Source organism: Strigops habroptila, chromosome 7, assembly GCF_004027225.2.
Source record: "Strigops habroptila isolate Jane chromosome 7, bStrHab1.2.pri, whole genome shotgun sequence".
In the NCBI taxonomy this organism is placed as follows: Eukaryota; Metazoa; Chordata; class Aves; order Psittaciformes; family Psittacidae; genus Strigops; species Strigops habroptila.
Window position 1 is genome coordinate 60,481,894 of NC_044283.2, and position 139,350 is coordinate 60,621,243.

A 139,350-nucleotide genomic window follows, 5' to 3' on the forward strand; every position below is an offset into this window, starting at 1 on the left:
ACTGTCAAACAGTGGCACTTTCTAATATGCTGGCCATTACAGTGGTGGTGTTTCCCAGAAAGTCTCTGTTCTGCCCTGTCTGATCGCCTCCTGCAGCTCTAGGTCAGCGTTGTGCCTAGTTCTGCAACCCCTCCAAGAACAGCTAGGATTGACTCTGGGAAAGTAAGATAACAAAGCCCCCTTTATTGGCTGGATGAGGATTAAATAGAGCTTGCCTTGCCAGATAGTCATCTGAGCTGCACTGCAGATCGGAAGTGGCAGGAGGACTGGAAGAGCATGGACCTCACGTTGTTCTGAACTGCCCTGTAACTCCACAGGAGAAACTTGCTGCAGCTTGTTTCATTGCTGCTCTGTTTTGGGAATGCTCTAAGTGGTGCAAAGCAGAAGATACACAGTTGTGCTGCACAGCATGTGTCAATGGGGCGCCCTGCTCACACATGAAAGGAGCAAATCTCTTGTAATTTCTTTAGTGAACAGATCTGACACCCATAGCTCTTCTGCATACCAAATACGCTCCTAGGCCTGGACACAAATGCCATGGTGGTCTGTGTAGCCTATTTAAGAGGCAGAGGGGTTTTTAGAAGCCTAATAACTGCTGAATGTAAGCTTTTCCCCACTTTTGGAGCTTTAATTGGGAAAATTTAAGGTCTTTTGGGGATATGCTATGTTGGTTGACATGCTGAGTTTCCAAGGCACTTTTTGGGAGTGTTTTATGGTAGCAATGCAAAGAAGGTTTGTTTTTCATCTGTTTTCCAAAGGGACCACTGTTTACTAACTCGCTTTCCTTTGAGATATTCTAGTTGCAGAACAGTTGTTTCTAAGAACACTACCAAGCTGGGGTTTCTTGGAGCTTTACTTGATAGCATTCTTAATGCTGCTGAGGAAATTGATCTTGCTCTTCCAATCTTAATCTTCGCCACCAAGAAGATACTGCTCTCATCTGCCCCGGGACTTGTTTTTGGTGAACAAATCTAAACAAAAGCCAGCTCTCCTGAAAGACTGAGCATTACAGGTCACTGCAGGCAGGCTGGGATTTCCCACACCAGCCAGAGATATCACCGGGCATTGTGCTGATGTCTCAGCTCAGGATCTTAGCTATGCGTCGAGGGTTGCACAGGGAGGCACTGATAGCGCTTCTCAACTACATGAAACAGCAACCTAACCACACGTTCCCAATGCAGCCCAAGGTGGAAGAAATTGTGGTCAAAAGCTTTGTTTGACAGGATAGCCAAGTAGAAAATGTCACCTACATGCAACAAATTACAGCCTGTCATGGCTGTGCTCTGCAACATACCCTGACAGCTCTTGGAAGGTGAAATCATGTACACTCCCACTTGTACAAATGCGAGCAAGTTGCTTCCACTGTGCCAGAGCCAGCCGAATGCTCTCTCCAGAATTAGGCATTTTAATATGGGAAGTGAAAGAGGTGAAAGTTGCCCCCTTTCTGCCCTGTTTGTTCCTTATCTCTGAGAGGACGAGAAGCCCTACCTCCTACCAAGGCTAAGGATTTCTCAGCCAGACGAAATGATTTACAGATGAATAACCACATAATGACGGGCATGAGGCAAATGCTAAATTTACTACAGCTCTGTACTGGCTGATCTTGCACAAAATGAAGCTATTTAGTAACAACTGTCGCTTCACGTCCTGCTTCTGGATTACTGCAAAACATCACTGTTATTCCTTAGTTCTTACAAAATCAACCATATAGCTTTGGCAATAGCACTCAAACTCTGCCATCTCCCAGCACAGTGGAAATATAATTTGTTCGCCAAAACCAACACCCTGGGGGTCACTTAGTGTCTCTGGTGGGAGACAAGTGTCCTAGGGTACTTGCAAAACATTTGCCTTGAAAAGCCGCGGTGATAATTGACCCGTACAGGAAAGCCTTCAACAAACTGCAGGAAGACTCTCTTTCTAATGGCTCTGGGCTTCTCCATCAGCACGACTGATAACTGCAGCTGAACTTGGTGAAACAGGTTGTTTACAAGTCCTGACATAATATGTGTTTTCCTGAAAGTCTGATGGACAATAGAATGCTATTATGCAGACTGCAGGTGCTGGAAGGCTCTTGTTTCGGCCAAACAACAGCTCTAGGGGATCTTTCAGTATAACGTTGGTTTTTGTTTCTGTGTCTCTTGATGAATGGCTGATAGAGAAAGTAGGTTTTTGCAGACTTAAAATTTGAGCAAGTGTTGCGCAGGAAAGCATGAGCCAGCATACCCAGTCCTACCCAGTCCCACATTCACTGGTGCGAGCCACTGAGTTTCTCTCCGTCTCAGTTCCTCGTCAGTTTAGCCAGATGTAGGTAGTTCTTTCTTACCAGTCAGGGGAGATGCAAGTTTCACTGCCCATTTGTATCAGTGTTTGAGATCAAAGGTATTCAGCTACCTAAGAGCCTGGTTTGTGGTTCCCTGGAGTCAACAACAGTGGCCTTTTGAAGCAGTCCTAGTTACTAAGTAATAGTGACGTATTATAATCCGGGTGTAGCAGCTACTACATACTGCTCAAGCCAAAACTTATGGATAGCATCCATTTGCAGCTTGAGTTCTGCATCTACATTCAATGGCTTCTCTAAATTGTCTGGTTTCCAGAAGCACTGAGCTGCAGTACAATGGGAGATGATATAAGCTATCTAAATCTGCAGAAGATCATGCTGCTGAAATCCTAGTTACTGAAGGATTTTTGCTTGAAAAGTCTTTCCTGAGTTAGCAAATAGTATTGTAGCTTTGAAACTAGAAGCTAGGATAGTCCTCATTCAGGTGGATACATACACCTCATTCAGGTGGGTTCATGGACATGCAGAACTAGTAATGATATACTATCTTTTTATTCAGTTCTCCTCTTTTGATATTAGAATACTCTATTAAGCAGACTAACTTAAACTTCTAGCTGCTGCTGACCTCAGCTCAAAGATATAATTATGATAGATCTGTGCAATGATGTGATGGGCGGTTACCGAGCTAACTTGGGTATGTTTCTAATGGTGTTTCTCAACATGCCACAGAAGAGTTAGTGAGCACAGGATAATTGAAAACATAGGCTGGGACAACAAGCTGTCTATTTTGTTGCTACTTGACAAAGGACACATGAAACATTAGCTGGGTATCAGAAATGAGGAGGAATATAACCACTTTGAAACAGATATAAATATTCTGCCTTCTAAAAGGGCTGTTTGACATGCTTTCCTGTGTTTGAATGACACCTCATTGTCATTTTAAAGAAACACTGAATGGAAGAGGATCTCAGAGTCTTACAGCACATCACAGATGAGGCAGAATTTAACCATAGCTTTTATGGCCATCCAAGCGAGGCACTGCCAGAATAGATGTTGCCCATCAGCAGGGCCGATCCACTACCCTGCAGCGGACATGGAATTTCAACCCATGAAGTCCTTTGCTTCCTGGTGCTAACACGGCACTCCCCATGCTGGAGCTACAGATTCCTTCCCCACCCCATTTTCTTTTATTAGCTTGAAAAATACCTGCCGGCTGGTCCCTGAAAAGGGTTCTGGAGCAGGTTTTGTGCAGCAGGCAGCTGTAGCAGGTGACTCAACCAAACCACCTGAGAGACCCAGGTCAGACCAAAAAGTCTGCACCCTGTCTTTGTAATTCACATTGCAACATGTATACCCTAGAGAGCAAATCTACAACTTTGTGAAAGTATTAACACCTTTTTGGGGAACTTTATGTTCAGATCTCTTTTTTTCCTGCATTACATATTCCTGCCCCCTATAAACAGGGCATGAAAGGTTTCTGGGAAACTGGGCTCTGCCTTTTCACAAAAGGAGGACAGATGTGCCCTGAAGTCCTCCTACACAATACCAACCAAATACCGTGCATTCAACAGACCTGCTGGTTAATGATCTTGCCCATAAGTAATGTTTTAACCATAGAGCAGTTTTTGTTTGCTTCAAAAGCCACAAAGCCAAAGAGGAAGTGTAGGAGAACATGGGCAGGACCGTGGCCAGGAACCTCATGACCTCATCTGTTTCCGCCACACAGGGATTGGTGGCCGTGCTTGGGACAGGGTTTAAATTCCCCGAGATCAGAGATGTTAGGCAGTCAGGGGACAAGGGGAGAAAGCCAAAGCTGCTGGGAACCAACTGGCTGGAGCTGCTGGTGGGATCACTTTGAGTGCTCTGTTGCAGCTGACTCCTCCAGCACCACAAAAGGTAATTTTTTTGCTTTCTTTACCCGACATGTGCCATTTGGTCTGCAGCTTTAGTCAAGGAAGCATTGGGCAGGAGATCTTTGAAAACTGCTTCACTGCACAGGGATGTTTGATGTTTCTCTGTGGAAAAATGTGTGCTTTTATAGAAGCAAGGTTGCTTTAGTAATGCAAGGTATTATACATAATCACAATTTAAACCTGTGTGCTGATAAATGTTGGGAGGAGATTACTGAAAACCTTGCCACTGGATCAAGTGCTGGAAACTCTAAGCTGATACTGAACACAGAAAGCTTCCTTCCTTGTGTAACCACTGCCTGGCAGTGTCCCTGTTTCTCCTGGCAGCCTTGCAGTTTGTGCTGCACACTACTGAAGGGATGGGAGATGCACCCTTCTCTGTCTAACTCTTGAAATTGCAATACCTTTAACCGAGTGTCCTGTCTCAGGACCAGCCTTACTAATGTATTTTAGATGTGCCCTTAGGAGCCTTTCTTTCCCACTATGATTTACTGAAGTTTTGAATGCCTCTTGTTCATTAGTAAATCAGTTTCATTTCTCAGGGATGTTCCTTATCCTGGGAATTGGTCTGTCAGCACTGGAACTTACTGTAGCTCAGCACTCTCCTAATTTCAGCAGGAATCACTTGTTTATTAAATAATCCCAAAAACTAGGTTTAAAATAACTGAAAAGAGAATCCGAGCTGAGTTTGTCTTGTCCTGTCTCTTCTGACAAAATGATGTTAAATAAAGATAAGCCAAAGCTATCTTCATAGCGCTTTGTTTTTCACAAAGGTTTTCCTTTGCCAGTGCAAGTCAGTAGATGACAGACGGAGACTTCTTGCCTTCCCGGTGTGGCTACTCTCACCATTGCTCAGCACTTCTCAGTCTCTGTTTTTAAGATTCTTGTAGCTTTTGAGTTGCTAAGTCATTACAAAACCAACTGGGTGCGGGGTGGTGATGGAAGACAGAGGAAGATGATTGGCAATGGACAGGTTGAGTCCTTAGCAGAGAGCTGGTGAAGCAGCTCAGCACGGTGAGGTACACCAGATGAAAGAAAAAGCCTATGGTATTTCTGTGGTATTTTACCTTGTTGACTCACTGTTCTGAAATATTTTGTAGGTAAAACATCACAATGAAGGTGGCAGTTCTGTGTTTATGCCTTATCAGCATCACCACTGCATGGCCAGTAAGTAAATCACAAATGCATATCAGCAATCGTTTGCGTATTTTCTTTGCATATTAGCAAGAAATTAAGACTGACAAATGCTTTTTCTTCTTTCTCCCTCAAAGGTGAGTAAATCCAAGCAGCATGCCATTTCTGCCAGCTCTGAAGAAAAATATGTAAGCTGCTTTTTTCTTTCTATTAATTTTATTTAATAAATCTCCCCCCCCAATACACATTGCCTCATACTTGTTTTATGATTGTAGCTGCTTGCAGAACTTGTCCTCACCTGATTGTTATAAGCCAGTTTCTCAGGTAGTCAAAGAGGAGAGCCACCAACCTCAGTAGAGTTTTGTCATGTTAGGCATCCTGGTTGTGGGCTTTTGTTAGTTGTATTTCTGGGCCAGCACTGGAAGCCTTTTCTCTTTATGAAAAATGTGAAAGCTGTCAGTTAAAAAGCAAAAAGGACTGTAACATGGCACAACTACTATAACCCACATTTATTAGTGTGAATCAGATGACAATATTTGGTGTTGGAAGATACCAACCCAAGACTTTAACCTAATTCTCTTTTTTTTTTTTTTTTTTGAGTAGTGTGAATGAGTTGTATTAATCTTACATGTAGCTGTTTGATTTATACTCCATTGCTAGCTACTGTCCCTGTAAAATCAATTCTTTGTTCTGAGAATTGGCTACTGCATTTAGTTTCAAGTCTTCATGATGTAAGAGATAAATCACTCTTGGGGAAAAAGACCTGAGAATTAGCAGAAATGATGGTCATTAGAAATAACTCCAAATTTCACTCAGTACAAGTGAGCCAGGGAAACTGGTTTGAAGTTCCTCAGGCTCTGACAGTGGGAGAGGCACATCTCCTGTATTATATTGTTTGGGTCCTCTTCCTACTGCAATGAGCTGCTGAGGACACATCCTGTGCAAAGGTGTATGTATTGCAGCTCTGCCTGCTCCCGTATGCTTCTCTGTGAATTTAAACCTCCTTTTCTTTTTCTCTTGAAGGATGCCAAGGACCATCAATCACGCAGATACCACCACCACCATGAGAATTCTCAGTCGTGGGAGAGTCTGCAGCAGCCACAGAACGACCTGGCGTCACCTCAGCAGGTACAGGCAACTAACTGGAAGAGAAAGCAGAGCATGTTTCAATGCCAAGAGTTTCAAGTTAGGATTAACTGCTTAAAGAATAGTGAACATACTGATCAGCTCTACTGTACATGCCTTTGTGTGCTAATAGTTTTATGTTGTTTTCAGACTCTTTACTCTTCAGAGGAAAGCGTGGATGTCCCAGTACAACCGGTAAGTATTTTGACCAGCAAAATGTCACTTGAGTGCTGCAGGCAGACAGTGTGTAGCAGCACTCATTTTCCTCAATCAAATGCGGTTCTTGTGATAACATCTCTCCCTAAAAAAACCCCAAAGCTTCAGGCAGGGTGAGGTGAATTCAGAGCAAGTCATGCACATAGCTCCTTAACAGTGCATAAGCCCTGGGTGAGCAGGACAGATACTGGTCTACACATCCCACATAAGTGTTCATTTGCCTGATGCATAATAAATGTTTTCCAGCAGTTCCCTGATGTGTCAAGCAAGAGCCATGAAGATGTGGATGATGATGACGATGATAATGATTCCAATGACACAGATGAATCCGATGAGGTTGTCACGAGTTTTCCCACAGACATTCCAGTAACTGTACCATTCCCTCCTTTCCCCTTCACCCGGGGCGACAATGCTGGCAGAGGCGACAGCGTGGCCTACAGAGTGAGGGCAAAAGCCACAGTGGTGAAATCTAGCAAACCCCACAAAGCTGCAACGAAGGTAAATAGTGGTGAGCATTGGTATCCAGGTTTTGGAAGAGGGACATGTTATTTTAAGGAAGTCAGTTTTGAAAAGGATTGGTGAGGGGAAAGTAAGTAAGTGAAGGAACGTATTTCCTTTCTCTGGATACCCAAAATCGGGGCCTACTGATGGCTGGTGGAGTGCTGAGGTAGGAATGTAGCAAGCTGTGCAATACTGCAATTTCTAGTTGCAGACATGAAATCTGAGGGCTCAGACTGGAGTTTCTTGTAATGTGAAAGGTTCATGTAACTCCATAAAAGAACACAGTGTCTCCAGGCAGAGGTGTATCATGCAGGCTTTGAGTGCTCCAGCATCCTATGCAGGAGCTTTGGTACGGTATGGCAGCATCTGTTGACAGATCAGTTTCTCAGGAGTGACAATAGCTCTTCCTTGGTTTGGTCTCTAACACAGCTCATTGCCTACGATGCCACTGAGGAGGATGAGAGCGCCCTGGATGCAGACAGCCAGCAAGTGGGGCTCTCCCAGGAGCATCCTGCTGCCCACCGCTCCCTGGTGAAACACATCAGCAGGGAATGGGCTGACAAGAGCCACGGGCAGGACAGCAGGGAGCTGGACAGCAAGCAGCGTGACCGGAGCCTGGAGAACGACAGCCGGCAGAAATTCGATAGCCATGAGGCAGAAGATGATAGCAAAGCTGGGATCAGAGAGGATAGCCACCACAGCGTGGAAAGCAGGGAGAGCCAGGTCCGCGTTTCAGCCGAGATCCCTGACGATAACAGCAACCAAACATTGGAGAGCACCGAGGATGCTCGAGATCGTCACAGCATCGAAAACAACGAAGTCACTCTTTAAAGGGAGACAGATGTAACGTTTCCCTTCTTTTCCAATTCCTACCTAACGGGAGGGGGGAGTAGCTTCGTGTCGGGTAACCGTCTGTAAATGTAGAGCGCTTGGTGACTTTTGGGGTTTGGGGCAGCTTCTTTTACCCGCCGGCCTCCCCTCGGCCGCAGATTCGCGGGGAAGCGAGACTGAGGCTGCCAGGCGCACAGGGCGAGCATTACCTCTCTGGCATGCTGCTGTCTGTACTGCCAGCCTGGATTTTGCTGTAACGGGATTTGAATAAAAACACAAAACCCTGTAGCTGTGGGCTGCGTTACTGTTTGCTGGGTTGGGGCAGAGGGCGGCTTCCCGGCTGCATGAGGAGTTTTAATCCCTCTCCTTAAAATTCAGTGAAATAGCTGCTTTTTTATTTATTAAGTGGATAAAACCCCTCCGTGGGGTTTTTACCGAGGGTGAGCGGCGAGCTGCTGCCAGCCCCTGCACCGCTAGCACTGAGGCGCCCCCAGGCTTCGGGCTTCCCGCCTCACGGCTCTGCCCGGCCCAATGGCCGCGCCCCTCCGCGGGGGAAGGAGGCCGAGCAACTACATCTCCCTCCGTACCACGGGCTTTCCGGGCCGGCGCCGGCGGGCGGGGAAGGGGCGGAGGCGGCGGCGCCCCGCCCCGGGCGGCGGCGGCGGGCCGATGGCGGGCCGTGGGGGCTGCCGGCGCGGGCGGGAGCAGCTGGAGCTGGAGCGGCTGGGCGAGGCGGCGCGGGCCGGCTCCTGCCCGCCGTCGCCGCCGCTGTCCGCCTGCTCGCGGCAGGCCTGGAGCCGGGATAACCCGGGCTTCGAGCCGGAGGAGGAGGGAGCGGCGGCGGCGGCGGCGGCGGCGGCTGGGCCGGTGCTGGAGATGGACGTGGAGTGGGGCAGCCCCGCGGCCGGCGCTTCGTCGTCGTTGGGCAGAGGCGCGGCGGGCCCGGGCGGCGGCGGGCGGCGGCAGCGGCGGGTCCCCGCGGGGCGCGGCGGGGCGGAGGTGCCGAGCCGCCACCAGGTGCCGCCCGACGGCGCCGCGCCCCACCGGGCGGCCTGGGCCAAGCGGCTGGCGCGGCGGCTGCGAGGTGAGACCCTCTGGCCCCTCCTGCCAGAGCGGGGCTCCGAGTCTTGCTGGGCTGCCCTTTACTGCAGACTGTCGCCGAGGGGAACGTTCATGAGTTGTTTGTGGTCCCTTTGCATTTTCTTCCGCCCACCCCTTTGCCTCCTGTCCTCTTTTTCTTCTGTCACTATTCTTTTCCCATCTCCTGTCAGTTTATCCATGTTTGCCCCTGTCTGTGTCTCCACTTCATGCACATGTATATTCTCATCTCTGTCCTGGTTATGTTCCCCTCTCCCCTCCCAAATACACCCCTTTCTCCTTGCTTTCCTCTGGAGCATAGAGCTCTCTGCCTCCCAGGTCTTAGTCCTGGCTGCTTTTCTAGAGAAGCTTAAAATGTCAGCATCAAATCGTGAAGGTTTTAAATGTAGGCTGTGTTTAAGTGTCAGACAAAATCTGTATAAAGCTGCAGGAGAAGTAAACCATACTTAGAATATAAGGTTTCTTCTAACGTGCGTTTTCTGAAGTGGTAGTAGTGTTACGGGCTGGCACAGCATCAGCAGAGGTGTCAGTATGAACTCGATTTTAGGGTTTGTAAATTAGGCTGTTGTGTGTCCTGTATGTCTTCACTTTGATTTTTCATGTGCATTCAAAAATTATTTGCTATAATGATTTATCTGACTTAAGCTGTCTTGCACCAAAATAAGTCTGTCTTGATCATTGCAATGTTTTACTTGGATGGAAGTCAGATTTACGGCGATTATAGAATAGAGCATGTTTTCTTTTCAGCAGATTTTATTGGGAGAGTGTTCAATGAACTAAGTCACTTCATAACAAGAGAGCAGAATGGCTGGGGGAAAAACATCAGTCATAGAATGGTTTTATGTGTTACGCATGAAATGGCAATGCTCTGTTTGGAGTCTTCAGAGGTGTGTTTAGTTAGTCTGTCACTGAGATATGTAAATGCCTAGGAAAGTGGAGAAAAGTGAAGTCTTTGCGTGGAGAAAGTGAAGTCCTTTCATAAAAACTCTTATCTGAGTAGACTTTTGAGATGCTCCCTTCGCGCTAGTTGTTGCCAAGAAGGAACCTCCTGTATATGCTTTTAACTGTGGTGAAAAATAAGGGCGTTTGAACGTGAGATAAGAGTGGATTTATGATGACCTGACATGAGTTGCTCCTGTTTCATCTCTGTCATGGTTTCTGCAGTAATGCTCAAAACAGAGCATCCACACTAGGACTGATCTTGGTGTTGGTTTCTGAGCTGTTTTGAACCTGAAGGCAGAGCTTAATGACATGTGATTTGTGTAAGGTCAGAGTATTTGCAGACGGAAGGAAAATCCATCAGACAGACTCCCCCCCATGAGATGCAATTCTGAGAAAGGCTTTGTAAAATGATTTGTTGAATCCCTATAGTTCATCTGCACTTGGGTGGTTTAGGGTGAAGGAAAGATGCTTATTTTTAGTATGCTTTTTTCTAGTTTTTTGTTTGTTTTAAGGCTGTTTATGTATTTTCACCTTGTTCAGTTGAGCAAGCAGCAGAACAAAGAGGAATAAGCTCTTGGTGAAGCTGTATGCCATGCTGGGCAGAATGAGCCTTCATCGGCGTCGGGCAGATGTTGCCAGAGAAGATATTTGTCCCTGCTCTGATAGGGGCCTGTCCTGCTGTCTAAAAGCAATGTATCTTGGGCTAGATTAATCAGCTTGGAGCTGATGTCCATAGCTTGAACTCTGAAAGGTGAGAATCACCTTTGACGAGGTAACATTATGCATGTTTTCAACTAGCGTGGTTCTCTTTACACTACTGTGAGCTGATTTATCAAGTGTGTGATGTGTGGAGAATGGTGCAAAGTTACATGTTCTTGCAGTGTAAGAAAACAAATATTTTCAATAATGACCATGGACCAAGCTGCCTCTTACTGTTGGAGACAGCATACACTGCTAGTATTCTATTTTTAGCTGTAAAATGAAAAGACTTGGTTTCATGTTCTAGGAATGTTCGGAGTGGATTTATGCCTGCGGTTACTATCCACAGTTTCTGTTGATTTCTGACCTGCCTACGTTTTGTGTTTATAGTCAAGTGTAGCCAAAGTTACGGTAGTAGACAGATCCTTTTCTGGCCCTTTCATGAGAATGTTGCCATTAATTTGTAGGCACAGTAAATGGCTGGGTGTGACTTTGTTGCTGCGGAGGTACTGCAGGGTGCTGTACTTGCCTGCTGCATAGGTAACTGACCTTCTCTGAAGAATGTTATTGCTGCAGGCTACGCAGTGAAAGGGCTTATTTCAAGCCTGAAATTAATATAGGGCACTTGAAGGATAACAGAGGTTTTAATTCTGGAAAGAGCACTCAGTAGTTCTTTTGGTATTTCATCTTTGAAGACTTCATCTTTGAAGGCTAGAAAATAGTATACTTAGTATTCAGTTTTACTTCAAGATGACTAGAAGAAAGTTAGCATAGATTAATGAAATTCCATTTCACTAGACAGAATTCAACCAGAGGGATTAATCCTTTGGATATCAAAAGTGATAGAGTTACCATGGCTAAACAAGTTGCCACTCATGAACTGAAGGATGTCGAATGACAGCTTACACTTGCTGCCAGTTGTGAAATAAAAATGCAGAGAGCATTAAGGTGATGGGATTTTTGGTAATTGCAGCTATGGGGGAGATAACTACCAGGAGTTACTAAGTGAATAGAAAGCTGCTTCAGACTATCTGTATTTTAGGTTCTTCTCTTTGTGGGCTCTTTTCAGATTCTCACTCTCTCTGAAATAGCTTTAGCCCCCCTAGTTTTGTAGGTCTCTTTGGCAAACATCCCAGATGCTGAGAGGAGAGGAGGGGATGGCTATTCAAATCAGTTAAGGAGGAGGTCATCAAAAGTTTTGATGGGTAAGAGCAAAGTCCATTCCCAGAGCCAAGTTGGAAAGGTCTGCCCCTCAGAGCTGTACTTGGTCACCCAGTCCTACTGCGTCCTCATGTGTGTCAATACTAAGGAGTGTATGTGGGATGTTTCTTGAAAGGTTTCTTAATTGTTGCTAACTGAAAGTATCACATATTTCCAGTCACTCATTAATGGTTACTTTCACAAAGAATGCATTATGACATTTTTACTGAGTTGAACTAGTGTAGGCTCCGACTGTACCTTAGTAAGGATTGCGAGACTGTTGTTGTTTGGGGGCAAAGCGTCTTTGCCTGATGGTCACTTTCCTGTCCTTCCCCTACCCCATTCTTTCCCCAGCATCTGAATTTGTGTAGGCAGATTAGTTAGTGATATGGATCTTGGCTTGAGCGCTTTTGGAACTTAGCTTTCATATAAATCTGAATTATTTTATATGCACTCTGTACCTTAAAACTTGGCTTTATGTGTATATTTAAGTACCTGCACAATATGTGTGTGTATATATCTAGCTAACACTTTATATATGTATAAACAGAAATATTTTAATCTCCTTAACAAGCTAGTCTTTATTGTAAGTTGAAATTTCATCTATTTAATTTGCATTTGATCATTATTTTTTTGACAACTCTTCTGAGTTCGTATACTCCTTGAGTAAGCCAGTTAGGCTACAGAATGAATGTGAGAGAATTGTTAGTTTCAGGTTTGTTTGATAAATGAAAGAGTCCATAGATTCTGTCAAAAAGTTGATGAATAGCAAATTTATGTAAGGAATGGACTGAAAATGATTGATTGAGGCTAGAAATGAAGTGGTTTTGGTGCTTGCATTAGATGTCAGCTTCAGCACTACTTATCACCACTGTTCTTGTTAATCTAAACCAATATTATAATAATGCAAAAGGAGAACAATGTGTATATTTTCTGAAAATGTGGCTCGTAGCCAACAGGCAAATCCAGAGCTCATTTAACACGAAATTCATTGTAGGATCTCTGGTGCTGGGTTTTTGTTTTGTTTTTTTTCATCACATGTAACTTTCTGCTTCATGCTGACTGAGTCCTAACAGTATTCTAATATGACAGAATTTGAGCTTGCAAGCTTTTTTGCTCACCACATTTCTTATTGGTGAGTAATGTGCTGACAGCCGGGACTCGGCGCTCTCGCCAGTTTAGCTCACTGCCTCTTCCAGCCTTTTCTTCCTCTCTTCCGTAATGTTTTTCTGCCTTTATTATGAGGGTTGCCAGTGCAACGTAGTGCTGTGTTAAAGGCTCTATTTGTTGAGTTCTTTATTATGTGACTCTCTAAATGTTCTTGGGTTTGCGTTTCTGTCTTCAAGAATGACCTAATGGTGAGGATTTGGCATTCTGTGTAGTAAAGTTGCAGTCTTTATCTGTAAATTTCCGGACTTAGAGAACAGCTCTGAAAGGGCTCTCTTGTTTGGGGGGCTGACACTGGTGAAGGTTGTAAGTTACTAAGGAATGTGAAAAGAAATTAATGCCAAGACTATTAGTGCTTTCTGTGCCTATGCAGGAGAAGTTTCCTGGTTGACTTTCTGGTTAGGTCACAACTTAAAAATGTGGTAGCTGAAAAGCTTCTAAAAACATCCGACACGTTATTTTTCTTTCCTGAATACACCTTGTATTTGTAGTTAGAGGGAAGAGCTTCCTTATTCCTGCCTTTTTGTTAGCAAATGAAGTTCTGCAGCAGACAGGTGAGCCCTTTGTCCGTCTAGTGTTACAGCAGTGGTTGCAAAGCAACTGCACTCTTGCTTCTTTCTCAGTTTTATAATGTGTTTTGGCTATCCCTTGTTGCTGTTCTATTTGACTTAAAATTACTGTGGTATGTTTGATGGATCCAGGATATTTTCCTAGGGAGTTTGAGGTTATTTCATTTCCATCTACTGAGAACATAAAGGACGTTTTAAAAGGTTGGCCATTTAAAATAGCTGCAAAGGAGAAGAGTGGAAGTCTGGTGTGCTTCTGTACGAGTGAATTTTTATTTTGTATATGCTTTCTCTTCCACCATAAACGAAGATCAAATCACCTTGCTTTATTTAAGGCTTAAATGAAGAGAAGTTCCTTGAAGGTAGCAGTTCTGGTCTAAGCATCAGCAGCTGTTCCCAGCTTTTTTTCTGTTCTGTATTAGGCACAGGAAATAAGTATGGTGGTTACTAACTGCTTTCTGTTCTCAGATGGTTGTTTCTTTTAGAGACCCTGTTTAAAAGATCCTTTTGTTTTTCTGTAACTCTTTTGGAAGGGATCACACAAGTTCAGTAATTTCTCTTACACTGTCTTCTTGAGAATATGAAACTCCTAACAGGAAGAAATAGTTCAACTAATGCAGTCGCCCAGTTTGACAGACAGCAGTTGCTCATTTAGGCTGCTACTTAGTGTTTCAGTGATAATTCTTTGTTATACAAGGAAGAAATCATGTAGAAATACCCACCAGGATCCCCGCTATGCCTTTGTTGGACATGCCTTGCTTATCTAGGAGAGGAAGGTTACAACTTGTTCTCTAAAAACATGTTTGACTGACATATCTTTTCAGGTAGAAAGTTAGTTAAGCCTCCTAATAAAATCTAAATGCTGATCATGCATTTTCATTCATCTAACAATGCTCTTCGTATTAAAAAACAAGCAAACCACAAAAAACCCGCCAAACAAACAATTTCTTGAAGGATGACTCTGTGTATCTTTGTATACTTGTATCTGTTTTCATACCATGTGGCTTTAAGGGACAGCACTTCTGGCAAATGTTCAGCTGAATCTGTTAAGAGTTCTGCTGAGCTGTTACTAGATTATTATGGTATCTCATGAATAGCTAATACTGTCTCAGGCCCCATTCAGTCTACAGAAGAAGTTCTTGCTTGAGCTTAGAGCAGTTTAAAATCCATAGAAGAACCTGGAGCAGACATGACATAGGTTAAGCTTTCACGATCACTTAGCTTATTACATTGCTTATGTATCTAGTATCAGACATCTGTATACATCATTATACATGTTTTCCTTTTAAGGTCTGTGGGGGACAAGACTCATGGAAGAAAGCAACACCAGCAGAGAGCGATACCTGAAAAGTGTTTTACGGGAGTTGGTTACGTACATGATTTTCCTTGTGGTCTTGTGTGTCTGTAAGTACCAGTCAGCACTATATGCGTCCAGTTCTGTACTGTCTGCTTGCTACCTGTGATTCCACAATGAAGGTTCTTTCAGTGATGTGGGAGAACAATTAATGGGCAGATTGTTGCTTAAGACTTAAAATACTGCAACCTTCTGTAACTTGACAAGTTTTGAACCTTTAAGCAGGATGATAATATTCTTTGTTTTTAGGGAGTATTTTTTTGATATAGTACCACAGTGCAGTGTAATGCTTTTGCTACACATTTTGAAATCACTGAACAGAACTGTTAAATGTGAATGAAGCATAGGAGTTAGTCATCTAGGACTGAAAATGAATTAAATCACTGAGTTTTGAATTTATCACCAAGCTTATGTACAGATCATTCTAAGAATGAAAGTTCTTGACAGTTGCTGGAAAGGCAGAGATAATGCCAGCTACTTAGAAATATCTGATAATCTGTGTTTGCATGATGCTGGACATTCTAAACACATCTGCAGCCTATATATACTCAGGTGTATATGGATCACAGCTGGAGACTTCCACGGTTTAAGTGTTATTTGTTTTGATGTCTATGATATCATATGAAGTACTGTAACACTATAGGACACAGAACAGGGTAACATTAAACCTGCCTTTTTTTTTTTTTTTTTTTTGGCTTTTAAGTGGGTGATTTCTTGGAGGTAGGTGCTCTAGAATCAGCACTAAGAATATTAGCAGATTCTACTAAATACTGACTTAGTACAGAAGTGAGGAGCCTGATGGATCACCAGCCTCATACAGAACAATATTCCTGGACCTAAATAGAGTTTAAGAAAGCATCCTGAACTGGGTTTGCTGTTCTTGTCTCAGGGTGAAGAACCTTAGTGATGCTGGTGCAGTGATAGCACAGGACATTTGTCACAGGCCTCACACAGCACTGTGAACAGTTGGTGCTGGTATAATGTAATGGTTCTGAGAGCAGCTGCCTTCTCTGGCCTTGGGAAATTGAAGCCCTTATACAATTCTATTTCAAGATTTCTGGGGTTTTTTTAAGTTAATAGTCAAAAGGAGGCATGTTCATATATTTGCATAAAAATTAGAAGTCAGTGCAAAATAGAACTTACGATGGAGTGTGAAACAGATGTTTTAGTTGGTTACTAGGAGAATAGCAACAAAATCTGTATGCATTAGGTTAGCGTATCCTTGGAAAGCCGGTATGTTTCAAGCATTGAATTTTCAGTGTGGGCAGTTCTGTTCTAAATGCCTGAAATGTCAGTGACACTTAAGTTGTTGTTTATGAATAATAAACAACAAGTATAATGTTACAGAATAAGGTGATGTTTTTATTGTATGTTCATATTTATTCAGGTGAGAGAGAATCTTGGAGTGGAAAGGCAAATGCAAAACTAGATTGGTAGACTGACTCTGAGAGCCACAGCAGAAGTCTATTAAAAATAGTTCTTGTTCATGTTTTCTTCCCTAAGATAAAATATTTCTATAAAATTGTTAAAATATACAGAGATTGTTCAGTGTAGGATTAATCTTTCAGGCCTTTCTGAGTTTCAGCCACAAAATGGTTTTAAGTATTTATAGGCAGTAACATTATCAGAGCCAGAGACTGCTCTCTGAAGCCATCTTGCCTTTGTACGTCATTTTATAATTTATACTCTGGTCATCCTCAGCCAAATGCTCTGCCCAGTGTGAGGAAAAGAGTAACACAGAGTCACTTATTTTCTGTGGAGAGATTATCTTAGAAGCGCTGCACATCTTGGGTGGACTTCTGTTGTCAACCATAGGCAGCTAATGTCATTCACAGTGCCCTGCAATATCCTGGTTAACCATCATTACCTGCTCAAGCAGGGCATAGTTTTCCTGAGGTCTTGTGCCGTCTGCGCCAGCTCTCTGTGGATGCCTTGGATAGTACAAGCCACCTAAAAAGGCACTCTTCAGGCTGCTGAATCATGCCTTTGTTTTTCTTGAAGTTAGTTTTTGTAGAAGCATTAATAATAGAATGAGGCGTGGGAAGGAGAACTGAGTGTTTTAAACTGATTGGTCAGTCTATTCTTCACTGCTTTTTGTATTTTAATCCCAGTTGACAGACAAATGCTGCTTGGTGTCAATTTTGTTTTGCTCTGAAGCTTAAACTTTTTCGTGCAAAATCTATGCAAATTCAACAAAAAAAAGTAAAGTACTTCTTTTTTCTTTTCCTTCTTTTTCCTCTAATCTTTCCCCTACCCTTTTCCTCTCACTCCTAACTAAATCTTTTGCAGTGACTTACGGGACAGTGAGTTCCAGTATGTACTATTACACAAGGGTTATGTCACAGCTCTTCTTGGAAACACCTGTATCAAAAATGGAGAAAACTGATTTCAAAACTTTGTCCACAATGGATGACTTCTGGAAGGTAATCTAAACCCAATTTTTTATCTCTCTGTTGCTGGGATATGCTTGTCCTGTCGTGGCCTGTATATTTAACCTCCCAGGATCTTCTTTCTAATGCACTAGGGGCTGTGCATGAAGATGTATGTGTCAAGCTATGGAACAAAGTAGGCCTTTAATATCTGAAAGTTTAGAACCCAGGTAATGCTAGTAGGGCAGGTTAGGGCAAGGTTGTGGAATGTCTTTGGAGGACAGGTAACAGTAAGGCCCTATGTCAGAAAAATTATCAACTGCAATTCTAACACATCCACAGAATGAAGATCTATAAAAACAGTGCTGGAAACATGCAAATTAAAATCCTGTCTTCTTCCCAAGTTCACAGAAGGCCCTTTGCTGGATGGTCTTTACTGGGAGATGTGGTACAACAACAAAACCATGGCAGAAAACAAAAGCTTCATTTATTACGAGAACCTGCTCCTAGGGGTGCCTCGCCTTCGGCAGCTGAAAGTGAGAAATGGTTCGTGCTCAATACCTGAAGATTTAAAGGATGAAATCAAGGACTGCTATGATGTCTATTCTGTAGCTAATGAAGATACTGCTCCCTTTGGACTTCGAAATGGAACAGCGTATGTAGTATTCCTGTATTCACATACTGTTTTTTTTTTCTGATCTGGGTTATGCTAAATTGCACAATAAGTCACTTGGCAGAGGCAACTCTACATTTACTGTCTGTTCTGTCTGTAAAGCCCAGTAAAACAAAAGCAGTTGCCAGTTCTGCTCTTGGAGAAACCTTACTAAGCTTGGAGAGCACTGTGCTCTTATCCACTTGAGTTTGGGTGCTGTCATCATGCCATTTTTAACTGTTATGCATGGGAGACACGCTGTGGTCTGAGTGCAGCACTGCAACTCCTGAGCACCTGTTCTGTAATTCCAGATTGGATTACTGCAGTGAGTTTCACTGATTTGTCTTCCCTGGCTAAAAATGGGAATAGCACTGCCTCTCTTGGAGGACAATGTACGAATTGAACTGTGAAAGGTTGTGGAGGTGGAAAAGAGTTTTCTGTGTCACATAAATTCTGTGTGACTGGATTAATGTGTTTTCTTTCTTCACAATTCATATACTGGTGACCCATCTTTCTATCTTCATTTTGTTGTGTTAGTCAAAGGAACTTTGAAAGATCTTTCTCCAGGATACATCAAAACTTTCTACAAGTACCTCTTAAATTTGAACAGCTTTACATACCATACAACTGGTATGTTGTTTTTTGGTCAGGTTTTGGTGGCATCTGTTTTGTTAATTGTAAGTTGAAAATGGAAAGACTAATGTGCTCCGTTTTACTTCTGAACTAGTTGGACGTACACCACTGAGAAGGATTTGAATGGGAGCAGCCACTGGGGCTTGATTGCCACGTACAGTGGGGCTGGTTATTACCAAGACCTCTCAAGGAACAGAGAAGTGACAGCTGTGCAGATTGCTAGCCTTAAGAAGAACCTATGGCTGGACAGAGGGACCAGAGCAGCTTTCATTGATTTCTCTGTATACAATGCAAACATCAACCTATTCTGCATTGTCAGGTATGAACAGAGCCATGACAATGTTTGAATTGCACAGTATAGGTTGTAGACTTGGGGTTTTCTTGTGATTGCTTCGTTTTGAGGATGTGGGTAAGTGTATGTTTTGCATAAAGGAGCCAGACAATTGAAGTGGGATGCCTCCCTGTCAAAGAAGTGAGACTCCACACGGTGGCTGCACTCACTGTCTGGAGACAGTTCTGGCTTTCCTGATGCTGCAACAGCTTGGGTGCAGTTTGCAGGCGACTTCTCTAGACGTTTGCCTTATTAATATGTGGATACGCATCAGCTTTTTGACAGCATGAAACAGATGCGGATGAAGACAGGTCTTTCTGTCTCCGTTTATTTGATTGTTCCTGAAATGCTTTGGGTTTTAGTCAAAATTGAATGTGGTCAGGTTTACACCTTCTGTTCTGTGTAGTGTCTTCTCTGAATCGAATGTGGGCTTTTGCCAGTTTCCATTATTTAACTAATTATGGAAATAAACCCATGTATCTTAGCTGTGCTTTTCATCAGCGCTGTGTAAATGAAGTCTTTATTCTTTGCCTTTTTTTGCTGTTTTTTTAAATGCAGGTTGTTAGTGGAGTTTCCAGCGACTGGAGGCCTTGTTACGTCTTGGCAATTTCAGCCAGTGAGGCTGATTCAGTATGTCTCCACTTTTGATTTTTTCATGGCAGCCTGTGAAATGGCATTTTGTCTTTTTGTTCTTTATTATATGGTGGAAGAGATTTTAGAAATTCACATTCATAGACTGCACTACTTCAGAAGTCTCTGGAATTGCCTTGATATTCTTATCATTGTGGTAAGTAGTCTTTATACTAAGGCTAAAATTGCTTTCTGAAATGCACTTTGTGGGAGACATTCATGACTCAGTATTGCTATTATAGCTTTAAGGGATAGGGTCATCATTAAGAAGGATACTTACAGTCTATTGAGCTATTCAGTCTGAATAAGACTGTTTTAGTCTGTGTTGTAACGTTGGTGTGTTTTGCAAACTTGCTTGTTCTGTCTTTGTTGGTTTCAACCTTCACATCCTGATGAAAAGTTAGAGTATTTCTGCAGTGTGCTTTCTCACAGTTTTTGTCTGTAAAGGCACAGCCATTATGGAAGGTAACAAACTTGCCCGCCTTTCTCTTCTACAGATCTGATACAGACTATTGCAGTGGCTTTCAAGTAAGAAAATCAGCTGCTTTGAAGCAGTGATTTGTGTTTGGAGGAATGGGACTGGGATTTGAATATGTTTGCAGAGAACCACAAAGAGATTTAATGTGGTATTAAAATACTCAGCAGCTAATACCGAGTTTGAAGTGTCTGAAAATTCTGGAATGCTAGCAGCTGTCAGGGCTGCTTTCTTGGTTAAGGGGACAGTGTGGCACATCAGCAGTCTTGGTGTAGCAGAAAATCATGAGCTTTGATTTAAAGCTACATATATCATTCTCTCTGGATTTGTATCAAGCTGTGCTTACCAAAAGTACAGAAAGCAAGCAGTACTGAAACAGTTCAGTCCCACACTTGTTTTGTATCTTCAGGCTTGGATGAATCAGAGGTTTAAGTCTTGAAGCCAGTATTTGTAATCTAGAGAAATTATACTTGCATCACAGTGCTTTTTAAATAAAGGGCTGTTTGGGACGATATTTATGTGAGCTCTGTGCTGTTTCTTACATTTAATGGCAGGGGCAGGAGTAAGACACTTTACTGTTACAGTCAGTGAAGTGTATTCAAGTGCAAGTATAAAATTCAGTTCACACAAAGGGTCAAAACTCTGTGTTTATACCTGGTCTGGTGGACATTGTTTAACTTTAGGATTATGTGCTTTATGACTCTCTATACATGGCAAAGTGTGTTAAAACCCTAATCACCTTTTGTAAATTTGTACGTTTCTGTTGTACTCAGCTCTCTGTGGCAGCTATAGGAATTAGCATCTATAGAACATCAACTGTTGATATGCTCCTGAAGAAGCTGCTGGAAGATCAGAACTCCTTCCCCAATTTTGAACCTTTGGCGTATTGGCAAATGCAATTCAACAACATCACTGCAGTCACTGTGTTTTTTGTCTGGATTAAGGTAACTCCAAGATGTGCATCCTTATTCTGACATTAGAGTGTAAGCAGTATTCTGAGTTTCATGTAATTATATGATTTGAGATTAGTCATGTAAGGCCAGATTGGATGGGGCTTTGAGCAGCCTGCTCTAGTGGAAGGTGTCCCTGCCCATGGCAGGGGGGTTGGAACTGATGAGCTTTAAGGTCTCTTCCAGCCCAGACCATCCCATGATTCTATGTTTCTCCTAAAATTTGGCACACGGGAAAGTCAGAGCACAGGGGTAACTTCTTGCAGACTGAAAGCAAGGTTGTAATTTGCCATAGGTTTTAGTCAGCATTAAGTCTCAAAGGTGTAGTCAGTGCTTTGTCACGGCAGACATGTAGAGAAATGTTTTTATTATTCCTGAATTGATAAGTCAGTAACTTACTGGGTACTGCTTTTTCCTAGTCTGGTTTAACTGTGCCAATTCTATCTATTCAAAGCTTCTAAATCAGAGGGCTCGGAAAACTAATCCAGTTAATTTGAAAACTAGATATATTACTTTAAACTGAATTTCTCTGGTTTACTGCCTACTTTCTAGTGATATTTCTTTTCATGTCCATAATAATTTCCTGTCCTCTGTGTGTATAAAGTTGCAGAGGAATATGTAGTTGTTAAATTGTCTAATGGGGGAAAATGGAAGACCAATGATAAGTGAATTTCCACTATGAAACTCCAAACTGATACTTAAGTTTATCAAGTAAGTTAGCTGTCTCTTACCATTTTATCATACTAAGCTGCATCTATTTTGCATTATGGTTTAAGAAATAAAGTGGTTCATTATAAGAAATAAAGGTAAACTGCAGAGTAACAGAATAATGCAGTTTGGAGGGGACCTCAGGAAGTCTCTGTGCAACCACCTGCTCAGAGCTAGGTCAGCTGTGAGATCTGCTTTTCTCACATTTTACTACTTCGTAACTAATTGAAACATTTTGGAAGCATTTTGGTAACACTTCTTTGAAGCCTGGGTGCCAAATAGAGGAGTGAAAAACAAACAATACCCTACACTCAGGCAAGAAGATGGCGTTCTCACAGAATGTTCTTCTCATTTCAAGCCTCAGTGTTTTTTAGGAAGGGATGTATTTCTAAGTGTAAATTAACTGACTTTGTCTCCCATCAAATTGAGGAAGACATCTCGTGTGTAAAAGGCTGGAGTACATTTGTGTGAAGAAATTGTTGTTTTCCTTGTCTTTACAGTTGTTTTTTTGTTCTGTTTTCTTTTCTTTTGACAGCTTTTCAAATTCGTTAACTTCAACAGAGCAATGAGTCAGTTATCCACTACCATGTCTCGCTGCGTCAAAGATGTCGTTGGCTTTGCTATTATGTTTTTTATTATTTTCTTAGCATATGCTCAGTTGGCATATCTTGTCTTTGGCACTCAAATCGATGACTTCAGCACTTTCCAGGACTGCATGTAAGTACGAGAATAAAAAGTGCTAAGAATTTCTCAGTTCATTGAGATAAATAGATTGAGGTAAATAGGTTTGGTTGCCTCGTAAGAGACAAATCCTATAACATCCATCTAAACAGATAAGCTTTGCAGACATGTCACTGTTGATGTAGCTCAGTAGCAAATGCATGTTTTTAATAAGATTTTAAGTTAAAAAACTGTTTTTGCTGTGAGATTAAGAATGTGCTATAGTTCAATAATTGAGCTGAAAACAGCAGGTTTTGGTTGATGGAAGTGACATGGTTTTTATAACAGTTGGTCTCGTTCCTAGACAAAGCAATAACTCTGTCTTCAGAAGTTGAATCATTATATGCTTACTTATATTTCTAATGCTTATGGAAATGTTAATGACACTGTGTTCTTGGTAGTATATGTAGTTGATTGACTCACAGATTCCATCTTAGCCAACTAGTAAATTTGTAAGTATCTGCTGGAATCTAGGAGAGAGATTGGACTTAATATAGGGTCAGTAATCAATTGATTTGGTACAACATAACCTGATTCTAAAGGGGGTAATGTTCAGTTATTGATTTCCCCCTGTCCCCTTACATTAGGGCAGTGTTGCAAAAACTTTCTTGTACAGAGATGAAGGAACTGAAATATAATGATGGTGCTGTGCAGTGCCAAGCCTCTTCCTGCCTTGGCACTGTGCAGACGACTTTAGAGGGAGAGGGTTGGGGTTGTATGTATACAAGAGGCAGAAAGGATAGGAAGGGGACAGGAGTGAGTCTTAAAGGTTCACAATGGTAACCATTGGTTTGCTCTGCTCTCTGTGGTCCCCATTATCAGTTTTGATCAAAAGCCAGAAGTATCCACCCCGGTTTTATTCTGTGTGTGGCATCTCACTGTGAGTTTGGTTTATGCCTAGGGATAGGCTTGAGGAATTGACTACTGCAGTGCCCGATAAAGTATTACAGTAGTGCAGACCTCTCTGCTGCCCATCAGCCAGACTGTTAGAATAGAATAGTTTGAGAATTCTTGCACAGTTCCAAAAGTGTTTTTTTCAAAACCTGGATGTGTTTTGTTTTTTAAGATTTACTCAGTTCCGCATCATTTTGGGAGACTTCAACTTCACAGAGGTTGAAGAAGCTAATCGAATTTTGGGACCAATTTATTTCACTACATTTGTGTTCTTTATGTTCTTCATTCTTTTGGTATGTACGCTTTTGTTTATGTGGGGTGGGTAGGTGGCCATTTTCGCATCTCTTGTTCTTTGACTCCTGCTGCTTCTTTGGAGCTATTTTTTGATAGTGGTGAGCGTGCAGTCCATGTAGGGGCCTGACTGTTACATGGCTGGTCACTGCACTCTTTAGTTTTTCTTCGTTTAAAATAAATTTGCATTGTATGTTTGTTGTCATTCCTATATAGTGCTCCACATTCTTGGTGGGGTTTATTTCTTTTTTTCTTTTCTTTTTTGTTCAATTTATGTAATTTTATTATTATAAAGAATTATTTCTTTCTAAAATCTGAATAGTTCCTGGTTGACATACACAGCAAGCCTGTATCTTTCGGTGAAAAGTAGCTGTAATGTTCCATACATGCGCTTAGTTTATAAAGGTGCTCTAACATGCGGCTGGTTGTGTTTGCAACAGTCTAGTTCATCCATGCCACACACAGTTTGTCTGCTAGAAGAGTCTAGTTCATCAGCAGTGCAGCAATTCTCAGATAATGCAGGTTTGCCTGCAAAGGCCTCTTTTCTGTCCTCTTTTCCTTCTCCAGGGCAGAGTTGGGCCCTGTCTTTCTCACCTTCCCAGTGCAGATTACCTGTACACTTTCTGACAAACAGTATTGCAAGAAGCTCAACTTATCTGAGAGGCAGTATGTAGACATGATTGTTTGATAAATTAATTCAAACAGTGAGTACATTGTGAGTGAGTACACATCTTTTGTAAACTGTCTGTTAATACTGGATCCATATTACAGTTTTATAACTTATTAGTAAGTGGAGGGAGGAGGCCCCTCTCCTAGGAGACCAGGTAAATTATTTTTTATGTTGATGTAAGTAAAGAACCCAGTACCTTCTACCTAGATGTAGTTTTCAGTTAGTTTGGTACTAACGTTAATATATAGTAATTTTGTTTCTGATGATATTACCAGATGGAAGCTGTTATGTGAGCAAGAAATCCTCAGATGGTTCCCCAAACCGTGTGTCTTTTGGTGATTTCATAAGGTGGCAAACATTAAAGCAGGATTTTACTAACCTGAAACAGTACAGCAGTCCAGTATCATCATAACTTTGAGAGTTACTTCATGACCCTTGTACTTCATGTGCTTTTTATTAATCTTTGAAATGAAGGGAAATAGCATTCAGATATTATTTGTGGGAGAAGGCTTCATCTTGGCTAGTAAGGAAGCAGAGAATCTTAAGTGTTCAGAGAGATATACCAGTAGTCAATCAGAAAATAACACATGGATCACTCTGGCCAGAGAACCTATGAAGCAGGTTTTATATTTGCTTTGAAGCACCTCACAAGATCCGGAGGAGCAGAGGCTAGCGTTCAGCAAGGGAGAACTTTTTGGGTTTTTTTTCCTAAGGGTTAGCAGAAAAGTACTGAAGTGTGAAGGCATACCCAGTTATCCAAAATACTTGCTATAATTTCTGTGTCTATCCACACCTGCACATCCTGTCATTTGATTGGAGTGAAATGTCGATGTAAGCTCCTTGAGACTAGTCTGAGACCTGGAAACTAAGTTAGGGAAGATGGCCAGAAAGCACCAACTCTTGATGTTGGGCAGCTAAAAGCCCAATATACAGTAGTCAAGTTACCGCTTTTCTGGTATTGGGCAAGAATGCATAAAGGTACAGCATTGGAAGATTGTTATCCTAAAGCATTTTTTTTAAGTCCATGAGGAAATAGAGGTTAAGACTGCCTTTCTGTGTGAGTGACACATTGAACGTGCCAGTGAATTGAGTATTCTTTTTCAACTTGAATGTTCAGCTTGTAATTCAGTCATACTTACTCCATGTTCAGCAGGACCCTTTCAGTAATGACAGCATGTCTCAAGTAAATCATATGCTTGGCATAGGGTTAGTGAGACCAGTTTTTTTACTCTTTCATTTGAGCAAGCAACCAAACTCTTTTCAGAGTTGGTGGTATACATTCCAAGTGTCTGATGTTAAGCCTTTTTGTTTTTATCTTAGTCTGAAATGCAAGCAGAGCTGTAACTACATAAGAAATTTGTGTTTGTGCTGGTTATCATGAGATGAATAGTTAACTTGATTCCTCAGGCATTTTTGTTGTGTTGTCTAGATTAATTCAGAGTTGCTATCTGTGTAAGTTTGGCCTGGCAGATAGAAGGCCAAACTTAAACATACAGTGTTAAACAGGCATGGTGTATCGTCACTGCTGTGTGTAGGTATGAACCCTCTCAGTTACATTAATAGGTAGTAGTCTTGATTAGAAGTTGTTACGCTGCAGTGCATCCTGTTTCAATATCTCAAGCTCTTGATATTAGCGCTTTTTAAACAGCTCACAATTTTCTCCTGGCATTTGTAGAAAAATTCATGTATAAGTCTGCACATGAAGGTCATAGGAGTAGTAGGGCTTAGACTTGTTGAAATTTCAATTGAGCTTTTTCATTTTTCTCATGAACAGAATATGTTTTTGGCCATCATCAATGATACGTACTCTGAAGTCAAATCAGATATGGCACAACAGAAGGCAGAAATGGAACTGTCTGATCTAATCAGAAAGGTAAAAGTAACATCTTGTTTATTTGACATTCCTCACATCTGAACTCACTCCATAAATCACTACAAACTGAAGCTGACAGCAGCTGATGATCTGAGCTGAGTGTAAATTAAATGAATTAAAACTTTCCTTCACAATGTATTTTAGTCATTTGAGACTTTGTTTTGAGTGATCAACCTACTGAATACAGCATAAGACTTGACTGTCGAGGTATATACAGAAATACTGAACTGATGAAGCTAAGCTGCTGTTTGGTTTGGTCACAGAACTACCTTGTTTCAGGCAATAAGATTAGGCAAGTCTGGGACAATGTGTTGGGAGCGTCCAGGGGCAGCTGCCAGGAAGGTTGTTGAATACAAAGTTAGGAGCTTCACCTGAATCCCAGTTTAGGAAAAAAACGTGTATGTGCATGTGCTCTGACACGGATGCACTTCTGTACCGTGGTCAGAAATGTCTAAACACATACTCCGCATGACCAGTAACTCAGAGTTTAAAACTTGGAAACTGGTTATTCAGAGCGGAGAAAAATGAAAAGTGCTGCTTCGTTGGGGTGAAGGCTCTTTTTTAAGTCATTCCTACAACTGAAGAATGAGAGATAAGCAAAATGACCACAGAAAGTTGTACCTGTTTTGTCAGCATTATTTAAAACTGTCACTTAACTGTCAGTAACTGACTGCTAAAGGTGGTGTCTTACTGGGACAAAATACTCCCTTCCTGCTCACCTGCAGTGCAAATTGAAGGGTGAAAGCCTTATCTCTGAACTGCAAAGGTATGTATATGTTGCCCATTTAAATGCTGAAATAAAAGATGGATAAACTGGAGGAAAAGAGATTCTTGCAGGGCTTTTGGAACGCACTGAATGATAGTATACACTAGCTGATTCTTGTAATTGGAAAGTTATTCGAAATCAAGTGTTAATATTTCATGACAAGTAAAACACGGAATATCACTGTTTCTTTTAGGGCTACAACAAAGCTATGATCAAACTTAAATTGAAGAAAACTACTGTTGATGACATTTCAGAAAGCCTGAGACAAGGTGGGGGAAAATTAAATTTTGATGAACTCCGACAAGACCTAAAAGGGTAAGGAAGAGGAAGCTGTTACTTCTTACCTGGAATAGTATCTCCAGAGACATGTGGTCTTTGATGCTTCTGTGAGAAGCAAGAGAATGTTGCATCATGTGAACAAATGTGAATATAATGTGAATAAAGACAACACAGCAGAGTATTTTCTTTCGGTTAGTGGGTAACAAAGCCTGTGCCTTTCCTGTATCTGATGGGAAGTTTATGTAAACAGACAGATGTGTACAGGTAAACAGTCTTTGCGTGTGGGTTTGCAGGAATTGCGCAAATTAAAATTCAAACTGTGGCATGAAACTGCAGAAGAAGGGAGGAGTGGTAAAAGAATGGTCAGTTTGAGGTGGAAGAGAAGTCTTAACTAAGGAGTCTGCTGAGCTCTGGCCCATGTAGTCTTCACTATGGCTGGTGTTGCTGTAGTGGGGCAGCATCTCACACCAGAGGAAGGATTTGGTGCTCTGAATTCCAACCTCCTTGAGTTGCTTTGTTGGTGGGTAGAAAGGGCCTGGGGAAGCAGAGAGATCTAAGGCCTTTGAGGAAATGGTAATGTTTCTATCCAAGCCACTGCAGGAGTTTGTGAACAGACAGGAATCCGAGGAAGTGGGAACAAATCAAGGAGGTATAGAAGGGATGGTTGTGAAGGAACAGGGTGCAGTCTATGGGAGATTTGTCCTATTAACTAATGAAAGGTGAGGGCTGAGGTTTTTGTTATCAGTGTTGTGAATTTATAGGCAGCACTGGGATCAGTCGTGTCTTTGGCTGGGGAATGAAAGTCTGTTGGAGTGAAATGTTTTTCTAATACTTGAAGTTCACGTAGCATCCAAAAAATTGGAAGTAAGGGAACTGTTTTTACTCCCTTTTCAGGAAGGGGCACACGGATGCAGAGATTGAAGCAATATTTACCAAGTATGACCAGGATGGGGACCAGGAATTGACAGAGCATGAACATCAGCAAATGAGAGATGACTTGGAGAAAGAAAGGGTGAGCCCGGCGTTAGGAGTGATACGGCAGCAGTGCCATCTGCCAGTCTTCTCCCTATGCTTATTTCTGGAGGATTCTGCCCCAGAAGAATCCTCTTGTTTCTCTTCACATTTGCTCTCATCCTTGCCTGTCTGAGCAGGACTGTAAATAAGCAAGGGGGAGCTGATGGAGGGCAAGAGGTCTTTGACCTTGACACCCCATCGCTCTTGTAAATGAAGGGATGAAATCTTTACATCATCTCTGCCTGTGGCTTGTGTTTTCACAAAGGAGGATCTGGACCTGGACAGGAGCTCTCTGCCACGTCCTCTGAGCAGCCGCAGCTTCCCTCGGAGCTTGGATGACTCCGAGGAGGATGAGGATGAAGACAGTGGACACAGCTCCAGGCGGAGGGGCAGCAGCTCTAGTGGGGTTTCCTATGAAGAGTTCCAAGTGTAAGTTCATTGTTCTGAGGGGGATGAATCTGCGTGGTAGTTTGGGGCTTTTTCCCTGTGGGTTTTCTTCTTTCAGTTACATAGTGGAGTCTCCTGTATCTCTATTAATCAAATTATTCATAAAAGTAAATGCTATGTTTTGAAGGTACTTAAGTCACTCTTTAGTATCTGAACTGGAATTACTTTAGAGAGGCTTATGGGAATCAGATAGAAAACCAAAGCCAAACCAACCAAACAAAAAATGCAACAAAAAAAGACCCTGTCTGTAAAACCTTGTCATTGGAAAGACAGAGGAAATGGTCATAATACAGTAATGCCAGAAGAGTTTTCTGTGTTTCTTAGTAGTAAAACATGAGGTTGTCTTAGGTTCATTGAGACTTTCAGGTTTGTTTTTAATAAGATTAAGTTATGAGTGTGTATTTTGTCTAACATAATAGATCTCCATATTAATTAATTATAGCAACACCAGCTGAATGAAGAATTTGAGTAACAAGAACCAACAAATCTTCATGAGGATGCCCTGAAAGCAGGGAAAACAGAGTAGAATGTGTTGGGTTCCTTTTTCCCCCATCTGCTTTAGCTCTGTGTTCTCTTCTTGCTCTTGTGTACCTTGTCCCTCCCTGCCTGGACAGTAGGACTGATTTGTGGAGAGTCAGATGCATGCTTGAATTAAAATGCTGTCTCATCCCTGTCTGCTTTGTGTGTTGACGTGCTTGAACGATACCGACTCAGAAATGTCAGGGTCACTGAAGCTCACACTTATTGCCCTCAGACTCATGAGGCGGGTCGATCGCATGGAGCATTCTATCGGCAGTATTGTCTCCAAGATCGATGCGGTTATTGTGAAGCTCGAAGCGATGGAGAGAGCCAAACTAAAAAGGAGAGATGTGTTGGGAAGACTGTTAGATGGGGTGACAGAGGTAAGAAACCCACTGACTCTTGTCTGGTCCAGCCAATAATTCTGCTCGATTCTTGAGATGGGGCTAACTTGTGTGTGTGCTCTCCTCAGTATATTTTGCATTTCTGGAGGTGGATTTAAATATAGGAACTGTAATACAAATTGTGCTGTCATCAGTGAAGGTGACAACCTGGGCATTACATCACTGGAAAGAAAACCATTTACTGTAGTAGTAGTGTTTCTCCACTAGGCTGTGGAAATACCTGAGTGGTACAAGACTTCCCCGTGTTTGTATAGGGTTTTGCTTAGATTGTAGTGTAGAAACTGTACTTCAAGCTTTTGTCTTTTAATCTGTTCAGGATGAAAGACTGGGTCGTGACAATGAAATACATAGAGAACAAATGGAGCGACTTGTGCGAGAGGAATTGGAGCGATGGGAATCGGATGATACGGCATCCCAAATGAGCCATCGGTTGGGAACACCGCTTGGACTGAATGGCCAGCCTCGTTCAAGGAACTCTCGGCCATCATCCTCCCAGTCAGATGGTATTGATGGGGGAGGAGGAAATGGGGGGAATAACATCCATGTGTAAGGATTAACTTTGTAGGCGATTCTAAATGTTTCAGGTCAGTATTAAGCCAGCAAATACACTACTCCACTGTTTCCTGATCAGACCACTAAGGACAATTCTCACTGGTGAGCAAAAGTAGATATTCTGTTCAAAAGCCATGTGTCACATTCAAGTTGCCAACAGTGAAACTGTCAGCCTTGGAAATGAAAGTGCAGGAGGCAGAATGGAAACCCAGGTGTGACAAAATCTACCTGGCCAGAAGTTTGATTCCATACGTGTATTATGGGGAACACTTCCACGAGGGCGGCAAGCTTCAGACAAAGTAACGTGCTGTGGCTAAAACAGATGAAAGGCTGTGAGTGTTCTGCTTTCTGTTGGAAAATAGGAATCTTTTTTTTTTTTCCAATGCTTTTAAAACCATTTTTTAAAAGAAGATGGCATCAGTTTATTGCCTCATTCATTGTAACAGCTGATGCTTTTCAGAGATAAAATAGCACTTTTTTACTGTGTTTCTGCCTATTTTTCTGAGTTATTCTTGGCATACTAACATTTTAATCGACTTCAGATGTTCATTTCTTACTGTTTTTTGAGAAATACTGTGTTTCTTTAAACAGAAGAAAGTACACTTACTTTGTACAACTGTAAATCACACTGTTCCATGATAGAAATGTACACATTACGTGGGTTTGTGTTCCATTAGCGTTTCAAAAGCAGTATTTGAGAACTGCTGCTTCACACCCAATGAAAGTAACAATTTTGGGCTTTGTTGCAAAGTGCCCATTTTTTAATGCTGTGTTTTCATGATCTAAGTTTCCTGGGATAAACATTCCACAGATTCTTAGGTAAATGTGGTTACTTTGCAGAAAATACATCCTTTCAAAGCACACAAAATTGAAAAACACCAACTCTTCCTTGGGTGTGAGAGGGAAGGGGGCAGGGAAGTTGCTGACAGTTTGGAAAGTCCGATCTTGTGCTGTGTCGAGTTCTAATCATGTCTTAACCGTGTAATCTGTATGTACATCTAACAAAACTGCTTGTAATATTATTAGCTGTATTTCTACATATGCTTTTCTGCTGAGGTGCAACACTTGATGCCTTTGGAAAGGTGTTTGTAGTATGATCACTGATTTTTAGTGTTTAATTTCCTCTGCTTTCCATGTCATAAAAGTTTTGTTTATGAAAGGAGATGCACCACTGAAATTATGTTGGTTTCCTACAGAAAGCTTTGAGGCAGAGTGTTTGCAGGTTCACCTAGCAACATGTTTCCATCTGTGGAATACTGGTTTAAGAGGGAGGTTCAGTTGTGCTTTTTTTCCTGAAGGTAGCAATTGTATTTAAAGACTTAGAGTTGCTGTAAAGGAAAATGGAAAGCTGCACAATCAAACACGTCTTAGCTGTTAGTAGGGTATATAGAGGGAAAAATGCCTATTAACAGTGTATGCGTAGCATGTATATGTTATGTTGGTGCTTTTTGTTTGAAAAAGCATTTGTTGCCAGGGGTTAACACCTCATTCTTGTGGTAGTGCTGCTTAGGCAAAGCTTACACCTCGCATATGGTCAGCATATGGAAATTGCATTGCCTGGATGTACAATGACTCAGAATTACTTCTTCCTAACCAGAGAACTTGCGAAAACTAAAGAGACTTAATTTCTTTCCCTATTTTTAAGTTCATAAGAAACCATATGCACAGAAAGTTAATATGAAGTGGTGCAAGAGGAAGTTCAATGTGGGGACTGGAACTTCTTAGTAGCTTTGGCTAGAGAACAGAATGATATGGGAAAACAGGTTGTGATTCTGGTGAAGTATTTTTTCTTTCTGTGGGTTCTTTTGTCCTGTACGAAGAAGAAATCGATACTCTTTCAGAAGAAACCCTGTCAGCTTCCCAAAACAGTGCACAGCACAGTGGTTAGGGCATTTGTGTGAAATGAGACAAAATTCTGTCTTGTCTTGATTGAAAATGTTTGGACCTTAGAACCCTTCCTGAGGAAAGCTTTTCTGTGTTGAACTGGCAGTTCTGATTTAAACAAACCAAAAAACCACTAGCTGAACGCATGGCCAGCTGGTGTGCAAGAACAGAAAATACAGTACAAAGCTATTTAAGTATGCATAGTCTTTACATCCATATCCAGAATGTGTAGTGTGTTAGTATGTGGCATGACTTACAGTTTAAACTTTGAGGCATGCTCACTAATTACATGTGTGCAACATGTAATTGATGTTGGGTTTCTAGGGTCAAGCGTTACCTAAATGCTAAGATAGTATTTAAATAATCATGTACTTTATCAATGACTTTGGCCAAATGACCCAACCCGAGCTGTCCAGCCATCGGGTGGAACCTTATTCAGAATACCTTGTGTTTAGGTTTGTGCCTGCAGCTTGTAAAATGTGTGGCATGCTGAGGTTTACGGCAGCAGGGACCTGGTGGTCATCTGTTGATGAGGCAGGGCCTTAATGGAGGAAGGAAAGTAAAACTAAACCCGTCAGTATGGTTTTAAATAGGTTTATTGTAAAGGTGTATCTTTCAAAATGTAAATTCACTCAAACAGTTAATCTTCTATTTGTAGTATGTGTTTATTATGAAAATGTTTGCATTCATAGCTGTATTTGTTGAGATTTATTTCTGTAATGTGTCGTTACTTAATAACAAACTTCATCTTGAAGTGCAATAAGTTTTCATGGGGTACCCGTGTGTGTTGACAGTGGCCTTGCAGTAAGTGCATGGCCACTTGGCAAATGTTATAAACATTTTATTATTTCATTTTTCCACTTTAGATTATAATGCCATTTGTCACTTATTACAAAGGTAAGGTTTTTGCATAGTAATGTACAGTATTTGGTCTTATTAGGAAGCTGTTAATTATGCAAGCCTTCTACAATGATCAAGATTGTATTGATCTGTAAAACTGAGCACTTTACTTCCTAATAAAGTAATCTATAAAGCAAACTTTGTGCCATACACTTGGTTTGTTTATAACAGAACATTAAGAATCCTGTGTTTTATTTGTGTGTTACTTCTATCTCATGCCTTATTCTCAGGTTAGCTAATCATCTAAAATGGGAGTATAGGGTCTAAACAAACAGAGGACTGGGCTGATCCTCCTGCTTCATTGCCCAAACAGTGGTTTTTTAACAGTTTATTTCACATTTGCATTCGTGCAAATGCACAGGCCTATTTTCTGCTATTTCAGATAGCAGTTCTGACTGCTAGTAACTCTGTCCCTTTATTACTTCCCAGTTGCTGTGTAAGTTAACTTCTTTACTATTTTTCTCTATATTTCCCTTTATTTTTTCCCTTCGTTTCAGGCAATCCTAACCATCTGGAGAGCTGAATGGTCCTTTGAAATCCCAGGCCCATAGTTCTGTCTGGGCAGTTGTCTCACTAGGTCAAAAATCTACCATATTAATGAAAATGGAATGCTTAATGTAAATCCATCTTAGTCTTTAACGAAATACATACATACTGAGTTTAAGCTAATTAAGCAAGCTTTTAGTGTGTTATAAAAGTCAAAGCATGTGGCAAGTGGGAACCTTCTTTTATTTCATACTCTGTGAATGCTGTAGTGTTGCTGACTTTTGAAAACTTCAGGAACTGCAGTTTAAGATGCATGTTTGGAGGAGAAGCCCCATAATTCTTCTATATCCCACAGGCATCACATGGATGCCTTCTGTATTCAAATACTCTTCTCCAGAAAATCTAAAAAAGAAAGAAAAAAAAAGGGAAAAAGGGAAAAAACGTCATGATAAAACAACTGTGAGCAATTGTTACTTGTATACTTTAGGCACCAATGGGGCTTTCTTTTGTTGCCTGCTTATATAGAACATGCAGTATGAGCAAAGAGGGATGGCAATTGGAGGTGCAACTTCTGGCTTAGATATCTGTGCATCCCCATGATGTGAATCTTCCTCTTGCCTTCTGGATAGTAGTCCATACATTCTATACTTCAAGATACTTGCCTCACAATACCTAGTGGAGACTACTTGCTGCCCTCGAACTTATCCATCTGTTCCCACATGTAAAGAAACGGTGTTGTTTTGAGTTCTTAAACTGTAGCTCTTTGGTCTCTGTGATGAAAAGAGACAGACATACAATATTTAATATTTGTCATGTTGCTATCTTAATTATTTTCTTTATTCTCTAGTGGATGTCTGAATTACCTTTATTGGCTGTCAAGGTCAAATGTCTGACATAAATTCTTTGTGGCTTTTATGATATTTTTTTAATCCTCTATGCTGGAACAATCTCCTGAATTGCAATTCTCTTTATCGATTTATTTTTTTTGATAAACATATGCTCATTGTTAGTAAGAAAGAATAAAACAGTGATTCTAAAGAAAGAACAATTAAAAGCCACAAATTAGTTGTGCAGGTTTGGTTGTTTGGGGTTTTTTTCTAGTTACCTAGTCAGAAGATACACAGTGGGACAGGTTTACAGTAGAATAAAATGCAAGAAGTAACTGTAACTGGTAATAACACAAAGATCTTTTTGTAAAAATGGGTCTCTATGCTGAAACCAGACAGGAGCCAGCTAGCAAGTTCAGTACCTTGTGTTCAGTGGTTTAAATGCTTTGTTATCATCGAAATTCCATGTAGAATGGGTTGTCATTCTCTGCCTAAGTAGGATTCGACTCTACAATTGCCTTGATGACTCCCAGAAAACCCAAATTAAACAAATGTCTTTCCTCACAGGTAGTAAATATATGGCCTAGAAGGTTTTTATTGTACCTACCAGCACAGAAGTCACAAAAGATGGCAACATGGTAACACTAACAATTCTGGTTATGGAGTACTGTAAATGTAAATTCACAGTAAGTTTCTTCTGTAAATTGTCTTAAGGATTGTTAAGGCCATTTACACCTTGTGATGAGTGAGTGTCAAGACTATAGAATCAAGGGATAATTCTGTTGAGAACTGTATATCAAATCTGTCACTTGTAATCTCTTTAGTAGGTGCTGCAATTTCACCTATCCTTTAACCACAACAGGGCCTGCGACAGAAGCAAGAACTCTGATAGAAGGCTTGGTATATTGAACCCATCTTCACTGATAAACACACACAATTTTCAACTAGTACTTCCAAATCACTTGAAAAGATGCAGTTTTCAACTTAAAGAGAAATCCTAATTGGAATTGGATGTCTTTCCTGTAATTATTTATTACTTTGAAAACTGGACTTCAGTCAATTACTTGTAGTAAAATAAGTCAAAGAGGAGGAAGCTGCTTTTCAAGCATCACTGAGCAGCATGGTATTAGTTGTATCTAGCCAGTTTAGTATCTGTTCTTGCCTTTCATGTAGCAATAACATCAGGTGCTTGCTAGTCACAGAATTTATGGCTGAGAGATTGTAACAGCTGATCAAACAGATGGAAAAGTTGTAATTTAGGCAGTGAATAAAATGAATGTTTGTACCAAGCAGAAATGAATACCTCACATGATATATGTAGGTATTTAGGGGGAAAAAACGCTTCTCCCTAGATCCCTGGTTTGCTGAGGAGGAAAAAGGGTTAGTAAAAACATAGAACCACTGCTATTTAGCAGTGCTATGCTATTACAGCAAATGGAGCGTTCTTTACAAGGAACAAAGAATTACTTTCAGTTACTAGGACTGAAAATATAAACCCCTTTCTGTACTGACAACAATAAAATTTAAAAGCAGTAGCTTGTAAGATTATTGTAAAGCTTCCTTCAAACTAATCAATTCAAACAAATTATAGTACTTCTTAAGAAAGTAACAACCTTCAGCTTGTGATTTATTTTTAATTATTTTGAAGTAGTTCAGACAGGGGGTTTAAAAGCAAAATCTTCAACCAGATTGAATAATTTCACATAAAACCTGAATATAAATAAGTCTTTCAAAGTTTTGTAGAGTCCAGATTAAATTGCTTACTGTTAAATGTAAGCAAACGGAAACAGGGATTTTCAAACACAAAAACACATTCTCAACCATGTTAGTGATACAATCAGGATGATTGAATTTTGTACATCACAGTTGTTTAAGACTAAGTTCAAATGACAAAAATCTGAGGAAGAAAATGGTGTCAGGCAGTTCCGACATTTTTAAACCCAAGCAATGCATGAGTCTTAACGCTATAAACCACTTGATCCATGGTACCCTATCGCTAAGATCCTGCCGAAAGGAGCAAATGTCAGGGATTATTTGGCTCCTAAGCCAATTGCAGTGAAAAACAGGGATCATATCAAGACCAATTTGGAGCAGATTAATGAAAAAAAGCCTTAATGAGCCATGTTCTCCTAAAAGAATGCTTGTAAAGTCCATCCCTAATGAGGGAGGGGAGATAGATAGAGATTGTGAGAAACAAGTCAGGACCATTAACCCTGGGGTATTAGGAGAGTCTAATTCTTGTCACAAGGTCAAGCTTTTACAAAGCAATTATTAAGGATCTCCATAGTATCAGCATACAGGTGCACACACACATACTCAAAGCCTTTTAACCTCGGGCATTCTGGACTCATTTCCCTTCTACTAACCACTTCCCCCCCCCCCCCCCTTTTTTTGTGCTTTACTTGTTCATAAAGGTACATGTTTTAGTGCATATACAGATGATGTACCTACTGGCTTGTGCAAGTCTAATTGTACAAGTGTCCAAACAAAAGGGGAGAACCAAGGTTTTACTTACTTATTATTTCATGATCAGAATTTTACCACCAAGAACGATGGTGCATTCTCAGAGGTACGTGTTTCAGCATCAAACCACAAATTCTAATTCCATTCTCAAGAAAATAGTTGTGATGGAAGACTGTACTGAAAGCTGTTATCTTGATTTGCACGGCTGTAGCCTTCTGCACAAAGGAAGGAATCAAAGGAGAAATTCATACTGGGGAAATTCCACGAGACAGAGAAAAATCAGGATTGTTGCATGGCTTACATTTGCAACCTTCAAAAACCCAAAACAATACTTGGCATCAAAAATGACCAAGGTAAGATTTAAGAGGTTACAGAATGGTCTAAGACTAATGGTACAAAAAATCTTAAAAGAGCAATAACACAGGTACTACTGATAACAAACCAAAAAAGCCTTGGCACTGCCAGAAACAGCAAAGGGCAAATCTTCAGGTCAGGATTGGATCTAAAGTTTATAAATAGTTCCAGCATGTTGGTTCATTGCATTGGAAAGATGGATATTTAGAAAGATGACAGTTCAGTTATTACCAATAATTACCAGTTATTACCATCTCCATTCAGATAAGAATGGAGATGATACGCTCCCCATATATTTAAGAAAGTAGTGTTAAAATACGCCTTTGGCTCAGAAACTGAACTATCAGTACAATGCATAGCATACCTATACATATCTGGTCCCAATAGCTGCAACTCACTTCGGTGCTTTGGCCATTAGTTCTAACAAGCGTCCTACTAAACCTTGAATATGGAGGCAGGACATTCTGAATGCAAAGCACTATTCACCAGACATTTCTCACCCCAGGAATCAGTTAGCAAGTATCAGGATAATTAGGTAAATCGTTCCCTGCAAACCGTTTCGTAATAGAGCTGGAGTGTCTGAATTAAATCCAGATTTACTGACTCATTTTAATACAACAAGGACTCCTGAAAAGCCGTGTGGAAATCTCTTGTCTTGCGGGCAGCATTTTACACAGCAGTGTAACATCTCAGACCTTACCGTAAGAGGGAGCTACAGCTCATTTAAGTGATACTTACCTTGCATAACCAATTGGGCTCTAATGCAAGTCAAATATTTTATTTCTTTACAAACGCAGCCAACACAGTGCAAGGTGAGAGGTTTAAGTCTGTTTTAGCCAGTGCCGGTCACTGTGACCAGAACCCCCAGCTGTGGAATGCTCGCTGATCTATCTGGAGTACTGCAAGGCATTTTGGCAGGGCTATGGTACCCCTGGCCTGCTGTCAAACACTTTGAATATGGAATAGTGAGACAGGTGAATAGGCAAGAAGATTGTCCTGCCTTGCCTCGCCATCCTAAATGTAAAAGAAAACACAGAACTAAATGTAAAAGAAACATGGAACAGGCATTCAACTTCTGCATTTATCCTTTTCTCCCCTCCCTTCTGTGAGAAATTGTGCTGTGAGTAACTAATAACACTCATGGATGCAAATCTGAGTAGTATGAAGCATGCTGGTATGCATCCTGATGACCTTTTCCATGTTTAAATAGCTTTTATGAAATATATTCCCATTGACTTTAAATGCTTATGTAAAATCTGAGCAAAAGAGTAGGTTAGGATTTAGTGCTCACATGGTATTTCCTGAGGATAAATTCTTCTCCTGGCAAGTAACTAAATAAACTTGACCCTGTTGATGGTTTGATTGCTAAAATAAGATTATAAATATTGTCCCAAAAAAGAATTGTAGACAATACTGCTTAGTCTCAGGTTTTTATGCTTTCCAGAAATATTTGGGATCTCTTTATTTAAAAAATCATATATATTATTTACAAAATATAACAATATAAATGAAGCAGGTGAAATAGAGATTGGCTAAATTCTAAAAACAAAGCAGAGAGAAAGCTGGTTAGGGTCACATCTCACAGAACAGGGTAACACTATGACTATTCTCCCAAATCTCAAACAGAAAAGACACTTTGAAGAAAAAGCAAATAAGCAACAAGTTCAAAATATATCTAACCCAGCGAGACTATCCTAAATGCTGTGTTGTTTAAGCCTAAACCAAATCCTTTCCATGGAATTATAGGATGTGAGATAGGACAATTCCATGTATGTAAACTATCTACATATGAATATATGGAAAGGTGTTCGACATATATTCATATATAGATACTGATCTATGGAAACTAGTTTACAGAGGTTTTATTACAGTAAGCTTAGTACCTGACAGCTCAAGTCTGCATGGAATGTTCCCTGGGGGTCTCAAACAGCAAAGGCAGGTATTTACCTCTACTGTGCATTCAGAGGTACATTTATCACCCAGAGAGGCCATGTGCATCCTTCCTTGCAGCAAAAATATCTAAGAGCCTAAGAAGAAATGAAACCATTCTGAAAGGAATCTGGAGAAGTAAATGAGGTAAAAGCAAAGTATAAGTTGGCTTGCCAGTGCATGTAGGTCCTATTTGAAAGATAGAACCATTATTTTTGGTTTTCAGGTTAAGCCATTAAATACTAATTTCATTGTTTAACAAATTCATAGCTACATCACGCAGAAAGTCTGAACAGTCCCTTGAAGAAGTGAATAGTTGTCTCTTTTTTCCGGCAAAGAGAACTGAGGAATGCTATACATCAGCAAAGTACTGTAATACTAAGTGTTTAATATAGAAGGATGGCATTCACATTGTTGAGTTGTGTAATCGTAAACAAAATTTAAAGGAAGGTCTCTTAAAAAAGAACCAAGTCAGATCACAGTCAGTTTATCAAACTACTGAACAGTGGGAACTGTGGTTTTCATTCTGGCTTTAAGAGAACTTCTTCATGAAGTGCAGTTTCAGGTATGCAATGGTAAGGAATATTATGGTCATGCAGACGAGAGCCAGGTGGTTCTGCCACAGGCCCCAGCTATTTGCATCAATGCCTTGATTTTTCAGATACTCCTCTCCAGAACACCACCTATGGGTAAATACACACACATTTGTAAACTTAGTCAGTTTGAATTACCTAGGAAGAGCCCTAGAAGTTGCCATGTGGCTTTATGTCTATAGCAGACCAGCTACATGTTATTTAATTTTCTATTTGTAAATTTGTTTTTCTTCTAACTACAATGGGTTTCCTGTAGGAAGCTGAAATGGATTTTGTGAGGCTGTGTAATTGTAGTGCGTGTGTGTTTCAGAAAATCCAGTTTAAAGTGAGAAGCATAATGCCAGATATTTCTAGTGTTATCAATACTAAATATGACTATAAGTAGAATGTTCTCTGCAGACAAAATGCAAAAACCCAGTGAAAATGTCATTTTCCATATAATATATTCTGCTGGTCATTAGTGAGTATCTCACAGACAAATGTTCTAGGACTCTGTAAGTTACTGGTGATGGGATTCATTTTAATGTACCAGAATACTCACAGCTGGCTTATTTGTGGATAATTATTGTTGCTGATTAAATTTGTGTTGTTGGTGCTGCTGCAAAAGTTCAGACCCGTCAATTCATTGATTTGTAAAGCCTTTTAAAATAAAAGAAACAATGACAACATAAATTAGTAGGTAAAGAAATGATACTTTAACAACATGAGATATAATTCAATTGCCAGGTTTTAACACCTCCCTCAAGCTAGACTATTTCTGCACAGGCATATTAAAGCCCAGATCTCTCTGCAAAACATCATCCTGCTTTAAATTATCAAACATTAGCAGGAAAGTTTTAGTTGACGAGGTTTTGATTGATGGAAAAGAGAAGAATTGGTTTTTTGGGATAACATTGTTCTTTACTCTGTATTGTTTTTGTCCAGCTGCATTCTAGTGGATGTAGCTGTTTAGTGCCTCTCTCATGCGAGGTGTTTCCAAAATGGGTGTTTGGTGTTAACAGAAATGGGCCCTCCTAAACAGCACTGGGTGCTGGCTGATGAGAAGCCTTTCTTGTTTCAAGACATTTCCCTGTGTTCTGAGGTTGCTATATTTAATTAGCTTACCTTTTGCTCATTAGCCTGTAAAGTTTGGAGTTTTCTTTATCATGAACAAAGACATTCCTTTCTAGCAAATCTTTTCCAAATCTGTGCACAGGAACATACAGCACTTACTGTCATTCCATATCGAGGGATGCTAAAGTATTTGAGCCAGGCGAGCCAGGGCAGGATGCTTCTGAGGTTGACCAGCAACCCAGAGAAAATCTAGATACAAGGATAACAAAAAAGCCACAACAACAACAAAATAAATTCCAAATTACATACTGTTACCGTGTTCTTTTCTAGCTCTTGATTCTGCTTCTTCAGATCAGAAACAAGTGGGAAGGCATTTCTGAAAGATAAAACTCTTCCAGTGGAAGAACAGGGGAGAGGGTACAAATCATTTCTGTTACCCTGCTTTGGGCCATAACCTCATGTAGCCCTTCTCCCAGAATGAGTAACAGGGAATGCTTTCACATGTGGATCAAAACCAAATGCTTCCCATCTGTGGCCCCACATGGGTTCACTTGAACTGTCTGCTGTAACTCAGATGCGAGGAGCTGCTGAGGTTGTGCACTTGGTTTTGCTTGTGTGCCCTGGGTCTGAGGCAATGTGGGTTTCAGCTGTTGGCTCAGCATTGCCTCATTGTTTATGGTGCCTGTCCTCTAACTGTAGCTGTTTGTGTATTGTCTGGTTCTAACATGACTGATGATTGGGTCTGCAGCTGAGGAGAGAAACTCCCTGAGAGAGAGCAAGTTCATGTCCTCAGCCAGCCAAATTTGCCTTTGGCAAAGCTAAAGGAGAGCAAGCAAAATATAGCTCTAGGCTGCTTTTCTGCTTTCCAGGCAGTAGGCTGACTGCCAGAGCTACAAACAAAAGGGCAGAGGAACCACCCTCCTCCCCTCACACCCAGTCCCCACGGTTCCTATTAATTAAAAGGACAAATGAGAATATTTCACCTCACAGTCTCAGAATATTCAAATCAGAAACATATTTGACATACTTGACCCCACGATCTTTTTGCAGAATTCAGCTGAACTCTGTTCTTGTGGGATATCTTCTAGGATTTCAGGATTCAGTCTAGAAAACTGAATAATGCTACTCACAGTCATAAAAACAAATGTGATCGTCATGAGCAGGTTTGCTACAGCGTCCGTGCTCTCTCCTGCTGCAATGGCTAATGCCATAGAAGTGGCTGTGTAGGACACCATCATAAGGGTAAAAAACATTGTAAAGAAAGCTTCTACAGTTGGTTTCAAACCTTAAAGATCAGAACAAGAAGGGTTTCAGTATAATCCTGCCAAAAGCTCTTCCATAACCTGAATACTCTTCTGACTTAGGTAGTGTATCCTGCCTGCAGAATACATATCATCTAACAGCACCAAGACCCAAGACTGCAGTGGGGCTTGTGAGAACCCGTATGTACATGCTCTGTCAATGGAGGACAGGATGAAAGTAGTATGTCTTTAACTGCAGTAGCACTGGAGATAGCAGAATGGGTAGAAATTAACAGTACTGTACTCCACCCAGTCCAAGGTGAACCCTTTACTGTGTCTTCAAGTTGTCTATTGGAGGAGGAATTTCTAGAGCACTTCCATGAGCAGCAGTTGTATAGCACTTCACTTGTTTCCAGCAGACAGCTGGAAAAAGTATGTTGTAAAAGTCACTGGAAGCTAAGGTGGCCATAAACAAAAAGGAATAAATCAAACCTATGTAGTAACGGCACATTTCCTTCTAAGGACAGTGGAAATGAGACATGTCACAGATTTAGACAGGAAGCTTAAACCTTTGAAAATGTGTCTTTTCTGTAAACAGCGTGTTATGATAAAAACAGGCACAGTAACCACTGCCATGCTGAAGGAGTACTTTTGCCTATATAAATATATATGTATACATGTACATATATAAAATGTTAATGCCTTGTTGGTTTGTTGTCTGAAGGAGACCATACTTGCCTAACATGAAGTAAATTATACAGGAGAAGGTGATGCTTGGTATAGTCCTCATGGGTATTAAATCAGCCATTAGCTTTGAGATGAAATATGCAGATATTCTGTAGTATCCACTGATATATTCATGTCTGGAACATATATACAGCATATTACAAATTTAATCACTAAAAACCAGTAAGATTTTCATGTGAAGACAAATGAATTCTAACTCAAACTGGAAAAATCAACTAATTCTTTCATGGTTAGGCTGTAATGCAAATGACCGGTACGCCACGTACTATAGTCATGGTGCCCTTTTCATATGCAAATGAATATGGATACTTGTGTACACAATTTTTAGTAAACATATGTGTCACATCATCAAAACAGAGAGAGAGGCTACAGCTTAAATAATTTTCCTTTTCTACACAGTGTAATCTGCATAACTTTAAAGAATCCAGTTAGATAATATTTACTGCCCTCACTAGCAAGTCACAAACTTACTAATCAATACCTACATTGAGTATTCAGGTATTTTTTTTCCCACTTATGTTAATAATTTTAAACTCTGAGCTGTTTGCAATCATAGGTACCATTTGGGGGATTTGCAGACAACTCACTAGCAGGCTAAAAGAGTACATTTGCAACGAGCACTAACAACGAAGTAATTTGAAAACTCTGCACTAGGTGTACTTAAGTGACAATTGGCTACAGCAGGGCAAACAAACAAGCTCTCTAGCAGTAGCACCTGACAACCTTTTTGCATGTTTTACTTACATAAATATCTTTTTTTCCACAACAAAGAGTTCAATAGCTGAAATGCTGCTGAAACACTGGTTGGTTGTCAGAAAGAACATTGCACCCACTCTAGAAAAAGCAAACCAGCAAGCTGTTATTAAAGATGTGATGTAAATGTAGCGTTTCTGCTGCAGTATATGTAAATCCAGCCGTAGTGCCTGGAGCTCAGCAGTATGTGACTTCCTACCCTGAATTCCATGGGAAAAGGCACATTAAAAATTCTCAGTCTGTGAGGCATTTGTCTAATGCAAACTGTGAGGAACTGAATAAGCAATGTGAGAAGTTGTTTTCACCTTTTCCACTAAAATGTAAGGCTTTCATATCCAATTGAAAACTGGGCAATTTTAAAGTAAATGCTATGGAGTGTTCCAAAGCTTTCTTTTGTTGCGAATCCATTTTTCAGGTCATGTACATACAGCTGTCAAAATGACACACAAACAGAATAATTGTACAATCTAGTTTTAGATGGACCTTCTGACTTGTTGCTGGTAAACTCTAGTATGTATACAGAAATAGTCACAAGAGCAAAGCTTTAGTTACCCAGGCTATGTAGCCAAGTCTATATATTTTAATCTTTAATCTTTTTATCTTAGCGAAATCTTTGCAGAAAAGAAGTTAAAATGCTGCCATGCTGAATTAAGCCTTTTTTAATATGATGTCTGCTGTTTGGTGTTTCCAGAAATCTGACTGGCACTGAAAAATGTCATCCATAGTGTCACTCAGTTCGTTTGGACTGCTTGTCCAGGTTACAGCACGGCAGGGCAGAACTGCATCCCTCTCAGTTCTGCAGGGACCTTCCTAGAGGCAGAAGAATATCCTCACTTTGAAGTCACTAATGTAGGCTTGGCCTTACCTACTGACGTGAAGGGAAGCATTGGTTTTAAAGAGGTAGCTATAGTTCATAAGGAGCTCACGGGTTCCCTCTCATCCTCCAAGCTGTTTGTTATCCTACCAATCACAGCGATGAGGGAGCTTTATCAAATTGTTGGATATCCATTACCTAAACTGACTAACCTGTTCTGTAGTCCAGTAGAGTCCTCTTTAAGTCCAAAGAAAATTGCACCTATAACCAGTCCAAGGAAAGCCGTAACACACAGCTAAATGTAAAATAGAAAAGAAGACGAGTATTATTCTCATTGCTTTCAAAGCTTCAGTAGGGCTTTTTTTAAGTACATAGTGGGCGAGTGTAGCTAGCACCAGTGATGGGAGGAGGATGATAGCAGGGGCTCGGTGGGGTAGGTTAGAAATAGGGAATAGCACCTTTCCCCTGAGGAACCCCTCATCACATCTGGGGAACCTCAGCCATGCTCCTTTCCCCCACCACTGTTTCAGCCATTCTTGGATGTCATGATTAAGTTAATTGGTGATGTATTGCAACAGCACTCTCCCTGCTTATCCTCTCATCATTCATCCTCCTTGAGACTCCCCATCTGCTGTCAGTGACAAGGGTTGCTTCAGCTCAAGGGATGACCATGGCTCTTCATGCAGTGTTTCTGCAGGGGTTTCTGGAGCCATCTCAATGCTACTATGATCTTGGCAACCAATAACCAAAAGCTATCTTTCCTGACTGCTGGATTTGGGATGACAGTTTATTTTCACGCTCCACAATGTGTAATCGCTGGGCTCTATCACACATCTTATTCATGGGATTGTTTTTAACATGAGCAAGATACTATGATCAGGCTATAGGTGTACTGGTATTTGCAGTCTGTCACACCGTTTAAATCGCAAAGACACCAGCTGCCTCAAGGATGTCCGAAATGTACATCACACTGTTTTAATACTAAATGCAAATGACAAAAATCTCAGCAAAACTGATGGCATCAAGCAGTTCTGTCATTTTTACGCATGAGCAATGCACGAATCCTAACACCATAAACCCCGTTGATCCGAGGTACCCTATGGCTAAAATCCTGCCGAACGGAACAAACGCCAGGGATTATTTGGCTCTTAAGCCAATTGCAGTGGAAGGTAGGGATCATATCAAGGCCAATTTGGAGCAGATTAGTGAAAGAAGGCTTAATGAACCATGTAAAAAGAATGCTTGTAAAATCCATCCCTAATGAGAGATGGGAGATAGAAGAGATTGTGAGAAACAAGTCAGGACCTTGGGGTATTAGGAGATCCTTGAGAATCTAATCCTTGTCACAAGGTCAAGCTTTTACAACGCAATTATTAAGGATCTCCATAGTATTAACATACAGGCACACACACATACTCAAAGCCTTTTAACCTCGGGCATTCTGGACTCATTTCCTCTCTGCACTGGGTATTTGTTTAATCATTGTATAAACCATGATGAAGATAATTTATACCTCTGTATTGGGATCTATTTTTCTATTGGCTCTTCTAGAATTGCTGAGAATTGCAGTGGGAATTTTAATGGTGCTGGGACTGCAAAGTTTGGCCCATGACTTAGAGGATTCCTGAGGATTAGTCATTCTGCAGCCAGGGATTCTTTATTTTTGAAGGCAATGTGCAGCTTTGAAGAAATCTACATTTTTGGTATTGATTCTTCTGAAAAAGCAGCACCAACAAGGCCATTCATGCAGAACATGCTCACCTTCTCTGGCAGGTGTTAGAACCTATTGACGTCTTCATCACATCTCCAAAAGACATCATTGCCATTAGGAACAGTGAAATGACCAAATGACACTCATATTCTGAGACTGTGAAAATACTTTTACACTTGAGCAAGCTGCCAGCACTTCATTGTGTGCTGAAGTTCAGCTAAGTATCCAAGCGTAGTCTGTTAACTTTCCCTGGCCGGGAAGAAAATCTGAGGCCAAATCCCACAGTGCCAAGCCTGGACAATTAGAGTCGAGTCTGAAGAATGTTCTTGAGTAAAGGTGTGAAACTACTTGGGAGATAATCTGTTCTTGGCCGGGAGCAAGAGCATACCCTGCTGGACAAGATTTTGCCTCCCAAAGTCTTTCAGTAGTTGAAACTTAATTACTGAACAGCCCCTCATGCTGCTTATTTGGAAGCACTCAGGACATCTTTCAGTGAAGCAGATTTCTAGACTTGAAAACTCTTCTTTCAGATCTTACTGCAGTTAAAATATCAAGAGGCAAAACAGTCCCAATGACTTATCTAACACGAGTGGAATAAATGCAATGTATATCACAAAACGGTAGATACAAATAGTGTTACCTGAGCTATGGAAGCTTGAGGGTTTCCTACCAGGTTTTTAAATGTGCGCTTGGACACCCATTTCAGCTGATGAAGGAAGGAATTGGCATATGTGATTTGCTGGAAAACTGCTTTTGTTTTCTTTTTATTTCCCAAAGAAATACTCTCTAATACAGCTTTTGTTTCTTGGTAGTAGGCAGAGTTGAAGTATTCTTCTGCTAACTTCTCAGCCAAAGTTTTATCATATTCAGTGTGTTCTTCAGTGCTCTCCGCTGAAACAAATTAAAAAGAAATACAACTGTTTCAGTAAGGGATGGGAAGATTGTTTGGGAGCTAAGCCAGGAGAGTTATGTTGGGGTGGGAGAGTTACTAACAAAGCAGAAGAATTAATATGTGCATTTAGTTCCAGTGATTCATTGCACTCAGTCTCATAGCATGCAGTTCAGAAGAGTCAGTATAAATAAGACCAAACCTCTGTGTTTGCCTGTGCAACCTGTCCCACAGGCAGCAGCTTCACAGCAGACTATTCTAGGTAAACCCTTGTCTCCCAATGAAGTTTCAAACTGGCAACAGTCTGACTTTTCATCAAGAAGTTATTTCCCTCCTCACCTTGGGTTTCTACAAGTGATCTGTTTTGCAGATCTGATGAGCTAATCCTAGACCTCCCAGACTTTTAGATCCAGGTAATCCTGCATGTATCTGCTTCAGTCAAACCTTTGAGTCTGTCAAGTCTCCAAGAAATTTCAGCTGGACTCCTTTTTTTCTCAACTGTAGTCCAGTGTGTGCTTTCCCAATGACAAATACAACATGTGTTGCCAACTATAATATTAGTCAGACCCTGAACACAGTCAGCACTTTTGTAAAATGTTGCTTCTTTGGTAAAGATATAGTGAAACTCTGTTTGGGCACAGAGGGTATTCATTATTTCATTTCCCTTTCAATTCACGTGAAAGGAGTGTGCTGTTAATGAGTAGCAACAGACAGGATGAAAAGGAGTGCTACTGGACGTAGGTGAGATTTGCTTTATTAGTTTGGGCATCATTTCTGCCTTACCACAACTCCAGAGAAGCATCACGAGAACACTGGTCCCCTATCTCTACCTTCCCTTCCCACCCTACTCAGAGGAAGGAAACCGGTAATTTCATAACAGATAAACTATTCCATTAGGTAAAAATTACAAGTCATAACCACATCAAATTATCAAATTCCATTTCCCTAACTGGAAAAACTGTCCTGGTTTATTGTCTCTCCTTCTGCAGGACTTCAGTTTGTTTGCCTCAAAGATGAAAGAAGATCTTTCTCTGTGTTGAGAGGTAACAAAATAGTTTATTTTTCCACGTATTATACTTTCAACACAGAAAGACATTCTTTCACTTTTAACATCTTGTCATTTGAGTGTGACACAAAAGTAGACAGGTCAGTTTGTGAAGAAATGGATAGCAATGATAAACTACTAAATATCTATTTATGACAGGCAAACTATTCTCACATACACAGGAATATTTTATATAGTAGTACGTGAATTTGGTACTTATTTCAGGCTATGTTAATTATTTTTCATGTATAAACAAAAAAGATTTAGGAGACTGTGGGGGTTTTTTTCCTACAAAGCAACATGGATCATCAGTATGTGATACTCTCATGCATACAAACAACCATACGCTTGTACAACATGGTTACTGGTTGACACCTGCAAGCAATGTATCTGTGGTGTGCCAGACACCTTCTGGCAAAATACACATTACGACAGTTTCATTCAGCTCTGTGTTTCATACCTGTGCCAGTTTCATTAGTCTTGCTCATTGCCACTGCAGTGGAGTCTCCATTAATGACGTCCAGGAAAAAGTCAGCAGGGTTGTTGTATGGCTCACACTCGTAGCCTGCAGTGACAGCATTACAAGCTTTAAGTGGTGGTTGTGTGACTGGCAGAATGCTGTGCATGGCTATCATAGTATCAAAGAATGGTTTGGTTTGAAAGATCTTAAAGCTCATCTAGTTCCAGCCCCCTGCCATGGATTGGAACCCAACCTTCCACTAGACCAGGTTGCCCAAAGCCTGGCCTTGAACACTTCCAGGGATGGGGCAGCCACAGCTTCTTTGGGCAACCCGTTCCAGTGCCTCACCACCCTCCTTGTGAAGAATGTCTTCCCGATACCTAATCTAAATCTACCCTCTTTCAGTTTAAACCCATTATGCTTTGTCCTATCACTACTTACTCTTATAAAAAGTCCAGCTTTCTTGCAGGCCTCCTTCAGGAACTGAAAGGCTGCTGTAAAGTCTCCCCCGAGCCTTCTATTCTACAGGCTCAAGAAGCCCAACTCTCTCAACTTGTTTTCATAGGAGAGGTGCTCCAGCCCTTGGAGCATCTTTGTGGCCCTCCTCTGGAGTCACTCCAGCAGGTCCACATCCTTCTTACGCTGGAGGCCCCAGAGCTGGATGAAGTACTGCAGGTGGGGTTTCATTAGAGCAGAGTAGAGGGGCAGGATCACTTCCCTCAACCTGCTGATCACGCTCCTGTTGATGCAGCCCAGCATACGATTGGCTTTCTGGGCTGCCAGCACAGTTTGATGGTTCACAGCCACATCACTGCCCATTGAGCAGCCTGCACTACAAGCACTGCAAGCTTTAAATGGTCTGTGCTAACCCAAGAGATGAATGGCACTGCCAGACAGCTCTATCAGTGAAAGTAAAGGTGACAGCTGGCAAAGTGCCCTTCTCAGCTCTAGCCTGGGCTTTGTCTAATTAAGATAAGCTCAGGAACAGTTGATTAGAGGTCAGCCCTATCATCCAAACCCACATATGGGTCCAGAGGTGAAAAAGCAAGATAAAATGCTTAGCCTGTTAAAATCCCTGGCTTGCTAACACACACTATGTTCAATTCTGATCAAGTGCTGTTGGCATTTCACTGAAGTTAATGCAAACTAAAGATGCTGCCGCAGTTGGCCCTGCTGTGAGTTGTGCTCACCAATAGACTGGAAGTACTCCATGGCATGCCTAGTGGGTCCGTGGTACAGCACTCTCCCTGCGGCCAGCAGCGTCAGGTTGTCAAACAGTCGGAATATGGAGTACCGAGGCTGGTGGATGGAGAAGATTATTGTTTTTCCTTGTTTTGCCATCCTGAATGTGACAAACAACAGGAGATGTTAGCTTTGCAAGTTGATTCAGCCTTTAGATAAGAGAAATTACAAGTTCAGTTAAGCTATAGTTAAATTTGATTAACTTGGTGGATGGGGTTGGAGGGGAAGGAAAGAAAAAGAAAATATTTGGGACATATTTGTAGTGTCTGTGTGAGAAAAGAAAGTTCCCTCTCACTGGGAATGCTGTTGGAGGGGAAGGTCCTGGGAAGATTTTGATGCAAACAGAAACCTCTGAAGAAAGGCATTTGAGTCTTCTTTGCTTGTTGTAAATGCAAAACTATGTGAAATTTGCAAACGAAAAACATGTTGTGCTTGTTTTCCCAAGATAGACCTGAGATTTTGCTTATGGCAAAACAGCCAGCTGTGTTCTAACTACTGTCCATATTAAAATCGATCACTTTCCCAGACAACAGGCATTTTAATCACTTTTCTGGCCCAGGCAGACATGAAAATAAAAAGGAAGCTGCCTGTGACAGCTATCACAGACAAATTGTAGTCCTGGCATGCACATGCTTTGCGCAAGGTGTTTTGTGTACCGCTGTAAGCAGCTGCTTTGGAGTGAGAGAAATCATACATCCTTTTTCCTAACCCTTTTGCAGCCTTGGCTCACTCATAAACAATTACATGTCTGATTTCCCTGTTTGCCTATTCTGTGATTTAAGTCAAATACAACTGAAACATAGCAGAGTGAGTAGCGAAAACAGGAAGTTGTTTCCAAGGCCATCACCTTTTCAGTAGCAGTAGAACAGCATTAGCAGTGCTGGCATCAAGTCCCGTAGTTGGCTCATCCAAAAACAAGATGTCAGGATCTATGATGAGCTCCATCCCAATACTCGTCCTTTTGCGCTCTCCTCCAGACACCCCACGAGTGAACTGTGTGCCAACCTGCCACAAAATAAGAAACTTGTCTTGTTTGGCCTGACAACAAATGCTTGAGTGAACAGTATCCTACTGACATGGCAGCATTTGGGAAGAGTTGTAAGAAATTTTGACCCTACTGTCAGTGCAGATGTAGATGTTACTTCACACAGGCCAATTCTCAACATTATTATTACTTGAGGTGTTCTCTTTTTTCTCCAGCAACAGACTACCTTTCCCTCCCCCTCAATGTAACAGCATATGTCAGTCAGTATTATAGCGGCATCTATACAGGTCACCATACAGAAACGTTATTGTAGTACTGAAATAGTCTGTTTAATTTTACTCTTTTTTTATCTGCCAAGCTGAGCCATTTGGTTAATTAAAGAAATCACTTAATACCTGGGGACACTTTAGAGCAGCCTTCCAGTATCTAAAAAGGACATACAAGGAAGCTGGAGAGTGACTTTTTAGAAGGGCAGGTAGTGATAGGACAAGGGGAAATGGCTTCAAGCTGAAAGAGGGGAGATTTAGATTAGACAGTGGGAAGAAATTCTTCACTGTGAAGTTGGTGAGACACTGGCACAGGTTGCCCAGAGAAGCTGTGGCTGCCCCATCGCTGGCAGTGTTCAAGGTCAGGTTGGATGGGGCTTGGAGTAACCTGCTCTAGTGGGAGGTGTCCCTGCCCATGGCAGGGGGGTTGGAACTAGATGAGCTTTAAGGTCTTTCCAGCCCAAAACATTCTGTGATTCTATGATTTGTTCATGATTTAAGCACCATACTTACACACCTTACCTTGGAATCTGCCACTTTACTCAAACCCAGTTCCTTGATGATCTGATTCACTCGTTCATTTTTCTCATGTTCCTTCACTGACTTGGGCAAACGGAGTGCTGCTGAGAACTTCAAATTTTCTCTTACAGTCAGGGTTCCCGTCACCACATCATCCTTCATTTAAAAAACGAAACAAAACAAAACAAAAAGTAGCTACTTGGTGGTCACTTAGCAATTGCTATTTTGTTCCTCTGAAAACTGCATCTACCTGTGTTTTATGTTGTCCCTGCAAGGTAAGGGATAGTAGCAGCTACCAGAACATGCAGTAAGGTGCATCTTCAATGTCTGTGTCATAGCAGAGAGTTGATTTCATGCATGTAATTGTATTTGCCTTTATTTATAAAACAACACAGTACAGGAACATCCTCCATCATGCATGACACCAAAATGCATAAATAGCAACGTATCCAAAACTATCCCTCACATCTTCTTACCTTACTCAGATTTTTTGAGGTGTTGAGTGAGATACTGAAGGGCTAAAGGGATCTAAGGAAAAGAGAGGTTGGGTCCACGGGGGGTAGGGTGAAGGTTTTCCAAGCTTGTTTCAGCAAAGGAGGAAGGAGGGTAGATTTTTTCAGTATTAGCTGCTTGTCTCTTGCAAAAGAGATCTGTCAGATGTAGAAAGTTCAAAGAGTTATGTGTGCTTTGATAGACTGCCTTTCTGTAACATGCTGACTGCACTTTTCTAAGGGGTTTTCATAGATGCATCTCGTCAGGTGTTGATACACTACAAGCATGCTGTTAAGCACGGGTAGCGGGGAGGGGAAGAAATTAAGAGAGAGGTACAGTTTTCCTTCTTTTGTCCTTTACATGTCTTTCTCTGCAGCCCACGCTGGCACAACAAAGTTGTTCTTAGAATGGGACTTAGTGACATTGCCCCTGGGCATGCAGAGGTACAAGCTGTATATTACCAGAAAGCACCATACTTAGAAAATACTCCATGCACATTTTTAGCCTATGGCTGTTCCCCCAAATGGAGAACAAGAAGGGATCCAAAGCACCTGCTCTTGTTGGCTTAGAGCATTAAAGAAAGAGAGTCAAATACAAAGCAAAGTATCTTTTCCAGTGAGGGTGGATGTATAAAGAGTTGCTGTTGCACCAGCCTCGATTCTTGGTTCAAGGCAATGTATTTGGAACACAGCAGCAACTTCTTACAACTGCAGTCAGAAGAGGACAGTAAAATCCATAGAGTGCTAAAAAATACTTACCTGTACTACATATCCAGAGGTACATTTAAAGTTGGCAGGCTGAGGAGCTCCATTGATCAAAATGTCTCCAGAAAGCCCATGGGGATCCTTCCTTGCAGCCAAAATGTCAAGCAGACTAGGAGAAAAGTTGGTTACTTTGTTGGATGAGTATGCAGGAAGTAAGCTCTCTGAACCACAAATCCAGTTCATGGAACAAAAAGCTATATAAAAGTATCCCATGGGTTTTTTTTTTTGCTATTTAGAAAAATCCCCAGCCACTTTCAAGGGCTGAGTTTCTCTTGTCCTGGTTTCCTAAGGAAAGGAGATCTGTGCAATTTCATAGTGCATGTGTGTTATAGCATAACTGAGAGTGATATGTGAGGATTGTGTATCAAGAAAGTGTGGACTAAAATTGAATTACACCTGTGTCATGTAAGGTGATTGTCTTTTTTGAATTCAGATATTTCTCAGAAACCAGTGAGATTTGCACAGACCTAAATGAAAGCAAAATCTTTCCCTCAAAGTATTGTCCATTACTGCTAAATACGTGCAGAGTCATTTTCTCCTTGGTGTAATTTCTGAGTAGGGCAAAGAGGGAACTTACGACGTTTTACCACCGCCAGTGGGTCCCAAAATTGCATTCAGTCCTGGTCTCATGATGCCACTGTAAGACAAAACAGATAGGTTTTATAAAACAAATGGGTGATTTTCTCTCTCTCACTGTGTCACCTGGTAGGCTAATGTAAATTATCTGTAGAACTGCCTTCTGCATCCCATTAATTTTGGAATTAATGTAGCTGCCTGATCATAAACAATATTTATGATCTGTCAAAGTCCACCTTCATTTTTTATTCCTAATTCAAGAAGAACTAATCCTCATATGATGAAGACAACACAGAAATTGTGAGTAAAATGTAGCAAAACTGGTACGCGTGCTTTTCCCTCATGGATCTCTACAAGTGAAGCAAACACTTGCTTTAACCCATTCAGTTCTAAAGGTATTATTCTCTTATCAGAGAAAATAATGGCCCTAAAGACAGAACATATTAGGGATTTGCCTGTTCTTACAGAAACCGTAGTTGATAGTTTCTCTGTATCTGATTTTAAGCCACATGAAACTCAAAAGCCAGGTAGAAAAGATTTTTAAGATTTGGGGAAAAGACCCTATAGAAATTATACAGTAGATGCAAAAACCCCTGCCTTTTCTTTATCTTTTTGCTGGATGTTGTGGTTTAAGCCCAGCCAGCAACTAAGTACCACACAGCCACTTGCTCATTCCCCTTGCCCTGGTGGGATGGGGAGGAGAATTGGAAAAAGGTAAAAACCATGGGCTGAGATAAGAACAGATAAGAATTGAAATAAAGTAAAATTTATTATTATTATTAATAACAATAATAATTAATAATAATAATAGGAATAGTAATAATAATGAAAAGGGAGAGGGAGGAATAAAACTGAAGAAAAACAAGTGATGCACAACACAATTGCTCACCACATACTGACCAATGCCCAGCACAGCCCTGAGCAGCAATCATTGGCTCCCACCAGTTTATACACTGAGCATGATGTTCTATGGTATGGAATATCCCTTTGGCTATTCCCTTTGACACAGGTCAAGTGTCCTGTCTCTGCTCCCTCCCAGCTGCTTGTGCCCCTCCTCACTGGCAGAGCATGCGACTGAAAAATCCCTGATCAGGGTAAGAGCTACTGAGCAACAACTAAAACATCAGTGTGTTATCAGCATTGTTCTCTTATACTAAACCCAAAACACAGCACTGCACCAGCTATTAGGTAGAAAATTAACTATGCCAGCCAAAACCAGGACAATGGGAAGTGTGAAGGCATCACTGCTATTTTTCCTGACTAGCCCCTAAAATACATGCTCAACAAACTTTGGTGTACACAAGAATCACATTGCACATACAAATACCTGCCTGTTATGATACTAGGTTTATCTTGAACTGCACTCTGGTACTGGTTGTTATCAGCGATCTGAGTACTTGGCTGTGGACCTGGCCAAGTACAGCTGTTCCTTTCGCTCTTCCTGATGCATATTTGTTCCTTCCCGTATTTGTTGCTTTCAATTTCTTATTGCGGAAATTTATGGTTTCACAGGTTAAGAAGCATATACATTATACATACGTTATGTTATGTTATGTGTGATTTTAACACAAAATAACAATATGTAACAGAAATGTTGCATATGTAACTAGAAATGTTGCATTTTCTAAAAGGGAAAAGCATAATGTGTGTTTAACATTGGTCTTTTACAATAAGCCACACAACGGGCCTTCTGCTCACTTTGTTGCAAATGACCAATGTCAGTCAATTGAGTTACCATAACTTATGGCTCTTAAGGAAAGTAGGAAAGATTTTAAGAGCTCATGTTTAGAACGTGTGGAAATTGCATGGGCAGAGAGTTGGACAGACAGAGCTACACAAAAGGGTGAATATTTATGATAGAGATTGGAGTTAGGGAGCTGAAAGGCATGTGTGCCTTGGAATGGCATACTGTATGAGTACTTGCCACTTAGCTTAACTACTGAACTGTGAATGAGCAAACTTTATGCATAAATTATTGAACAAAGGCCATAACAATGTGATTCCTTTACTACAGTGGTGCTCAATGTTGAGGATGGGAGAAAACTTTACATCTCTTCAAAGTTAACCTAACCCTCATTTATATTACTGTATTAAACACTTTAAGTTAAAACCCCCAAAATTAACCTTCCCAAAGGCTACTTTACCAAAGGAGATGCAAGCATTGAGGACAGGCTGTTGGTATCTCAGTTGAACATCACAGCACAGTGGGAGGCTTGCCAAGTAGTGTGAAACAACCACAGCTGGCTTGTGTGCCCCCAGTGACTATTAGCAGCCAGGAAGGCTGTCCCTCCCTGGTGCCAGCAGTGTGAGCTCTCTATTGTACAGACTAGTACTATTGTACAAGTCTAATGACTGAGGACCACTGAGGCCTATCGGGAAGCTTAAGCACAGTTGATAGCAAGTACAAAGCAACCATACATGTGCATATTTTTTCTAAACCTTAATCAAATTCTGTATATTGTGCTTAGTGGCTCAGTGACTTGAGTAGACTCAACTCTCCAGACAGAAAAACAACATAAACATGCTCTAAAGAGATGTTTAAATACCTACTTGACATCTCTCAAAACTTCTTTATCAGCTGTTTTTTGATAACACAGGAACCCAGTCTTCATCTTCACGTGGTAGGAGATGTTGTGGAAAGTGAGTATGCTTCCTCCCCTGCCAGCTAAGTCTGCAGAGGACTGCTTTCTGCTGGGGGTGCCATTTGTATTTGAGTCTGACATCTGAATACTTAAGTGTGACTGGCCTTCTGCCATCCTTCCTCTAGAAATGAAAAAACAGGAAAGGGGAAGATTCAGTTAGGCACAGAGAGGAAAGATGTGTCTGTTTGGTCCAGTGTTCAGCACCGGAACCTACTGTGGGACTTACAGATGTCCATCTATGTCTCTCTCCTTCAGACATGAAGTTTGCATCCCGTGGGCTCGGACCTGGAGATTTCACAGAGCTGATGAGAAGCTGGGTCTGCCATATTGCTTCACTTCCCATGCAGTATTAGGGAGATAGAAAAGTCCCCCTACACCCTGATGGTCTGTTGTGGTGGGTTGACCTTGATGCCTACCCAGCTGTCCTCTTGAGGTGAATCACTGCTCCAGTGCCTGGAGCATCTCCTCCCTCTCCTTCTTCACTGGCCTTGGTGTCTGCAGGGCTGTTTCTCCCACATTTTCCTCACTCCTCTCTCACAGCTGCTGCACAGCACCTTTTACCCTTTCTTAAATAGGTTTTCAGAGAGGCACTACCAGCATTGCTGACACACCTGGCTTTGGCCAGTAGCGGGTTTGCTGGTCCGGCTGGAGGCAGCTGTGTCCAGCATGGAGCAACCCCAGGTCCTTTCTCACTGACACCAACCCCTCCCTCCCCCCCAGGACTCCACTGCAGCAGCATCTGGCCACGGGTACCAACTGCGTCTATTCTCCTGGCACGTGGGAGTAGATACCTCTCACAGCAGGCACTAGCATGACTTTATGCTCCTTCTGGAGGGCTGCCCCGGCAGAGAGGACTGTACATAAACTCCATTCTTGTTGGAACCCACAGGTACAACAGGTGACTCACTGAAAGACTGGCTCAAAATTATTGAGGTCCAAAATGCCCTTCTGTCCGTCCACTTCATCAGCCTTCTTTCTAGTTTTGATTGTGCTTAATGTTTGCCTGTTAGATACTCTTTTAAAGAGGTGGTTTGACAGTAAAGATACTCCTGCAACCTCTAGCACTCCTGAGCAATGGTAACAAATCTAAAATTGTTTGGTTATCTTTTTTATCATATTTTTCTGACAGTATGGGAACATGGAAACTGACACCTCTACCAAGTAACTCTCTTCCTTGGGTTTGCTTTCCATCTAATAACTAGAAGGTAGTTGTGGAATAATTAAAGTTGGCTCACCTCCCCTGACAGCCAGGCTCCTGCCAATGAGCCATCCACCTGCACTGCAGGGGCATCCCCTTGTGCAGGCAGACCTTTGACCACTTTGTTCTTCCTAAGTGGCACAGGGATGTTTAGGTGGGATCTGGCCTCTCTTTATATATCATGTTGACACACCTGAGTCCAATTACTTTAACTGTCACTACAGGACATGTTAGTAATGCAGTAGTTCATGGGAACAGAGAGGGAAGATGAGCAGCTAGGAGCTCTGGGATGATCAGTCCCATACCCTAGCTTGCAGCAAGGTAGAAGGCAAATTCTGAGACTGTTTCAGACATGCTGAATTAATATGAGAGTGGTTAATAAAATGAGACATAAAAAAAGCTGTTTAATCTAACACAGTCATATGATCACATAAAAACCCAAGCCCTTATTTTGTCAGTTTGCTAAGGTTGTCTGACAGACATCTGGACTCTCCTTTGTGACTATCAATCAGCTCAGTTAAACCCCTGGAAGCCCTACTTTCAGCAACAGACCTGTCTGCATGTAAAGGCTGGTTCATCTGCCTCCCAGTGATGCTATCCCAAATCTAGCCCAAGGCTGCCTTTTCTGCCAAAACTGCAGTCTTCTCTGCTGGCAAATGTACAAGGTCTTAATGGTTTAGTAACCATTAATTCTGGCCCAATTTTCCTAGAATGAAAAGAAACCATGTTCCAAATGTAATTATAATGGGTCTAGCTCTAATTTAAGCTAAAATGGATTTTAAGTAAGTTGAACATCAATTAAATGTGCAACATTTAAAGATTGGAAGCCTCTTATTGATAAACTGCCTATACTATTTTCTACCTGTGCTGGAGGAGACTTAGCTACCTGTTAGGAGGGCAGTTAATTTTTTAAGGCTGTTTATTTAGTAATTTCTGGGCTAATCCAGCTGACATCAATCACTGGCATTTGAAAGGATGCTTTGGTAAAGCAGAGATGTGTGTTCAGAATCGCAGTGGGAACCTTCTGCTGGAAGTCTCACCATGCGCTGAGCAGATGTTTGCTAGCATGCCAAGCAAAGTACCAAACACTCAACATACCAGAACAGTATTTTACTTATCAGACTTTTTTCTCATCTTAATGTTTCAGTATTGCTGATATAAAGTTATGAGCAAATGGGGGAAAGTAGAGTCTGACCTCTGGCATTGTCAACAGAATAATTAAATTCTTCCTTGTTTCTTTTGTTAATTGTTTTGGGTTTTTTTTCCCACAGACCAGCAATAAAACCTAACTCAGCACTTGCACAGAAATTGCAGAGATGCTCTTTAGGAAACAAACTTTTCATGCAGGAATGAAACAGATTTAATCTGCCAGACTGAACTCGACTGGCAGACAATAAGCACAGAAGCAGAATCTATTTTCATAAATACAGGATCACACAACTTTCACAGTCATTCTTAACAACAGACAGTACTTTGAAGTTAAATTTAATTTGCCAATTGGGCTATGATGAGATTGTACACATCCCTGCAAAGAACACTGCAAAAGTGAGATAAATGAGTTACAAGAAGGATTAGACATATCCATAGCAGACAGTTTCTCAATGGCTATTTAATAAAACTGTTGACCAGAAACGTCCAGTTCAGGAAGGCCTGAGCCCACCAATTGCCCAAATCTGCCAGAGAAAAATAGTCTTCTTTGATATTGTCTCTTGTGAAGGCATTGGTTACTGGCAGCTATAAGCAGAGGCTGGATTCATTCTAGCTGGACCTCTGATGTAAATCAGCATGGCCCCTCATGGTTGCACTGAGCTTGTGTTGCTTGCAGTGATAGGGTGGGATGCTGTAGGTGGAAGACATGGATTTGTCTGGGTGCTACTCTTCCTGATGGCTGCCTGTTCAGGCAAAGGTGTATTTGTGGGCATATACCATTTATCAGAGTAAAAAAAAAAAAAAAAAAAAAAAATCTATATTTCAGATGTTGGGTTAATAATGAAAATAATTTTACAATTTCAGAGCTACTAGAATTTATTGCAGAAAGAAACTGAAGAATACTCATCCACTTAAAACTCGAATGGTTATTTCTCAGTTGCTCTATGAAATCTGTGCTAGCCGTCTCTCTTCTCAAAGGAGAGTAACTAACTGCTGCAAAGACTCCATCACAGCAGCTCCATGGGATGACAAAATGACACAGTTCTGGACATGCTGCTGGGAAGAAGCCCTGGGAAGGCCCACAGCCCAGCTTCTCCCTCTTTTTGGGGCTGTCACCATAAGATCAGGGCAGCCTTGGCTTTGTGTGGGTGACTCATGGAAACCTCTGAGAGTGGAAATCTGGATCTTGGCTAACAGTGTGCTGAGAGAAGATGAAGTGCTAACAGCGTAAATTATACCTGTGTGCTCGAGTTAGGCTTTTGATTTGCTTTTCTTTTTTTGGAGACCTTTTTTCCACTGTGGGTAAGTATTTGCAGTGAAATGAACAGTTTGGTATTTTAGAAACCAACCTTTCAATTTTTGATCTAGCAATAAACTTCACCGGAGGAGTACAGGAGCATGCGCCTTTACAGATAATATAACTGTCAAGTCTTTGCAATAGCTCTTTAGGAATGGATTTTTTTGAATGTTGCTTTAGGCCTTGTTTAAAGAATTCTTTATTACCTTTAATGTGACAAACAACCATGAAACATTTTAAGTCAGAGTATGTGCAGGACAAAGAAACAGGCATGATGAATGTTAATCAAATCAATTTCCTTGCAAACTAAAATTCTTTAAATGAAGTTTCCTAGAACTCATTGTCAATAGCATACAAATACCTACTTCAGATCAGAAATAAGCAGAAGATTCAATGACAATGTACACTGCCTGCTGTATTCAGAAATATTTGTTAATGTGTTTCATATACTCATGATACCAGCTCTGGGTATAATATGTTATTTTTGCATCAGTTAAATATAAAATCTATGAACTCTTTAGGAATTTTACAAATTTCTTTTTTTTCCCAAATGTTTTTATTGCCAGCATCAATTTCAGTTCAAGCCTAATAGAAAACCCTTTCTTTCAGAGACATTTAGTGTCAGAATAATTTGTCAGGAGGCAAAGTACTGGATCTTGAGATTTAACCTTTAATTAATGGCAAAATGAAATTGCTTTCTTAAAAAGTATCATGAAATCACTTTGACCACTGTTGCGGTGCACAGAAAATGAACATCTCATACAGTCACTTCCCTGTGTATTCTTCTGAGACTTCTAAAGTACAAAGTCTCATTTTTCCCTACAGACAAGGGACCACTAAACAAAAACATCAAAAAACAACAAAATATACTGCAAAGTTCCATCGATTTAAACCTACTTTAGCCACAGCAATACCGTATCTGGGGGCTTTCAAGCAATTTCAGTCAACTATTTGTATGTCTTAGCTTAGAAAGCTAAGCAACATTCATTCCTGCCAGTCTTCCTGCAAAGCTTTTGGGACCGGCAGGATTTGCAGTTCAAATGAAAACAAAAACAATACTACAGGAGTTGTAGTAAACTTCTGAATGGCAAAATTCAGAAGTGCATTTTCATTGTTTAGTTGATTTTAATCCAGGCAGTTATTCAAAGTACTTTATAGAGAATAAGCACTGAAATTACTGAAGAAGAAAGAGTTTTGGAGACACAGGCAGCTTTCAGCAGTTTTCTAAAGGAAATTGTCACAAACCCTTTAAAAAATAGCCTGTTTTCTTTTTTCTGAATACTTGAAACTGTCAGAGAAACCACAATTAAAAGTGAGCTATTACTTCTCTTAGTTTTAATGGGTACAAAGTTTAGTCTTGCAATCTGCAAGCTGAAACAGTACTGTATGTACTACAGATGTGCATTTTAGGCTTTGGATACATACAGATTCACAGAAGTTGTAAGCATACCTTTATTTCCCTGTAGTCACTTGCACTTACAGGGGTGTAGACTGGCCAGAGAATGGATGTGGGCACACAAAGAGGACAGTACAGCCTAGTACTGCCAGCCCAGGACCATACAGTCCTCTTCCTCAGGAACATGTGTAGGCAGTTAAAACCATTTGAGTAAATAAGGATAATGCGATTCAGGCAATCTGTAAGTTAATTGCCAACCGATTTACTAGGGATTTGCAACCTACCTTCTGTGAAAAGAGCCCTGTGTGTTAAGTGGAGACAGAGTAAGCAGCGCCTTGTGTGTGCAGGCATTTGCATGTGTGTTATCTGCAGTGCATTAACATGCATGGGCAAACTCCAAGTACGGTAGCTTCTGCAAAATATTCTAACTTTTCACCTTTTTACTGGTTTTACTTTACGCCTTGAGACTTTTGCCCCCCATTTATAAAACATATTTTCATTAATTTCCCTTGCAAAGCTGGGAAAATGTAGACAAGTGTTCTGCTGTTTTCCTTGACTGTTGGAGGAAAACAGCTGCTGAATCTAATTCCTTAGTGATGGCAGCATAAGCAATTCATGGAAGAGAAAGCAAGTCACTACCCCAAATTAAATCTGTCTGCTGCTACCAATTCACTTACCAGCAGCAGGTCTGGGTCGGTGCTGCAGGGCTGCTGAGGAGGTGGTGGAGGTGGTGAAAACAAGCAGGAGGCAGGGATGAGAAGAGCGTGGTGTGTAGGAAGGCAGCCCCGGTGGCTCACTCAGCTCCCAGGGCAGGGCAGAGCAGCCCCACCTGTGTTATCACATCTGATGCAGGACGGCTGCAAGCTGTGAGCTGCGTTCCCTGTGCTCCGTTACCCGGGGGAGACTCCACCCTCACCCTGCGCCAGGAGGGCGGGCAGGGGCAGGCGCAACTTTCGCTTTTTTTTTCCTTTTATCTGAACAAGTCTTTTAGCCGCCCCGAGCCAGCCGCATCAGTAGCGGTGATGTTTGAATGAAGTACAGTATCTGCACTGCCACAGGCTTGCAACGATGGTCACATCTGGCAGAGCCGGCAGGGCATAATGAATCGCAGAATCACAGAATGGTTTGGGTTGGAAAGGACCTTAAACATCATCCAGTTCCAACCCCCTGCCATGGGTAGGGACACCTTCCACTAGACCAGGTTGCTAAAAGCCCCATCCAACCTGGCCTTGAACACTGCCAGGGATGGAGCATCCACAACTTCTCTGGGCAACCTGTGCCAGTGCCTCAACCACCCTCACAGGGAAGAGCTTCTTCTTCTAAATCTGAATGTACCCTCCTTCAGTTTAAATCCACTACTCCTTGTTCCATCACTACCTGCTCTCATAAAAAGACCCTCTCCAGCATTCCTATAGGCCTCCTTTAGGTACTGGAAAGCTGCTATAAGGTCTCCCCGGAGTCTCCTCTTCTCCAGGCTGAACAAGCCCAACTCTCAGCCTGTCTTCATAGGAGAGGAGCTCCAGCCCTCTGAACATCTTTATGGCTCTCCTCTAGACTTGCTCGCTGAATGCCAGCAGGACATGTCAGACAAGGCACAGCTGGTTGTGAAGTCTTCTTCCCCAGTGGCCTCCAGATGGTTACTACCTTAGTATGTTTTTCTTCAGTTGAAAATACCTGCAATAATGCAAACGCTATACTGAGCCCATCAGAGTGAGGTTTTCACATGATAACATGTGGGCATGTAATTGATGCTCTGGAAGGAATCAAAGCTGAGGCAGCTTCATTATATGAGGTAGGGGCATTGGTCCCTGGCACATGCTGTCTGCCCAGCTGGGCCCACTGGGCAGCGCAGCCCACAGCTTTCCAGGAGCTGCACTAACATCTGGAGTGGTGCTGATGACAGGCACACCACTTCTTCTGTTTGCTCCCTGACATGATTTGGCTTGCCAGGACAGCTGTATCTTCTGAGTCCAGTAACCAAAAGATGAGGTTGGCCAGGCTCTGAAGGATGCTGAAAAAAATCCTTCAGTTCCGATGGGCTGCCTGCACTTGGCCAGCATCCCAGGTATCATCGTGCAGGAGAGCTCTGCCAGTGCTTTGACAAGAGTGGGAACCCATGCAATCACAATCATTCCCCTTGGTAGAGGGATGCAGAAAAGCACACATTACAGATGGTTTCCAGTTAAACACATAAGCTTTATGCTCTCATTTTCCTAGCAAGACTCATCACTAACTAGTAAACATCAAGGCTGCCTGTAAGAGCTGTCCAGGCCAGAACATCACAAGGCCAGCTTTTTTAGCTGGCTGTAACCTGGGATGGGTAAGTATCCCATCATTCAGGAATCACACTCCTGGGATCTTACCAGTAATTTTATCATAATTAAGTCTGTACTGTATTAATACAAGACTTTTAAGCATCCTAGCAGCTAGCTGAAACCATTGCACATTCCCAGTAGCATTTGAGAAGGTGCACATATGACCAAATAAATGCAAAAATATTGTTGTCTCATTCAAGGAGCGTATCTGCAGTCTGGCCTGGAAATCTCGGCAGACTGTTCGTGGTGTCAGGTCTGGGCTATTCCCAGGTGAGTCAGGAAAAAGCAGAGCATTTGCACAGGATGAAGCCAGAAGCAGCTATTGCTCTCATGGATGGCACTCATGCTGAAACAAAACAACAAAGAATTGAGATTAAAAACTATAGATGTTTCATTCTCACAGACATTTGCACTACTGGTAAAACCTAATATGATTATTATTTTTTTTTGAGATCATTTCTGAGTGGGTCATCCTGGAGGATCCAGTAAATTACAGGCCCATCAGTCTTACTTCAGTCTCCAGGAAAGTTATGGAACAAATGCCCCTGGCAGCTATCACAAGTCAAATGAAGCATCTGACTGGGAAAAGCCAGCACAGATTCACCAGGGGCAAATCGTGCTTGACAAACCTGATGACCTTCCACAACACAGGAACCTGCTTGGCTGGTGCAGGGTGAGCGGTCGACATTGTCTGCCTGGATTTCTCCAAGGCTTTCAGTGCGGTTTCCCACCGCCTCCTCCCAGAGAAGCTGCTGTGTTACGGTCTGGACAAGTGGTGTGTGCAGGGGTGGGAACTGGCTGATGGGACGCACCAGAGGGTGGTGGTGAACAGCCCCTTTTCAAACTAGCGATCTGTCAGTAGTGGGTCTCTCAGGGATCCGTACTGGGCCCAGCGCTGTTCAATGTGTTCATAAGTGATCTGGAAGATGGGATCAAGTGAACCCTGATGAAGTTTGCTGATGATACCAAACTGAGTGGGGAAGTGGGTACTTTGGAAGGGAGAGCCACCCTGCAGGAAGACCTGGATAGGCTGGAAAAGGGGGCTAACAAGAACCTTATGAAGTTCAACAAGACCCAAGGTCTTGCACCTGGGTAAACTCAGTCCAGGACTGCAGCACAGGCTGGGATCGACCTGGTTGGGGAGCAGCTCTTTGGAAAGGGACCTGGTGGTCCTGGTGGACAAGCAGTTCAATGTGAGTGACCAGTGTGCTGCTGCAGCTAAGAAAGCCACGAGGGTGCTGGGTTACATCAACAAGGGCATCACCAGCAGAAATAAAGAAGTTATTATCCTGCTCTACTCAGCTCTTCTCAGGCCCCACCTGGAATGCTGTGTTCAGTTTTGGTCCCTGCTATGCAGAAAAGATGTGGACAGGCTGGAGAGGGTCCAGAGAAGGGCCACAAAGATGATTCAAGGACTGGGAAGCCTGTGGTGTGAGGAAAGGCTGAGAGAGCTGGATTTGTTCAGCCTGGAGAAAAGAAGGCTCCAGGGAGACCTTATCAGCATGTTCCAGTATTTACAAGGTGGCTACAAAGAAGATGGAGGCCCTGTTTTTACAAGGAGTCACATGGGTAACGGGTACAAGTTACTCCTGGAGAGATTCCAACTGGACACAAGAGGAAAATTTTTCACAATGAGAAAAAATCAGCCACTGGAATAATCTCCTCAGGGAAGTGGTGGATTCCCCAACATTGGACACCTTTAATATTCAGCTGGACAGAGTGCTGGGACATCTTGTCTAGACTGTGCTTTTGCCTGGAAAGGTTGGACCAGATGATCGTTGAGGTCTCTTCCAACCTGGAATTCTATGCCTGATTCCGTGAATACACAGTTGTTCTTGTCTTCAGACATAGAGCGGACTCTCTAAGGAAAAGCCACAGCTCATACTTGCGTTACAGCCTGAAACACTGAGTGAAAGTTATTCAGCCTGTCTTTCTGCAGCTTTGGGAGGTGGCCAAGAGTTATTGAATTTCACTGTGAAGTTTCCTTTCTTAGAGTACATGTACTAGTGAGGCTGCTGGGACTGTGTTATCAACTCTGCTATCTGCTGAAAGGCTTGATAGCCTTGTATAAAGATAGTACAGATCTCTTTACATTAAAAGTAGCAATAATAATATCGTTAGAACATGACCCCTCAGTGATGAGACTACAGATTTCATCAGAGAGAGTGCAGACTCTGCCAACTCATCGGCTTTATTACAGCAGAGGTCCCAAGGGGATCAGGCGAACCCAGGGCTCATGTACTGCTGCAGCGCTTGAAACCTGCATCCACAGAAGTGAGCACAAAACTCACTAATAAACTCAACCTAATAAGTTCTTTTTTATCTTAACATTTTCAAGGCCAGATTATTTTTCCAGATAATGAAGCAGCTTATTTGTCAGATGAGCGTGCATTCATAACAAGCATTCATAGATTGTTCCTCATCTATCTCTAGGCAAACCTGTGGCCACATTATAAAAATATTTAATATTAGTAACTAATTAAACCTGCAGTTCATCCTTTCAGACTTGTGTTTTGTGCTTGGTCTGATGTGGGACATCCCCATATCACACAACTCACCTTTGCTCAGTTCACAATCAATAACACATACCACGAGAGGGATATAGCCTTATCAGACAGTGCTTCCAAATAGCTTTCATGCATTTGCATGTCCTGTTTAACACTAAATCTGGCAGAAGCTCACCATCCTGTCTATTAACAAGGACAGAAGCTGGAATGGGTGCAGCCGCCACACCAACCACAGTAAGGTCCCTGGGTCTTCTTTGTTGATAGGTGAAAAGGGCTCTGCACCTTCACCCCAGCGCTTGGAGGCAATGTTTTAAAACTGTAATGATAATTTATTATTACAGAAGAGGAGAACACATCTTTTTTGCACAACTGCTATTAAGAGACTTGAAGTGATGAACACTAGGAAAGGCTGTGGAGCCTAAATCTAATCTTGCTTGATAGGATACTCACCAGGAATTCCTCCTGAGCTGTGGATCAGGCTGGCATGGTACTGTACAATACTTACAGTTTGGCATCAGATGCAAATCTATCAGGAGTCCCCTTGGTCTGTCCCATTATGAAAATAACATGATGGGCCTTTCCCCTGCAAGGCTCAACATTCACACATCAAATGATTTCATCCATACCCCTGAAAAGCACCAGTTTAATCACTGCAGTGTTAACATCACACATTTTACTTGAGTGGCAGGTTCCCCAGCAGGTTGGAGTGGGCTGTGTTCCACTGATGTGTTCCTCCTGAATTTAGCCTGTAACTGAAGTGTGGGCTGGAGCATCCTGCTCCATGGGGCTTCTTGGGAGTGCTGAGTGAGTGGTTGTTTGCTCAGCAGGAGGTGTACTCTGTACTCAGGTCTGTATCTCTGGCCCTGGCCTTTTAGAGGGTGGGACTGAGGCATGTGTGGCCAGACGAGACCTCCCTGCCATCAGAGCTGGCTGGGCTATGAGGCGCAAATGGAGCTGGGCATGAAAAGCATCGGCCACAGAGGCTGTACCCCTGCTTATGGGGAGCTTGAGCCACTGCCTGAACTGTAAAGTCCGGTCCCTCTGGAACCCTGATGTCTGTCACTTTGGTGAGAAAAGCTGATGGGTAGGGGCTGGGCCACTGTGGCCCATACTGTAGAGAGCTGCCTCCTGTGGTCAGAGTCTCTCTGTCCTTCAGGCAGAGGAATGGAGCTTCCCAGCTCTGTGTCCTCCTTCCTTTGCAGCAGTGCTATTCACTGGTACCTGATAAAATGCATTTCCAGACTTTGTGTCACACATACACCAACTTGCATACCTGGTTTTGCTCTAACTCAAGCCAATAAAATTGCACTACACATTATTTTAACTTTCCAAGCACCAGTGCAGTCATGGTTGTTGCATGTTTGTCCTGAGTGCTTCCGAGTGGAACCTCAGGGATCATGGGGTGGTTTCCAGACTGGAGTTCGGTGACATTGCAGTACTGCAGACGAGATCTTCTGGTAGGAATTTGGTAGTACTGCAGTGTCACTGTGGAGGTCTTACAGGAGTTGGTAATATTCCTGTGGAGCAATATTAGGGCAGTATTTTGGTAGTACTGCAGGGAGTATTGCAGTGTCACTGTGGTGGTTTGACAGCCTGAACTTGGTGGTATTGCCGTATCCAACCAGAGGTTTTACAGTCCGAGTTTGGTGGTACTGCACTGTCAGCGGGGAGGCTTAACAGCCTGGGTTTGGTCACACTGCGATGTCTGTGGGAATGTAGCACAGTCAGGGCTTGTTGGTCCCGTAGAATCACTGGGAGGGTTTTACCATCCAAGGTTGGTGATGTTTCAGTGTGTCCTGGTTTCAGCTGTAACAGTTCATTTTCTGCCTAGTTAGCTGGTGCAGTGCTGTGTTTTGGCTGTAGTCTGAGAATAATGCTGATAACACACTGATGTTTCAGTTGTTGTTCAGTAGTGCTTAGCCTGATCAAGGACTGTTCAGTCTCATGCTCTGCCGTGAGGAGGGGCACAAGAAGCTGGGAGGAAGCAGAGACAGGACACCTGACCCAACTAGCCAAAGGGGTATTCCATACCACAGAGCGTCATGCCCAGTGTATAAACTGAGGGGAGTTACCCAGAAGGGACTGATTGCTGCTTGGGTCGTGCTGGGTATCGGTTGGCAGGTGGTGAGCAATTGTGTTGTACATCACTCGTGTTTTCTGAATATTCTTCTCTTGTTGTTTCCTATTACTATTGTCATTGTTAGTATTCTTTCTATTATCCCTATATTATACTTTATTTTAGTTATTAAACTGTTCTTATCTCTCTCCGCGGGTTTTACATGCTCTCGATTCCCCGCCAGTTGGCAGCAGACAGCGGGCGCCCCTAGAGGGCAGCACCGTAAGCCCAGAGAGCCTCCATCTTCTGGTACCGTGGCATGCCTCCTCCGCGGAGGCATTGACCGATAGCGCGGGTCGGACGGGACCCCGGCAGGGCGGCTTTGGCGGGACGGAGCTGGGCGGGATCGGCTAGCGCCGCCTCAGCCGGTGGCAGTGCGGGGTACGGCGGTAGTTGTCGGTGCCGCCTCGCCGGCTGGGGAGCGGAGCGGTGCGGTGCAGTGCGGTGGTCCGGGACGGGTGGCGAGGCCGGCAGCAACGGGAGTGGAGCCGCGGGCAGCGCTGTCCAGTCGCGGGGTCCCCGTTGTCCGCAGGTCGGTCCTCGCGGGAGCCGCTGTCCCGGGGCGGGGGGTGCTGGGTCAGGCCCATTCGTGGTCAGGCAGACCCTTGCCAGGGATGACTGACTCACTCCTGACATGGATAGTCTACGAGGAGACTTTTCTGTCATTCTGTCGTCTGGCAGTGGGTTTGGCGAGTATCATGCTGGTAACACCTCAAAAACACATATAGGTGTGCCTGTAGGTAGGTGATCATACATATGTACTTGCTTTGTTAGTCATAAGTTGTACTAAATGGACAGAAACAAAGTGTCTGTGTCTTGATGTACTACAGCATCCTGCAAACCTGCTGTCGCAACCTTCACATGTCACCCTCACCCGTTGTGGCAGTGGCACAGTACAGCCAAACCAGTCTCATGTGGGGCTCCCATAGGATCACAAGCCCTGGGCTGCCATCACCCAGCTGTCTGGAGCAGCCATGCTCACCCCACAGCCCCTGTGCACAGGATGGGGTCCTCAGCAGCACCTGCGCTGAGAAACCACCCCCAGAGAAGGGAGAAACATGCCCTGGGTATAGCTCCTTGTGGCGTTTGGCACTGGCCAGCCCAGGGGGAGACACCGCATGTGGTGACACAGACCTGCTGCCACCCCACACAGCCCCCAGCAACCCTCAGAATGCCCCCCAGCCAGGTGAGCAACAACAACCAACACCCACAGCAGAGTTCTCCTGAGCAACAGCCACACAGCCCCAGCATGCTCGACCCCACTGGGCTCTGCCATGGGTGCAGCACCACCAGCCTCCTGCCCCCATGGCACAGCACCTCTCCTGCAGCATGCCCTCAAGTCCCATTCTTGCCAGCAGCTGCTTTGGGCATTCACTGAGTGTCACCTGCAGTTTCTGCACCTCTGTACTCCTCGGATGAGGTAGGCACTGGTGCCCCCCACCCAGGCTCAGGGCTGGCTGCTCCTGCCTCTCACTGCACTGCCACAGCATTGCCTGCAAGGATGAAGAGAAGAGAAGCTGCATGGAGACCTCACAGCAGCCTTCTGGTATCTGAAGGGGGCCTACAAGGGTGCTGGAGAGGGACTCTTCATCAGGGACTATAATGATAGGACAAAGGGGTGATGGGTTCAAACTTACACAGGGGAAGTTTAGGTTAGCTATAAGGAAGAAGTTCTTTACTGTGAGGGTGGTGAGGCACTGGCTCAGGTTGCCCAGAGAAGTTGTGGGTGCTCCATCCCTGGCAGTGTTCAAGGCCAGGTTGGACAGAGCCTTGGGTGACATGGTTTAGTGTGTGGTACCCCTGCCGATGACAGGGGGTTTCGAATTGGATGATCTTAAGGTTCTTTCCAACCCAAACCAGTCTATGATTCTATGACGAGCCCTGTGAGGATCCAGGCCCCTGCAGGGTTCAGAGCTCTGGTTCCCCATATGTGTTGGAGGAAAAGCAGGCCTAGAGAGGAGACACCATGAATAGGGATGGGCAAAGCCGTGGGGTCCCAGCAGCCCCTGCCAGGATGGGCCAAGGGGCAGAAGGGCCCCAAGCAGGAATGACTGTAAGGAGACCCCATAACAACATCACGGTGGCAGGGGAGATGGGGGCACAGGGCTCACCTGTCACTGAAAAGGGGTAACCCCAAGCACACATGGTTGGGTGGTTTTGAAGACCTTGATCCTGTGGGCTCTCAGCTCACCCATGAGCTCCAGAGCAGCAGGGCTGTCACTGAACCTGCCACCCCAAAACACACAAACCTGCCTGTGCCACAGGGGGAGGCGCAGACCCCATGCTTGACAGGCTGCGAGTGATGGGGATTTGGGACCGGCAGCCAGGATTGAGGGGAGGTGACCCAGCAGGCCTGTGGGCCACACACAGGCCACTATGGCAACATCCATCCCCACAGCAGACACCCACACTTGTCTGCTCCCTGCTCAGGCTGCCTCCATGCCACAACTGCTTTCTCCTGCTTCCCTGTGCACGTTGTGTTTCAAATGTGCAAATGCATGTGTACACACTGTCAGCAGGGGCACAGCCTCTTCGCACCAGGGATGTGACAGTGCTGCAGCCACTACGGAAAATACAATGGGAGTTGCAGCAGGGAAAACCGCAGAGCAACCCCAGCCTGAGTTACCTCTTCACCATTCCTCACCATGGCAGGTAATGGATAAACCCCTGCACCCCCAAACGCCAGCAAGGTTCAGATTGTCCCAGCTCTTCCACCACAGTGTATTACACCTAACACCCACAGTTGTGAGGGTCTTACCCCACCGAGAAACCTGCTCCAATGCTATGGACTCCTAACGAGGTTTGTGGAGAGGAAAATGAATGGGCCTGCAATCCCCACACCATCACCATAGCTCCCCCACTGCTGCCTGGGTGGTCCAGGCAGAAACAGGGGTTGGTTCAGTGCTTTCAGGCCTCTCTGAGCACAGGGTGATGCTGTCACCATGCTCCGGTGTCTACAGAGCAGCTGAGCTGTCCACAGCAGGCTTTTGTTTTATACTAACTTCTCACTGAAATTTGTGGTCTGGTCTTATTCCATTGTAGGGCTGCAAGAGAAAGTCTCCTTTATCTGATAACCTCAGCATTGCTCTGACCACACAGCATACAAAAGTAAAACACCCTCTTCTAGTGCTGCAGGAGGACACAGAGAAATAAATAACAACACACAGGCGTGAAGACAAACTCTGCTGTTTATTGCTGGTGTTGCCCAGCAAAGGGGGGATCAACCACAGTCAAGGCAACCCCTCCATGGTGCATTTCCCAACAGCCCAAGGCACCGGAGACTCCTGCCCACAGCAGCTCTGCAGGGCGTAGCGAGGTTGGCGGCATCTGCAATGGGATGGGATGGGAGAGGAGGGTCAGGGAGCAGGGCCATGCCTTGCTACACCGTATGTGTGTCCCAGCCCTGGTGGCTGGATCCAGGTCATGAGCCCCAAGCAGATCCCACATCCGCAAGAGGTTCCCAGCAACATTTTGCTGAGGCACAGGTCACCCTTTCACTTGGCCATTGCTGTTTCAACACTGCAGCAACCCCGTGCCTTAAGTCAGGTGTCGCTAGAAAGAGAGACTCCAGGAACCCATTTGGTTCTGTGCAGCAGTGGCTTTATAAACCAGCACCACCATGCCCAGCTTACCAGAATATGCCCAGCTCCTTCCTCTGGTTGATGTCTCTCTTCAGCTGGCAGAGACTACACAAGGGGCAGAACACGGTGGAGGCACAGTCACCCAGAATGGAGCCCTGTGGAGCAAGGGACATTGAATAACCCCTTCCCACATCAGCCTTTAAGTGTTCCTATTTCTCAACACCAACACCCCTGGGAAGCTCACCCCAGCCCTGCAGCATCCTGCTCATGCCCAGCAAGGACTGGGGTGAGGCGGTGTGCAATGGGATTACCTCGAGCTCAGTGGAGGTGCAGATGTGTCCCTGGCTCCCTGCCTGTGGGGCTGCCCATGCAAGTCCCCACCACTGCTCTTCCCCTTGGGCTCCCCTTCCTCCTCCCCTGAACCCACACCCCAGTGCCCAGCTTGCGACTGTCGCTGCCAAAAGGCATGCCCAGGTCACTGACCGGGATGTTGTATCTGGTGCGGTAGAGGGTCCTCATGGCCACGCTGGGGCCACACATGCAGCACTCATCCATGTCCTCAGCCACTTGGCACCCCAGGCAGGGGAAGCAGAAGGTTCCACAAAGACCTGTGGACAGCAAGACATGGGCTTGGCTGAGGGGTGCAAGGAAAGAGGAAAGTGGGTAAAGCTGGTTGGAGATGTGGCTGTGGGAGCCGTGGCTCTTGACCTCAGATGAGAGCTGCTTTACTACTGGTACCCACAAAAGTAGGGTTTGCAGCAGGGGTGATGCTGCAGAAGGAGCAGGGAAAACACCAGAAACACACTGTGAGCCAACACCAAGAACAAGGGGTATGTATGTACTCACACACGTTACAGTCGGAGCAGCAGTCCATCAGCCCTGTCTGCCACTCGCCTGCCCGTGGGGCCATTGAACACTGGGGCTGGACTGTGATCACTTGCTGAGAGGTCATTGCTAGCACAGGGTTGGGTCCCTCCAGGCAGTTTGTGGTCTGGAAAGAAAAGCCATCAGAGAAAGATACCACTGGTGTTTCTGAAGTGGGTTCAGGCTGATGCATTCAAAGATGGAGAGGGCAGCACAGGTCCCCAAGAGGTCTCCACTGCCAGGAGCTGCCACTGTCCTTTGCAGCAAAGCCCTCCACAAAACCAGCTCCCCACTAAAGGCAGCAGCACCTCATCCCCCTATGCAAGTAAAATGCCTCTCGAAAGACAGAGATCCTTCTGCTTCAGAACCTCAGCGCTTCAGCACTTGGATCTTGTCTTCCCATCCCCAGTTCATCTTTCATCATTATCTGCTTAAAATAGTGTTAATATTTTTATGCTTGCAGTGTCCCAAAACTACTGCAGCTCAGTCCTAGCTTTCCTAAGCTCTCAGTATGCACCTTAATCTTTGCTTTGGTTCCCAAGCACCTCAGCCTGTTTGCCTTCCTCTCCCTTCCTTCTTCATCTGCTTTCTTAGCAGGCTTCAAGGCAGTGGATTCTCCTTGTCCATTTCCACCACCCTAAGCTCAGTGACCGGTTGCTATCACTTCTCTACTTGCCTGCCTGTGCTACTGCAGCATCCTTGTCCTCCTCTTCCTTGAGTCCCTGGGGCTCCTCTCCTGCCTGTCCTTTCCCAGAGAGTGCAGAGCTCCTGCTCTGCAGCACCATCCATAAACCCACCTGATCCATATAACAACTCCATCTCCACCTCCATCTCCATCTCCACCTATGGCCTCTTTCCTATCACCACCTGCTGCAAAGCACAGCACCGCCCTCTGCCATTCTCACTTCAGCTTTGGAGCTTTAAGAATAAGAATAATAGAGGATGCTCCCATAGGAAGCCCCCTACAGATATGCTCCCAGCCCTGCACCCATGCTCAGCACCACTCTGGTAAGCAGCATTGGGATGAGATGCAAAAGCTCCCATGCTTTTACAGCTACAACAGCTCCCTCTTCCTTCTAGCACACAGCCACACATCCTCAGCAAAGAAATAGTCAGCAGGAAAGCAGCCTGAGCTTTAGACCTCATAACCACAGGCTGCTGCTCCTCTGCCCAGGAGGGGTCACAAGGCAGCTCCCTGGGGAGGTTCTCTCCCACCACCACATCCCTGCACAGCCCGTGGGCATTTCCATGATGGGCATTATGGGTGTTCAACAGGGAACCTTCAGACAGTTTGTGTCCTGCCTGCCCCTGCCCAGCTTTGACGTTTATGCTGCCTGTGCAGGCAGCACTGCTGCCTCTCTGGGTGGCGGTGACCGGGGGGTGCCTGCCAAGCAGCCCTCCCCTCCCTGCCCTGCAGCTCCCTGCCCTTGTGTGACAAGGGAGCGCCTGAGTTTCAGGGTGCTGGGAGGAGCAAAAAGAAAAACAGGGGAAGCATTTACATTTTGAAGCAAAGTATGATGGCATTAATCCCTGCAAAGTCTTTAAAACCACTTTAAAGGGAACGGGATTATTTTCACAGTAGATCGTAGAATCGTAGAATGGTTTGGTTTGGAAGGGACCTTAAAGATCACCCAGTTCCAAACCCCCTGCCATGGGCAGGGACACCTTTCACTAGAGCAGGTTGCTCCGAGCCCCTGTGTCCAACCTGGCCTTGAACACTGCCAGGGATGAGGCAGCCACAGCTTCTCTGGGCAACCTGTGCCAGTGCCTCAGCACCCTCACAGGGAAGAAGTTCTTCCTAAAATCTAATCTAAATCTGCTGTCTTGGAATCACACATCCACACAGAATTTGGGTATTAAAGGCAATTCTCCAGGAATACAGTGGAATAATACATTACCATGCCCAGCACTCAGATGATGCCATCGAGCACATACCCGCATCTGACACTATAGAGATACAGATTGCATTTGTATTGACTATTGTCAACAGGTGTCAAAGGGGTTGGTAGATCTGCCAGCAGGTCTCCATCATTTACAGACTAGCCCAGACACATCTCTGCTATCAGACACAGCCTGTTGCCATATGGCCAACCCTTGTTCCCTGGTAGTACACAGAGAGAAAAAGAGATGTTGGATGATGCTGTAAGACAGAAGAAAGCTTGTAAAAACTCTCGACATGATTTGCTCATGACTTTTTTCTGCTTTCTGAAGGCAGCAGGAGCATGGCTGGGCTGAGACTATCTGAGACACCAGTATCTGCTCCCATTAGGTGACGAGTGGCCATGAAGGGTCCTGAGGGATTGCCTCCACCACTGGCCCCTGCCAGGGATTTAAAAGACACGGGTGTTTTCCTGCTGTTACAGAACAGGGCTGTTGAGCAGTAAAAATGCTGCTGTGCCTTCCCTGGAGCAAGGCACCTGCCTGTTGGCAGAGACCTTTGCGGTGAGCACAGGCACCCTACCACCCGTGGGTGCAGTGGGGGCCATGGCACCCATCGGTTGTTGCTGGACACCTCCCACCTCTGCCCCGGTTGCCTGTCACTGCTTATTCCTGCACAAGGCCCCAGGTAATTCCCATCACCTCTGTAGCCAATGTAACACCCCACAGCATGCCAAAATGTCAGCCTCGTGGGGAGCCTCGGCACAGTGTGATTTAAGAAGAGGCAGGAGCCAGGAGGGGTAGGGAAGGGGACAGACCATGGGCTGGCCATGGGGATGCCAGGCAGGACAGCACAGGGGTCCCATGCAGGGACAGGGATGCGCAGCAGCAGGCAGGACTTCAGGCACCACAGGGAGAAGTGTGTGTGGGAGCAGCAGCACAGGAAGGTTTAGGGACAGGATGCCACCAGCCTCCTGTGCCAAAAGAGGTGCTTCCCTCTTCCCTCCAGAGAATGAGATTAATAGCAGCACAGTGATGTTCAATATAGCTGAGTGATGTCCACTGCTACACTCACCATGCCCTTTGCAGGCAGGGCTGACCACAGACTTTCCCTTCCTCTCCCCAAGCCTGAGCGTACCAGGACCCTGTATGGATGGAGGCTGTGGTATGGAGCAGGCAGCAGCCTGGAGAAGCCTCCACTCTGTGCTTCTCTCCTGAAAGGTTGCCCAGGTCCAGCACATCACCCTGAGTGCCCCCAAATCTACAGCTTCATGGCATCACCAGCAATGTTGCAGTGACTGATACTGCATGATCCGGAGGCAGATGCAGGCACATTTCACCCATAACCAAGGTCATAAACCAGCAACCATCCCAGTTGATTCTATGATTCTATATATATGTGCACAAATGAACAATACAGTGCAAAAGCTGTCATCCTTTACCTCTGCTGACCACTTCTGTTGAGATGCCTGTCAGCGGCACCCAGCATGCTCTGGTTTAGCTCTGAAGCAGCTTTCCAGGTGGAAAATCTCATCTCTATTTCCACCCTTTCCCCTTCCCCAGCAACACCACTTCAGCCACGAGCAGCTTCCATCGTTTTGCATTGCAGCTCTTGCCAAAGCAAAGCAAAGCCAAGCCATACATACCTGCCGAGCTGCCTTTGTCCCAGGAGATGCATGTCCTTTTCCTGGTTCTCATCCTTTATATGCTCTGGGTGCTCCCTGGTGAATGACCTCTGCCCCCTCTGACTAACAGACCAGACACCAGCTTAGCTGCTGCTTTGCGCAATTGCAGCTTCCCTGCTGAAGGCAGCTTGCTGCAAGCTTGGTGCCACTTCTGCCAGGCTCCTGCAGCCCCAGAGCCCTGGTGGGACATACTGTTTTCGGTAGAGGTTTTCAGAGGACAGTTTGCATTCAGGCTCCTGCACTGCTTTAGGCGATCTGCTGCTGGAGGTGCAGTGCCTTTTCTTCATTAAGCCTGAGCATGAGCAAGAACTGACCATAAGTGAGTGATACAGGTGCTGCCTCGAGGTACAGCCATGAAATCATGCCGTGCTATGGTAGGATGAAGCAGCAGCGTGGTATTTCTTCTCTCTCCCTCTCCACTAGCCTTCACCTCTCAGGCTAAAAATGCACTTTGCTGCATTTGTGGTGATCATCCATAGGGTTGCCTGGGCTATCTGGGGTTTAGGGATGCCACCACACAGACTCATCCCACAGCACTGACAGAGCTTTCACCTTCCCTTCACAAGGTTTGTGGTGAAGACGAAGGTACAGGGGAAAAAAAATGTCATATTTTCCTTGGACAGTGAAGCTGGGGGAAGATTTGGAGGATCAAAACCTCTCAGAGAGTGATGGAGAGAGGGGTGGATGTAACCTCAGCCTTTTGGACAGGTAGTCTACCTATCGCTAGCAGCCCAGCGCAGGCGGGTGTGCTGTGCTTGGCTGTGGCCAGGAGGCGGCAGGGTTTGCCCATGGAGGGGACTTGGCCAACCCACGACACAACCAGGCTTTCCATCATAGATTCACATAATAAATGAATGGTTTGGGTTGGCTCAAAACTCATCCAGTTCCAACCCCCTGCCACAGGCAGGGACACCTTCCACTAGACCAGGTTGCTCCAAGCGCCGTCCTGGCCTTGAACGCTTCCAGGGAAGTGCATTTACTTATTCCTTGTCTGGAAGCTATTCTAAACTTTTGATCATCTTCACAGGCAGGTGGAAATTCCTGCTCAAGGTCCGTAGGGGAGTGTGTCTCTGCAACGCAGGAGGTGGGATGGTGCCAGGTAGCTTTATGTTCAGAAAGGTGGGACTGGCTAGCAGCCCTGGATGGCCACTGGGGCCACTGCAGCCGGGGCAACTCAGCACTCAGTGGCCTGCAGCCATCACTCACCTGCCAGAAGTCCCAGCTCTGCCCTAGGACAGAAGACACTTTGCCAAATTTTACAGCTTGGATGAGCAACACCGGCTCCTCCTACGCATTGAACATCCTTTCTAAAAGCAGAGGGATTAACAAAATACTAGTGAAAATCTGCCTCTGCCAGCAGGTGCAAGGAAGTCTCAGCTGCACCAGGGGCTGCCAAGATGGGCAGAGCAGGAGAAGGATGGGTGCTCTCAGGTGGTGCAAGAATGACACACACACAGGCAGGAAGACAAACTGCTGTTTATTGCTGCTGTTACCTGGGGAAACAGAAATCAATCACAGTCAAGGCAACCCCTCCGTGGTGCATTTCCCAACAGCCAAGGCTGTGGCGACTCTTGCCCGCAGCAGCTCTGCAGGGCGCAGCGAGGATGGCAGCATCTGCGATGGGATGGGATGAGAGAGGAGGATCAGGGAGCAGGGCCATGCCTCACCACACTGTGTGTATGTCTTCAGACCTCCCCACCCCTTCCTGCACAAGATTCCCAGCAACACTGTGCTAAGGGACAGGTTACTCGTCACCTGCCCATGACCATTTCCCCACTGCAGCGACCCTGTGTTACATGTCAGGCATCGGCAGGAGAGACTCCACGAAGCCACACGGCTGCATGAGGCAGCGGCCCTATAAACCAGCACCAGCACACCCAGCTTACCAGAATATGCCCAGCTCCTTCCTCCGGTTGATGTCTCTCTTTATTTGGCAAACGGAGCACGTGAGGCACCACATAGTGACACAGAAGTCAGAGCAAATGGACCCCTGTTAGGAAGAAATTGGTTAGGGATGGAGGCTTCCTAAAAGTCACGTTTCAGCGAAGAAGAGGTTAAGCACACTCCAGGTTGTGTGCTCATTTTTTCCTGGCTGGCTGCAGTGTCCTGAGTAGCAGAAACTAAAAACCAGGGCTGGTGAACCGCACATAGCAGAAAGGAAGGAAGGAGCCCTTTCTGCAGGCTGCAGATAGCTACTTATCTTTTGGCTTCTGAGTTTTAAAACTGGGAGGTAAAACTCACACAGAAAGAGATGTTTTGGGGTAAACTGTTTTTGGGCCAGCATGGTTTGTCTGGGGATGGCATGAACCCCTGATTGGGAAGAAACCATTTCACTTTTGTACTTTAAATGAATGTCCACCTTTCTCCTGCACCAAATTACAGATGTTTATATGTGAAACTTACTTAATCTGTTCTTTGGTCTGCCCACAATTCTCCCAAACGTTTCCCATCTTTCAAAGATTGGTGGTAGCATGGGGAAGCATCAGCTGTGGTCAGCAGCAGCTGAAGGCAGGACTCGTACCCCCAGCGAAGGGTGCTGGGAAGGAGCTGTGTCTGATTAGTGATTAACGAGTGTTGTTGGACACCATGCCACGGATCAGTGTGTCTGAGGGTGTCCCAACCCCTGTCCTGTGCTCCTGGCATCATGCAGGATAAGGAAGTGGAAAAAAAAAGGGTGAGTGGAGAGCACTGCTACCCCATGTTCATCCCTCATGCAGAGAGAAGGGTCTTGGGGACACTTCATCTTCCAGCCCCACAGCACGGTGAGGGGCAGCTTAACCACTGACCGGGATGTTGTATCTGGTGCGGTAGAGGGTCCTCATGGCCACGCTGGTCCCACACAGGCAGCACTCATTCATGTCCCCAGCCACTTGGCACCCCAGGCAGGGAAAGCAGAATAACCCGCAGCAGACTGGTAGGGAGAGAAACACACCAGCAGGTGAGGCTCTGCCTGCCCGCCCAGCGCCACTGGCGTTGGGAGAGGAACTGAGAGGACCAGGCTACACAACTGTAGCTGTCACACCACCAACCCGAACGGCAGGGGTGACAAAAGCATCCCAGGAGGGCATGGGACAGACCACAGCACGTCGGTGCTGACAGCTGAGAGATGGGAACACTCACACACGCCGCAGTCCGAGCAGCAGTCCATCAGCCCTGTCTGCCACATGCTTCTCGAGGCAGCGGGCACGGCCATGCCGTACTGTGGCTGGATTGTCACAACGGATGGGACAGCCATTCCTAGTCACTCTTCTGAAAGAGACAGGAGGGGAATGGGGCAGTTGGTAAAGCAACTGCATTCAGTTTGATCCCCCAACCGAGCTGGCCGCTATTGCCCTTCAGCAGGCAGCCTTCTGTCAGCTCCCCTGCTTCCACCGGGGGCGGTGAAGCATAACCCTGTCTTACCCACATTTACATCTTCTCAAGGTTTTTGCATTTTCTGCCGTTTTAGGCAGCATTCAAAACAGCATCAAGCCACTGCCATTCCCCACTCCACCCCAGAACAGCTTCGCTAGCGCATAGATACAGTTCACCAACTTCCCTTGTGCCAGGCAGGGCTGGGCACTGAACCTAGGCTAAAGCCAGTGACTCGGGCATTTTGATTGTTGAACTTGGCATATTTTACATAAGACTGCTGTGGCATGAACTGAAAGCATGCAGGAAGCGGCCATGTTCTCTCACTTCCTCATAACGAAGCCAGGCTCCATGCAAAAGAGATACTATAGAAAACTAGTATCTCCGGTTTCTTACCATAGAGAGCCAGAAAGGCAGAAACCCAATGCTATGTCCCAAGCCTGAACCCCAGTCCTTGCCTTCCTGTGGTTAAGCAAGCAAGTAAACCCTGAAAACCAATAAGCCTGAGGTCTAAAGAAAAAATCAAAACAAAAAGCTCTGTGCTCCTGTTCTCCCAGCCAAGGAAAAGATAACACAAAACATTCACAGTTAACAGTTACAAGCAAGTTTTGACCTGAGGCCAAGTTCTTCTAGTTATGCACTAATAGAAGAAAGAGGAAGGAAACTCCCAAACCCCTGCCTGCTCACTTTTGTTGAGACTTTCTTGGCAAAGGCAGAACCACTGCTGGGTGGTCTGGCTCCTCCCCACCAGCTCCTGAGCTCAGAAGCCAGAACAGAAACTGAAATTGAGTGAGTAGTGCTGGGAGGGGGGGTCTCCATCCCTCTCCACCCTTTGAGGAAATGCATGCTCCTCCAGAAATCCCACTCCTGGCTTTACCAGGCAGCACACACCAGCCTGTGGGCACGGTGTGGATGCAGGCAGAGGCAGTGTATCAGGTGTATGTCCAGAGGGAAACCGCGAGCGGGCATTGCCTCCGAGCGCTTCCCTCTGCCAACCCACAGTAAAGCCACCAACACACAGTAAATCTACTTTCTACACCTCGAGCAATGCACAGTACAATGTATCCTGAGTATTATTCACATCCTTCCTTCTCTCGTAGTTGCAAACATTAATGAAGGATCACAGCTGCTCTTGTCACCAATAGCACATCCCATTGAAAAGGACAGCAAATACACAGGGAGAGGAGGCAGCAACATATATAGGTGACTGACATCCAAGCTTCTAGCAGGACAGCAGCTACATCCAGCACATTCTCAGAGCCCACCAAGAAACACACACAACAAAGCAGCCTTGATAAGAGGAATTTCATCTTAAGAGTCCATGTAGACAAGAAAAAATCCAATTTAAACAGAGAGCAAAGTACCAACAGATTCCTTTAATGCAGTTATACAATTCTGGAAGCAGGAGGAAGCACAGAAGAAATAACCTCTCCATAATCCAGCTTTTGTGCCTAGCTTTTCTTAATCCACCCCCCTTCCCCAAGTAGGATTTGCCATATAGTTGGCTTTAAATTATGTGGTAGGCAGAAGAAAAAAGGAAAAAAAAAAAAAAAAAGAAAATAAAAGAAAAGGAAACCCCCCAAACCACAACAACCAAAACCACAAAACCCTTTTGCACTATTATCCCACTCTTCCCAGGCTATCAGGTTTTTACTATTCCCATGCTTTAAGAGAACCAACCTTCTCGTGAGCAGCCTCTGCCAGTGCCTTCTTCCTTGCCGTCCGGGGCCCTGCACAGAGAGTCTCTGGGGAAGATGAAACTAAAGTTTCTCTTTCTTGGAGGCTTTTATTGGCAGCCAGCAGTGAGCAAGTGTAGTGGTGGGAGGTAACAAGAAGGGGAGGTCAGGAGATGTGCCCTTTCAGTATGGTTATAGACGTTGCACAGTTTTATTTCCCCCTCTCCCGCAAATTAAATCACAGACTGCTATTTGTCTTTTAAAAAAGACAAATATTTTCTTATTCCCTTAACTCTGCGTACATGAGGTTATTGGCTGAGGGAGAACAGCTCTGAATGATGTCTGTTCATGGGGATAGACATTTTCCCACCGTTTTTCCCCAAAGGAAAAGCATACTTCCAGGATTCCAGACCAAACTAATTGAAGAGCACTTCAGGGTCCTTCAATCTGAGCTTTTCCCTTTCCTTGAGGAAAAGGTTTCAGATGAAGGGGTTGTGCAGATCTGCTTGCTTTCATAACCAGGCTTGGGCAATGGCGGGTGGGCAGCGTTGAGGTGAAAGGGACAGGGATGCCCAGAACAGCCCCTGCCCCAGCCTGCGGATGCAGGGGGCAAACCAGGATGCTCTTAGACAAAGCCAGCAACAACTGGTTTTGTTCAGCAACAGCTAGACCCACCTGCATCACAGGATGACTCCCTGCGGGTTGGCACCCTGTGCATTTGGGATGCATTTGGGTTTTCATTTCTGAATTAATCAATACACCTCACGTGGAGGCTTTCTATAAAAATCAGGCTGGTTCCCTAAGTGCTTTCCCCAAGCCTCATAGCCCAACTATTGTAAAATTAACTAAGTCCTTACTATACACACATCCATTTCACTCTATGAAAAACTAACATCTACTATTTCTTCATCAACATGCCCTAAATATTTAACTGCTCATGCCCTGTGCGAGTCACTGACAGGTTTGGATACACTTCCACATTTCCTAGAGAAGCTGTGACACCAGGACAGCGATTGTTGTTTCCCAGCACGATGCACAGAGCATGCAGAGAACACAGAGGGGTCCGAGCTGCTGGTTGTTCAGGAGCAACACAAGTCCAAAGCCTTCCACGTGGAAGTGCTGATGGCACGTCCCTTCCTGCTTGCCAGAAGGAGAAGTTGGGGTTAAACTGCAATTTACCATCTTTGTCAGCAGGCTGGGATTTATCATGCATTAAGCAGAGCCTTTTACCAATAGTACTGCTGAGATGATAACAGCAAGCCATGCCCTGAATGCTGCCCTTGGCTTCCGGCAGCTCCAAAGTTCAACTGCAGTTATCCCTGCTTTATGAGAGGGCTGCCTGGCTGACACCTGGCTGCATTGTACGTGCTTTTCTTTTTCTTTTTTTCTCTTTTTTCTTTAAATTAATAAAAAAAAAACCCCAAACCAAATACACCAAACATTGCAAGGGGCTGCGGGAATTGAGGTTTGCAAGAAGTTGTAGTTCAGACGATGTTTTCTAGAAGAGGAGATACCTGACATCCCACCGGCTGGCAAGACTAGGCTGGGGGTCTGCTGGAAAAGAGGGAGATGGGAAGCTGAAATGCACGGGTCAGTATGGAAGATAACACATTAAAAGGCAACACTGTAGGGATTTTCACAGTCTATTAAAGCTCTATTCAGAGCTGGGGCGACACTGGGCAACCAGATTCCGTAAGTGCTTTTCTTCCACAGAAAAGCAGCCAGCTTCTACCTGCAACTCCGTAACTGCCCTTTGTCACCCTGAGGAAACACCACCACAAACACCTGTGTCAGCTCTTTCCCTTCACCTGCCATTTATGTCAGTCAGAAACCCCCTTTAAATATCTCACTGCTGAAATGAAAACACGAGCTCCTGGAACTCAGCAAGAGAATCACCATTGCCCAGCTCTGGCCCAAGTGCCCCCATCGCCTCCCATCGCAGCCACCACAGGGCCTGACTATCTGCTTACAGCTGGTGGCTGTGGTCCCCTTCATGTGCGGCTTCTCCTGGTCCATGAAGCAGTACTGCAGGAAGACAGGCAGTCAGCTGCAAAGCACTCCTCTCTTAGCCACAGCAAGACCAAGAACAAAACTCCTCAATAGCCAGGAAGAAAAGAAACATGATAACAAATCCAAACCTGTAATGCCTTTTTCCACACAGTAAGAATAAAAGATTATTTCTGAGCAGACAATGGAAAAATTCAGCTGAGATTAATATTTGCCAATTTAACATGTATTACAGTAAATGCAATTTTGATAAAGACTCAGGAGTCTTAAAAAAAAACCCCTTCCTGAACACATTTTTGCTTTCTCTGCAGAAAACAAAGTATGAATTACGTGGTTTAGCACTGTATTTTACAGGGACATGGCAAGCAGAAACTAGTTTATTCTATTTTATGCTGGCACAAACCACATGCAGGCTTTCCCACCTGTTCTCTGTACCATTTGAAAACACTCCATCACACAACTTCAAACACTGCTGCAAATGGGTGAAGCCACCTTCCCCAGTACACTGCCTTTGTACTATTATACAAACCCTGGGGTCTCAAGTGGCAAGAAGCAGGTTGTTCATTTACAGAGGGCCCACTGTAAGCCCACTGGTGTATAGGTCAGGGGGAGCTGCTCGGTAGGAAGGTGCCTGGGGGCCTCTCTCCAAAGCTATGGTCCCACCAGCCCTTTCAAAAGGCAGAGTAACAACCTCAGGGTTTCATTACAGACACGGAGAAGGGCTTCTGTGTCTGAAAGTGTTTTATCCCAGATGTCTCTGCTGATTTGACGGAAGAATCCCTCTCACTCAGACCATGCCTCCTCCCCACAACTTGGAATGACTCAGGCAAAAGGGAAGTCCCTGCAACTGCAAAAGCCGAAGGAGAAAGGAGCTGAGCAAGTGCTAGGGGAAATATTTCACAGCCTTTAGAAATATAGCTAAGGGTCAGGTTCACATCTCATCGAAACCTGAGCAACTACAGTTGGTACAAGGAGAGAGCTGTACCCTGCCCATGCCTGAGCGTCCACCATCCCTCCCATGCCAGGGACACTACACACAGTGGAGCAGGTCTGCTTGACTGGCTCATCAGACAGAACATGGTGCTGGGGTTATGGCTGGAAGACACCCAAACACGAGGTCCAGCACACAGCAGGGAGCTCATGGCTGGGGCCTGCTTTGCAGTAGCTCATGCCACAGCACATAGGACCCAAAGGAAAGTAATGAGAAAAGCGGTTTCACATCCATCTGTTGTCACATGCTGGCTTTGTGCAAAGATTTGTCACAAGAGGTTTCACACAGCCTGGTTGAGCTGCTTCCTGCATTCATCTTCTGTTACTTCTCAACATCCTGTCAGCAGTGCTACTCTTCCTCCACTCAGATTTACAGGAAAATGCCCCCTGAGAATCAGACTTCATCTCAGGAGCTCACGGGTTAAAAACCAACTAAGGTAAAAACCAACAATCAAATCAACCCCCTTGTATCTGACTAGGACAATTCATTAGTTTTCTAAATTAATTCCCTAACTCACACCCATGCACAAGCAGAAGAGCTACCAGAGAGCGTGAGTGAGGCCCTCCTGTCCCCATGGTCATCCCCAGCTGGTGGCTGGAAGCAGGAGAACCCCAGAAGTCAGGCTGTCAGTTCCAGAGGCTTTTTAGGGTAAGCTGACCTGTGTCTACCTTCCAGCTTGGACATGTGCTCTGTGCCACTTCTATGGCTTCCCAAGAGTTTTATCCCAAGCTGCCTGCTGCTGCCATCATGCCGCAGGGAACAATAGACCTTCCCTTCTCCTGTCCCTGGTGTCCAGCGTATGTGATGCCCTTGCTCTAACCCAATGGTGCTGCTCCCAGTGTACATGAGGATTGCATTAGCCCAAAATCCTGAGCTGAGTGAGCAGGCACACATCATGCACCACAGAGTTAGTCCAACATTAACCATGTTATTGGCAAATGACACCAACGCACTTTGTAACAGAATTTGACATGCAACAAGTACTTTTTAAATGTATTGATGTTACTCAGTAGAATAAGTTGTACTGTTGGTTAAAAAGGGTCTTTACTACTCAATGACAAAGATGTTTTTTAAGACAGGTGAGAGAAGGCAATCTGAGAGAGCTGGACCAGGAGAGATGATATGCAAGCAGGGGAAGCTGTGCAGCTCCACATCTGCTGTGTGCACATGACCATGAGTCCTCCTTGAAGGAGAGCTCTGCTCACCTCCAGTTCTATGGCAGTCTTATTTCTCCCCTCATCACGTGTGCTCATGATGCCTCTTGTGTATGATGGGATTTCTTCTGCGTGACTTACACAGCACGCAACATGATCACCCTGATAGCCTCTCATGGTAGTTCCCTAATGTGTTTAACCTCCAGTTTTCAAAAGTACCTTCTGAGATACCTTGGCGTAAATAATTCAGTACTGAGCAGCTCGCACTCTCGAAGTCAACTTTTTGGTCACCCCCATGTATTGCCACTAATTTCCTGAGCAAGACCTGAAGACAGCAGATGCAACAGTCATCGCCTTTGCACCCCCTCTGTAGCAGATGGCTTCCCTGCATGGATGTCCCAAGATCTCAGAGGACCCCTGACAGCACAGCATCTCATGACTGGGCTAAGAGACACAGGAAGGACTGAGAGGACTCTTTCCCCAGCATATTAAAATGGGTGACTGGTCCTTGGCTTGTGCTGGCTGTGGAGACCACCCTTGCCAGGTAAACACCCAACAAGGGATGAACCTGCCGGTGCCGCAGCCCTGCTTGGGGCTGAGCAACTGGGTCTTTATCACCTTTCACTTGGGAGAGGAAATATGCACTGCAACAAGGAAATATGCACCATACCTTTGGCCTCTCCTTTATCCTGCCAAGTGAGACCATAAATGTTGGCAAAGAAAACTCTGAGACTTGCACTGGAATCTTAGAAAGCAGTCATTCCTTATTGCAGCGCTGGAGACATGGGGATCCTTCTGCCTGGTGTTCTTAAAAGCGGGCATTATATGACAGTGATACATACATATTCATCAAATTTCCCAGAAAAGTCCTATATATATTTAAATCATTTCCTGGAACTCATGAATAACGTTCCTCTTTTACTAGTGTTTTGCCAGAATTTGCTTCAACACAGCCTAGGCCAACACCCTTTGTTCTATATTGCTTACACAGACACCTATTCTACTCCTAGTTAAATGTTTCCTGCTATCTAAATTGCTCATCACAGAATGTATAGAAGACCACTCAGTTCATTGCCTGCCAGGCTTAGCCCAGTACATAAAGATTAATCCTTTACGGTCCAAGCAAGTTGAGTATCACAAGAGCAACGTCAGCCCTATTAGCTTCATGGACAACCTATGCTTACACAGCCTTGGCTTTCTGCCTTGGGTCTTCCTCCAAACAGGAAGGAGACAGGACATCTCCCAGCCCCTCTGTCTGCCAGATACCATCAGCATGACACCTTTTACAGTGACTTGCCAAATCTCTCATTTGTTGCATTACTGCATCTACTGTCTGGTGTCATGTATGGGGGAAGTTGCGGGGTGGAAAAAAGGTGTCATGCCAACACTAAGCAACTAAATTCTTTAAAGTCCCTTCCAACCAATGCTTAAAGCACAACAGTAATGCGTGTATTGCCAAAAATCATGTTATGGTGTACACAAAGTCTGCGCTTTCCTTTATTTTTCTCTCCAGTGCTTTTATTTCCATTTATATATTTCCTGGAAGAGTTGTTAATAGCATGACAGCATCTGGGAGGATATAAGTTCTGATGAAGCTGGAAAATGTGTTTGACAAATATTTGGCCATGCAACAGCATGACATCCAACACAAAATGCACACAGGTCTTTCCATTAAGCAGCCACTTAACAGTATTGAAGCCTCTCCTCAGAACAGTTCTCTGGCGCTATGTGTGTGCTGTTGCCTGCAGGGTTAACTTTGAGGCAACATTATTTCACTGCAATATACTTCTCATTCAGAGCTGAACAATACTTTGAAGCCAGTCCAAAAAAACCCAAGGTACTGTGGAATGGGCATGCAGTTCCCTTCTCCCCCCCGCTCTCACAGCTCATTACAGGCTTGGTTCTGTTACGCAGTTAAAGCGACATATTTTGTATTAGATATTTCTCCTTGTTACTCTGCCTGTCATAGCCACGCAGGTCTGCAATTTGGGTGAATTGTGTTCTGCTCACGTAAACATTCAGGGGTGGGTTTGGGTGGTTTGGTTTGGTTGTTTTTTTCATTAGGGCAGGGAATTTCTGCTTGGTTTTCCAGAAACTAAAGCTGTGTTTATAGAAGTTTTGAACCGGCATTTGAAGACTGTTTCTAGTTGGTAGTTTTGTTTTGTTTTCAATTGCATTAGACCTCTTCCTGCTTAGCTCAGACAAAACCACAATGGGCACAGCTTCCACAATGGGCACAGCTACCACAATGTGTACAGCTGCCTGGCTGGGAGTAGAAGGGTGGTTGGTATTTTTTAAACACCACAACTCAGAAGAAGTGCCAACAAGATTTTTTGCCATTTCCTTTGTAATTTTGGTACTGCATCTAGCACCTACTGTGTCAAAATTTGCTCTGGCCTTTTGCCTCCATCACAAACTACAGGGAGGCACTGCAGGAAACTCACCTCTTCAGTATGCCAGGAGCTAGCATCTTCGTACCAATAGCCTTCAGCTAGTATCAAAACTTCACATTATCCATGGCTGGTTAACATCCACATTTTTCTTGTCAGCTTTGTTTTGAAGCGGTTTGGAACAGTTCTTCTCTCTGTGGTATTTGCACTGTGGTGTGTTTAGAAATAAGAATGGCCCTTTCCCTGTTTTCACCAAAAGGAAAAAACAAAGAAGCATCCACCAAATACATTCTCCCACTTCTGAAGGATTGGTTTGCCACACCAGTCCTTCAACACATCAGGCTGTGCTTTCAGCATCTTCCTTGAATACTGGCTGACCGCAATGTCAGCTGCTACAGGTAAAGGGTTACCTTAATTTTCGGGCATGTTTTTAGTGACTTCAGCCAATAGGATGCTCTTATCTTTCCACACACTGGCACACCTTTCTGACTTTGAGTCAAGCCCTCTTCTTGTTCCCATGTCATGACACCAGCGACCTACAGACCTGGTGGCTCCCACTGGCTGGACTGCCTTCCAGCCACGCTGGGTGTGCCATGTCCCCAGTCCCTGCTGTTTGCACACCACAGCTCCTGAGCTAGGTGCCTGCAGCACATACTTTCCTGAAATTAGAGGGATGGATAAATCTGACCCCCTTGCATTAATGATAACATATTTACCAAGAATCAATCACAGAGTCACAGAACAGTTTGGGCTGGGAAGGACCTTAAAGCTCATCTAGTTCCAAACCCCTGCCACGGGCAGGGACACCTTCCGCTAGACTAGGTTGCCCTGCCCTGGCCTTGAGCACTGCCAGGGGTGGAGCATTCACATCTTCCCTGCCCAACGTGTTCCAGTGCGTCACCACCCTCACAGGGAAGAATTTTTCCTGGAAGCAGAACAGCAAAATCCAGGCATGTTTCACCTTGGATGACTCTGTAAGAAGTCCCTCCCCCTGAGTGAGTGTGAAAGCTCCCATGTGCTGAGCCAAAGGGCTGCTGATGCCTTGGCAACCCCTGCCTGTATCCCCGCAGGAGCTAGCACTCCTACTGCGTACTACTACTCCTGGAGAAAGAGCTGGTGCTGCTCTGATCACTCTTCTACAAAGTACAACAGGAGCACACAAAGGGAAGTATTCGTGTTGGTCACAGAGTCTTCTGTTTCATTGCGCAACTGCCAGCGCTTTTGCCTTTGCAAGGCACATTTGACCTTCCTGCTGCCTCCAAAAGCATTTGTTATCTCAAGATCCTGCAGAGGAACATTTGGAAAAGGAAGGGGAGGAGAAACTTCCACAGGACAATGTTTACGTGTGCAAAAGCGCACTAACTAATAAGGAAGCTGCTGCTTAGAGATACGTGTATTCGAGATTTATTTAAAAGACTGTATCTAAATACAGCAGGGAGTGTCTTTGTGAAGTTTTGGAATAGAATAGCTTGGGAATGGAAGGAGAAGATACGCACATATACCTGCCAGCAAATACAAACAGGGTTTTATTCAGGAAGTAGTTCAGCCTTTGTCTATTTTGCACTTAAAAAGTAATTTCATTTTTCTGTGTATAAATCATAAAATGGTCACACAAATGACACTTTCACTATTATAGCCTAGAATCTGAACTGTTCTCCATTTGTCAGGCAATGAACCTAAAATACAGCTATGGCTTATCTTTGTAATATGCATTTTGAGATGAATTTGGAAAAGCCCACAGAAAACATGCTATGATTTTCAAGTTTAGGACATGAGGACTGTTTTCATAACTTGAATTTTTACTCTATTTAGCTACACCTCCTACTCCCTCTCATTACAAGACAAACGCTTGTGGCACATCGTCATCGGACAGAGGACACCGGTAGGTTCAAAAGCACTCCAAAATTTCCAAATCTAAGCCACTTAAAGACACTTTAATATGTTAAAAACAGATTAATAACTCTTGCCACAACCTCTAAGGTAATGTTACAAGTATTAAGAAACCGATCCATACTAATTACATCACAACACTTTTTTATTACTAGTAAATGCCTTATAACCAAAGTTCAACACAAAGTTGGATGCATCCAGTTCTCCCTCTACAAAATGCAACTCATAATTGTTCAGAAACTTATTATTCTTCATTTTTGAATGGCTTTTCTTCAGTGTAATACTTCCTCCACCCCCAAAATCATAAACTCTATTTAAGAATTTCTGTGTAAGGACCAAGGAGGCCCTAAAAGCAGTTATGCTTCCTAGCATTTTCACATGCAGTCAGGCTGAAAAATCTACTCTAATTTGCTCAGAACATATTTATCATCACTGGTTTAAATAGTAGAAGAAAAAACCCTGACTTTACAAGGTGTACATTCAAAAAGAAGTGTTCAGAACACACAGATATTCCAGCCCCCCAAAAATGTTCTGTGACCAAAGCCATTGACTCATCCTGTGCTTTCTCATTGCCGTGCAACAGGAACTCCTTCACCCGTTCACCATCATCGGTAATGCAAAACTACAGTTAGCAAACCCTGAATGCCCGGCTCTGAACTGCAGTGTCCAGCAGATATATTGGTTTAAATAACCTGAAAACATAATACCCATCTTCAGAGCTGGAGCAGTACGCAGACTTAGTTTTGGTGCCGCTGGACACACAGTTGTGCCTCACCGCTCAAGGAGCAGAGCAGACATCAGGAAAGCTTGTTGGAATACCGTAACGGGTTCGGCAACTGAACATTCTGCACCACCAAACCACAGCCCCACATACAGGCATATACAAAGCCACCTTCCATTGCTTGCCACTGCTTGCCACATCAGTGCCTATCCAGCAAGTGCCAGTGGCTATAACTGAGATAACTGAGAAACCGAGATAAACTCCACTGTATGATTTTCCCAGAACAGGCTTGTCTGTTGCTCCTTCCACAGAAATTAATTCCCAAATATGCCATATAAGCTCTTTAACACCCTGAGTCAAAGAAAAGGTTAACTACAGTGCAAATCATGTAACTGGGCGAGGATAAACCAGCTGGAAACATGAATGGTTTGGGGCAATGTATTTGTTAGCCTGCAGTTGCTATTTTTATCGTTTATAGGTAGTCTCCTATAAACAAGTTCTTCCTGTAAGACTACAAATAAAACCAGCAGGCATAAGTCAAAATGAATACAACTAAAAAATAAAAATAAAAAAATGAGGATCACTTTACATGAAGAACTTGTAGCTCAGGGTCAGCCACTAGCCACGCACACTTGGCAACAGCTCTGGGCTGCTCTGTTTTCAAGTCAGCAATCTGTGTTCAAATCATCCTTGATAAATGAGCTCAGCTCGTTCTGTGCAGGCAACTTTGCAGAAGCTTGCTCTTTGCACGTGAAAAAGAATCACTGCCAGTAACCACAGCAAGAACAAAAGGTAATTTTAAACACTTCTCTGTTGACTTCTTATTGTGGACCTCACACACCCAGAGAGTCCTGAGTGCTCCTGGACATCTTGAGATAAAAATTTTTATTGCAGTTCTTTCACGGAAAAAGCTCCAACTCAAAATTTATCACAACTCATGTAATAAAAATCAGAACACCAAATATGTAAAGACAGATTTTATTTACATCCTGAAATCACTCTGTATTTTCCCATGTGCTGTCACTAGGAGACATTTGTTTCGTGTAAAATCCTGGGCTCGCAGTCTTGAGAGCTTGACAGAAGTTTGCCTGTACTGCACAGGACAAGCAGAGCAGCTTCACTTGTTGAAGTGTCTATGGAGGTTGAGGTCATTTAAGGGTGATTAAAACTTACATTGTAGGATAACTTCATTCGCATGTTTTTAGAAACGAGAATGTTTTCACTAGTTTTTTTAACTAAACAGTATAAAGTAGCTACAGTTATGTTAAAAGTATGTTCCTTCTTACAGTACTTACATTGCAGCTGAACTATTTATAGTAATTTCAACTACCTGCTTTCTAAAGGCTCTTTTGCATTTTTTATGTCTTTTTGTTTCCACAGATTTCCAAGCACAATCCCTATGAAGAGCAGAACTCCAACAGTACGATTTGAAGCAAATTTCTTCCAACAGTCTTCAGGTTTGTCTATGTCCAAAGTGTAAATCTGCAAAAGCACAGTATAACATTCCAGCATTATTCTACAGACTTATAAATGTTTGACACATCACAAGACACAAAAAGGCCTGTGACTTCAAAAACCAAATCTCAAATTCTAAAGTCTACCTTTAGCTCTACAAGAAACAGGAATACTCTGTGCTTACAAAGGATTTTTGCATAACTGGCATCTATGTTTACTTGACAAATTGATTCAACATACAACAGGAAAGTCAACGATCACATATGGACACGATTCCCAGACCCTCTCAATGAAGGACTGTATGAACAGTCTGGTGTGTCTAGTTTGATACTTAAAAATGTAAAAATATCTGGGCACGTGTTGTGGTTTAAGCCCAGCCAGCAACTAAGTACCATGCAGACACTCACTCCCTCTCTCCTGGCCCCCTGCCGTGGGATGGGAAGGAGAATTGGAAAAAAGGTAAAACCCATAGGTTAAGAACAGTTCAATAATTGAAATAGGGTAAAACATAATAACACCACCACCAATAATAAAAGGAAATAGAAAGAGGAATAAAACAAACAAAAAAGCCTAAGTGATGCACAATACAATCGCTCAACACCCAGCCCATCCCTGAGCAGCGATTGGTCCCTCCTTGCCAACTCCCCCCACTGAGCATGACATTCAGCTGTCCTGGCTGTGCTCCCTCTAAGCTTCTTGTGCCCCTCCTCACTGACAGAGCATGGGAAACTGCAAAGTCCCTGACTTAGTATAAACACTATTCAGCAACAACTAAATAATTGGTGTGTTATCAACATTATTCTCAGACTAAAACCAAAACACAGCACAGAAAACTAACTCTATCCCAGCTGAAACCAGGACAGCACGTAAATAAGTCTTTTTGAGATTTTCCTCAGTAAGTAGCCAACTAATTCTTCAGTGGGAACTTTTTAAATAAAAATAAGCCCCCCAAAACCTGCCTGCAGCTTTAAATCTCTGCTGCCAGGTGTTGCTCTATGTTCCAGTAAAGACAAGGCACTGGAGAGCCAGCAGTGACCCAGGCTAACTGGAATGCACAGGAAGGTGTTCAGCCCTGCCTAGCCACACAGGGCTGGTTCAGTCCAGTCGCTCTTAACTATGTCCATTCAACTCTCTTGCAAAAAAAGAACCAGGACACCTGCAACAACAGCTAGAAGCAAGGCTTGCCCAGCTTGGTAGCTGTGTGCTGTGAGACATAGCTAAAGGTGAAAAACCAAACCACACAATGCAACCAGAGCAAAGTTACTAAAAAGTATTCCTGGAAACAAAACTTGGTGAAAAAGTATTGAGAAGGATGACAAGAGGAAGTGTTAAGCAAAATAAATGAAAGAGTTAATAGAACTCCCCTCCCAAAACCTCAAAACTTGCAATTCAGCTCTGAAGAAGTAAAACCAGAATATATTGGAATCAAAGAAGTGAAACCTTCCTTGGAAAACCTGCTCCTCTGCCATTTGTGATTGTACAGAGGCGACAGGTCTGGGTTCTGATCAAATAATCTGAAATGGTGTCCACAAGCTTCTAAGACATGATGTTGTCCCCACCCTTGAGAACCTGTCAGCCCCTCAAGCACAGGGAACTGAAAACACTGAACTGACAAATGAAACCCAAACAGCAGCCAAGCCACAAGGTACACCTTCAGAAATGCAAAGTAAGTAAAAGATGTTCTTTTTTTATCAGCGAACTTCTTGGGTGGGATAGAAATTTGACATCTTCATGACCTAAATTCCTGTGTCTCAAGCACAAATTCCATGAATTTAGGAAAACTTAGCTCTCATGCAGCTTACTCAGCTCCCTAAAGTCAGTTAAGAACACATTCAGAAATCCTGAACGTGAAGATAAGCATGAGAACGTTTAGGCAGAACTGAAAATAATCACTCAAAAAGGAAGCTACTCTGTGGTACACAGAACCATGTGCTCTTGGCAATCCACCCAGTTGTTGTGCACTTTTCACCACCTACATTCAATAGGTCTGCATTCTCACTTACAGAAACCCTCCTTGAAGGAAAGTATTTTCCATTTGTGCCAAAACTACAATGTCAGGCCTCTCTGACAATTCAAATTGTAAATGATTATGCAGCAGATACTGAGGTAGATCTAGCTTGCAGCTGCTACTGGAAGTGAAAAGAAAACGATTCCCTTGAGATCACAGCTTAACCTGAGGTAGTGCTTTTGGTCAGGAACAGACTGAAAACCAGTGCTCTGCAGTCTGTGGACCATTGGAGGTCTCTTCAAACAAAAAGACTGCAAAAGGTATTTAAGAGAAGCAAGCTTATTGTCGGAAGACCTGAGTTCTCTTTATAGAGACTCTTCGTAGTTGGCAAACTGATGGGGGTTGAAAAGCACTCTGATTTCCTATCAAGAACTTACACATGGAAAAAGTATGAAATCCATCAAACCTGGTGTGCTAGGTGAGCCCCTATGGCAGCCACAGCTGAGTAATACGGGAATGTCTGGTTACAATTCATTCCTGCCATGCACAAGCTCAGGAGCATTGCAAGGCTGAAGCCACTGAGCCACTGCTTCGTATCCTCCTTGAACTGCAATGCTGTTGACTTCACACCAATCACAATGTCATCCCTCTTATCCTACAATGAAATGATGAATTAGCAAAATATCCACAACACAACCACCACTTCATAAGGTAAATAAAAAGGGGGGCCTTGCTTAAGTTTCCAATGCATCTTATTAGGAACCCAATTTAAGTTCATTTGTAGGTCCCTACATTAAAACTGAAATTAGAAGGTTGGTCCTTAGAGCTGCTTTAGCAGCCAAGAGCTAATACCAACGCTGAAGTTATTTACACAATGCAAATGCATAAGCACACAAAGTGCATTACACTTCCAGCTTTCCACCTGATATGTAAAACATATGCAAGCAGCACTAAGGGGTCCAAGGGCTGGGGTTTCTTTGGTTATGGGTCCAAGGGCAATAAAAGGTCCAAGGGCTACGGTTTTAGCTCAGCTGAGGGTAAAGAACTGCAACAGGTTAACACTGCTGTTTGACAACAAAGCTGTAACTTAAACACAGAAACATAAAGTGATATCTAAAATTTACCACTGTTACTCTACCTGGTGTGCATAAATGGTATCATATACCAGAGTCCACATTACTCCAGCTAAGTACAAGGGCAAGCACACAGACCACTCACATGAGCCTCTGATGGCAGACCAGCCAAGAAGGGCTCCCCAATTAAATGTAAGTCCTAAAAACACAGAAAGAGTCAAAGAAAAAAGTTACAAGATTGCCAGGAGCAATCTATATTGCATGTACATAATTAAGTATTATTTGTTCGAGCATGTATCATATCAGTAACTTTTTGTACGTTACCAGCATCTCTATTTTTCTACCACTTATTTTCAGGAAGGTAATAAATACAAGTAATTTGACATTAAATACTGTGGGCATACAAGGACAAATACATACAGCCACGCATTTTTCCCCAATTTAAATTTTACTTCATTAGCACAGGGAAACATTTGTACAAAACTATTCCAGCATACTCAAACAACAGGTCTAAAGTCACAACACTTAAATGTCAGTATAACAAAAGATGTTAGTGTAACTGACTGCAAAAGAGCACACAGCAGCCAACTATGGTACTTCAAAGGCTGAAAATGACAATTTGAGTTGAAAAAGCTGAAGGTAGCTGGAATGTGAAGTCCAAGATAAAGATACATTTTAGTAGCTCAATCTGAAATACAAGCACCATCGGTTTCTGCACTGACTTATTTTAGAGGCTGAAGACTAAAATGCAGGACAAATGCATGTTTAAGAAAGGTTTTGAGATAACCCCAAAACTAGAGCTAATTCCCAAATGACAAATACTTATTTTCTCCCTCCTTTTCTCCCTCCCTTTCTCCCTCCCCTTGCTGCATCAAATTAAGGAACTGATTTTTAACAAAAAACCCCTAACCCAAACATCAACTCTTATATATGTTATAAATTGTTTAAGAAGCTTCTGACACAACAGAATTTTTATTTTAATATAAAGTATTATATTTTTATTTTTATATATATTTTATTTTTATTTTTATTTTAATATAAAGTTATACAAAATCAGAGTCTAAAGTTCAATTACTAATTTGCGAAACACCCCAAAAACCCAATCCAAAGATAAAAAAATAGTAAAAATATTTCCAGCTCACCCAAAACTAACTGTGGCCAGTATGTTATTCTCTTCATCAGAGGGTAGGTGACCACAAGAGACAAAGAGGCTGCTCCCAGAATGATACTGTAAAACATACCAAGAGGTATATTGTTTGCCAGTCTAAAAATCACAAGATAAAGTGTAGCATTACAGGAGAGGTAAAAATTACTGAACTAACTCTTTTACTTTGAAATACAACTCCACAACTAATAACCTCCTCCCTCTGCCCCCAGCAAGTTTTCTGCTGAAAATCTCTGTGCTTGACTCGGGACCCAGAATCAAATTTTAAAAAGCAAAACCTAACTTATATGTCACCTATAGTAATTCAGACACAGAAGCACACAAAGCGCCAAGCTTAGCTGTCCACCAAGAAAAACAAAGGACTGGAAAGTGGAGATATCTCCAGCTGCCAGGGGCCTACTCGCTGTCCTCGCAACCTAAAAATAGAAGGAATAATGTTAATAACAAATCCAACATAACATACTCCAATGGATCTTGAAACTAAAAGTCACACCATTGGCATATGGAAAAATAAACAGAAACAGGTCACAGAATGTATGAGATGGGGTTCCTTTAACAGCACAAACGTAGCATATCTTCACAGACATGAGCTGTGTTTCTAAGCAGCAGTGCTTATAGCAGAAGCATGCAGGCTTTAAAATCTAGAGCAGGAATAAAGTGCCTATTACAGTGTAATATGCAATAAGGCTGATTAGAAACAGTGTAGACATCTTGTATATGAATTTTATTACCTTAGGGAGGGAAATAAGTAAATAAATCAGACTTAAGAAGTGAGCTGACTATCCCAATTTCGAGGAGCACTTCTGTGCTCAAACACTTTAAAGTGATTACTGGTTACTATGCAAAAAATCATACAGATGCAGGGCTGCTCTAGCACACATAACCACTGATAGTAACTGTGAAAGGACAAGTAATTTAATCCTAGTTGGGATACAACGGAGTTTAGAAACTCTGTCTGGAACAAGAAATCGTAAAAGGTAAACTGAGAGAAGAAACAAATATCAGACACAAGTTAAACTAAAATCTGCACTGAGTTATTTGCCAAAGGTGACTACTGCCAAAAGGAAAAAGAAAAAAACAAAAAACAAATGTCTTGCATGTTGATGAAAATGGTGAAGTCTATTCAAGAGTCTATTCTCCTACTCAAAGAGGTTCAAAAGCCAACTTTTTACAGAGTAATATGTGTGTGAAGTGTTCTGCATGTGCTTTAATAATGTGAATGAATTTAAATAAACTTTTTCAGTTTGTTCTCATGTCTCAATCAGACCAGGTTAAATGTCAAATTCTGCTGTTGCATTTTAAACATGCATTTAACATATTTGTGACCAACTCCACTGCACATTGCAACCAAACATGGGATGTTTCATTTAAAGAGAAGAAAATATTTCCTCAATAATCAGTAACATAAAATGTAAAACCCCAAACCATCATCACCAGCACAAGACAACATCCTGCTATTGACCCAGCCCCTATCACACTTGTTCTGAAAATATCCTTTTAAGATACGTAACACTGTGACAGGAATGTCAAAAGCTTTACACCGAATCACATTAACGCATAAATCAATTAATTATATTGAAAAGTCCCTATTACTAATCACACACCCCACCCTGGCAAATATTTTTAGCATATGTAGATGTTAGTAACCTCCGAACGCTAAACCATCCAAAGGCGCCACAAAACCTGAACTGATTCATTCATTGCCTTCCCAACAGCACGAACACCCCAGTGCTGTAAGAACTCCACAGGCTGGCTCATTGTCCTGTCTCTCACCAGCACCGAAACCCAAAGCCCCACACCAGAGGAACAATATAGGAACAGAAAAAGGACAAGCAAACAGTGACGCATCACCAGGATACTCCCCTCCAAGCCTGCACCTGTGGACATTACAACACCTGGCACAAGGCACTGCCTTCTGCCCATTTCCCTCTTCCGAACAAAAAGGAGATGAAAAATACAACACAATGGAAGAGGATTAGCTCAGGGTTGGGCATGACACTCTTAACAGCCATTTTCATGAAGAAGTTAAAAATACTCAAGGAAACCCTGCTCCCGAAAATTAAAAAAATAAATAAATAAATGAAGTGGTTCTTGGGTAGGTCATAACTAGCAAGTGTAGCAAAAAAAGAGCGTTATTTATTTATTTTGTTCTGTTATGCAAAATTATGTTGTAAAATAAACTTGTTCAAGTACTATGTACAGTTGACAACAACATGTATTTTATCTTACACAGAAGTGCGTGCTCTAGAAGACTTACTACAGCCCTAGACAAAGAAGTGTTATACGAAATGAAACAATTTCTACTCTTCTAGGAGGAGATGGAGACAAATTAGCAGCACACATCTCGGTTAGAAGCATGGAGGAATTACTGAACCTGCAGCCCTACGCCTGCACTCGGCAAGTAATCACTGGTGATGTGGAAGATGAGTGAACATGTACTTGGTTAAGGAACCAGCAATTCTCTTCCCTGGGTCTTGGCAAGCCCACGGGGGTCGCTCTACCTTTCTGTCATAGTCGCGATCCCACATGTCGTTGATCGTGCAGCCGGCTCCGCGCATGAGCACCGCCCCGAGGCCGAACAGGGACAGCGTGTGCCAGTCCGGCAAGCAGCCCGGCTCGGCGGCCAAGCCGATGCTCCATGTGCACGGCAGGTACAGCAGCCACGTCCCTGGGGGGAGAGAAGACCCGCGGGTGGCCTGAGGGGCGAAACGCGGAGCAGGGGCCGCGTCGCCACGGCTACCGCGCCGCTACGGCGCCGCCTCGCCGCGCTCACCGGCGGGCTGGTGCAGCCGCATGAGGCGCAGGTACGGCTGCAGGGGGAGCGGCGCGGCGCGCACCAGCTCGGACGCCGAAAAGCTGAGCGGGCGCGGCGGGCGCAGCGGCGGGCCGGCGGCGGCGAGAGGCAGGCGGGCGGCGCGGAGGCCGGGAGCGCCCCGGCACAGCCGCGCCAGGAGCGCAGCCATCTTGCCGGCGCGCTTCCGCGGCGCGGTGACTCGTGGGGTCACACATGCGTGAGCCCGCCCCTCGCCGTCCCTGCCGCTGACGGGAGCGGGAGCGGGAGGGGGGCCGGGGCCGCTCCAGCGCTTCCTCTCCCCGCTGCCGTGGGCTGCGTCGCTCCCGGGAATCGAAACTGCGGAGCCCGCCCCCCCAGGCGCTGATGAAGCCGTGTCATCGTAAGCCGCGGCAGGGATGAGCAGGAGTCGGTGCTGGCACAGGTACAGAGGGCGGCGGCCAAGTCTCCCGGCCCGGGGTGTGGAGGAGGCTGAGCTCTGCCTGCCGTCGGGCTTCAAGCGGAAAATGCTGACGGAGCCCCCGAGGGGCACCGGTGGCACAGCAGCAGGATGCACAGATTTAATAACTCCTGTAATCATTAGTTGCTGTACCTCAGCACCGCACAGAAAGCATGTGTGCTGGTTTTGCTACAGCGTTTCTTCGAAGTCTTCCATGCTATTTGTTGAAATCCCAGAAGTGACTGTATATCAAATATACCGTCATGTTCATGCATCAGTATATGTCTCATCTCCCAGACCTTTCCAGACTGAAGTTACAAAAAATTTCTGGGTTTGTATATGGCCTTTTGTCCTGGTTTCAGCTGCGGAGAGTTAATTTTCTTCCCAGTAGCTGGTGCAGTGCTGTGCTTTGGCTTCAGTCTGAGAACAACGCTGATAACACACCAGTGTTTCAGTTGTTGTTCAGTAGTGCTTACCCTGATCAAAGACTTTTCAGTCTCATGCTCTGCCATGAGGGGCACGAGAAGCCGGGAGGGAGCAGAGACAGGACACCTGACCCAAACTAGCCGAAGGGATATTCCATACCACAGAGCATCATGCTTGGTGTATAAACTGGGGAATTACCCAGAAGGCGTCGATCACTGCTTGGGTCGGGCTGGGTATCAGTCAGCGGGTGGTGGTGTGCATCACTTTTTTGGAGGGTGGGGTTTATTCATTCCTCCTCCTCTCTATTTCCTGTTGTTGTTGTATTACTATATTTTACTTTTATTTCAATTATTAAACTTCTTATATCAACCCATGGGTTTTTACCTTTTCTCCGATTCTCGTTTCTGTCCCACTGCAGGGAGTGAGGAGGGATGGGGAGTGAGTGTGAGGCTGTATGGTACTTAGTTGTCAGCTGGGGTTAAACTATGACATCTTTGGATCTCTGTCCTCCTTCACTTAGTTCTCCCACCGTCTTCTGTGAGTCACTGCATAAACCGGGGAGGGAGGGGAGCTTTGGACAGAGCCATAAGAACTTCATTTTTCATGGTCTCAGTGATAAAATGTCCCCAAGTTTCCTGCTGAAAGATTTCTTGGAGAATTCAGTGTCCCTGTAGCATGTAACTTCTCTCATTGCACACTTCCTTCAGTTTGAACAGCCCATACACTGGCAAAAACAAAGGGAAACCATTTCAGACTTTCATTTCCCAAAATGCTGGCTACCAGGAGGAAGTGAAAAACTAGTGTAATGGAGAAGAGACTTCCACATTTTTCCACTTGCTGGAGTAACACAATTTGCACAGGACCATAAAAGAAACATGCTCGGCTCTGATGAAGTGTTACTAGTGTATTTTTTCTTGTGTGACCTTGGCTCTGTTTCTGTTGAGGTCAGTCACTGTGGCTTTATTCAGGCATGGATGAGTGCAGGAGGTGTGTTTGAACAGTGTGTCTTGGAGGACACCAAACAAGTCCCTGCAGCCTTGCACACTTGCTTTCCCTATATTTATATTCATTGTAAGGTGGCCTAGCTTCTCACGGAAAAAAAACCAACACCAAACCCCCCAAAATCCAGGGAATAGCACTTTTCAGGCTTGAAAAATCACCCAAAGCTGTTAAGTCCCCACTGTCTTTTTTGACTCAAGTCTGAGTCAATGGTCAAATCGCCCGATTCTAAGGAGATTACCAGTTTCCTTCTTTTTGCATACATTAAGTGATCTCCTATGCAAAAGTCTCATGATGCAATGTACTCCACCTTCCAGGAACTGATACATGGTAAATCCAAGGTGAGCAATCCAAGCTCAAAAATGCAAAAGCAGATTGGAACATGTGTGAGAGAGAATTGTTCCTGGTCTCAGATAAGTCTGTCTCTGTGTGTGTGTGTATATATACATACGCACATATATATACATACACACATATATAAACACTTATAAGTTCAAGTTTTGCAGCATTCACAGAGGAAAAGAAGCCCTGAGTAAGGTGCCTGTGAGGCTGCTGCTGCTGCAGACAGGTCCTGAGAGAGTCATGGTCGCTTCTGGGTCTGACCATTCCTGTCCTGGTGTGCTGGGGTCCAGTGTCTCACTTACTACGCTTGTCTCCCTCCTGCTTTGTTTATACAGAGCAAACAGTAGCTATCAGCTTAACATGCAACACTTCGGAAAGAGAAGTCACTTTGTGAAGAGAAGCTCAATATGACCCAGCAGTGTGCGCTTGCAGCCCAGAAAGCCAACTGTGTGCTGGGAAAGGAGTGTGACCAGCAGGTAGAGGGAGGTGATTCTCCCCTTCTACTCTGCTCTCATGAGACCTCACCTGCAGTACTGTGTGCAGTTTTGGGGCTCCCAATATGAGAGATATGGACCCGTAGAAATGATCCAGAGGAGGGTCACAAAGATGGTCTGAGGGCTGGAGCATCTCTCCTATGAAGAGAGGCCGAGAGAGCTGTTCAGACTCTAGAATAGAAAGCTCAGGGGAGACCATCCAGCAGCCTTCCAATACCTAAAGGGGGCCTACAAGAAAGCTGGAGAGAAACTTTTTATAAGAGCAAGTAGTGATAGGACAAGGGGGAATGGCTTTAAACTCACACAGGGGAGATTTAGATTAGATATTAGGAAGAAATTGTTCACTGAGACTAGAAGAGGTTGCCCAGAGAAGCTGGGGCTGCCCCATCCCTGGCAGTGCTCAAGGCCAGGCTGGACGGGGCTTTGAGCAACCTGCTCTAGTGGAAGATGTCCCTGCCCATGGCAGGGGGGTTGGAAATAAATGATCTTTAAGGTCCCTTCCAACACAAACCATTCTATGGTTTGAAGTCATCTGGGTGTGTGCAGAGCTTTTTAAGTCGAAAGCGGTTACACGAGCTGTAAATGACACCTCTCGCCACCCCGCCATGTGAAGAACCAGGCTGTGTGCTCAGAGGAGACGTGGCTGGGAGGGGAAGCCAGATAAGCTGTCGCTTGCACGCCCAGACCTCCCTGTACACTTCCTAGTAGTTCTTGCGTGCCAACCAGCCCGTGTACTGTGTCTGAGTCAGACAGTGGGGTGGAGATGACCCCTCTGTCTGACTCAGTTGACCCCCAGTCAACTACAACTGAAACACACCAACCTGGATAGGATTTCTTTAATTTTTACTTACTTGGGTACTCTTGTTGGGAATCATACAAAGTGCAGATGATGTATGGCCACAAGAAATATAGGGATTTTTATGGTATTAGTATGTGAAAAAAGAGTTTTAAGAAAAAGGAAGATTGCCAAAAACTGGTATAAATCACTTTAATTAAAACCTTCAAATATAAAAGTCACGAGCATTGGAACAAACAAAACTGTTAGAAAAGTTCTAAAAAGAAGCTACCAGGCAAACAATCGTTTTGATGTCTTAGTTGTAAATTATTATAATAATTCTATATTATTAACTTTATGTCAACAGTTAAGACTTTCCACTTCATTTTATGCTCTCTTCTTTTATTGAACTTGGACAATATAACCGAACTTAGCATTCCTTATTCTCATTTCTGATCTATATTACCTTCTGATACATAACCCTTAGGAGAATGCATCTGTGCTGTGGATGCAAACATTTCTTTGACACACTGAACTTAAATATAACATCTTTATTGTGCAATTTTTCATTGCAGTTTCAGAAGTTTGTCTGTTTTTCGAGTCTTCTCATTAAAAAAATGTCCCCTCCCACCCTGTCTTGAAACCCCATGTAGCTGGTAGCATCCTTTTAAAGCTTAAAAAGTGAAATACAGTGGTGTGTCGTCGTTTTCCCCTGCTGTGCTCAAAATACCATGAGGCATTGACAGTGGCACGGGTTATATATCTTCAAGAGAAGTAGATGCAAGTAAACACACGCAGGAGGAGACCACAGGTATTCTCTGAGGGGTTTTGCTCCCCTGCAGACCAGCAGCCCACATGGCAAAGGGAAGCAGCCAGTGGCACACTGCGTGGCTGTGTATGGGGAAGGCACGGCTGGGGAAGAAAAGGCACCACCGACACAGGTTTCTGGCCAAAACTGCAGGAGGAATGTCAGCCTGACTGCGCAGGTTTGTCCCCTGAATTCTCTAAGGCCACTGATGCCGCTGTGATGGTCGAGGGGTGGGTGGTTTGCTCAGCCTCTTTACTATCATCTCATTTCCTCGAGGACCTGAGCGATTTAGGGAGTGTGAAGCAGAGCTCCACCTACAGATAGGCTCAAGGAAGTCCCTTCCAGCTGAACCGCCTGCAGGGTGGTGGAGGTTGAGGAGCTGTAAGCCCTTGCCTGCATCTCATTCATCTAAACCTCGCCTTTGGAAAGCACATGGCTACAGCTCCATCTTGTGACCGAATCTCCTAGTTTGGGGCAAACGTAAAGTGCTGCCGCAATCCCCGCGGAGGGCTGGTTTCTCGGCAAGGCATTTTCCCCTGCAGGCACCCCAACCTTGGTTTGCTTTGTGTGTCCCTGCTTTACACCCCAAGATGCCCTCAGCAATCACAACCACTCCTTGGGCTTCCACACATGGTGCAGGCAAAATCACAGCTGTACAGCTAAAAGAAGCCCCCTGCTCATCCTTTCTGAAAGCAAGCTGTTGAAGGAACTGCTTTGAGAACTGTGCTTGCAAAAACGAGAGGAAAGTGGAGGTTGCAATTCCCACCTGGCAAAGTCCCAAGGGCAGTGTGAGAAGCTGATGCAGCTCTGCACGTGGCATGGAGAAAAGCCCTGTGCTCAGGTGCAGTGATCCAGGCTGGACCAAGAGCAAAGCCAGCCCCTGCCTGGGCTTGCTCTACCTGGATAATTTTCCCAGGATCTCAACAAGCATCTTTCATTTACAAATTACTCAGTGGGACCTCGTGTCTTCCGCAGCCCATAGATCCTACTGGTGCCACCACACTTGCATCCCTTGCCAGAATTAAATCTTATGGTAGGAACGTGAATTTCTAGGATTAAACTTCCCTACTAGCCAAGTGCTTTACATTTACTCTGCGTGGATTAACCATTTAAATGCAAGCAATAGCTTTGGTGTTTTTGATAACATAAAAGCCATAAGAGAAGGCTGGAAGGCCGAGTATGCTGCCAGGACCAAGGGGTTTTTCGATAAGCTCTGGCAGTGTTTTGTCATCCACCATCTGTAGCACACGGCCATTCAGCTCAATAGACCTGGAGAGGGACAGAGACACTGTTTGGGCAGCTATGTTCTCTTTGCCATCTAGCATAAACAGCTCTGGATCTGAATGCAAACATAAACTCAACCCAAAGCCAAATTAAACTTCCCTTGAGGGTTTATGTGTGCACACGCACAGCATCTGCAGCACTCCCTCTGTGAGGACTCCTTTAGAGTCGCAGCACAAGCAAGTTGAAAAGTATCTATTTCTTACCCTTCTAGTGAGGTTAACAGCAGAGCAGGCTTTGAAAGGTACAAATTTTAATTGTTTTTTCTCCTGCAAGTATTAAGATATCTTCTATGCTCACAGAGCAGATTCTTCCTGTGCTGATGCATTAGCAGTAACAACAAAAAGTAACCATACAAAGCCTGTACACCTTGCTGTAAATCAGGAGCCAGCACTCGCGAAAGCAATTTACTGTGCTTGTGCCAAAGAAAAAGGACTTTAGCAGCTGGTCCAGAACCCTGAAGCCTACTAGGAAAAAGCTTCCCTATTAACATCAAACAAGTGTCCTCAATACCTTAGCAAGCTTTCAGCAGCCTGGTTTTAGGAGACCTGGTTTAACAGAGGTCAGACCTTATCAGAAAAAGCTCCAGATGACTGAATGGTAACCTCTTCCTGCTACCCCGCACCCTGCACATCAAACAAGGTGAGGTTTCAGAGGACACCCAAGCCTACTCACAATCCTTTCTACAGAAACAGGAGGAATTGCACTTACCTGGAAAGTATATTCGCTTTGCCATGAGGCAGTAAGAGGTACTGATCCACGTGCTTGCTTGATAAGTGATTTGGTAGCTGCAAATGTTGGGTAACATTGTAGAGGTTTAAGGCAAACAGCGTCACGTCCCCTTCTCTGTATTTTGGGCTGCAAGGCAGGAGTAGATGACAGTGTCGATTAGGAGAGAACGGTTTCATAGAAACAGGGCATCTTGTGGTGCCCCACATTGCTTTTGTTGGCCTGGGGGTGGCTGTGGGCTCAGTTTCTGGGATATTTCACCCATGAATTGTGGCTTACTGGAGGGGGTTCGTGCAGTGGAGGTAGACACGGAGCTTCCTCTCGTCGGCTCCTGTCAGGTCAACCTGCAGCACCTTGGTACCCACCAGCTTCTTGTAGAGCAGCGAGAGCCAGTAGTCCTGGGAGGCACAAAACCACATGAGCACTTTTGTACATGCCAGATACTCCACACAGTGCTTAATAACGCTAATTTTGCTGGTAATTTCAGGGGTTTTCTCTCTGTACGTTTTTCTTTTCCAAGTTTTTCACCATATCTATTCAAATTTCCACAAACAGCATAGCTAAAGAGAAAACCCTGCCTCCAAGCTGCAGAGCAGCTGTGTTTACAAGGTACCTTGGAGTAATTTTCCACTTCACATGCAAATCTCTCTCTGTGGAGGAGAGACTGTTTGCATTCTGGAAACTCCCTTTTGCAGGGCACAGAGCACCTCAGGGCTGAAACCACAGGGGATGTGCTGCCCTGCCAGCAGGAATGCTTGTGCCCAGTTCACAGGCACAATGCCAGGAAGAAGCCCCCAGCTTCTGCGCCTTTCACTAACATCGTGCTTTTGAACAGGTCTCAGGATTAATTATGAACACCAGTCAAAGAGTAAATCCTGACACTCCAGGGTGGTGCCAAAGAGCAGGGTGATGCCCAGTGCAGACTTACTTTTTCCAGGTCTGCTTCCTTTTGCATCTTAACCACTGCTTTTCCTCTATGAAGTCTGTGAGCTTGCATGCTCAGCTCCTCTGCCAGGAGGTGCAGCCTCCTGACACTGCTGTGATTCTTCATTTCCCTGCTAACTAAAACTGATGGAACTGGGTTTGGATTTCCCTGCCTCTAAAGCGTTATTTGCTTGATTAGCATCTGTACTGCCTGTAGGTGAGGAACAAAGGCACATTTTTTCAGTCCAAATTAAATCTATTTTAAATGAGGAAATAAAAAGCCCAAAGCAACAAGCCGGGCAACTCAGTCCCTGGCATAGGGACCAGCTGAGCAGGCAGGACAGAAAAACCCTGAATGCTGGGTTGCCTCTCAGATGGTCTCTATGAGCCTGTGAAAATCACAACTTGGAAGCAAAAAAAATGAGAGGAAAGCTAAAAAGAAAGACGCTATCCTCTCACCCCAAGTTAAGTGCTATTAGCACAAAGAAACGTGCTGCTCAAATGATGATGTTTTGTCACAGCAGAATTTTATTTCCTAATAAATCCAACTATACTAAATGCATGTTTTCACTTAATTATCCTTCAGCCACTACTGAGGGCTAAATATGCTCATGACCTAAGAAATGCTTGAGTCTTGACTTTATATTGGTTTGTTTTCACTTGGGATATAATTATTATAATACCTCCTATCACTTCTGTTTAAAAGCTACTCATCACTCAGTTGAGGAGTACTCAAACCAAAACAGTCCATCCAGAAAAACCTTGTGAACTCCAGAAGTGTCTGCATACAAATCAGAGCATCATGTCCCAGAAATCGGTCTCTGCTATGCTGAAGACTAACTGCATCCCTGCAGTTGCAGTAAACATCTTGTATCTGTATATATCTATATATATATATATATAACACATGATCGCATAATGAAACATGAGCTAACTTTCGGTACAAGGCTAACTGTGACTATCCTACAAAAAAAGGTGTTGTTAAAGTAGCTGACTCGTATCTCCACATCCAGTGTTGCCTGTGCAGAAATACACTTAGCATTCAGACGGTGTTAACGGGGTTTCATACATACTGGCAAAGGCTCAAAGTTGGCATCCACCAGGTGATAGGTGCCTGCCCCGAAGAAAACCTGTCTCATCACCACGTCAATCCCCTGCCTGGCTGAAAGCCCAAGTTTGTCCAACCACCTGCCAAAAAAGATAAGGCAAACATCATGCAGATGGAATTGCTGACCTCAGCTGACCGCTGTTGCCCCTCTCCAACCAGCATGGGAAGTAGGAAAGCAAGAATTAGGGCATGATACTGACTTCATTAAGAATCACGCAACTGATTTCAATACAAGTCTTGCGTTGATTACCTTAAAATATAATTCCAGACTACCACTGGAGATCAGAGTTGGTGGGAAGAGTTGCTCCCCTCCCCTGTTTGCAGGCAGTGGAAACCAGGAGCGGCAGTGGATGCTCCTGAACTGGCCAAGGGCCTGAAGGCTGAGAGAAATCATTACACAAACAAGGTTGCCTGCAACTACCAGGCTTTGACTTGCTGACTCACCAGGGCCTGATGAAAAGATTGAGATGCCCTACAGAAGGGTGAAAAAATACATTGAAACCATGGTTTTGGTTCATTTTCAAAGCATGAGCTGTACATTTCCATGCAATGTTGTCTCCCTGAATCTACAAACTGACCAAAGTGGTAAGAAAAGCCTGATTTCTTTCACTTCAACAGGTTGCTGCAACTGGAGTCCTTGGAGAAAATTATTTTCATTGCTAAATTTCCACTGGGTTAGTTATTTCACAGTGATCAAAGCATGACTTTGGAAAAGGACACCCATCTTGTGAATGACTTTCCATTCTCACAAATGGATGGAGTTCACATTGCAGATTTGAGGGCACAAATACAACTTTCTCATGCTTCTTATCTCCCATTTCCCAAAGGAATTTGCTATTACCTGGGCCTACATTGAACCTGAGGCATGGGGGAAGCACACAGGGAGCAGTGGGAAGGTTATGATCCTCAACCCACCCATTGCCTCCTCCCTGGGAAGCCTGAGGGAGACATTCCTCCACGGGGCAGGTATGCAACCCCCTTCAGCCTGGAAAATGTGACATGGTACTCACATAAAACCGGCAATGTAAGTGTTGGACAGCCTGGGAGCTCCCCCTCCATAGGCAGAGCTCGTCTCTCCCAGCCAGACCTTCTTGTAGGGCACGGTCCCATCAACGATCTGGCCAGTGTGGCATAGGGAAGAAGAGAAAGACACAACAGTTAAGTTTGTTGGCTACTGAAGTAATGGACAATCAAAATTTTATGCTTTAGCCAAATGCCTGCATATGGCGTTTGCGTTTAAGGGATAACACCGAGGTGGGATGTCACACGAGTTTTGATCAAAAGGACTAAAAGCAGATTTACTTCCCCCCCTCCAAAAATACCCAGATCTATGCATGTAGAATAAGGCAAACATTGCTAAAAGCCAGGTTCTGTAAGTTGTCTTGTGCTGAGTAGTGGTATACTGTTCTCAGGATCTCAAAATATGAAGAAATCAGGGCAGGAAGGGGGTTATGACCATAAATTACATCCCTGAGTAATAACTATATTGATAAATGAGAATGTTGTAGGTTTATGATGCATCTAGCACCATTTTTTTGTTTTTAATTTACAGTGACAGCAGCACCCAAGCTTTGAGGATCCCATTTATTGCTAATGAGAAACTGGACTTCATTCTGGATTCTCTGCTAACCCTCTGGAAACTGAACATGGGAATGAACAGGACAAAGCACCTCCAGGACTTCATGTACAGCTGTGGCAAAGGTATCCAGCACTTTAGGGCTCAAGAAATCCTCCTTTGTTGCACTTCGTCCATTCACATAGTAACTGGAAATGGAAAAAAAACCACACAAAATGAAGAAAAAAATACCACCACTGGTACAAAACACCACCAAAAGTATTCAGTTGCTTGATACATTTATCCACAGCACTGTTTTTCTGTTCAGTTCTTTCTCCAGATGTGTAGGTGTGTTGTTTGTATTTAAGGGACTATCAGGTATAATTACCTCAATGGAGCCAGGATATCACAGGAATTTCGATCGACAGAAGTAGTAGGGGTTTGTTGCATCAACTCATTTAGAACAAGGAAAATATCACTGAGTAAGAGCCAGCTTCTGTAAGTCTTCTCATGCTGAAGAGTCCGACACTTCTATGTGATTACTTGCTTTACTGTATCAGGTTATATATTAAAAATCAGATCCCTGTTTCTGTCTCTCTATAGGAGTATTCTGGCTTTCTGGAGGGGAACTGGAATGAGGCATCCCTATGGGATGGAGGTTGCCCTCTTCCATGAGCAGAGGAGCTTTTAAGTCTGGTTTGCCCATATAAAGAACAGAAAATTGAGATCCCCACGGTTTTCACATTTCATCACGCTAACACTCAGTCCTACCAGAAGTAGCTGAAGTCTTCCAACCACAAGAGGAAGCTAAGACCTGATAATCCTAAATTAGTAAATTAAATTACACATGCCCTTTTAAAGCAAAGAGAGCCACAGGGCAAAAACAGCCCAGGAAGGGTAGAGGATACATTTTATGCCTCTCTGGCAGCTCAAAATACATAGATAAGTCATATATTTATACATATATATAATATAAGCATGTGCATCTTCTCCCACTGTTACCGACTGCTGCATATCGCCATGCTGCATTCAGCTCTGGGAATAAAACCACCTTCACATGGAAATCACTTTCAAACACATGGAGCTCATGGTAGGTGCCCTGGGGACAGCTTGCCCCACTGCACACCCGAGCACTTTAAAACTGCATCTCTAAGCCATGGCACAAGAGGAAAGGGCTGGGGCTGTGCCAGCGCTGTTTGCACTGTGAGTGGGATCTGAGGGCAGGTTACACGCACAGCCCAAACTGACTTGGAGAGCAAATGTGATGGAGCAGGAGAAGCTGCTAGCACTTTCCTACGGGTAAGGGTCAGCCATACCTGCAGGGATTTTTGTTTATATCAAACAGACATAACTAGAGAAGGGAAAAAAGCAGCATGTAACGCATCAGCTAACAGGGCTTCTGCTGCTGCTTCTTTTTTACAAGGAGGTGGGTGCATTTGACAGCAGGGTCATCAGTGACTCCCTGAATTTGTTTTTAGGGAACAGAGCTTCCACTCTAGCCGATTCAGCCTTTCTAATGCCAAGGAGAGCACCAATGTTGGGGGCACTGACTCCATTTCAAAGCCCAACCACCCCTGGGTTGTTTAAAACCTTAGTTAAAAACCTTCTGCTCATGCAGAAGTTCCGCAGAGGCATCTCTGCCAGGTAAGTCTGAGCTACCTTCTTTTCCTTTTATATGACACCCTCTTCTTCCCATGGAAAAGTGCATTTCATTTGCAAGGGTTGGCAGCTTGAAGCTTTGAGACAACCGACTCAAACTCGGACTGCTGCTCAGATCTCACTAGCTTTTGGTACATGTCGAAACACGGCATGTGTGAAAAGGCTCGACCATTGCAGATGCTCTCATTGTGCAGGGGAAAGCTATGATAACCCTTCACGCTCTTCTGAGAAATAAAGTGCCATCCTTTTCTCCACATTCCACTTATGTTTTTCGCAACGCACATACTTAGCGAGCAAAATGACGGTCTTGCACGCGTTGCATTCCCTGCTGCTGTGCCTACATTACAACCCCTCGCCACTGCTTTTGGGTCTCTGCACTGAGTAGCCTCTTTGAAGATCTTCTGCATTTCTGTAATGCACTCCCTCAATCCATCTCTTATTCTGAGTGGAGGAATTTGAAGAGAGGCACCTGAGGAACTGCTGAAAGGGGTGTTGCACCCCCTCCTTCCTGCTGAGATGCTCAGATTGACATTTTGTAAAGAAAACTAGTGATAAGCAGAGTGGAGGTGGTATCTGAGTGGTACTTACTGGTGCCACGTGACAGAGTCGATCACCTTCCCTCCTGATTTCAGGAAGCTGCAACCAGAAGGGATGCAGTGGAGAGGAGAGGTGTTAGTACTGGTGATGGGTCACAGCCCCTATGAGCGAGCTGCCATGCACAGCCCTCCCCTCTCCCCTCAGCTGGAGGTAGTGATGGTGAACTGCTTTGGGGCCACACTTGCGATGGCTTTTAAATGGGCTTTGGGCAGCCTGGCTGCCTCAGCAGGTTGCTGGGAGGATGAATTAATGCTTGTGTAACGCAGAGGTTTCTAGTATAAAAAGCCCTTGTTAACACAGCCAGCACTCAATTGAAAGGTGTGCGGATCACTGAAGTACAGCTAGCACCTTACTTTCAGCTGGCAGAGTGGTTAAGCCTGGAACTCATGCATGCAGGTAAGATATCAGTCATCCCCAGTCAAGGAAAAAAAGAATAAAAAAATCCATATTTCTAATTCAAAGAAAAATCAGGAAATTAGTTCTCAAATAGGATGTATCCAGTTGTACATCCTTAGTATTGATTTGGAACAGGACATCCTGAAAACCCTACCCAGATGCCTCATGCCCACACTGCATGTGGGTGCAGACAAGCCACTGCTACCCACAGCTGCCCACCGCGGGGGGTGCTGCCAGGGTCCCCACAGCCCTACCTTCTCAGCAGCCTCTGCGTGTGCTTTCGGGGCTGCCCGACGTCAGGACCATAGAGCTTGGAGTGCCGGTAGAGGGTATAGTTACTGAGGAGGTGGCGTAAGTGAACAAAGTCTTGCCCCAGCTGGAAGCCATCGATGTAGACACCAGATTTCTTCCTGAAGCTGTTGGGCTCTGGGGAAGACGTGTGCATCAGTGCCCTGCTCTAGTTTTGAGGCACAAAATAGGGCAGCTTGTTCCATCTGGGGAGTGCCAGCCCCCTCTGCCTTCAGGTGATCTGGCATGGTACAGGTGAGATATTTGAAGCTGACGAGCATGAAACCAAAAGCCTGGGTGACTGGAGTGCGCTGCTCTCCAGTACTCTGTTCCAGCCAGTCCCCACAGGTGACATCCTGCACCTCGCACAGTGTCATTCACCTTATCTCATTGCAAAATTATTTCAATCTGCTTATTCACTGGGCCTTCTGTGCCATCCCTCCTCGCAAATTAAGACCTTCATGTTTCCCAATAAAACATCATTTTGCCTTTATGGGCTGTCATCCAAAACATCCAAAATTACCAGCCCATACCTTGCGGTGGTATCTTTCCAGGTAATTGCTGGTCCAGCCCACAACCAAGCTTCACACTTACCATTCCCGAGCTCCCAGGAGATGTTGTACCTCCGCGAGGCACAGTAGTCCAGCAGTGCCTGGGCATTGGAGCTGTCCCACTGCAAGCCAGCTTTCCGCAGCAAGGCATTGAGCCCAAAGATCAGGTGAAACCCTGAGCAGTTTGCAAAGCTGTAGAGAATATCCAGGGTATTTCCTGTATGGAGGGGAAAGGGGGATGTTTATGTCAAGGTTATGGTGTGCTGGTTGAGCTCCAGCCAAGTGACAATCTTTACCACCTGTATTTATTTAGCCTGGTGTTGTAGATGTGCCTAGTTCTCCCAGCCAGACAAAAGAGCCCAGACCTTGCTACACAACGTCCTGCAAGGTGTTGAGATCCTCCCAAGTCCTGCAGCAGTTGGATACTATTAAATATGAGGTGGCAGACAGTATAAAAAGGTTTATTTGGATATTTTCTTCAAGACCAGGTTGGATGGGGCTATGAGCAACCTGGTCTAGTGAAAGGTGTCCTGGCCCATGGCAGAGGGATTTGAACTAGATGAGCTTTAAGGTCCCTTCCAACCCAAGCCATTTGGTGATTCTGTGATTTTTCTAAGCATTTCTTTTACAGTGGCTTCAGCTCCTAACAGCCTATGACCCTTTTACCACAAGGCAGAGATTTGCAGCCCCCTGGTTATAAACCCTAGCAGAAAAATCCACTGAGGTCTTACTTGTAATGGTGGTATTTTTGTGCTTTTTCCAGTTATGCTCCTCAAGAATCAGCTTCTCCTGGCTGGGCCACTGGGCCAGCAGCAGCTTCTCAACAGCAGCAAACACAGGCCTTGAGCCACAAGCCTCTGTAGGGCAGAAGAATGTCCATAGCAATTAAGTCCTCATGTTCACAGCCAGAGGCCAGCATGCAAAGGGATGCATCCATCAGGAAGCCCAATGGCTTGGAGCCAGGCTGAGAGCTAGTCATGCACTTCTGTGAAACACACCCCTACTTTCACAATGTTAACCGCATAGAAAAAGAGGGCTGGCTTGGTGCATAAATATATATGTAATGTATCTTTCCCAGTTTAAGGCGATGGAGATGGCAGAGTGGAGGAAGACCGAGCTGTGCTTCTGGAGGCTACTATTGTGGCATTGCCGCATGATAAACTATTTTAGCTGGAGTATCAGCCGGAAACCCTTGTTCCAGCGAGCTGACAAAGCATGGGCTGCCATGCCCGAGGAGCAGATAAGCCACCCCAGCATGCAGTGGTATGGCAGGGCCCACCTTGGCAGATATGGGCAATGCTTCCTGAGCTGCCTGTCTTGTGCAGGGGAAAGTGCTGACTGCCCCGTATGGCTCTAACAGCAACGCCAACAGGAGTCATAAGACACCAGTTCTTCAAAGCTCATGTCTTTTCTCAGCATGAAAATTAGGAACAAGCCATAATCAGAGAGGAAGGCATGAGCTGGAGTCATAGTTACCCAGAGAGGAGGCAGCCGCTCAGCAAAGTGGAACAGAGGGAAAAGTACCACTTGACTTCAAAACCGAGCATCACAGTGATGTACAATTGCACTGTTATGCTATGTGCTACAGGAATAGAAGGGAATTTTTTCACCTTAAACACCTCTAGAAGGGTTTATATGCTTTTGCTAAGTTTAAAGAGTAAACGGACTTTAATGCGGTGGGAAACCTCATGCACCAGGACCAAGCTCAAGCAGTTGGCAGTGTTCCCGTGGGTTTGCACTTGCCGTGTTGAAGTAACAGGAGGGCAAGGCTGTGCCCCCAGCCTAGCTCTGGCTTTCGCCAAGATAGAGAAAACGGACACTCTGTTCTCATCAGATTATTCCTTCTGTCCGTGACTTGATTTTCATAATGAAACCACAGCTTTTGAGCTGGCCTTGACTGTGTTGCAGGCGGTGGGGGAGCTACCAAGACTGCTGTGTGGAGCACAGGGCAGCAAACGGGGAGCCCCAGCAGATGCTAGGGTGGACATGACATCCCCCACACCCTTCCTTGCTTTCCCATGGCTGACACAGCTCCTTCCACAGACTGTGCTGAAGGTTCACAGACCTCCTCTCCGTAGAGAACAATGCTGACTCTGTGGAGGACCCCCAGCACTGCCACTGTGCCCTTGTGGCATCCTCAGCCTGCATCAAAGTCACCTCCTAAACCCAGGGTGGTTTTAAGTCTAATACATTGATGCCAGGTTTACCTTGCTGGGCCTGAAGTTGCCAGATGATTCTTTCTTCCGATGTCGAATCCTTGTTGGGATCAAAGATGAGAAAATCTGTCTCAGTGCCACCAAACCTCAGGAAGCCTGGCGACAGGGCTGTTGCCAGGGCACGCAGTTTGGGATTGCTGAGGAAGGGACACCAAGAAACAGAAAAACACTATATTCATGCAGACTGTGGCTTTGGTGTAGAGGCTAAACATGGCAAGTGCTCAGAAGATGTGCTGCAGTGGGTGACCTGGGGTTACCCTGTAGTGAGAAGCAGATGCGCCTTGGGGAACACGGTCACAGACAGAGAGTCAAATCCCGGGGCAAAGTAAGGCCATACTTCAAAACATACTTCAAAAGGTGCCAAGCATCCTTCTCCCCTAGATTTTTGGTTTTGTTTACACCAAACTAACATACCTGTCCCATGAGAAGGTGGACATAACTGACTTCACACCATCAGTCACAGTTTCTGCTGACGAAAACCAAAGCAATCGCTTTTGTACTCAAGAGAGATTAAGAGTCCATGCTGGGACATGCGTTAGCTTTGGCAAAGCAGGTTCGTAAAACAACTCAACACACAGCACCGACACTGGCCTTCACTGGGAGAAACTGCAAGGCATCAGAGGACACCAGGCACACCAGCACTATCTGCTCGGTGGTGACACACAGCAGATTAAAGGCCACCAAGTACTTCCCGCTTGTCGTGGCAGCAGGGCTGACCCCAAACCCAACTCCAAGGTGTGCGGTTGGGCTTGGTGGTTGGAGACCTGAATGAGCACTTCTCAATAAAGCTGGTGTCACCTTTCTCCCCACTTTGGTGAGGGGGAAAAGATGAAAGTGGTGAGAGGAGGGAGATCAGGACTGGAAAAATACCGTGGTGCTGAAAAGTGGGATTAGACAGATGAAAAGGAAAGAATTAAGACTGCTTCCAAAAAAAGGTAGAGTCAAAAGGAATAGAGCACAAAAAAATTAGAGCAAAAGCAGGGAAGAAAAGGCAAGAGAGGTCAGAGCCGAAACAACAGGCAGGGAACAACCATCACTTGGCAGTTCAGAGCTGTTCAGCGTTACCCAAGGTGGGAAAAAGGCTTCATTTTTAGGATCTCCTGATTCAGCTTTGATAGTGCTGGCCGTTCTTCAGTATTCATTTGACTTTATGTTGACAATGCCCTGGTAAATGTCTGCAAAACTGGGTATAACACGTAACCCCTCTGCTCGGCGGTTTCCTTCTCTTTTTCTGCTCGCAAAGCAGCTCCTCTCCCCAGCTCATCCCTGTGCTGCTTCCAGCGAACACCACCCGAGCTGCGCCTTCCCTCCACCCACAGGCCCTGCCGCTAATTCCCCGAGCACCCACGGCAGGGAGCGCCTTACTGCTGCCCCGGGAGGGCGAAATCAGTGCGTCCTCAACAGAAGGGATGCAGCAGCCGGCCCCAGCTCCAGGGATGGGGTCTCCCCATTTCCCCAGCTCCCCTGTCCGCAGCACCCCAGCCAGCAGCGACTGCCCGCCGGGGTGCCTGGGCTCTCCTCCTAGTGTCTGCGGAGCTCACCGGCTGCCGGGGACCTCCCCCCCAGGGATCCCTCTGCTGCTCCCCATCCCCGGGTTCCTTTATCCTTTGCCCAGCAGGGGCGGGAGGCGGCTCACCTGAGCAAAGCGACATAGCGCGGGTCCCGGGCCAGGCTGGCGTCCAGGGTGAGGGAGAGGAACGCGGGGCTCACCTCGCCGCGGGGCGTGCCGCGCAGCCCCAGCCGCAGCACCGCTGCCTGCCCCTCCGAGAGCAGCAGCAGCGGCAGCAGCCGCGGCAGCAGCATCCTCTGCTCCCGGCCGCCGCTCCCGGCCGGTGCCACCCCCACGGAGGGCGGGCCTGTGCCGGGGCGTGTGTTATGGGGGTGCGCACCCTCCGCTGCCCGCCGGGACGGACACACGGACAGCGGCGGCGTGAGCAGCCAGCGCCGGGCCCGCTTCACCCTCTGGAAGGGGCGTCGGGAAGCAATAGCATCCTGGAAGCGCAGCCCCACCGCCGTGCGGTGTATCAAAGCAGCGCCAAGGCACCTGAAGCGCAGGGTTACTCTGCCAACACCCTCACCCACTACAAAACAAACCTAGGTTTCATTGCAGCACAACCGAACAGCTTCTACAGCTTTCTGCCTTGCCTGTGCAACCCTGGGCAGCTGCATGCCAAAACAGAGGGCTGGAAAAATCACTGCCCGTTTAGGGGTGAGATGTCAGCCTGACATCCCAGCCATGGGCCTTCACTGTGGGAAGCCGAGTCACAGCAGCACACAGCAAGCCTGTGACAAGTAACACAGGACGACCCTGCTGCTTCAGGCTGAAGCTCGCCTTCCCCCCTCCCAAGGCAGTACTGTTGCAATAAGGGTATTTCTTAATTACAACCAACATGCAACATGGAATTGCTGTTACAAAAAGAAGACTTGGGCCCATTCCGGGTCTGGACCCAGAGGTGCTCCCTGCAGAGTCCATCCCATGCCGAAACTCCTCCTTTGGACTTGGCAGGGAGCCCAGCAGGGAAACAGCCAGCTGCAGATTAACATGCACACTGTTGAATCATTAGCAGAGTTTTTAAACTCTGGAAGTGTTTATCCCCAGCAGTGTTCAAGGTCAGGTTGGATCAGGCTTGGAGCAACCTGGTCTAGTGGAAGGTGTCCCTGCCCATGGCATCTTCAAGGTCTCTTCTAACCCAAACCATTCTATGAGTCTATGAAACAATTACACTTAACCTCACCATTACATTTCCCTATCTGCATCAGTTCATCCTGAAGCCTGAATGTTTCTGACCAAGTTTGTTTTGAAAACAGGCTGGAACACATGGCCAATTGTCCGGTCCTTATCTGTTACTTTAGTCGGGTGCAGCGCTCCCCACACTCACTGAAGTTGGGGTATTAATCAGTGTGGCTCCCTTGCCTGGCCCTTCCTGTTCCTGCTTGCTCTATGTTTTTGTGCTATTAAGTAACTTGCACCAGAACGAGAAGAACTAGACCAAATGAACTCTGCTGTTGATAAACACAGCCATGGCTCTGCCAGAAAGGAAACACCAGTGACACTCCTGACTGTCTCAGTATCTTAGCCAGCCTAACGCTTCCCATTCCGGGGGTACGCCACCAATTATATGCCTACACCCACAGGAAGGGCTGGGGTGAGTATCTGCCAAAGGAATAATTCATCTATCAGCAGATGACTGGAGCATCACGCTAACAACCCATGAGTGAACCAAGGATTTAAGAATGCAGCTCAGCACGTGGCAAATCACTGCAGCAAACCAGATTGAGGTCATTGCTGCAGGTACACAAAATGTTAATAGCTGTCAGGCAAGACGCAGCTTGTGCACAATTTTTTTGTGCTGGAATTCACTACTTTTCCCTTAACGTGCTTCCTTGAAGAGAAGCACTTTGAGTCACTTGCCCCTGCGCTGTATTTCTCGCAGCAGAGCCACAAGCTGTGCATTTCAAATAGTGCTACATCCTGGATTCAATTGCTGTGTGCACGTGTCTATGAAAGGTGTAGCATGTGCTATGCTTTTAGCAGCCCGCAAAACCTTTGTATTTGGAAAATAATGCCTTCCAGCATTAGTACTTGAAGAGCTACAGGTATTAAATGGGAATTGGTAGCTTTTGCCTGGGCATTTTCCACATTGTATTATACCCATTTTTAAATATTGCAAAGCAGGGGAGAAAAATTTGGACTTTCATGGAAATTAGGGCAGAACCCAAGTGATGCCCTGTGAGCTACAAGGGGAGTGTGTAAGAACCAGGACTAGGGTTAAATCCACTTGCATGTTGTTAGAAGCCAGCTCTGTAGCAGCAACCCCATCCTGCTTCCTCACTCCGCAGAAAGCCTAGCTCCTGCCTTGTGGCGTTCAAATGCTGTGGTCACGCAGCTCCTAACAGGCAGTTCTGCTTCTCCCACGCCAGCGATGCCGTTAACAGACACATTGTGCTGACTAGGTTTTCACAACTAGGAAGAGCTAAAAATACAACTTTCCAGGAATTTCAACTGTTAGCAGCAGCATGCTGTTGCTAACAGCAACCCTGCTGCTGTTCCTAGGCAAGAACCAAGAACTGATGTATCTATCTATACATATCTGTATCTATCTTGGTGCTTCACCTGTGCATATTAAGGGAATTAGAAGGGAAGGCTTGTCCATATAAAAGGCAAACAATGGTTCTAACACTGCACTGTTTGGGCAGATGAACAGAGCTGACCCATGTCAGAGTAGCACTTTACATTTCTATAGAAGATGACTCAGGAAGATGAAACTAAGACTAAGCTGATGCCAAGAAAGCCTGGAAACTGTAAAAACACAGCGAGATGCCTATCAAGGTGTTGTGGGGACTATCCTTACTCCCTGCCCCAAATTCCCAGCCAGACTTTGTCCTGACAGTGCTCTCTGGACTCGCGTCTGGTTTTATTTCTGAACCCAACTGGTTATGACTCGCAGATAGTACACACTCTGTTTCCTCAGAGATGAAAACAACACCTTGGGTCTAGTTTTTAGCAGTTGTCTTTGAAGTGCACACAGCTTTACACGTATTGCTAAAAGACTTTGTTTTCACTGAGTCTGCAGCTGAGAAATTGAGGTACCATGGGAGCTGCTGAGCTTCAGCATGCCAAAGAGAGCACCACAAAATCACTCAGCCTCCCTTCTAAGCAAAACAAAGCTTATAAGTGATAATATTTCACTCTCAGTACAACCAATACTCAGTGCTGAACCACCATGCTGAAAGAGATGAAATGAAGCTTTAAAAGGAAGGACAAAGTGAGAGCTGCCTAGCCAGGACTAGCTCACTGGAAGCGGCTTTCCAGAACTCAGGAATACAATAGGTCTTTTCACACAATGAAAGTTAACAGCTAAACAGTAACCTAAGCCTGACCCTTCTACCAGGCCTTCCAGAGAGATGGTTTTCAATAAGTTACGTACAAGGGTTCCTGAAAGTACAGAATTATGGACTCAGGGGAAGGAAAGGAACTGCACAAACTCAAGAACTGGTCTGTGCAGGCAAGTTGGAAAGTAGAGTGAATAGGCATAAACACTAAGAAATATGCTCCGAAGTTTTTGGTCAGAACACTTACTCTGTACTAGATGCAACCTGAAGAGGCTTAAACACATTATAGTTCGGATCCAAGTTACTGTTAGTTATGAAGAAATTATGAACATCTTATAGAGCATATTTTTATGACCTACCTTTGTTTTGAAGCATCTATCATTTCATGTAGATAAGCTAATAATAGTTGCTTCTTTCCCTTTAACACAGGCTTTAGAATATAAACATCCCATTGAAGCAAGAAATATGAATATGTGCCTTCCAAACCATTCTGATTCCACCCTTAGCACAAGCTTTCCCATAGCACAACCACCTGTAAAACATTCACCAAACTCAACATATATCCATTCTGACACCTGCACATGATACAGCATTGTATGAGCCCAGTGCTGTACACTGCAGCACCTCAGCATCATACAGCAGTGCAAAAAATACTGACTACCATCTGTTACACACTTTTCTCCCCTCTCCCATTTCCATGCAAGGGAAAAGCCCAGGTAACAGAGCTTTCTGATTTCAGAAAAATACGGCAAGCTACATACAGCAAAGTTTTAATGCAGATCACTGCAGGTCACAGAGAAAGCCTTGGAGGAGATGTACTCATCCATCTGGCAGAGCACAGCCTGTGAAACAGAGCAGCAGAGACAACAAATGTCATCCTCTCTTTCTTTCCAGACCAGCTTCATACAGACCTGAAACCCCCTACTTGTTTCAAACCAGCTTTTGCTACCATTTTCAAAGGGGTTCCAGCCTTTGTAGGGAATACTTGGCTTCATCCCTAAACATGCATCTCACCAAAACCTAGTCCTGCAGCAGTGCTGGTAGTTAGTGATGTCCAAGTGTGAGGATAGGCAGGTAGCAACCAAACAATGGGCAGCTGCCAGAAATACTTTTTTTTTCTGCTGTTTCCCTCTACAATATAAAAAAAACCCCATACACTTTAAAATTAGCATACAAATAAAAATATCATAGGAAGTATTGTGACACTCCTGTAGTTAATGCAGCAATTAATGAATCATTTACACCAGTTATTGCATCAACTGCTTAGATACGTACTCACGCTGGAGCGGGCATCACCTGTCTTTTGAAGATAATGCAAATAAACCAATAGAGAATTTCTTATTTATCATTTGCTCAAAAATATATATATCTCAATTAAAAGAGGAGGGCATTAAAAAACAGACTTAGATAACCTCAAGTCATGGCAGATACTGCTTCTGCCTTTGAGGGCCAATTACACCTTGCTGTTAGAGCCAGCTCAACATGTTCTCGTGTTTCCAAAACCATTTCTGCTTTAGGCACTTCCGTATCAGTAACAGGATGCCCCTGCAGGCACTGAATCTAGCAATGGAAATGAATCACGCTGCCTCTGAAAAGCGCTGGTTGTAAATTCTTGACCTGGTTTAATAATGAATGCACTCAAGTATTTCACTTATCCAAACTTTGTAAGCCTCTATGAAGCATCATAATTACAGTCTTAGAGGCATGTTTCTGCTAAATGCTTATAAAAATCTATTCAATTGCCACTTCTGATTTCTCTAATGCAACAACAAAATGACCATGAAAATACAACACAATTAACCGTAACTTTAGTGAAAAAGTCAGTTTAACTAAGGTTTGTCTTACTTTTCCTTTACTGCGATGGGACCCCTGAATTTACACAGAAATGCCGTATTTAAGTGTGCCAGTATACTGGCTACCATGATTTAACCCAGCAGTCTATCACGGCTTTCCAGTTATTCTTAACTTGCAGTGCTCTAGCATCGTCATGTACTACAGAACAGCTTTGAAAAGGAGTTCACTGTATCACAACTGAAGAAGTTTCAAGCATCTTCAAAACTACATTCGCAAAGCCTAGCTTTATGCTGGAGCAAATCTGGTTCAGATACCTTTAAAAAAATCCTAACTGGTGTGACTGACACATGCCCATGGAGTCTCAGAACTTGATATAGCTTCTCAAAAATCAGTTCAAGCCTTTGTCTTTATTAGTCTTCACATTTAGGCATGAAATTTAAAAATATTAAGAAAAACCCCTTAAAATTTGTTTGAAAGACTGCTAGAGAAACATCCTGAAAATTCTCTCTTGGGAATTGCCAGAGACTGAATGTGAATTTGATATTCGCATCTTTTAACAAGGCTTAAACTAGGCATCATTTACAATTTCTTACGCAAATCTGGGACCACTTCTTTGTCATGAATTGCAACTCACTCTCTCCTTCCATTAGGTACACCTAGAGTACAGAGATTCCTGAAAATAGGAATTTTGGATAAGCTCAAACGTGTCCTAAAGGGAATATCCAATGTATAGGCATTATTTAAGTCAGCTATGAACCCATGCTCTAGGCAGAAGTACACACGAGGCAGCTAATCCAGTCCTCAAAGCACTCCAAGGGCTATTTCTAAAAACAGGAATGAATTAAGATTGTACCTTTTGATTCTAGCCTGTTGCTCAAGAAGTTCAATTAAAACCTTCAAATGAAGTCAACTTTCTGACAAACATTCTGAACTCACAAAAATGAAGTATACAAAAGATATTAAATATTTATTATAATTGCAGCAGCTTCACGTAGCAAAGTTAAAAATTTTAAAATATCCCGATTTCTGCATTCATGATTTTTCTTCATGGTCAGTAGGTCCCTGGGATATCTGTAGGCACCTTTAAGAGTTCTTCAACTTCTTCTTGTAAAGCCTCGGCTTTTTCACTCAGCAGCATCTATAATGGGAAAAAAATAAAATGAACACAAAAAACCCCTGAGAAAATGAATACAAGCATTAGCTATAACTTAGGTTAAAACACCAATGTTTCTTTCCAAACTTGCATCTGATCTGTAAAAAGCTTCTATTGCTGCTGCTCACAGAACCACAGTACCTTTGCCTCAAAGGACTAACATTTTCACAAGTACTTTTTAGTGTATACCCATATGAAAAACACTAACACAAAAATTCATACTGTACATAGCTGGTTTTCTCAGTTCTGCCATCACACAATATGCAAAATGGAACAGAATATGAACAGTTTTGTCTAGAACTGATGGCAAAAGCATTTTTAACAAACATTTATTTTCTATCTTGGAATAAAGATCTGTAAGTAGTGCCTGCCAAGTTAGCAAGTTCTTGCTTTATACAAAATTTTTTACTACAGCATTTTACATCAGATATATAGGACCCCTGATATTAGCAACTGTCTAATCCACTGTTCTGAGCTGTTTGTTGCTGGCAGCTGGAGTGTAACAGTTCCCCAATAGCATGTATCGCATAACACATCCAAGTGTTCTTAACTTTCCAGTTAGAGAAAACTCCATCAGTTTAGTATCTGAGCACGAGAACAAGCTAGACTGATGGATTTGGCACTGATGAGGAATCTGCATATATCCCTTTCTTTTGGCTCACACAACAATAAAAAAAAAGCAGTAAGGAGCCTACAACAACTATAAACAGCCATGACCTAAAATTACTTTTATTTCATGATGCTATATAAACCAAGACTTTGTTATTGACTGCATGATTTTTTACACCAACCACCCATTCATTTATTCTAGAAATTCTCTTACTTTACCAAAAGCTTGAAGGTCAGCAATTGCTCTATTTGTTACTGTTAGCCACCTCAGATAAATTATATTGTCAAGAAAATATTCCAATATATTCTTAATACATACAGATCAGTATTTGGATCACAAATATCCACTAATGCCTTAGTAATTTGAATCCTTCCCTTTTTATGTCATTCGAACATCCACTTTTGACATATAGAAGTTCTGAAGCAGTTTTTTATAACTTTGTTTCTAACTTACCTTTGCAGATGAAACAATTTGTTTGGCTTGACGTCGTGACAAGTGCTCAATCATCTCGACCAGAGTGTCTGGATTTGCATTAGCCAAGTGTGCTAAAGTTTTATACCCTGCATTATAAAGCTGTTTTGCTCGTGCCTGCAAGTCCAAAGTTGTGTTAGCTTATTAGAATAGGCAATAAGAATTACCATTAAGTGCCAATCTCTGTACCAATGTAAAACATAAAATCTCTGCATATTAATCCAATTCTGATTTATTTTTCTAGGAACATGAATACTCCCTGAGAATCGTAACTCCCCCAAAATATAGCTTTACTGCTGAGATTTATCTCCCCATACAATCTTATCCAGTTCTTAAGAACGCACTTGTCACTATTTTCTCTGAGCCTACATGATACTGACTCTGCCATCCTCTTTTTGTTATCATGTTCTCTGCATTCACTGTCACTGACAGGAATGATTGTCACATTATTTGATGATGTCCAAGTGAAGGATTTTATCCATATCTTTTTCCCCCCCCGAGTTTTCACATAACAGAGCTTTCAGAGAATTCCAGAAGACTATACTTCCCTGTTTCAAGCTTATAAATAAATTTTCTGTTAGTATCACAGTATCTTTTTTATTTCTCTAGTTTTGCGTGAAGTCATGTCTGTGAACTGACACATACTAGAGAGATACACATCACAGAAGAGATTCTCTAGAACTTGATTATCGCCAGTATAAGTGTTTGTACATTATCTGCTTCTCCTAACTTGGTTTGATCCTGCTGCCATGTAAAGTAAGCCATGCAGTATTTGCTTAACAGAGGCCCTCTGGGCAAACAGTTCTTTTGCAAAAGAAATACTGCTAGAACTTCACAAAGTTTAAATTAAAATGCATTTCTACACTAGTAGTGGAGTAATTCGTATACCCAAGGCTTTAATATCCTGAGTTATGAAATAATACCCATTCAATGTGCAAGTATCGCACCTCCACACGTTTGGTCAATTAGCTTTTTTTTTTACCCCCCCTCTTGCCTCTTTTAGAGACAAGAAGGAATAGAAAGACATTTATTTGATGGTATATGTGTTTCTTTAGCATCTAACAGGTAATGGCTTACAATATATTATCTTCCTCCAGGTTAACTGAGGACTATGCATGTTCATTGATGTGAACCAGGTGCCATTAATCTCACCAAAAATAACCACTAGTTGCCAGCAAATATTTTCTGTGCTCTATTTGGCTGCTATATGCATAGCATGACTGATGACACAGAATCCTTCCCCACGAATCACTTAAATCCCATGAAAAGGTTTTAGATTGCTCTTTGAAAACTGCAGAAGCAAGCGTGCAGAAAATAACTCTTCCACTACAGTAACCTCAAGATTGATTTTATCATTTCCTCCACAGAAATCTAAGCAAGTTATGTCTGTTCAAGATGACAGTTTAATCTGCTACAAATATCAGCTGTCAGCAGTTTTAACTCCAGTGCAGAAGTACCTTAATGATAGCAGTAATTTTGAAGAGTCCTCTTGAAAATAAAATTTCAGTAGAATCATGCTGTCCAGACTGGTTTTGCCCTTACACAGAAATGTTCCCCTATGCAGTGAGCCATCAAAAAGACTACTTGCCTTCTGCATCTAATTCAGAAAATCCAATTACAAAAAACCCCATTAAGCTCTAAGTCTTCATTGTTTTGCTCCTTGGAATAAAGCCTTACTGCCACCAAATTCAACAGTTGCTGGCAAACTGATTCTACAATAGATTGTACATGCAAGTTAGATAATTTTGCAAAGGAGTCCAATAATTACTTATAACCTTGCCCTGAAGCCCAAAAAGATTTTCTACTTTAACAGGAGTCTTTGACTGAGTAAGCTTCTTTCTTAGAACGCATGCAACACTGCAAGTGATTATAAAAGCTGAAGTTCCCAACAGGACTTCACAAATTTCTGTGACAATCTTCTAACTTAACTAAATATGTAAATTATTGTTCCTCTTTACTCAAGAATCCTTACCACAAAAGAAACCTGGACTCTGTTTTCCAACTGAGTCTACAGCTAAATTATTGTTCAAATACAGAATTTTTCACTGTTGCTGTGGCAGCAGCCAGAAGAAAAACCTCCTTGGCTCCAGCCCACATTTCCTCAACAGACCACTTTTCCCCCAACCTCCAGGACTGTTGTGGGATATCTGCACTATGCCAAATTCTCCATTAAAAAATAGCTTGGTCTTCCAGACATACTTGAAAGGCACAGTAACATATAGAATACTAGTTTATATTGGAAAAATCTCATAAAGCCAGGTTTACTAACCTCAAGAACACCTGCTACCTCCATCAGAGGGATGAGTTCTGTCTTAACACAGTATGTCAGCTGCTTGGTAAGTTCTGTCAGCAAGGCTTTATAAACCCAGAATTCTTCCAATTCCTGCAGAGACAGATAGAATTAAAAATCAGCTCCTAAGCTCTTTATTGGGGGATATGACTAATAAGAGCTCTGCTATGGCAACAAGCATATATTTGGCTTTTAGACAGTAGAAACATTGTTATTTCTAGTTATCCTTTCAGAGTTGCAGAGTTGTATTCAGCACTACTCAGCTGAACATCCCAAAGCTGTTTTCCTGAGATGACATTCCACAACCTTATTTCTGAGAGAAAGGTAAAATTGTCAAAGGCCTGTACAGTTTGTATATTTTCTTTGTGCATAAAGGTTACTTTTAACATAAGAAATACCACTGTATGAGCATGCTTTTCTGAATAGGAAAAATAATTTTGAACAGAAAAGGTGAAATACAACACCTGCGTTCAGTTCTAACATAAGAGAACAAAACTTCAGATTTTGCAAACCCAAAGTATTTATTGGAATTCATTAACACACTACCTCACAGAAACGTAGAACACAGGAGGCGAATGAGGCAGCGGAATTAAGGAGATTTTGCACATATCCTCGGGACATATTGAATTTCTCTGAAACACTCCATATATTGGTCTCTTTCAGTAGGGTGTAAAGGACAAATGACAGGTAGAGCCTGTTTACCACAGCACTGTCCACATTCTAGGAATAAAGCAAGTCCAAATTCAGAGCCAATATCATATTCAAGACACTCTGTTAGTGCTACAAGGGAATTCTTTTCACCTCTACTCCTAAAACATGACTATATTATACCAAACGACACTAAGCAACACTAAGAAAACAAACCAATGAGGTTAAAAGAAACTTAATAAGTACAACAGCAATAAAGAACACTAGCAGAAAAATAATCTAGAATTTGTAAATAACCAAATGAAATGACTAAACTATGATCTTAGGTATGAGAAATCTCCAGCCTACCTTTCTGATGGCTTGGCCAGAAGCCTTTTTTGTAATAAAGCTTTCAGGTACTCCCACAATATCTGCTACTTTTTGCTCTGCTCCACTTAGCTGGTTGAACTAAAATAAGATTTTATAAAGAATTTTCAGATATTTAGTTCTCTTAATATTATAGAAAACATAAGTCTACTGCTTGAAGCAAAGTAATGTATTTTAATATCTCTATATATTACTTAAGTCGCTAGACTAGTATAGTCACCAAACACAGTCAGATCTGCAACTTCTTTGCCTACTTGTTTGAATTATCTGTAACTGTCAATTTCTGAATGCTACATTTTAACAAAATTAAATACATATTAGTGCTACCCTTAGTATAGAACAATTTACAATAAAGGGAGTAGTTGAATTATGGTTTGATCTTACAGAGCGTGCAAGACTAGGTTAAGGGCTGTGCTGCTAGGCTGACATAGGCATAGTAGTCTGTAGGAAGCTATTGATCACAGTGTAATAGTTGCAATCAATTGCAATCATGGCTGGAGTTAAGAATTAGTCTCATATCAAGGATTAAGACTTAACATTCTGTAGAGGATTTTGCTCCCAAAGCTACCGATTAAACGAGTGAGCATCAGAAGGTAAATATGGCTCTTGATTAATTTAATAGTGATTTTCTTGCAAGCCTACCACAATGTGGTTACATAGAACTAGTTTATAGGAAAGCGCTGATTTAGGATTAACCAGAGCCTGGTGATGGCAAGGCTAGCCCCAACGTTAAAGTCAGGATTTGGAGTACTGACAACTCAAGAGATGTGTTTCATGCCACTGTTTCCCCAAACAGGGTCAAATATTACAGATGCAAAAGAGAACTTTGGTTTTCATGCAATAAAGGACAGCACTTCTGCCCTGTGAGTGAAAATAAAATAGCGTAACTTTTCATTAAATTGCTACCCCACTATCTGCATTTCCTACATGCACAAACTTACTTAAAATTTAATAATCAGTATTACTACATGCCCCAATGCATGTTTGCTAGTAAATTCTCACCTGTCTCAAGTATATCATCCAATCTGGGCTACAGTTAGAAGTTGTATCATATGGAGTTGTCAGATACAGAAGATGAAGATTGCTCTCAAGAATCAGCCCTTCCAAACCTTTCTTCAGTTCTCTATAAAGAAGATTGCAGTATGCCAAGTCTATAGACCCTACAATAAGCACACAATGTAATGCAATTTTAAACAGGCGTACAGTTAATGTAATAGATTTTAACATAGAATCAACATTTCCTTTATCCCAGAACAGCTTGTTGTGCCATCTGAAGAGGAACAGTTGTAACCTGAATAATTGCTCTAACCTGAGCAGCAAAACAAGATCTGAGGAAAGACAGTCATCTATTTCCATGTATGTCCATTCAGGGTGTGGTTTTTGAGTGTCTGTGAATTGCCTTGGCTTTAATGAAATCCTGGAACAAATCTTGTAAGTTGAAGGAATCTTTCAGAGACTCACCCTATTCCAATGGCATTCCATACCCTGTATCTTTATGCTATGATAGGAAAATAGAACTTCCTGATATACTCACTTCTTTATTACAATTGGTCTACATGTCATATGTTTCTTGTCCCTCCTAAGCTCCCTTCTAGGTCAAGAAATCCCCCTGTTCACAATAACTGTTCATAACAATGAATTATAAAATGAGGTCACAAGGCACTTTGATCACAACCGCTAAATCAAATCTTTAAATTTTTTTGAGGGTACAGTTCTGGTTTTATTCCTATTGTTACACTTCATTCGCATCATATTCAGTCATGCACTACGTCTCCATTCCCACGTTCAGCCCCGCACATCATTTAGTAAGCAAACCTGTCTCTCCGTAACTTATTTTTCATTGCAGTTTCCGACTGAAGAGGGGAAAACATACTGAATTAAGTCTGAGATGAAAGGGTTTGTTGAAATACAGATCATAATAAGAATAAAAAAAGAGTCTTGCCTTTATATGTAGCTTTACCCAAAGGTGTGATTGTTAGTGTACATTTGGAATTCTGGTCCTTCTCAGATATTCTTCCTTTCAGGAGTCCTTTTTCTATTAGATTTTCTAGCCCATCTTTAATTATCTCTGAGAGGCTCTTCTCTTTAGACAGCAGCTGCTGCTGAACACCCAGCAATGTACTGCACATGAAATTGTTGACTTCCTCATAGGTAACTGCTATCTGCATCAGTTTAGCAAGAGATTAGCATGTTAAAAGGTGTCATTTCACACATTTCATAAGTTATATGAAAAAAATTGTATAGAAAAGCAGTCTGATATCCTGTTCATGTGTTTCTATAGAAATACATGTCAACAAATAGCATGATAGGCAACTTATGATGGATCTGATGGAATTGCTCTCCATCTGTTCTATTATTCTAGCTACTGCATCGTGTTAATTTGTTTCCACTGTTTCTATTTGTATTTAAATCAAGTATCAAAAATGGAAATGTTATTAATACTGTAATGCATCATCGGGTAGCTTTAATTTTGATTTTTACACATAAGGAAATTGTCATGTTACATGATTGATATCTGAGTTAAATAAAAAGACTAATCAAATCTTTGTTCTTTTTATCTGATTGGAAGCTGTTCTGAGCTTGTAAGCCAGTACATTTAAAAGGTCTATTTTTTCTATAGAATCAACAGATAAGATTTCCTTTGTATTCCCAAACACTTGAGCTACTCACAGAGAAGAGTTTACTGATACCTTCAATCCAACCAAAGACAACAACAGAGTCTGCATTCCCTTGGTCAACTCCAGCAGAAGATTGCTGTGACAATTCTCCAGAGGACTGTTAACTAAATCCTGAACCTAAAAAGAGCAAGAAATACATTAGTTCAGAGAAAATCTTTACACACTAGTTTCACACTTTTAAAAATATTAATATGCATGATTCAGCTTATAAATAAAAAAGTATAGGCATCCAAAAGTTTACAGTTCATACCTGAAAACAAACCACGCAGGAAGTTTATAGGTATTATTACCTAAGTCATACTTGCAACATTAAGAAGTGAACAAAAATTAAGTTAGGCATTTCAGCTCCTCCTGTTTATCCCACCAGCTTAATCTAACAATTTAAGTTATCAACAGCTTTATAGAAATTACCAAGTGTTTGTCTTTCTCTTGTACTATGAGAATACTTTCTCCAGCACTGTCAATACCAGCTCGACCAGCTCTGCCAATCATTTGTTTATACTGGTTCTTCTTCAGGAAGTCATTAGCAACGTAAGGAGCTCTGAGAATAACCCTGTGAAGAAGTCTTCAGTAAGTTATGCTTTATATTAGAATTACTAAGTAGTAATAAAATTTTAAATGCATTCTTTATATATGCCCCTTGCTTAGTATCTAATAAAAATCAAATGCACCTCTTTGAACAAAAAACCATTTAACAATTTAAGGTTTATTGAATGATAAGCCATGCTTATTATGTTTTGCAGAACCTTTGGAACTAGTCTTTACCTCTACTCAGAGTCCTGAGTTTAAGAGTGAAAACCACTGAGATATAAAATAAACCCTTCACAAAACATAAGCAATACTGATCACACATCAGTTATGCCAGAAAGACAATACTTGTCTGTATCAATTTTTTTTCTCCTCTCAGATGTGTTATTCCAACATACATGCACGCAAAACTGAATTCCTAGTAAACAGTCTTTGGTCATATAGAGTACAGCAGCCATGTATCTTCAGCATTTGTGTAAGAAAAGATTACATATTTTTTGTGTTAAAACATATTCAAACATATTCCTTAGAAAAATGTCACAATTTAAACACTGTTCTGAGGACAATAGCTAAAGAAACCACCATGAATTCCTTACTCTTCTGGATAACATTAGAAAATACTGAAGCATACCCTCAATTTTTTCACAGTTTCTTAATCCATTTAGGTAAATGCCCTTCAGCTATGCATTCTGAGGGACTTGATACTGATTAACATTTCCTGTGTAAAGGCTTTGCAGTCTTGTGTCCTGAGTTGAACATAAAATCCCCTATACATCTAATTTGTTAGTAAAAGCAGAACATACTTTAAATAACATCAATATTTCCAACTTACTAAAGCAATCTTGTTACAAAGCAAGAAAAATCAACGCAACAATGAAATATGTTTCAGTTACTAACCTTCTAGCTGGCAGGTTGACTCCAGCAGCTAAAGTAGCTGTGCAAGCAAGCAGACACAGGACACCTGCAGAATATGCTTCCTCTATACTTTTTCTCTCATCATTTGTAAGGCCACTATGGTGATAGGCAATACCAAAAGGAATTGTTTGCTTCAGAACAGGACAGACGCTTCCATTTCCAATATACTTTAGGTTCTTGACGAGATCTTGTTTCTCTTTCTCCCTGTGAGCTCTAAATTCTCTTGGAGGAGGAAAAGCATTTTTTTTAGACTTACCAATTTCTTTAGATCAATCATTAACTACTTAGAAAATAGAATTTAAAAATAAAATCAAGAGACATGCTTACAGTCTATTTCTGTTCATTATCCATTCCTCTAACATCTAGGTCAGAGAAATAGTTATTTCCAGTAATTTTGAAATAGCAATACACAGGAGACTGATTAAGGTGCAACAGAACTCTTTTCTTGTTTGTAAGCACAGGTACAGAAGGGATCAAATTCTGACTGGATGCGAGTATCAAATGCACTGAAGAAAGGAAATAGGGCCAGTGTCAGCTTGTAGTGAATATTATAGATACATCAAAATGTTTTCAATTTTAATAGTGAGGGAGAGTTTTTGTTTATTTAAGTATAATTTGTTCGTACATAAAATTTAATTTTGCTAGACCATTATGTGTTGATCAAATCACATTTAAATGAAAACATATGTGAGTATTACTTTATTAACAAAACCTGGTTTAGATTTTACAACTTATATTCACAACATATGGAAGAGAGATACCCAATTAACTACACACATTACCAAATACCAGGCTATAGAGAAAATGTTTGTTTTCTAAGTCTGCAGAGACCAGTGCCAAAGGGGCACAAGGTTAGAATAATTTAGTATGCTTTTCCTTTTTTATTATTCCTCTAATAACCATTTTATCAACTAGTTTAAAAAAAAAAAAAAATTATTTTTTTTGTTAAAACATTTGTTTAATGAGCCTTGAGCAGTTTGCTGTCATTTATGCATTCAGCAACTTTACTTGATTCTATATCCAAAGTATTTACTTCTGATCACCAGGGCAAGTCACTTGCAAACTAGTGAAGATATATCCTGACCATTTATTCCATATATAATTTAAAAAAATCATGACAGATACTTACTTCTTGAGGTACTTGCACACCATTGAAGCCACATTTTCACAGTTCTTTTTAGTGGGACAAAAGATTAGGCAGGAATATTTAGGAATAACTTCAGTAACCAGCGCAATAATGTGGTCAGGATCTGCTTTCTCCAGATTACTAGAATACTATCATAAACAGATGTTGACAAACATTTAAACTTGGAAATTAAGTCGTAAACTAAGCATTCAATACTTGCTCTCAAACTTTGCTAAATACCCCCATTTGCATTAACATGACATAAATGCAAGAAATTTTAGGATAAGTTCTTCTCCCAAACCACACTTGAAATAGTTTATTAACACATCTATCTTGAACTGAAGAATACACGGATGTAAAAATCAAATGCTTTGCTTTTTCCCCTTAAAATATCAAATTCTTTTAAGCAACACCATAGTGATGTTACTCATGCTACTGGCAATCTACCATAACACGCATTTTTCTTTTTAAAGGTTGAAATGAATTCTTATAAGGCAGTAATAAAATGACAAAAAACTCCCCCCAAAGAGCTGTCTTCTTTCAGTATCATCTAAGGTTAACTCCAAAAGATCAACTGTTGAGAAAATCCACCCAAAACCATAAAGCACTAGGTACATGGAATAGTCAAACCCATTCCTCTTCGTACATCAGAATACCAAAGACACCGCTACCTTAAAGAGTGGTAAAGAAGTGAAAATCAAATTAAGTATTCAGTATTTTAAAGGAAATTTTTCTCCACGAAGCCTAACATTTTCCTTCTCATAGGTATTACAAAAGAACTATCAGGTTTAAATAATTTCTTTGTAAAATCTCTGTAAAATAGTACATTTCGTAACTATACTTCAAAGAAACTATAAGCACTTCAGGTTTACCTTGAAATTAAGAAGACGTGAAAAAGTAAAGCCATTTTCTGTTTTGCTGTCAACTGCATAAATAGTGTCTCGTATCTTTATGTATTCTTTTAATTCTACCTAGGGAGATAAAAGCCATGAACAGAAACTTTAGTTAAACTACCAAGTCTTCTCTAAAGATTAAGCTATTACTGATGTCTTTTCTAAGCATCACATTTCATATACATATGTGCATGCACACAAGAACACATTCCACCCATCAAGCATTTTTTAGAATTCATTGTTTTAATTGTCTGCCCTGAGAAAACATTTGATTATAATGAAGAATACAATAACTGTTGTATCTCATGAGTTATTCATAAACCATTGTCATGGCAGCGTTCAACCACCAGTAGTACAAATTCTAGTTACATCACATGAACTATAATGATTTATCAAAGTAATTGTAATTTAGAAATTGGTTTAGTTAAACTGACACATGTGGCTTAACACAATATAAAGGTACTTGCATTTGTGCATTTACAAGTGCATAGTGCTATTTATTATATTAGTACAACTGCAAGCACTAGGAGGCATTATATTACACTGTGAAATTAAGCATAAAGCTATGATACAATCCTGAATAGACATGCTATAATTTTAAAGTCAACTATCTTTACTGTTTACAGTATCTTGTATACAGACCGGCCTAAAATTATTAGTATAGTACTCCGCATGCAGGAACTTCTGCAGGTCTCCAACATTATTTAAGGTTGCACTCATTCCAATGATTTGTGTGTTTTCTGTAAAACAGAAGTTGAGATGAATTTATTATTGCCATGCTCACAATTTTAAACACTTCTGCTCAATATTTACTTCAAAAGCCTGCTTCTTTATCATCAGTTTTTTTAAATGCCGAAGTACCAAGTTTGATGTGGGATATAACTAAGAAATATTACTTGAGATGTACACATAAAAAAAGAACCCTTCTCTATAGAAGCTTTTAATTGGAATGGCTAAGAGGCTACTACAAAGAAATAGAAGGCATTTGGCAATACTCAGGATTTCCCAGAGAAGTATCAAAAAGCTTCAGAAACACCTGGTCCATCATTACAGGATCAACTGACCAACACTTAAACAAGTAAACACTGTTACTGCATGGAGTCATTCCATGTTTTTCAAAAGCAGCCAGAACACCACAAATCCAGAAAGTGAAAGTATGATATCTCTCTAGAGATGCCATCACTACAATATTTTAGTAACATTAACTGCAGCTGTGACTTACTACTAGCGTAAAGAATTTTTGCAAGAGTCATTTCCAGTGTTGCTCCACGGCTTCCCTCACCAAGCATATGCAACTGTGCACAGAAGGGAAAGAGAAAATGCAAGACTGTTACTGAGTTAAAAGTATTTCTAAAAAACACAAAAGTTGTCCTAAATAAATATTACAGGATTGCCTATTAAAGAGGGATATCATGGACTTCCTCATTATATCCCTCTGGCAAATTCTGACTGCTAAGCTCCTTCCACAAGTATAGCCTCACTGAAGCGATATCTAATAATCGTGGAAAAACAGACCCAAGGGCAAATATAGAAAACAAGATTTACCTTCCATTTATTTAGACCATAAGTGATACAGTTAATTCCTGGCAGTAAAACAGTCAGTGTAGAGATCTTTGTATTCACCAGCCTCAAGCAAACTGTTTTAAGCAACACTTACAGTGGAAGTTAACATAAAAAGATTTCTAGCAGTCAGCTACTTCCAGAAAAACAAGTTAATCCTTAAGCTGTCTTCTTTTTAGAAGCTATTAAAGTAAGATCAGTTAGGCTAAAGCATTCCATGCATTAAACATCTGTTAGATGTTATACACGTGATTCAACCCTTAGCAGCACAACTTGGCCACGCCACTTAAAACCAGAATAAGGGGCGATTCTCCCAGTCAAATGTTACTTAATTTAGTCATTATTAGTACCAGTCACATTGTTTCAACATTTAAGAGGTCAGTTCTGGGATTCATAAAATACATTCTCTATGATTATTTATGTTTGTAATCCATTAGAAATTTCTAACTGACAAGTACCTATCAGTAATTCATCACTCACAGCAGATCTCTGAATATAGAATCTATTGTCTGATACAGCAACAAATGCTTCAGTTAAATAACTTTCAATATCACAGATTTATGTACCAATGCAGAAAAGTAGTGATGATAAACACTCAAAGCAAAACCAAGTAATCAAAAAAAAATGCTCTTTTCTAATAATGGCATATTACAAAGATAAAAATTTGCATATTAAAAACCTTAGTAAGTCTTGTAGCATACCTCATCTACTACAACCAGACCAAGGTCATCAATTCTTTCTGTTTCAATTAAGGAATTCACTAGAGCATGTCCTTTTTCTATAGTAGCAATATAAAGAGACTTTTTTATTCTCCTCTTGATTGGCGGAAATCTTCCTTTACTTCCTGCGTATTCTTCAACCAGGAAGCCCAATTCTATCCCAAAACTTGACAAACCCCTAACCTGTTTAAATAAATTTTAAAAAATCGATTAGAGAGCAAACCCACACTCTTGGATTTTAGAGCTGCCTCAAGAACTCAACGTGCATATAACCAACCCACTCAATAACCAACTGAATTAGTGAAAACATATTAGCTATGACTACCATTTCCAACTGCAAAGCTGAAATGCTTACAATTATCAAGCTTGAGTTACGTATAGTTTCTAAAATTAATTTTTCCTTTATGCCAAGAGGATATTGCAGAACTATACATAACATTGTAACAAGCTATTATTTCAAAATTCAGCACGCTTTACTTTGTGGCTCAGCATCCTCACCTTTGTAAGCCTGCTCTATGAGCAGCATTTAGGAGTAAAATCACTCACTTCCCACCATGGATTTATAAAAATCATGTAGTTTGCTAAAATAAGTGTTAGAACCAGCCAAGCAAGAAGGCATATCACAGAATACAAGCAGTATCAGAAACACTGTATCCAGACCTTTTCTTGGACAATGGCAACATATGGCAGGATCATCAGAACATCTTTCTGCCTGCAGAGTAATTCTTGGAGAATTATTATTTCAGCTACAAGTGTTTTTCCACCACTAGCTGGCAATGAGTATATTAAATTCCTTCTTTGCTGTAGAGATTCTAACATTAAGCAATCATGCTGCCATTCTGCAAAATTAAGAAAGAATTATTAGCAGCCCCCAGAGGCATATTAATCAATATAAGAAAAATGCCTATGCTTCATACAGAATACCTTAAGTCTAGTGTTTGAGTTTTCTCTCACTAAAAGCTTTCAGTGTTCGAGCCTTCTACAGTATTCTATAAGTTAGATCAACCTTTCCCATCCATCTAAACACCCCAAATAATCACTTAACAGGAAAACCACCACTTTCCAACATGGTTTACATTAAATGTTACCTTAACTTAAATATTTTTACAGTGTTAATGGGTAAAATGGGCAAGCCTTCACCAGCATTTTTTTTTCTAAACAAACTATTAGTTACATTACCATAAAGCATCTCAATCCCTCGGAATTGCCTGAATAGATCTTTAACTTTGCTAGGTAATCCATAGAAAGGGCCTATATCAACAGAAGAAGATTCAATAGTTTTCCTAGCAACACAAATCTCTTCAGATAAAATTGCTTCTTTAAGCTGCTTGGTTTTAGAGACCTGCAGAGTCTGGGCTTTGGCATTTCCAGTCATAGCACTTTTCAGATGATCTTTAAGACTTTCAGTTTTAAATAAATCACTCTTGGAGTCTGAGGAAGAGTCAGTAGGTTTGTTTATCTGTTCAGCATCATGACAAAAAGATGATGGACTCCTGATTTTCTCTGAGGAAGAATTCACACATTTATTCCTCCCTTCTGAGGCTGGAGATATTCTAGAACCAGAAGAAAGTTTATTCATTTTCTCAAAATATAAAAGTTGGGATGATGGCAATTCATCTAAAATAGAGTCAGTCTGTTCTTGATTGTTATCCACCGCATCAGTTTCATTTATTTGGAAAGCATCCTCTTTATCAGCTTTAAGGACAACCATATTTTCCGAAGTAGAAAAATTATCTTGTGCTTTCTGGTGAAGTCCTGGCTGAAGATTCCCAGGTATGATTTCTCCAGGTGCTTTAACATCCAGTTTTTCATCCTGCAGGTATTTGTGCTCTATATCATCGACTTGAGCTAGCAAAGAATCATTTCCACAAAAGCTGTCATAGTCACCAAACATATCTTCTTCACTATTGTCACTACACTATAAAAAAAAAAAAAGTATTAATACTCCAAAGTAACACCAAGGAAAGCAGCGTAACTTGTACAATACACAATGAGATGCAAGCTATTTAAGCCTTTCCCAGCTTAACAAGAAGTTTATGGTTTTGTGATGTTGTCAGAAAAAGCTGGTTCACTTCTAAGTGAACTTTAAGTTAGTGAAACTTCACCTACAAGTAGGCATGATGCCGTCTAAAGCCAAACTACATGCCCTCTCACACAAAGTAAGGCCCTCCCTGACAGTCACCACACAGGCTGAGGCTGGGCCAAGCCCCCCCACCTCGATACGCCTGCCCGCGCCCCGCCATCCCCGTACCGAGGTCTCCGCCGGGGGCCCCTCTCCACCGGAGCTCGGTCTCTTGCGAGCAACCGGCGAGGAGACGGCGCTAGGCTGCACCGGGACCCGGCTCCGCTTGCGGACAGAACAGGGACGGTTCTTCCTCCGCACCGCGAGCCGGGGCTCAGCCATCACCGCCACCCCGTGCAGCTGGAGGCGGTATCGCCTCCGGCCAGCACTACGAGGAAGGGGTGCGGAGACCGTCACGGCCGCGGCAGGCCACGGCGAGGGGCAGCCGAAGGGCCGAGGAGAGACGCGGCCGCCATGAAGCGAGCGGAAACCCACCTGCGGCTCCAGCAGGCACCAGCATCACTTCCGCCAACTCGCTGCTGAGACACAGAGCCCGCGGCCCAGCAGCGGCCAATCGCCTGCCTCCAAGAAGGGCGGGCCGCGCACCCATTGGCCGGCGAATCGCATTTGTGCGGGCGGTCGGGCGAGCGATGACCTGTAGTCGGAAGTGCTGCCTGCGGGGTGTGCGCTGTAGGGGACAACATGGCGGCGCGGGCTGCGGCGGCGCGGCCCTGGCGGCGGCTGGTACCGGGTGCGTTCCTTTACTTTGCCCCTTTAGAGCGAGGCGGCTGTGTGGGGGGGACGTTGCGGGCTGGTCTCTCCTGCTGTGCTGCCACTAACTCTGTCTCTTTTCCCTCGCAGCGGCGCTGTGGGCGCGGCCGCGCCGCCTGCAGCACGAGCAGCTGCCCGAGCACTCGGACCAGGTGAGGTGTCCCCCTGAGCTCCGCGGCCTCTGCCTGCGCCCGCGCCGCTGCCGGCCTCGCCGGGAGGGGCTCAGGTCGAGCAGCGGAGGTGTCCGAAAGTGCTTTGGTTTTCGCGTAACTCGAGCTCCTAAAAAACTCCTCTGAACTCGAGTAGCTCGGGCTTGTAAAAGAAAATCAACTCTGAATTCGGTTAGCCGGGGTGCTACAGAGCAGGAACCCAGTGCTGAGGGAAGCCACTAGGGGTTCCAAGTGAAGGTGCCATCGACCTATAGCCCAGGATATTAACTGTGGTCATCTAAGTCAGCCGTGTCAGTAGCACAAATGTGAAGCAAAATGTTTGGCAGTACTAAGTGATTTCTTGTATACAGCTGATAAACAAGGGCATGTAGTGATAGGACAAGGGAGAATGGCTTCAAGCTGACAGGAGAGATTTAAATTACATATTAGGAAAAAAATCCTTTGTTACAAGAGTGCTGAGCCGCTGGCACAGGTTGCCCAGAGAAGCTGTGGCTGCCCCATCCCTGGCAGTGTTAAAGGCCAGGCTGGATGGGGCTTGGAGCAACCTGCTCTAGTGGAAGGTGTCCCTGCCCACGGCAGGGGGGTTGGAACTAGATGGTCTTTAAGGTCTCTTCCAACCCAAACCATTCTATGAAACAGACTTAAGAGAATTCATTGCATGTGGTTGTTATGTCATAAAAATGTGTCGTCCTGTACAAGCAAAAACTTTTAAAGATATTATTTCTCTACTCAAATTCTGTGTCTGCATTTTTTTTTTCTTTCACTCATATCTTGTTATGAAGCTTGAGGAGCCTTTCCGGGCTTAGTAAATATTTGAGAATCTCTCTGTTAAAGTGTGTGACCAGACAGGAGCTCCCTCAGGCCATTTGCTTTGAATTTATATTCAGAAAAGCCTCTTTAGACTTATCAGACAGAACTACCTTACTACCAGCTTCTATAGATATTGCCTTCTAAAGTAAAGGGTGTAAGCACTGTCTTATTAATTGCTTTAATTGACTTGTTACATTGTCATTATTACTAATATATAAAAAGCTGTGTAGCTGTGAGAAGTCTTCTAGATTGCTAGATACCAGTCAGTGTGTTAAGAAGAATAGAGAGAAGTTACTGAAAAATTCACTGATGCACTAAATACCGCTTGGTTTCAAGGCATGTTATGCCCAAAGAATAAAAATAACAAACAGTTCTTACTTTCTTGTGAAGCTTACAGGTGTTAATAATTCTCTTAATTTCAGCCCATACAAATGGAGAACCCCTATAAAGAGCCTCCAAAAAGATGTGTCTTATGTGGAATAAATGTGGACTACAAGAATGTGCAGGTGAGTTAAAAAATTCCTGTCCTTAAATTATGGTAACTGGCTTACTAATTTTAAAGTGTGTATAGGAAGTCTACCAGGATAAAAAATGAAAAATTTATTCATATGTGTAGGAATTTAAAACTTAAGAGCAAGAATGTGTGCAGATAAGGGTTAAATAATAGAGTTGTGATAAACTGTTGAATCTACTTGTTCTGGGTGCTGGTGTTAAAACTTTATTTATCAAATAGTCCTTGGTTCTAATACCACTTAAATGATATGGCGTAGAAAATACTGTAGCTCTAAACTATACTTTTTTTTGTCTCTATTTAAAAAAAACAAAAATCAAAAAATGAAACCCAGAATTCAAGTAGTAAACTAAAGCTCTCTTGAAAAGAGTTCTTAAACTGACTTTGGATTTCTTTTTAAGTAGCTTCTTTCCCAGTTTGTTTC

General features: G+C 43.3%; 9 protein-coding genes across 17 annotated transcripts in view; 3 read left to right on the top strand and 6 right to left on the bottom strand.

The window, feature by feature from the left end:
* Positions 1-3,947: 3,947 nt before the first annotated feature.
* Positions 3,948-8,283, top strand: SPP1 (secreted phosphoprotein 1). Of its 2 annotated transcripts, none has more exons than XM_030491721.1 (7): positions 3,948-4,174; positions 5,289-5,355; positions 5,460-5,510; positions 6,346-6,450; positions 6,598-6,642; positions 6,910-7,161; positions 7,594-8,283. In XM_030491721.1, the coding sequence occupies exons 2-7, from the start codon at positions 5,302-5,304 to the stop codon at positions 7,993-7,995; spliced, it is 909 nt and encodes a 302-aa protein (XP_030347581.1). In that variant the 5' UTR covers positions 3,948-4,174; positions 5,289-5,301; the 3' UTR covers positions 7,996-8,283. The 2 variants fall into 2 exon arrangements, with proteins under 2 accessions (XP_030347581.1, XP_030347582.1); XM_030491722.1 differs by having other exon boundaries at positions 6,913-7,161.
* Positions 8,284-8,635: 352 nt separating this feature from the next.
* Positions 8,636-33,155, top strand: PKD2 (polycystin 2, transient receptor potential cation channel). 2 transcript variants are annotated; one of them, XM_030491724.2, is made up of 15 exons: positions 8,636-9,079; positions 14,958-15,071; positions 17,311-17,444; positions 17,795-18,045; positions 18,770-18,994; positions 19,565-19,793; positions 20,885-21,055; positions 22,305-22,486; positions 23,556-23,676; positions 26,119-26,217; positions 27,177-27,298; positions 28,157-28,274; positions 28,542-28,705; positions 29,478-29,625; positions 29,963-33,155. In XM_030491724.2, the coding sequence occupies exons 1-15, from the start codon at positions 8,665-8,667 to the stop codon at positions 30,194-30,196; spliced, it is 2,727 nt and encodes a 908-aa protein (XP_030347584.1). In that variant the 5' UTR covers positions 8,636-8,664; the 3' UTR covers positions 30,197-33,155. The 2 variants fall into 2 exon arrangements, with proteins under 2 accessions (XP_030347584.1, XP_030347585.1); XM_030491725.1 differs by lacking the exon at positions 8,636-9,079 and adding an exon at positions 9,936-10,786.
* Positions 33,156-39,333: 6,178 nt separating this feature from the next.
* ABCG2 (ATP binding cassette subfamily G member 2 (Junior blood group)) lies at positions 39,334-61,741 on the bottom strand. The gene is made up of 16 exons (XM_030491726.1): positions 61,551-61,741; positions 55,742-55,954; positions 53,193-53,252; positions 52,610-52,724; positions 51,363-51,515; positions 50,437-50,594; positions 49,538-49,689; positions 48,348-48,452; positions 46,594-46,844; positions 44,455-44,537; positions 43,420-43,509; positions 42,667-42,791; positions 41,818-41,972; positions 40,847-40,936; positions 40,176-40,273; positions 39,334-39,724 (listed from the first exon to the last, which is right to left on the bottom strand). Exons 2-16 carry the CDS (start codon positions 55,945-55,947, stop codon positions 39,574-39,576), a joined length of 1,992 nt encoding a protein of 663 aa, XP_030347586.1. The 5' UTR covers positions 55,948-55,954; positions 61,551-61,741; the 3' UTR covers positions 39,334-39,573.
* Positions 61,742-71,439: 9,698 nt separating this feature from the next.
* On the bottom strand, positions 71,440-75,972 carry LOC115610343 (placenta-specific gene 8 protein-like). Of its 2 annotated transcripts, XM_030491728.1 has the most exons (4): positions 75,781-75,972; positions 72,239-72,383; positions 71,876-72,000; positions 71,440-71,547 (listed from the first exon to the last, which is right to left on the bottom strand). In XM_030491728.1, exons 2-4 carry the CDS (start codon positions 72,342-72,344, stop codon positions 71,440-71,442), a joined length of 339 nt encoding a protein of 112 aa, XP_030347588.1. In that variant the 5' UTR covers positions 72,345-72,383; positions 75,781-75,972. The 2 variants fall into 2 exon arrangements, with proteins under 2 accessions (XP_030347588.1, XP_030347587.1); XM_030491727.1 differs by lacking the exon at positions 75,781-75,972 and having other exon boundaries at positions 72,239-72,453.
* A 1,304-nt stretch (positions 75,973-77,276) lies between these two features.
* Positions 77,277-81,307, bottom strand: LOC115610344 (placenta-specific gene 8 protein-like). 2 transcript variants are annotated; one of them, XM_030491730.1, is made up of 5 exons: positions 80,851-81,307; positions 78,940-79,068; positions 78,606-78,730; positions 77,706-77,809; positions 77,277-77,433 (listed from the first exon to the last, which is right to left on the bottom strand). In XM_030491730.1, coding segments are annotated over exons 2-5 (345 nt in total). In that variant the 5' UTR covers positions 79,055-79,068; positions 80,851-81,307; the 3' UTR covers positions 77,277-77,432. The 2 variants fall into 2 exon arrangements, with proteins under 2 accessions (XP_030347590.1, XP_030347589.1); XM_030491729.1 differs by lacking the exon at positions 77,277-77,433 and having other exon boundaries at positions 77,702-77,809; positions 80,851-80,995.
* A 9,654-nt stretch (positions 81,308-90,961) lies between these two features.
* Positions 90,962-98,635, bottom strand: COQ2 (coenzyme Q2, polyprenyltransferase). The gene is made up of 7 exons (XM_030491731.1): positions 98,414-98,635; positions 98,142-98,308; positions 95,935-96,056; positions 95,618-95,703; positions 94,541-94,674; positions 93,869-94,057; positions 90,962-91,481 (listed from the first exon to the last, which is right to left on the bottom strand). Exons 1-7 carry the CDS (start codon positions 98,601-98,603, stop codon positions 91,326-91,328), a joined length of 1,044 nt encoding a protein of 347 aa, XP_030347591.1. The 5' UTR covers positions 98,604-98,635; the 3' UTR covers positions 90,962-91,325.
* A 3,470-nt stretch (positions 98,636-102,105) lies between these two features.
* Positions 102,106-115,827, bottom strand: HPSE (heparanase). 2 transcript variants are annotated; one of them, XM_030491733.1, is made up of 12 exons: positions 115,655-115,827; positions 114,010-114,155; positions 112,534-112,659; positions 111,846-112,019; positions 111,218-111,389; positions 110,559-110,606; positions 108,427-108,520; positions 107,767-107,873; positions 106,722-106,836; positions 105,004-105,122; positions 104,707-104,853; positions 102,106-103,983 (listed from the first exon to the last, which is right to left on the bottom strand). In XM_030491733.1, the coding sequence occupies exons 1-12, from the start codon at positions 115,819-115,821 to the stop codon at positions 103,824-103,826; spliced, it is 1,575 nt and encodes a 524-aa protein (XP_030347593.1). In that variant the 5' UTR covers positions 115,822-115,827; the 3' UTR covers positions 102,106-103,823. The 2 variants fall into 2 exon arrangements, with proteins under 2 accessions (XP_030347593.1, XP_030347592.1); XM_030491732.1 differs by lacking the exon at positions 115,655-115,827 and adding an exon at positions 114,433-114,456.
* Positions 115,828-121,586: 5,759 nt separating this feature from the next.
* On the bottom strand, positions 121,587-137,224 carry HELQ (helicase, POLQ like). 4 transcript variants are annotated; one of them, XM_030491736.1, is made up of 18 exons: positions 137,160-137,224; positions 135,782-136,520; positions 135,263-135,441; positions 134,585-134,785; positions 133,546-133,618; positions 132,966-133,063; positions 132,303-132,401; positions 131,434-131,579; positions 130,287-130,526; positions 129,273-129,414; positions 128,874-128,978; positions 128,126-128,345; positions 127,186-127,343; positions 126,166-126,264; positions 125,716-125,889; positions 125,149-125,262; positions 122,862-122,996; positions 121,587-121,783 (listed from the first exon to the last, which is right to left on the bottom strand). In XM_030491736.1, the coding sequence occupies exons 2-18, from the start codon at positions 136,494-136,496 to the stop codon at positions 121,697-121,699; spliced, it is 2,985 nt and encodes a 994-aa protein (XP_030347596.1). In that variant the 5' UTR covers positions 136,497-136,520; positions 137,160-137,224; the 3' UTR covers positions 121,587-121,696. The 4 variants fall into 4 exon arrangements, with proteins under 4 accessions (XP_030347596.1, XP_030347594.1, XP_030347597.1 ...); XM_030491734.1 differs by lacking the exon at positions 137,160-137,224 and adding an exon at positions 136,854-137,157; XM_030491737.1 differs by lacking the exons at positions 135,263-135,441; positions 137,160-137,224 and adding an exon at positions 136,854-137,140.
* MRPS18C (mitochondrial ribosomal protein S18C) overlaps positions 137,027-139,350 on the top strand; it is a 2,948-nt gene continuing 624 nt past the window's right edge. The window contains exons 1-4 of the mRNA XM_030491740.1: positions 137,027-137,415; positions 137,526-137,587; positions 138,838-138,921; positions 139,331-139,350. The exon at positions 139,331-139,350 is cut by the window's right edge and continues 38 nt beyond it. Of these exons, the coding sequence (XP_030347600.1) occupies positions 137,367-137,415; positions 137,526-137,587; positions 138,838-138,921; positions 139,331-139,350 (215 nt within the window). The 5' untranslated portion in view covers positions 137,027-137,366. The remainder of the gene's footprint in view (positions 137,416-137,525; positions 137,588-138,837; positions 138,922-139,330) is intronic.

Excerpts from the sequence above, each read along its gene's own strand:
- ABCG2 (XM_030491726.1), bottom strand. The coding sequence starts at position 55,947 with ATGGCAGAAGGCCAGTCACACTTAAGTATTCAGATGTCAGACTCAAAT. Across the intron at positions 46,845-48,347 it reads GACTAATGAAACTGGCACAG|CGGAGAGCACTGAAGAACAC; the intron begins GTATGAAACACA and ends AATTTGTTTCAG. Across the intron at positions 40,937-41,817 it reads TCACATTTGTTTTTATGACT|ATTTTCTCTGGGTTGCTGGT; the intron begins GTGAGTAGCATT and ends CCTTGTATCTAG.
- HELQ (XM_030491734.1), bottom strand. The coding sequence starts at position 137,006 with ATGGCTGAGCCCCGGCTCGCGGTGCGGAGGAAGAACCGTCCCTGTTCT. Across the intron at positions 133,064-133,545 it reads AAAAATTCTTTACGCTAGTA|AAAACACACAAATCATTGGA; the intron begins GTAAGTCACAGC and ends TCTGTTTTACAG. Across the intron at positions 128,346-128,873 it reads TGTCTTTGGTTGGATTGAAG|ATAGCAGTTACCTATGAGGA; the intron begins GTATCAGTAAAC and ends AAACTGATGCAG.
- LOC115610343 (XM_030491727.1), bottom strand. The coding sequence starts at position 72,449 with ATGCATCAGCCTGAACCCACTTCAGAAACACCAGTGGTATCTTTCTCT. Across the intron at positions 72,001-72,238 it reads CTGCTCCGACTGTAACGTGT|GTCTTTGTGGAACCTTCTGC; the intron begins GTGAGTACATAC and ends TGCTGTCCACAG. Across the intron at positions 71,548-71,875 it reads GCACCAGATACAACATCCCG|GGCTCCATTCTGGGTGACTG; the intron begins GTCAGTGACCTG and ends CTTGCTCCACAG.
- HPSE (XM_030491733.1), bottom strand. The coding sequence starts at position 115,821 with ATGCTGCTGCCGCGGCTGCTGCCGCTGCTGCTGCTCTCGGAGGGGCAG. Across the intron at positions 107,874-108,426 it reads CTGTACATGAAGTCCTGGAG|ATCGTTGATGGGACCGTGCC; the intron begins GTGCTTTGTCCT and ends CACACTGGCCAG. Across the intron at positions 103,984-104,706 it reads AAAGCGAATATACTTTCCAG|GTCTATTGAGCTGAATGGCC; the intron begins GTAAGTGCAATT and ends GTCCCTCTCCAG.
- PKD2 (XM_030491724.2), top strand. The coding sequence starts at position 8,665 with ATGGCGGGCCGTGGGGGCTGCCGGCGCGGGCGGGAGCAGCTGGAGCTG. Across the intron at positions 15,072-17,310 it reads CCTTGTGGTCTTGTGTGTCT|TGACTTACGGGACAGTGAGT; the intron begins GTAAGTACCAGT and ends AATCTTTTGCAG. Across the intron at positions 22,487-23,555 it reads AGCACTTTCCAGGACTGCAT|ATTTACTCAGTTCCGCATCA; the intron begins GTAAGTACGAGA and ends TTGTTTTTTAAG.
- LOC115610344 (XM_030491729.1), bottom strand. The coding sequence starts at position 79,054 with ATGGCTGTCCCATCCGTTGTGACAATCCAGCCACAGTACGGCATGGCC. Across the intron at positions 78,731-78,939 it reads CTGCTCGGACTGCGGCGTGT|TCTGCTGCGGGTTATTCTGC; the intron begins GTGAGTGTTCCC and ends TCTCCCTACCAG. Across the intron at positions 77,810-78,605 it reads GCACCAGATACAACATCCCG|GGGTCCATTTGCTCTGACTT; the intron begins GTCAGTGGTTAA and ends TCTTCCTAACAG.
- SPP1 (XM_030491721.1), top strand. The coding sequence starts at position 5,302 with ATGAAGGTGGCAGTTCTGTGTTTATGCCTTATCAGCATCACCACTGCA. Across the intron at positions 6,451-6,597 it reads ACCTGGCGTCACCTCAGCAG|ACTCTTTACTCTTCAGAGGA; the intron begins GTACAGGCAACT and ends TGTTGTTTTCAG. Across the intron at positions 7,162-7,593 it reads CCCACAAAGCTGCAACGAAG|CTCATTGCCTACGATGCCAC; the intron begins GTAAATAGTGGT and ends TCTCTAACACAG.
- COQ2 (XM_030491731.1), bottom strand. The coding sequence starts at position 98,603 with ATGGCTGCGCTCCTGGCGCGGCTGTGCCGGGGCGCTCCCGGCCTCCGC. Across the intron at positions 98,309-98,413 it reads GCGGCTGCACCAGCCCGCCG|GGACGTGGCTGCTGTACCTG; the intron begins GTGAGCGCGGCG and ends CTCTCCCCCCAG. Across the intron at positions 94,058-94,540 it reads ATACCATTTATGCACACCAG|GATAAGAGGGATGACATTGT; the intron begins GTAGAGTAACAG and ends ATTTCATTGTAG.